The sequence below is a fragment of the Hypanus sabinus genome, chromosome 9 (assembly GCF_030144855.1).
Source record: "Hypanus sabinus isolate sHypSab1 chromosome 9, sHypSab1.hap1, whole genome shotgun sequence".
Classification (NCBI taxonomy): Eukaryota; Metazoa; Chordata; class Chondrichthyes; order Myliobatiformes; family Dasyatidae; genus Hypanus; species Hypanus sabinus.
Genome location: NC_082714.1, coordinates 162,848,632 through 162,970,527, shown reverse-complemented (window position 1 = coordinate 162,970,527; position 121,896 = coordinate 162,848,632). Strand labels below are relative to the sequence as shown.

The 121,896-nt window shown below is 49.4% G+C and overlaps 1 protein-coding gene across 9 annotated transcripts; it reads right to left on the bottom strand.

Moving 5' to 3' along the window:
* Positions 1-4,861: 4,861 nt before the first annotated feature.
* Positions 4,862-109,907, bottom strand: LOC132399994 (neurocalcin-delta-like). 9 transcript variants are annotated; one of them, XM_059981015.1, is made up of 6 exons: positions 109,652-109,905; positions 104,336-105,465; positions 23,502-23,629; positions 14,985-15,376; positions 12,397-12,502; positions 4,862-8,949 (listed from the first exon to the last, which is right to left on the bottom strand). In XM_059981015.1, exons 4-6 carry the CDS (start codon positions 15,360-15,362, stop codon positions 8,852-8,854), a joined length of 582 nt encoding a protein of 193 aa, XP_059836998.1. In that variant the 5' UTR covers positions 15,363-15,376; positions 23,502-23,629; positions 104,336-105,465; positions 109,652-109,905; the 3' UTR covers positions 4,862-8,851. The 9 variants fall into 9 exon arrangements, with proteins under 9 accessions (XP_059836998.1, XP_059836994.1, XP_059836997.1 ...); XM_059981011.1 differs by having other exon boundaries at positions 104,336-105,451; XM_059981014.1 differs by lacking the exon at positions 104,336-105,465 and adding an exon at positions 68,670-68,913.
* Between the last annotated feature and the right edge of the window lie 11,989 nt (positions 109,908-121,896).

Below are 121,896 nucleotides of genomic sequence, written 5' to 3'. Positions count from 1 at the left end.
CAAATTGTATCCAGTTATCTCATGCAATCAAATGCACCTATCCTTCCCATGTAGCTAGCCATTTCTGCTTTTCAAAAATATTTATGATCATTATCATCTCATATTTAGTGTTTATGAACCTGTTAATTTGTCTATTTTCTGCCTTTATTTTAACTTGACCATTTTGTGGAATTTTTTAAGAACTTGAATGTCATTTTCCCCTTTGTGAAAAAGAAGAAAAATGTGCTGTGCTTCTGCAGGTAGGTAGTTGTCTTGGGTTCATTTAAAATCTCACTCATTGCCACTGTTACATTTTGTAACTCCAGAAATTAATTGAGAGAAAAACATGGGAGTGCTGGGGATAACTTGTGTCTAGTTTAATTTTTACTTTCAGTGAGGCACACTCTTATGATGTGGTGGTATAATGGTGTATGCCATTCATGTGCTTTTACATTTATAGATTCTGTAATCAATTATTTAAACAAACAAGCAAACAAGAAATGCTTGATCAAACAATATATTTACTTTACTTTATTGTCACCAAACAATTGATACTAGAGTGTACAATCATCACAGTGATATTTGATTCTGTGCTTTGCGCTCTGTGGAGTACAAATTGATAGTAAATATAATAAAAATGTAAATTATAAATCATAATAAAAATAGAAAAAGGAAAGTAAGGTAGTGCAAAAAGAAACCTAGAGACAGGTCTGGATATTTGGAAGGTACGGTCCAGATCAGGGTTGGGATCCATTCAGCAGTCTTATCACAATTGGAAAGTAGCTGTTCCCAGATCTGGCTGTACGAGTCTTCAAGCTCCTGAACCCTCTCCCGGAGGGAAGAGGGACAAAAAGTGTGTTGGCTGGATGGGTTGTGTCCTTGATTATCTGGCAGCACTGCACCAACAGCATGCAGTGTAAAGTGAGTCTAAGGATGGAAGATTGGTTTGTGTGATGTGTTGGGCTGTGTTCACGATCTTCTGCAGCTTCTTCCGGTCTTGGACTGGACAACTTCCATACCAGGTTGTGATGCACCCTAGAAGAATGCGTTCTACAGTGCATCTATAAAAATTAGTGAGGGTTTTAGGGACAGGCCAAACTTCTTCAGCTTTCTCAGGAAGTAAAGGCGCTGGTGGGCCTTCTTGGCAGTGGAATCTGATTGGTTATGTTCAACGTTACTGAAGAATTACATACAGCTGTGGAGGCCTGATCATTAAGGGTGTTTAAGGAGGAGATTGATAGGTAGCTAATTAGTCAGGGTATCAAGGGATATGGGGAAAAAGCCAGAAATTGGAACTAGATGGGAGAATAGTTTAGTTCATGGTGGAGTGGCGGAGCAGACTTGATGGGCTGAATGGCCTACTTCTGTTCCTTTGTCTTGTGATCTTGTGAATTAAATACACAACAGCCGCCATGCATTCTGGCACCACTGTGGCATGGCCACAATGCTCAAATGAACAATACCACACAACAAAACAGAACACAACAGACGACAAAGCAACACAGCAAGACAAGCTCTGTTCCTCTCTTCCAACATATACAAACTGTCCTCCAACCCCAGGACAGGCCATCTCCAGCCTTCAGTGGACTTGTGATTCGGAGACACTAGGCTTCAACTTCCCCAGTGAATGAACTCCAGGGCTCCAGCCATTGGGCTTCAACTTACAGGCATCGAATCGACTCAGGGTTCAATCCTTGGTATCAACCCCAGACCTGCTGATGACAACAATGAAGATGCTGAACTCCGGACTCTTTGATGACTGGGACCTCGAACACCAGGCCCTGGGATGACAGGGACCCGAAACACTAGGTTTGAACTCCAGACTGTCCAATGACCAGGGCCCTGAACATTAAGCCTTGAACTCCAGACTCTCTGATAGCTAGGACCCTGAATTCTAGGTCTTGAATTCTTTACTCTCCAACAACCGAGATCCTGTACACTAGACCTCAAACTCCAGATCTTCCGATGACCAGGACCCTGAACATAGGCCTCAAACTCTGGACTCTCTGTCAACTGAGATCCTGAACGCTAAGCCTCAAACTCCAGACAGTCTGCTGACCAGAACACCAAACATTAGCCCTCAAACTCCAGCCTTTGATAATCGAAACCCTGAACAGTAGATCTTGAGCTCCAGACTCTCTGATGATGGGGACACCAAACTCTGGGCCTTGAACACTAGACTCTAATGACCATGACCTCAAATATCTTCTGTAAGCATAATCCCTAACACTGGGGCAGTTCATGTGCAAGAGGCAAGCTTTGACGAATAGTGATCTCAAAGGGTTAAAAGCTGATCTGAATGTGACGCATTCTCTTCTGTATGAGAGGAAGTGTCTGAGATCCTGTTTCCTGCTGTCTCATTTGATTCTATTTGTAACCCTGCAGATATAATCTTAGTGCAATATGAAAGTGGAAGGTGGCTAGATTCAACGTTGGGTGTAGTTTCACAAAGATGTTTGAATTCTGTGTCAGCCTTACTGGTGAGGTGTGATTGTAACATTTCAGTGGACGTCCGGCCCTTGCAAATGTTCCAAACTCATGCCTGCACAAGTCAGAAACGAAGGGAATGTGGGCTTGTCATTCACAGGTGTTAGAACGATGTTGTTCCTTTCTCACCGAGTTTAAAACCAGGCCCTATATGGGTGGGGTGGAAGGCTCCCTTGCCAGCAGTTGTCAGAAGAATTGCGGACTTCAGCACATTCCATGGGACTTATGCCAACCAGGTTATTTGAACATGTTGACACTGGAGTGTAGCCATGGGCACACTATGTTGACACCAAAAACATGACGATCGATACCTGTGGGCTGTCTCCTTGGACATGCACATGACAACTAATGTTGATAGTCATAGTGCACTACAGCATAGAAAAAGGCACTTCTTGTCTGTGCTAAACTGTTCTTCTGTCTAGTCCCATCAACTTGCAGCCAAACCACGCACCTCCCATCCATGTACTGTACCTATCCAAATGTCTCTTATATGTTGAAATCAAATCCACGTCCACCACTTCCACTGGCAGCTCGTTCCACACTCTCACCCCCCTGAGTGAAAATGTTCCCCTTAAACAGTTCCCCGCTACCCCTCATAATTTTGTATGCAGTACTGTGCAAAAATCTTGGGCACATATATATAGATAGGGTGCCTTTTGCACAGTACTGTAGTAATTTTAAACATTGCACTGTACTGCTGCCACAAAAAAAATCATGGCATGTGAGTGATGATAAACCTGATTCTGATATGGGTCCCTATGGTGGACTGGGAGTGGGAAGGGGGCAGAGAGGGGGGAATCATGGTTGGGAAAAGGGGACGGGAAGGAGAGGGAGCTGGAAACACCAGAGAGACATTCAGTAATGATCAATAAACCAATTGTTTGGAATCAAATGATCTTACCTGGTGTCAGGGCTGGGTGTGTCTATTACTATGTCAACCTCACCCGGCACTTCTTTCCTGCCACCTGTCCCACACCCCTCCTGTGGTACTCCACCCTTGCCATTCCCAACATCCTTTGCTCCTGCCAGGTTTACAAACTTGCTCTCCACTCCATGGTGACAAGCACAGTAATAAACTTGATAATATATTTGCTTTCAACTGTGCAATCAATTGCAGTTCAGAAGAAGCAATGGTTTTGTGAGCTGTCAGTGCTGGTCGCCGACACCATCTTGCTGTACTCTGTTGCTACTTCCTGGGAGATGATTAGCGCTGAGGAGGTTTGTAGAGTCACAGAATATGGAAACTGACTCTTCCATCCAGCTTGTCCATACAGACCAGTTTCTCTACTTGGCCTAGTCTCACCTGCCTGCATTCGCTCAATATCCCTCTAATTCTTTCTACACAGCCACCTTCCAACAAGTGGAAATCCTGTCCCCCCTCACCTCAAACCAATACCCTCCAACTCAAGTAATCAACTTGGTCGACATGGACGACCATGGCTGTTGCTGCACTATCCAACTCAATGTAACAAATTAAGACGGTAAGATATTGTGACCCAAGATGGCGCTGGTGACATATGGTGAAAGGCAGCTAGCAAACTACTGTCTATTTTACTAAATATACTTTTTTCTGGACTATGATCACTACAGTCCTCAGCCTGTAATTTGCCTTTGGGAGTTGTGCTTTTGAAACATCTGAACGACCTGAGTTTTTGCAACATCTTGGAGTATTTAGTGAACTAGACTCTCGGGATGCGGGTATGGCCACGGCAGCCATTGCTGGAGTGGACTTAAGTGGCATGGGCTGTGCCTGAGAGTGAAAAACAAACTGGTTTACTCGATTTAAGAACTAAGCCAGATTAAAAACTTTTAAGGCATCGAGCCCGAGGGTGAAGGACAAATCAGCGTTTTGCTCACTACTCTGTAAGACTTCACTCGCCTCAGTGCTGAACTGACTCTGCAACTGTGACCTGCAGCCATCGAACTTCATGTCACCTCATACTGAACTGGCTGTGTGCCTGTGATCTCTGTGGTTCATGTCTGTTTATTGATTACTTTTTATTGTTTCCACAACTTGTTCTTTTCCGTGCATTGGATGTCTGACAGTCCTTGGGCAGAATTTTTCATGGATTCTATTGTGTTTCTTTGTTCTTCTGCTTGCACGAAGAAGAATGTCAAGGTTGTTTATGGTTTACATGCTTTGATAGTAAATGCACTTTTAACTTTGACATAGGAGCAGAATGAGTAGAACGCCCTTTACTCCCGCCAGATTTACAAACCTGCGCTCCATTCCACATTGACAGATACAGTACTGAGCGAAAGCCTTCGGCACCCTAGCTATAGATCACTGAATGTGCCTAAGGCTCTTGCACAGTACTGTACATCCCAAAAACAGATCAAAGATGCTGTAGAGTTTTATGAAAAATAAATCCAGAGACACAAATGATTGGGTGAATTGTACTGCTTTAATTTTTAGTTAGATGAAGGCAAATGTAAACATTAATGTTCCCTTTTGGACTTGAGAGAACACTGAACCCCATCAGTTACTTGGTATAGCTTATAACCAGCCTGAGGATGGAGAAAGCAGCACAAAGCTCACGTAGGTACTGAAAAGAATTGTTTACAAGTTACTAAGTGCTGCTCAAGCTGATTAGTACTTTTCCCTTCATAAATAAACCTGAGATTTTATCCACAATAAATCAGAAAGACAAAGAATTCTTCAATAGAATCATCGCAGAAGCACCTTTTTCTCAAAGGAAAGAGTTGGGCAGAGTAAGTTCAGACACACTGGATCAGTTCTAGTTGGGACCCCCTTCCAAAGCAGCCTTAGACTTGCTATCAGTGTTGGACTGTCGAGATGAGTACATCATGGTACTCTGTGGCCATGTGCCTTAGGTTTTGGCTAGGCGGTGTCTGGCAGCGTAAACAATGACACAAGGGATGCCAGAGGTTCAGAGTAACACACACAATGAGGAAATCAAGAAGTCTATGGAGGAAAATAAATCTGATCTTGGCCCGAAACGTCTACTATTTATTTACTAGGTGCTAAAACACCAGACTTCTTGACAGAGAGCCAGGGATTATCCAATTTTATAACCATTTTGCTTCATTTCATATTTCGGACAACCAATAACAACCAGCTTTGACAAAGAGTAAAACAAGAAATACTGCAGATGCTTGAAATCCAGAGCAACACACACACACACACACAAACATGCTGGAGGAACTCAGCAGATCAGGCAGCATCTATGGAGAGGAAAAAACAGTCAATGTTTCAGGCCGAGACCCTTCATCCCTGAGTTGAAATGTTAACTCTGCCTACTTTCTTAGAAGTCTGCGAAGATTCTTCATGTCATCTAAAACTCTGACAAACTTCTATAGATGTGCAGTGGAGAGTATATTGACTGATTGTACCCTGGCCTGGTATGGAAACACCAATACCCTTGAACGAAAGAGACTGCAAAATGTAGTGGATATGGCCCAGTCCATCATGGGTAAAGCCCTCCCCATCATTGAGCACATCTACAAGGAGCGTTGTCTTAGGAAAGCAACATTCATTGTCAGGGACTCCCCACCACTCAGCCCATGCTCCCTTCTCACTGCTGCCATCAGGAAGAGGATACAGGAGCCTCAGGAGCCACACCACCAGGTTCAGGAACAGTTGTCACCCCTCAACCATCAGGTTCCTGAACCAGTGGGGATAACTTCACTCACACCATCACTGAACTGTTCCTCTAACCTATGGACTCACTTTCAGGGACTTTTCATCCCATGTTCTCAATATTTATTGATTATTTATTATTATTTATTTCTGTTTCTTTTTGTATTTGCACAGTTTGTTGTACTTTGCACACTGGTCGTCTGTCTATTCTGTCATTGATTCGATTGTGTTTCTTGTATTTACAGTGAATATCTGCAAGTCAGTGAATCTCAGGGTTGTATATAGTGACATACACGTAGTTTGGTAATAAATTTACTTTGAACTTTGAGTATGTTTGTTTTAGATTTCCAGCAATGGCACTTCATTAACCACATAACCATATAACAATTACAGCACGGAAACAGGCCATCTTAGCCCTTCTAGTCCGTGCTGAACGCTTACTCTCACCTAGTCCCACTGACCTGCACTCAGCCCATAACCCTCCATTCCTTTCCTGTCCATATACCTATCCAATTTTCTTTAAATTGACAGGGCAATGGGTCTGAGACAGCTATAGGTACGAAGTCATGGGATGACACTGTACTTAATGTGAATTGGGGAAGATTGGGGATTTTGGGGAAGATTTTACCTCTTCTGTTCTTATGAGTGAACAATCTGGAGGGTTTGAGGATGAAAACAGCCATCATTTCAGGCCTATTTGATGACTCTGGGCCTGTATTCGCTGGACTTTAGAAGAATGAGTAGGGTGGGGGGGGGGGAAATCTCATTGAAACCCATCGAATATTGAAAGGGCTATTTAACAAATCCTTAGATAGGCACAATGGAGGATTTGTGGGAGGGAAGAATTTATTTATTTGTTTGAAATACAGTGTGGAATAGGCCCTTCTGGCTGTTCGAGCAACTCCTGACAACCCTGATTTAACCCTAACCTAATCACGGCACAATTTACAATGACCAATTAGCCGACCTAGTAGTTCTTTGGACTGCGGGAGGACATGGGAGCATCCGGTGAAAACCCACATGTTCCAGGAGGGTCTCCTTACACAGAATGCTGGACTGAACTGTGAACTCCATTGCCCCGAGCTGCAATAGTGTTACATTCACTGCAACTTGAGTGCGGCACCCTGGAGTAGGGTAAAAGCTCAGCACAACCTTGTGGGCCGAAGGGCCTGGACTGTGCTGTAATGTTCAATTATCTATGTTCCTACACGTAGTAGGAGGACAAGGAAGGGATATAATGCAGGCTGCATTATGTTTCTCTTGGTTTTCCAAACATCTTCTGTAATCACATGGATTGATTGGGGAGGAGGAAGCGAGACAGGAGACCCTTCTATGTTGTTCTATAACCTGATGTGACCAGGACTAATCTGTGACTCTGTGCATGCGCGTGTGAGTAAATGTGATTGGCTATTGTATTAGCGAGCAAACACTAGGAAATCTGCAGATGCTGGAAATGCTGTGTTCCACCAGCATTTTGTATGTGTTGTTGGCTATTGTTTTGTTGTATGTTGGCTGTGTGTTGTTCTGCTGAATATGTTGGACACTTTATGTTGGCTCTGAAATGTGTGGCAACTCTCGTTGGCTGTCCCCAGCCCATCCTTAAATTGTTAATCCAAATGACACATTTCGCTGTACGTTTTGATGTATGTGTGATAAATAAATCTAATATAATCAAATCTGCCTTTTTCTACATCCTTTAATACATCCAGTTAATTTACCTAAAATTTAGAACTAACAATTTCATGTGGCACTTACTACTGTTTGTAGAAGAGTTGCAATTTTCCCCTCACACTTTGCATAGAAGAGTTTCTTCATTGTTATAAGGCCTGTCTTTACTTTTGCCCCCTAGTCCTGGGGAAATAATTCCTCACTATTGATATAATACCTTCAAGAGGACCACAGCTTTGTCACGGGGTTTGGAGGCTTGTGTCTCAATGACCTGGAGAGCTATGTTGACTGGAGTCAGGGCTTTATGCTTTGGTTCTTGGTAGGGTCACCCAGGCCAAACAGGTCAAAGGGTAGAGGCCAGACTAGGAGTGATCCACTGGTCCTCCAGGTTCAGGGGTTCAACTCGGGGCCAACAACCCTGACTGGTTAAAAAAAAGTTGTTATGGAAACAGCAATGAAGAATCCTTCTACATCTGTGTGTGACAGTACGGACGGACAGAGATAAAGGGCCTTCATTGCTGTCCTAAACGCCAGCGGCACGATGGGCAGTAATAAGAGTATAATCAATTTAACAGCTCTCCAAATACCTTGAAAACTTTTTTCATTGGATCACTGAGGTTGACAGTTAATGGGTTTGCTGAACTTGGAGAGGGCAAGTGGAAGAGGACGGTTGATACTCATATCCAGAAGCAACAGAAATGTGTAAAATCTTGTCTGGGCCAGGCACATGAATGTAAATATTAATCCATCAATTTTTGCTCTTCACTCTTCCTTATGTCAAGTATAAACTGAAACTCTGAGCTATTAAATTAAAATAAAAAAAACTATTATCTACTAAAAGCTATATCCACAACGGAATGGGGCACAAGTAAAGATGAGACAGTTTTGCTCAGCTGGATAACAGGGTCCCCTTATCTTGGCACATTGACTCGTGTATCATCGTATACTATAAGATGCAGATCTGTTGCATGCAGTTATCTTCATTGGAAGGTTGAAGGTTGCTCAATTTTGACCAGGCTTTGGTTTGACTGGTCTTTGTCTCAGACACCAGCCCACTGTGGGCCGGCTCAGAGAGAAATGGTGCAGAGGAGCAGCATTCTCCCCCTGGACAATCCTTCAGAACTGGCCTGCCGTGCTGGGGTCACACTGCAAGAGGCGGACGATAGATGGATCTTTCTTCGCACCATTAATGAACTCTTCTAGAGACAGCCTTCCTGGTAAAACCAACAGAGGACAAGTAAGAATCTTCAGGAACACAGAAAGAATAAAGGATCAACTTTATTCATCAGTCTACACCCAGTGGCCACTTTATTAGGTACACCTCTACTCCTGCTCATTAATGCAAATATCTAATCAGCCAATCATGTGGCAGCAACTCTATACATAAAAGCATGCAGACATGGTCAAGTGGTTCAGTTGTTGTTCAGACCAAACATCAGAATGGGAAGAAATGTTTTCTAAATGACTTTGACTGTGGAATGAATGTTGGTGCCAGATGGGGTGATCTGAGTGACTTTGACTGTGGAATGAATGTTGGTGCCAGATGGGGTGATCTGAGTGACTTTGACTGTGGAGTGATTGTTGGTGCCAGATGGGGTGATCTGAGTGACTTTGACTGTGGAATGAATGTTGGTGCCAGATGGGGTGATCTGAGTGACTTTGACTGTGGAATGAATGTTGGTGCCAGATGGGGTGATCTGAGTGACTTTGACTGAGGAATGAATGTTGGTGCCAGATGGGGTGATCTGAGTGACTTTGACTGTGGAATGATTGTTGGTGCCAGATGGGGTGATCTGAGTGACTTTGACTGTGGAATGAATGTTGGTGCCAGATGGGGTGATCTGAGTGACTTTGACTGTGGAATGATTGTTGGTGCCGGAGAGGTAGATGGGTGCCAGATTCTGCTCCTACATCTTATGGAGAGGTTTGAGAATCTCAGAAACTGCTGACTTCCTGGGATTTTCACTCACAACAGTCTCCAGAGTTTACAGAGAAAGTGTGAAAAACAAAGAAACATCTTGTTCCATGGGTGAAAATGCATTGTTGATGAGAGAGGGTCAGAGGAGAATGGCCAGACAGTTCAAGCTGACAGGAAGGTGACATTAACTCAAATAACCAACAGTGGTGTGCAGAAGAGCCTCTCTGGATGCACAACACATCAAACTTTCACAGCAACAGTAGACTACCAGGTTCCACTTCTGTACCTAATAAAGAGGCCACCGAACGTACATATTAGGAATTTGCCGTGGTGTGTTGGTGCAACGTGCAATGAAAATCAACAACACTCAACAATGATAAAGAATAAAAAATAAATTTAGAGATTAAAGTACAGACATGGAACAAAACATGCATAAATACCAGCGTGTATTTACAGAGTAAACAACATGATATAAGGTGGTTTGAAGTGTTTACAGTGCAGGCTCGGGGTAATAGATAGAGGGTGTAGGGGTGTAGAAAGATCACATAAGTACATCAGAGCATAAGAAATTGTGACTGGAATATGATTTTTATAAGGGTGTCAAGATCGACAGAGAAACAACAGGAAAGAGATGTTGAAGCCTGGACTGGGTCAGCTATGATCATACTAAATGGTGGAGGTGTCTATACTTATTTCCTGTTTTTCTGCTTACCTTGTGAACCTGCCTATCTTTTTAATCAGGACATGACTGACCATACATCTTAACTTTACCTTCCTGTCCAATCCCATTTCCCTCGATTCTGGTAGATTTCTACAACCTATCGATCTCACTGTGAAGAAACCCATAAGCTAAGCTTTTGTGGCTCCCAGGAGAGAGTCCTGATGTCTGCGAGTCTGGGAAGCTGGAGGCCCGCAGATGGCCCGTGCGGGGAGAGAGTCCCGATATCTGGGAGGCTGGAGGCCCGCAGATGGCCCGTGCGGGGAGAGAGTCCTGATGTCTGGGAAGCTGGAGGCCCGCAGATGGCCCGTGCGGGGAGAGAGTCCCAATGTCTGGGAGGCTGGAGGCCCGCAGATGGCCCGTGCGGGGAGAGAGTCCTGATGTCTGGGAAGCTGGAGGCCCGCAGATGGCCCGTGCGGGAAGAGAGTCCCGATGTCTGGGAGGCTGGAGGCCCGCAGATAGCCCGTGCGGGGAGAGAGTCCCGATGTCTGGGAGGCTGGAGGCCCGCAGATGGCCCGTGCGGGGAGAGAGTCCTGATGTCTGGGAGGCTGGAGGCCCACAGATGGCCCGTGCGGGGAGAGAGTCCCGATGTCTGGGAGGCTGGAGGCCCGCAGATGGCCCGTGCGGGGAGAGAGTCCTGATGTCTGGGAGGCTGGAGGCCCGCAGATGGCCCGTGCGGGGAGAGAGTCCCGATGTCTGGGAGGCTGGAGGCCCGCAGATAGCCCGTGCGGGGAGAGAGTCCTGATGTCTGGGAGGCTGGAGGCCCACAGATGGCCCGTGCGGGGAGAGAGTCCTGATGTCTGGGAGGCTGGAGGCCCACAGATGGCCCGTGCGGGGAGAGAGTCCTGATGTCTGGGAGGCTGGAGGCCCGCAAATAGCCCGTGCGGGGAGAGAGTCCTGATGTCTGGGAGGCTGGAGGCCTACAGATGGCCCGTGCGGGGAGAGAGTCCTGATGTCTGGGAGGCTGGAGGCCCACAGATGGCCCGTGCGGGGAGAGAGTCCTGATGTCTGGGAGGCTGGAGGCCCGCAAATAGCCCGTGCGGGGAGAGAGTCCTGATGTCTGGGAGGCTGGAGGCCCACAGATGGCCCGTGCGGGGAGAGAGTCCTGATGTCTGGGAGGCTGGAGGCCCACAGATGGCCCGTGCGGGGAGAGAGTCCTGATGTCTGGGAGGCTGGAGGCCCGCAAATAGCCCGTGCGGGGAGAGAGTCCTGATGTCTGGGAGGCTGGAGGCCCACAGATGGCCCGTGCGGGGAGTGAGGCCTGTCTGTGTTGTTCTGAACACAGTGGTGTGTAATGTTGGTGCCAGACTGTGTGGCGACACTTGCAGGCTCATTGACAGTGTGTTTGTTAATGCAAATTACACATTTTACTATATGTTCTGATGTGTATGCAATAAATAAATCTGAATCTAGAGTCTTGGAAAAGCCTGCCACTGGCATTTTTAAATTTCATCCCGTCACCTTAAACCTATGCTCCCTTTAGTCCTACGTCCTGGGTAAAAGACGGTCTATCCTGTTTACCGCATACCTGCAGTCTAGCTTTTTGTATTCATGCAAATCTTTGTAAAAATACATTCGGTTCATTGAGTTTAGTCCACCACTCAATAATTTCCTGGTTTATCTGACTTAAGACGTTTGGAGGAAAGGATAGGGAGTCGTCATAGGGGTGTGGACTGTACTGCCAGGGGTGGTGATAGGGGCAGATAAGTTAGGGATATTTAAGAGACTCTTGGATAGAAGGATGATAGAAAAATGGAGGGCTATGTGGGAAGCTTGATCTTAGAGTAGGTTAAAAGGTTGGCACAACATTGCACTGTGCTGTAATGGACTATGTTCTAACAGAAACTAGAGTAATAATTGTATACAGAAACAACTGAGGGACTGCACGGACAGTCCAGGTTACGGAGAGTAATTAGAAGACTCCCCCCACCCCCAACCCCCAAGAGCTAGCACGTGGGCGACAGGCCAAGTGTCCTTTTTCTGCACGAGTCTCCGCACAGGCCACCCCAGGTTGGCTGCACTTACCATCTGCATTGGTATCCATCTGTCGGAAGATCTTCTCTGTTCTTTTCTCTGGTGTAGCTTCATCATCTGACAACTTCATCACCGAAGACACCATCTTGTAGATTGCCTGTCAGTATGGAGGGTCTCTGGGTTACAGATATGGATCTGACTGGTGAGGCACAGCCTCCTACTCAAATTACCCACAGGGGTTTGGTTAGAAACAGGTTCCACTCCTGAAATTGGACTCTCCAGCCAGAGTTTTAGATCTTTCCCTCCTGATCCCTGATCATTACTTGTCTTCTGCAGTGTTTATTTAATTATTTTGTAGCTTATAGTAATTGTTATGCCTTGCACTGTACAAGGTATGGTAGTGTAGTGTTTAACGTAACACTATTACAGCACCAACGATCGGGGTTCATTTCCCGCTGCTGTCTGTGAGGAGTTAATACTTTCTCCCCATGTCCATGTGATTTCGTCCGGGTGTTCTCATTTCCTCCCACACTCCAAAAATGTATAGGTTAGTGGGTTCACTGTTCACATGGGTGTAATTGGGCAGCGAGGGCTTGTTAGGCTAGAAAGGCCTGTTACTGTGCTCTATTTCCAAATGAATAGATAAAGTAATTTCATGGCATATGTCAGTGATAATAGACACAACTCTGATTGGAGAGCCCAAACTTAAATACTCTTGATTGAAATCAGCGAAGACCCAGGGACTTATAGAACAGTTCCACAGAGCCAATACCTTCTCCTCAGGGATCTCCCGCTGCCCCAAACGAGGGATGGGCCAGGGCTAGGGTGATGTATGTGCAGCCACCCTCCACCAGGAACTTCCTGAAAGTATCATTTTACTGAAATAACCTTCAATGTGCCTGGAATTAAAAATAGTAGGGGGATGTCAGAGATAGTTCTTTAAACAGAGTGGTGGAATATGCCGCCGGGGCAGTGGTTGATGCAGGTACATTAGGGGCATTTAAGAAATTCTTAAGTAGACACAGATAGAAAAATGGAAGGATATGTAGGAGGGACCTACAACAGGACACAACCTTGGCGCGGTTTGGAGGCTTGTGTACCTCAATGACCCATGGAGCTATGTTGGCTGGAGTCAGGGCTTTATGCTTTGGCTCTTGGTAGGGTCACCCATGCCAAGCAGGTCAAAGGGTAGAGGCCAAACTAAGAGTGATTCACTGGTCCTCCCAGTTTGGGGGTTGAGCTCAGGGCCAACATACCTGACTGGTCAACCAAACTGTTACAGAAACAGCAATGGAGAACGCTATCCAAGGACAGAGAGAGAGGGAGAAACTTCAGTGCTGACCAGGTGCCAATGGTGTAATGGGCAGTAAATAAGTAAGTAAGGTAGGAGGGAAGAGTTAGACTGATCGTCACTCAACATCGTGGGCCGGAGTGTGTCTACTGTGCTGTAATGTTCCGTGTTCTGTATAATCAATTCTGAATTATTTCAACATAAGCAATAGGAGTAGAATTAGGCCATTTGACCCATTGTGTCTGATCTGCCATTTCCCTTGGTAAGAAGCAACTAGTCAGATCTTCCAAAGGATATTTTCCAAAGGCATAGATCAAAAGCTTAAAAAATAGAGGGCTATGGGTAACTCTAGGTAATTTCTAAAGCAAGTACATGTTCAGCACAGCATTGTGGGCCGAAGGGCCTGTATTGTGCTGTAGGTTTTCTATGTTTCTATGTAAAATTTTCTGACGTATGTCCGTGATAATAAACCTGATTCTGAATTTTAATTATTAAACTAATTTAAACTTTTTAAAAATCTTCATAGCATCTTTCAGCACATCATGGAAACCAGCCTCCCCTCCACGGACTCTGTCTACACTTCTCCCTACCTTGGTAAATTAGCCGGCGTAATCAAAGAACCCTTCCCACCCAGACAATCTCCCTTCTCCCCCTTCCCATTAGGCTGGAGATATAGAAGCCTGAAAACATGTAACATCAAGCTCAGAGACAGCTTCCACCCCACTGTTATAAGACAATCAAGTGGTCCTCTAGTACAGGGGCTCTCAACCTGAGGTACATGGAGCTCTCAGTTAATGGTGGGGGTCCATGGCATAAAAAAGTTAGGCAACCCCTCCTCTAGTATGATAAAACCTCACAATCTACCTCAGTATGGCCTTGCACCTCATTGTTTGCCTCCGCTCCACTTCCCCTGTAACTGCAACACTTTATTCTGCATTCTGTTATTGTTTTCCTTTGTTCTACCTCAGGCACAGTATGCGAGACAAAGTTCATGTGCCAATATTAAGCCAATTTACCATCCAGTCCTGGGGACTGGGTCATCCATTGGTCCCAATCCCTCTTCTTTTTCCCCTCAGAGCCCAATTGCATTTGATGTTGGATTTTCCTCCCTGTGGCTGTCCCTCCTGGCACAGCGTCTTTAACAGCAGAGGCAACGACCAGATACTCACCTCCCCTCTGGCTCACGCCACCTAGAACCAGCCCTTCACAGATACAGCCAACCCTCCTCAGACTGGATTGGGAGAAAATTGGGAATTCACGCAAACTATTCCAAAGGGACACAGGGCAGCAAAAAAAAGCAGAATGTGTAAGGCTCCAGACGACTAGTTAGGGGGAAGTCGAAGCCTACCTGAACAATTTCCAGCATTTCTGCCTTGCTGATGTAGCCATTCCCATCGACGTCGTACATGTTAAAGGCCCACTTCAGCTTCTGCTCCAAACCTCCTCGGGAAGTGACACTCAGCGCAATGATGAACTCACGGAAGTCTATCGTGCCGTCCCCATTGGCATCGAAGGTACGGAAGACATGCTCTGCAAACCGCGAGGCATCGCCATAAGGGAAGAAGTTGCCGTAAAGTTTCTTGAACTCGTCTATGGTCAGGTAGCCACTGGGGCAATCCTTCACAAACCCCTTGTACCATTCCTGGATCTCGTTCTCCGTGAACTCTGTGTTCTCCCGCAAGTCCTGCAGCACCTCTGGACGCAGTTTGCTGTTGTGTTTCCCCATCTTTGTCTTGTCTCCTGACAGAAAGGAAGAGAGAAAGAGTAGTAGTGAGAAGGAAAGAATAGGGGTGGCATTTGAGCAAAGTACCAGTGACCAGGGTTCAATTTCCACCGCTGTCCAAAAGGTGTTTATACATAAGACCATAGACCATAAGACAAAGGAGCAGAAGTTGGCCATTCGGCCCATCAAGTCTGCTCCACCATTTCATCATGAGCTGATCCAATCTCCCCTTTAGTCCCATTCCCCCGCCTTCTCACCATAACCTTTGATGCCCTGACTACTCAGATACCTGTCAATCTCTGCCTTCTCCCCATGGCTGCACAGGTTTCCGCTGGGTGAACATAAAACACTACAGCACGGTACAGGCCCTTCGGCCCACAATGTTGTGCCAGCCTTTCAACCCACTCCAAGATCAATCCAACCCTTCCTTCCTACATCACCATGTGCTTATCTAAACGTTTCTCAAGTGTTCCTAATATACCAGCACCCCTGGGAAGGCGTTTCACACACTCATCATTCTCTGTGTAAAAACCTACCTTTGTCATTCCCCCCAACAACACACAGCAGGCCAGGCAGCATCTACAGGGAGAAGCACTGTCGACATTTCGGGCCGAGACCCTTCGTCAGGACTAACAGAAAGGAGGGATAGTAAGAGATTTGAAATCTCTACCTTGGTGCCGGAAGTGCGGCAACACTTGTGGGCTGTCCCCAGCACAATCTTTGGACTGTGTTGGTTCGTACAGGAAGATACATTTCACAGTCCATGTTATAATAATAAAACTAATCTTCAAGATGACCCTTAAACCTTTGTGTAATCTACTTGCCGTACCAGAATCTGACCTCACAAAGTGCATTACCTCACACTGCAGCTACCTGTTCCCCCAGTTTCTGCATCCTGCACGGTGTGTAAACTAAGTTCTTTGTAATCCATGATTCCATTGATTTCATCTCACCTCCATGCTTACCAAACACATCACATATATTCTCATGCAGGCCAGTTTTAAATAGTTCCAAAACATGCCCAATTTGTTTTGGTTCCCTATGACTCTAAATTCCCAAACTGTTCGACCCAAACAGAGAAGTAATTTACTCGGTGCGTACCTCTGTCCAGACAAGAACTAAACTGACAAATGTAAATAGTTCTAACAATCTGCTCCCTCCTTTACCAGAGCTTACTCACCACTGAATTATTAGAGAAGAGAACCGGGAGACACCCATACCCAGAGGAGAATATCTGGGGGTTTTTGAGATATCAAATGAACATAACTGATTATGTAAGGGTTCCCAGCTGGTGAAGTTGAAGTCTGCACAGATCCATTGCTTGTAACTGTCTTGTTAGTACAGAGAGAGGTTGACAAGTTGGCACCAGTCCCTATTCACTACACTTCCAGTTTTTTATTTCCTCCTCCGCACCCCAAATTCAACCCCTCCTCTGCACACCAGGGACAAGCTATTGCAGCCAATGGACCCACTGGCCCAGCATGTCTTTGGGGTGGGGGTAGAAACCGGAGCATGCATGCAAAACCCATGTGCTCACAGGGAGGATGTACAAACTCCCAGCAGACAGTGGCAGAATTGAACCTGGACCAGAGATCAGACAAACCTGGATCGGTAATTGTACAAACACCGATCGGAGAACATTCAAACCCAGATCGGTAACTTTGCAAACCCCGATTGGAGAATGTACAAATGTACAAACCCTGATTGGAGAACATACAAATCTGGTTTGTACAAACCCGGATTGGTAACTGTACAAACCCTGAGTGGAGAATGTACAACCCCCGAACGGGGAACATACAAACTCCTTGGCAGAATTGAACCCTGAATGGTGATTGGCGACTAACTGCTAAGCTACCTCGTAGAGTTGTGTTCCGAGAAAACTGTCCACAATACAATTTCCTGTAACATGAAATCAACAAATTTTATTGCTTTTTTTTTGCATTTTTGTATTTATTTGGTTATTTATTTTTCTCTCACTTAAATTCCTTGAGTAAATTTTTGTTTTGGGACACAGACATCACAGCCCAGTACAGGTCCTTCGGCTCAAGATGTGCCAACTTTTTAAGCTACTCTAAGATCAGTCTAACTAGCCTCCATTTTGCCAGTCTAAGGGTTTCTGAAATGTCCCGAATCTCAAGTCGTCACTTTTATTGTCATTTCGACCATAACTGCTGGTACAGTACATAGTAAAAATGAGACAATGTTTTTCAGGACCATGGTGTTACATGACACAGTACAAAAACTAGACTGAACTATGTAAAAAAAACAACACAGAGGAAGCTACACTAGACTACACGTCTACACAGGACTGCGTAAAGTGCACAAAAACAGTGAAGGCAATACAATAAATAATAAACAGGACAATAGGGCAAGGTGTCAGTCCAGGCTCTGGGTATTGAGGAGTCTGATAGCTTGGGGGAAGAAACTGTTATATAGTCTGGTCGTGAGAGCCCAAATGCTTTGCAGCCTTTTCCCAGACGGCAGGAGGGAGAAGAGATTGTATGAGGGGTGCATGGGGCCCTTTATATGCTGTTTCCTCTGTGGATGCAGCGTGTAGTGTAAATGTCCGTGATGGCGGGAAGAGAGACCCCAATGATCTTCTCAGCTGACCTCACTATCGGCTGCAGGGTCTTGCGATCCGAGATGGTGCAATTTCCGAACCAGGCAGTGATGCAGCTGCTCAGGATGCTCTCAATACAACCCCTGTAGAATGTGATGAGGATGGGGGGGGGGTGGCAGATGGACTTTCCTCAGCCTTCGCAGAAAGTAGAGACGCTGCTGGGCTTTCTTTGCTATGGAGCTGGTGTTGAGGGACCAGGTGAGATTCTCCACCAGGTGAACACCAAGAAATTTGGTGCTCTTTACGATCTCTGCAGAGGAGCTATCGATGTTCAGCGGGGAGTGGTCGCTCTGTGCCCTCCTGAAGTCAATAACAATCTCTTTTTTTTCGTTCACATTCAGAGACAGGTTGTTGGCTCTGCACCAGTCCGTTAGCTGCTGCAACTCCTCTCTGTAAGCTGACTCGTCGTTCTTGCTGATGAGACCCACCACAGTCGTGTCATCGGCGAACTTGATGATATGGTTCGAGCTGTGTGTTGCAGCACAGTCATGGGTCAGCAGAGTGAACAGCGGTGGACTGAGCACGCAGCTCTGGGGGGCCCCCGTGCTCAGTGTGATGGTGTTGGAGATGCTGCTCCCAATTCGGACTGACTGAGTCTCCCAGTCAGGAAGTCTAGGATCCATTTGCAGAGGGAGGTGTTCAGGCCCAGTAGGCTCAGCTTTCCAATCAGTTTCTGAGGGATGATTGTGTTGAATGCTGAACTGAAGTCTATGAACAGCATCCGAACGTATGTGTCTTTTTTGTCCAGGTAGAGGGTGGTGGCAATGGTGTCATCTGTTGAGCGGTTGGGACGGTACGCAAACTGCAGGGGGTCCAATAAGGGGTCACCACCCTGGCAGGGCGTCTCACCGATGCAACACTCTGTGCAGAAAAAAATACCTCTGACATACCCCTAATATTTTCCTCCAATCACCTTTAAATTATAACATCTCATACTAGCCATTTGCACTCTGGGAAAAAGTCTCTGCTGTCCATCGCTCTGTGACTTACCTTCTTGTACGCCTCTATCAAGTCTCCAAATCGTCCTGCGCCTCTATGTTCCTGGTAGTGCTCTGTAAATTTTGTAATGGTGAGGCTCTGTTGCCCCTAAACGTGGAGCTCACTATATTAGGACTCGCTCAAGCCCAAGGGCACATTTGAAGTATCCCGAGACAGACCATACGGTCGCTCAGTACCACAGGACACGTTCCCCGCTGACACGTAGTCATTTACAACGCTGAGTATTATCTAATTAATGTGACCGGGGAGCAGATCGGCCTAGCACTCAGCACATCATCAGTAACGGTGTTCGGTCCTGTCCGCTGGCGCTCTCTGTGTGGAGTTTGCAGTGCTGCTCTTTGTAGGAATGAATATGTGTGAGTACATTGGACTTCAGAATTCATAATAGGGGCCCAGATTCATTAACTTATCACAAGTACGTCAAGATGTCCAGTGAAACACAACATTTACACCAACAGCTGACACAACCTTGGGGTGCTGGGGACAGCCCGTGTCATCACACGTTCCGGTACCAACAGAGCACATGCACGGTGCTTGGCAGAACAACACAGAACACAACAGCAGCAAAACAAGCCCCTTTCCTCCCTCCGACTCACCCATGCACAACACAGGCAGGCCTCCAGCCTTAGGACAGGCTTCTAAACCCAGTTCAGGTCATCTCCAGAGTCCCTTAAATCGTGACTCAGGGATGTGTCGTACTGTTAGAAACATTTTAATCACGTCTTTCAGCCCCAAGTGAACTAGTGTGGACCCGGTCTAATCCCAGTGTATGTGGACTCCACCCCGAGGCTGTAACCGAGAAGACATCAAATCCCTGAGGAAGGAAAGCCTGCAGCCCGGGCCTCTGGCTAATCACAAGTTTGGTCTTTGTCACTCTGAAGAGGTAGCCGAGGTTGTGGTGTAGCTGGTCGATCCAGTTGCTTGCTGATTTCGGTATCTCTGCAGTATGGTGGGGCCAGAGACGCTGGCCTTGCACAGTTCACAAAGGTAAATAAAAGTGATCGGGCAAACCAGCTGCTTGTAATGGAGAGCACGCGAGGTTCTGCAGATGCTGGAAACCTTGAGCAAAGCACTCACACAAAATGCTGGAGGAACTCGGCAGCTCAGACAGCATCTATGGAGAGGAATGAACAGTCGATGTTTTGGGCTGAGATACCTCATCAATGTAATGGAGGCGCAAATGACAGCAGACAGAGCAACAGGTGATCACCAAGAGGAACTCAGCAGATCAAGCAGCATCTGTGAAGGCAAGGAATCGTTGGGACAAAACCCTACATTGTCCTAGTTGTAACAAGGATGATGCGGCATTGGGCAGTAATTGTGCCTTACAACCCACCAACTAAGGGTAAAAGTTCATACAAATATCAGAGTAGATATTTCTAACTTTACTGTATGTGGAGTTATTGGGAGTCATCCCCATTTACCTCGGGGTCCATAAGACCATGAGACAAAGGAGCAGAAGTCGGCCATTCGGCCCATTGAGTCTGCTCTGCCATTTCATCATGAGCTGATCCAATCTCCCCTTTAGTCCCACTCCCCCGCCTTCTCACCATAACCTTTGATGCCCTGACTACTCAGATACCTATCAACATCTGCCTTAAATATACCCAATGACTTGGCCTCCACTGCCGCCCGTGGCAACAAATTCCACAGATTCACCACCCTCTGGCTAAAAAATTTCTTTTGCATCTCTGTTCTGAATGGGCGCCCTGCAATCCTCAAGTCATGTGCTCTCCTACTAGACTCCCCCACCATGGGAAACAACTTTGCCACATCCACTCTGTCCATGCCTTTCAATATTCGAGATGGTTCTACGAGGTCCCCCTCATTCTTCTAAACTCCAAGGAGTACAGTCCAAGAGCGGTCAAACATTCCTCGTATGTTAACCCTCTCATTCCTGAAATTCCAAGTGAGGTCTTACCAGTGCCTTACAGAACCTTAACATCACATCCCTGCTCCTATACTCTATTCCTCTAGAAATGAATGCCAACATTGCATTCACCTTCTTCACCACTGACTCAACCTGGAGTTTAACCTTAAGGGTATCCTGCACGAGGACTCGCAAGTCCCGATGCATCTCAGAACTTTGAATTCTCTCCCCATTTAAATAATAGTCTGCCCGTTTATTTCTTCCACCGAAGTGCATGACCATACACTTTCCAACATTGTATTTCATTTGCCACTTCTTTGCCCATTCCCCCAATCTATCCAAGTCTCTCTGCAGACTCTCTGTTTCCTCAGCACTACCAGCCCCTCCACCTACCTTTGTATCATCAGCAAACTTAGCCACAAAACCATCTATTCCATAATCCAAATTATTGATATACAATATAAAAAGAGGTGGCCCCAACATGGACCCCTGTGGAACACCACTGGTAACTGGCAGCCAACCAGAAAGGGATCCCTTTATTCCCACTCTCTGTTTCCTGCCAATCAGCCAATGCTCTATCCACGTATGTAACTTTCCAGTAATTCCATGGGCTCTTATCTTGTTTAGCAGCCTCATGTGTGGCACCTTGTCAAAGGCCTTCTGAAAATCCAAATACACAACATCCACTGCATCTCCCTTGTCTAGCCTACTTGTAATTTCCTCAAAAAATTGCAATAGGTTTGTCAGGCAGGATTTTCCTTTAAGGAAACCATGCTGAGTTCTGTCGATCTTGTCATATGCCTCCAGGTACTCTGTAACCTCATCCTTGACAATCGACTCCAACAACATTCCAACCACCGGTGTCAAGCTAAAAGGTTTATAATTTCCTTTTTGCTTCCTTGCCCCCTTCTTAAATAGCGGGGTGACATTTGCAATCTTTCCAGTCCTCCGGAACCATGCTGGGTCCTGGGGTGACACAGCAGTACTGTGTCCCAGATTCTTAAGTTGGTTTATGGACTCCGTGGCTGCCGATTGTACCATGTGTACAGGGAGTGTGAGAGGTTGTCCCCCAACCCGTTTGAGTACCTGAACATGGTCTTCATGTTCTGGCTGCACTTCATGGCCAAGCTCCTGATCTACAGACACCCAGTATGGAGGGGGAGGGTGGGGCTGTGTGAGCGATTCATCCCCTGATCTTGCGGAAACCTTCCCAGCATCTACACAGCAAGGCCTGTATTGTGCTGCGTTCAGTGGTGGGGTGAACACTCTTCAATGGCCTGGGTGGGAACTGGGCCGACCACACTCACGAAACAGGACAGTGTGGCCTGTTTGTCCGATGGACGACCTCCCTCTGCCGCCGGTGCAGCGGACTGTCTATGACGTTACACAGCTAAGCAGCCCTGACAGCATCTCCTGAACGTGTGTCCAAGGGAAGCAGATGCAGGGGAACGCCTCCACCCACACACGTCAGCCTGGCTTGGAAATACCGTCATTCCTTGGGTTCAATGGGTCTGAACCCTGAGCTCCTTCCCCAAGAGGAACCGACAGAGTCCCTTCACCTTTGTGTCACCCCTCCAACTGTTGTGTATTTCACAGATCAGTAATACTGTACATATATTGTTAAATGAAGCATTTTTTGTTTGTTTAAATATTTCATTACGATTTATACGTATATGCGAAAAGCACAGGTCATCATAATAGCACATCATACATGAACCTTAAGAGATGCCAACACATGCAGAAGAGGGGTGTCCGAATCCCATGCTCAAAATGCTGGACGAACAGCACCCATAGAAATGAACAGTCAACATTTCGGGGCAAGACCCTCCTTCCGGGGGGGGGGGGGGGGCATCATTCCCTGCAGTCTCAGCATCAACTCCAACGACCGCCGTGGAGGACACCCCAGAACGCAGCCACATGTCAGCTCACGGTCACATCTACGTTGCTTAAAGTAAAAGCAAAGTTAGACTTGCATTATGGACTCCAACTCCATTGGTTTTATGTTTCAGAAATAACACTAATCTTCTCAAGGGAGATGTGGGACAGCTGATAACCAACTGGGAGATGTTCAGAGCCAGAAAATGTATCAACAAACACTTAGAAAAAGGCAAAGAAATATTAAAGATCTAATACATTGCTTCCATTACAGAACATCACGGTCCTGGGTGTCAAGGCTGAATGTTTAAAACAGCTCTCTTATCACCCCCCCGCTTCAAATCACTCCCCTTCCCAATCACTCTCCCCGAACACTCAACCCACTCTTTCTCATCCCAATCACCCCCTTCCCAGTCTCTCTCTCCTCAATCACCCCAACCTCTCCTTCCCCAATCACTCTGTTCTCTCTCACCAATCACTCTTCCTTAATCACTAGTTACTAAGTTCCTTCTTACCTTCCCACCCCACCTCCCGAGCTTGTTCCCTGTCCAGTTACCCCCTCCCTCCTTGCCTAAGTCCCACACCTGAGGGCCTTTTATCTTTTCTCCAACTCCTCTGAAGTCTCCATTGAAAGCATTCCCACTTTTTCAGACAGCACGTTGTAGAACAGAACGGTGTCAATGTCAAACGGCATCACCTCTTTCACTCCACTTCCTGACTCTCCTCTTACTGCTGAGGTTTTTAGAGAGAGCAAGCAGGTTAAATATAGAAGCATTACCTCAGGTCGAGATGTTTCGTGTCCTACTTTTCTGCACCGAGACCAAGTTTCATTGAGAGTTTGGCCGTTGATTTTAGGCGTTGAGATGGATCATGGTGACGATTCCCAGTAAGATCCGTCCCGCCTTCCTGTACAGACATCACACAAGCAACATGGTCACTGGAAAAGACCGGCCCTGTTCGAGCAGTGTTAGCTAGAACATTGGGATTGCCTCCAGATCATCAATAAGCTCTTCACATCTACAGCAGGCTGGGGTTAACACAATTAACTCAATAAACTCTGTGCCAAGACTCTTTAACCACATCCGTTCCTATTTGTGGGTCTCAAATTGTTATCTGAACAGGAAGTAAGGCACAGCTGCAGGGAGGGATCTAACTGAGTCGACAAACCCACAAGGTGAACAGATACAGACTGTCACGCCACACCTTCACCCTGAGGTGAAGTGCACCCTGCAGCAGCACTCTCTCAGTCAGAGACCCGTGAGATCAAGTCCAGCTCTGGATGTTCGGGCTCAAATCCAGCCAGGGCTTGGGGTCACATGTTCACCCGAGGACCCCGTGTTTCCTGTGGAGTGGGCGGAAAGGATCTTACAGAACTTGTGGGGAAAGAGCACTGAATTTTCTCCAGCTCTTCAGCTATTTCTGGTCCTTATCTCCTTGCTGCTTGTGGGAACTTTTAGTCTACAAAATGGCTACATCTTTTCCTTCACATTGCTGGCTGTGAAATGTCTTAGCGAAGACATGCAGGAGTCCTAATTAACACAGACCCAGAATGCTGGAGAATGCTATTTATTCCCCTCCATTGATGCTGCCTGACCTGCACTTTCTGTGCCTCACCGGTTTTAATCCCTGCCTGTTCTGTCCTCTGAACGTAGAGATCCCACAACACTGATTTGCAACCTAGTTTTTTTTGGAGTCTGCAGTTCAATATTTCTGAAGCAATATAATAAAAGAAGACTAGTTGATCATTGCTAATTCCGCTTGCCTTCTTAAAACCCGTCCCCAAACAGGGTAACCCAAAGCAACACACACACACACACACACACACACACACACACACACACACACACACACACACACACACACACACACACACACACTCACACACACACATACACACACACACACACACACACACACACACACACACACACACACACACACACACACACACGTCTTGATGAAGGGTCTCAGCCTGAAACTTCAACTGCTTACTTTTTCCCACAGACGCTGCCCGTTCGTTGCTCGGATTTCCAGCATCTGCAGATTTCTCTTGTTTGTAACACACGCAAAATGCCGGAAGAACTCAGCAGGTCAGACAGCATCTACGGAGAATACTAAGCAATGTTTCAGGATGAGACCCTTCATCAGCACTGAAGGGTCTTGGCCCCAAATGTCAATTGATTATTTCCCTTCATAGATGCTGCCTGACCTGCTGAGTTTCTCCCGCATTTTGTGTGTGTTACTCCGGATTGCGAGCATCTGCACAGTCTCTTGGGTTTATGAGATGTAATTCAAAATTTGAATGGATTGGATCCTAACCCAAAGCTATTAAACTAAGTTGCTAAAAGTTCCTCCCTCATTATAGCAGGGACACAATGCACCAGGTTTTTTAGCCAGAGGGTGGTGAATCTGTGGAATTCATTAGCACAGATGGCTGTGGAGGCCAAGTCATCGGGTGTATTTAAAGTAGAGATTGATAGGTTCTTGATTAGTCAGGGTGTCAAAGGTTATGGGAAGAATGGAGTTGAGAGCGAAAATAAATCAGCTAATGTGGGATGGTGCAGCAGACTGGACGGGCTGAGTGGGCTAATTCTGCTCCTGTGCCTTATGGCCTTTCAATCAGTTCGCCAGTGAGAGCGAGGGTGACGTGGACTCAGGCCAATACATCACAGGGACTTCCCTCTCCACCATCGGCACTGTCCACAGATAGTGCTGCTTCAGGAAGGCAGCATCCACCACCCAGACCACGTCACCTTCTCGCAGGGCACGAGGTCCCACAGCACCAGCTCTGGGAACAGTTCCAGTCACTGTCCGAATCACTCGCTCAGCACAGCACCACAGTGCACTCCAACGGACTTTCTCAGCCAATTTGTGTTTAATTTGTTATTTTGTGAATGTGTCTACGACGTTGATGTGCCTGTGATACACAGGCTGACAGGATGGTAAAGAAACTGCATGTTATGCTGCCTTTATTTAGTCAAGACATTGAGCTTGAGAGTCAGGAAATTGTGTTGTAGCTTTATAAAACTCTGCTTAGGCCACGTCTGGAGTACTGCATACAGTCCTGGTCACCGTTTTGTGGGAAGGATGTCAGGGCTTCAGAGGGTGCTGCCTGGATTAGAGGGCATGTGCTATCATGAGGGAGTGGACAAACTTGGCTCGTTATCTCTGGAGTGGTGAATGCTGAGGGGAATCTGATACGTTTATAAGATTACGAGAGGTGTAGATAGACAGACAGCAGCCTGTTGAAATATCTAATACCAGACGACATGCTTTGAAGGTAAGAGGGGCTAATTTCGAAAGGAGATGAGTGGGGCATGGTTTTTTTGGATAATAAACATCTTCATGAATAAAATTTACTTTGCACTTTCATCTTTCAGCTTTCATCTCTGGAGGGCAAAACCCATATCCTTCCCTCCCTTGGAACCGGATCTCTGGAATCTGAAACGCTGGAAGAGGAAGTGGAGGCCGTCTGGGATGCGCTGCTCGGGCTGGGTGAGAGAATGGACGGATATGGACATTGTAGAGACAGAAGAGATTTAATTACCAGTTTCGTTAGTTCAACACAACATCTTGAGCAGAAGGTTCTGTCGCTGTGTAGTATTCTTCTACATTCTAAGTAAAAGCTAGGAAAAATAGAGGAAATCTGCAGACGCTGGAAATTCAAACAACACACACAAAATGCTGGTGGAACACAGCAGGCCAGGCAGCATCCATAGGGAGAAGCACTGTCGACGTTTCGGGCCGAGACCCTTCGTCAGGATCTTCTCTTTGGAGCAAAGGGGGATCAGAGGTCACTGGACAGAGGTGTACAAGATAAAAAGAGGTTTACAGTAGATCGGGTGCACAGTCAAAGACTTTTTTTTCCCAGGATGGAAATGGCTAACACAAGGGGAATCATTTTAAAGTGATTGGAAGGAAGTACAGGGGAGGTGTCTGAAGTGGTGGTAGAAGCAAATATATTAAGAACATTTAACACACCCTTGGATAGGCACATGGATGATAGAAAAATAGGGGGTATGAGAGAGGGAAGGTTTAGATTGATCTTAGAGAGGGTTAGATCATCTGTACAGTTTTGTGGGCCAAAGGGCCTGTACTGTGCTGTCGTGTTCTCTGTTAGCTGTCCATTGCGCCTAAACATACAGGTACTTGCACATATGAGAGTAAACGGTGACCCACTCCTGCCACAGTCTTGTACTTCTGAGGCTGGCTAAGTAAAAAGCGAATATACAGAAATAAAACCGGCCTCTTCGTATCACTACATTACCAGCTGAGGTTTGGGGCAGGTGGAAACTTGTTTAAAGTTCAGCTAATTATAGTGGTTTCGAGCTGCATGCATCTGCAGTCTCTGGTTGCCTATTTTAGATAACACCTGGCCAATAGCACACAGAGCATTGTTACCCTCCCTCTGTCCCTCTTACTGCTGCCTGCTCACAGCCACTACAACAACTCAGCCGACATCTGACCTCTCAACTCTGACTTCTCCTGAGTCACATTTGCCCTCTTTCTCTTTCACACACACACTCAAACAAACTAACAAAGTAACAAGCAGCCTTTTTCCTCTGAGGTTGGGTGAGACCTGAAATAGAGGTTGATAGTTAATGGTGAAAGGTGAAATATTTAAGAAGAACTTCTTCACAGGGTGGTGAGAGTGTGGAATGAGCTGCCAGTGGAAGTACTGGATGTGGGTTCAATTGCAAATTTTAAGAGAAGTTTGGATGTACATGGATGGGAGGGGTATGGGGTCTATTGTCCGGGTGTAGGTCGATGGGACCAGGGAGAAGTTTGGATAGGTACATGGATGGGAGGGGTATGGGGTCTTTGGTCTGGGTGAGGGTCGATGGGACCAGGGAGAAGTTTGGATAGGTACATGGATGGGAGGGGTATGGGGTCTTTGGTCTGGGTGTGGGTCGATGGGACCAGGGAGAAGTTTGGATAGGTACATGGATGGGAGGGGTATGGGGTCTTTGGTCTGGGTGTGGGTCGATGGGACCAGGGAGAAGTTTGGATAAGTACATGGATGGGAGGGGTATGGGGTCTATGGTCTGGATGTGGGTCGATGGGACCAGGGTGAAGTTTGGATGTAGATGGATGGGAGGGGTATGGGGTCTATGGTCTAGATATGGGTCGATGGGACCAGGGAGAAGTTTGGATAGGTACATGGATGGGGGTAGGGGTATATGGTCCGGGTGAGGGTCAATGGGACCAGGGAGAAGTTTGGATGTACATGGATGGGAGGGGTATGGGGTCTATGGACTGGATGTGGGTCGATGGGACCAGGGAGAAGTTTGGATGCACATGGATGGGAGGGGTATGGAGTCTATGGTCTGGATGTGGGTCGAAGGGACCAGGGAGAAGTTTGAATAGGTACATAGATGGGTGGGGTGTGGAGTCTATGGTCTAGATGTGGGTCGATGGGACCAGGGAGAAGTTTGGATGTACATGGATGGGAGGGGTATGGGGTCTATGGTCTGGATGTGGGTCGATGGGACCAGGGAGAAGTTTGGATAAGTACATGGATGGGAGGGGTAAGGGGTCTATGGTCTGGATGTGGGTCGATGGGACCAGGGAGAAGTTTGGATAAGTATATGGATGGGAGGGGTATGGGGTCTATGGTCTGGGTGTGGGTCGATGGGACCAGGGAGAAGTTTGGATAGGTACATGGATGGGAGGGGTATGGGGTCTTTGGTCTGGATGTGGGTTGATGGGACCAGGGAGAAGTTTGGATAGGTACATGGATTGGAGGGGTATGGGGTCTATGGTCCGGGTGTGGGTCAATGGGACGAGGGAGAAGTTTGGATGTAGATGGATGGGAGGGGTATGGGGTCTATGGTCTAGATATGGGTCGATGGGACCAGGGAGAAGTTTGGATAGGTACATGGATGGGGGTACGGGGTATATGGTCCGGGTGAGGGTCGATGGGACCAGGGAGAAGTTTGGATGTACATGGATGGGAGGGGTATGGGGTCTATGGTCCGGCTGTGAGTTGATGGGACCAGGGAGAAGTTTGGATAGGTACATGGATGGGAGCAGTGTGGGGTCTATGGTCTAGATGTGGGTCGATGGGACCAGGGAGAAGTTTGGATGCACATGGATGGGAGGGATATGGAGTCTATGGTCTGGATGTGGGTCGAAGGGACCAGGGAGAAGTTTGAATAGGTACATAGATGGGTGGGGTGTGGAGTCTATGGTCTGGATGTGGGTCGATGGGACCAGGGAGAAGTTTGGATAGATACATGGATGGGGGTACGGGGTATATGGTCCGGGTGTGGGTCGATGGGACCAGGGAGAAGTTTGGATGTACATGGATGGGAGGGGTATGGGGACTATGGTCTGGATGTGGGTCGATGGGACCAGGGAGAAGTTTGGATAAGTACATGGATGGGAGGGGTATGGGGTCTATGGTCTGGGTGTGGGTCGATGGGACCAGGGAGAAGTTTGGATAGGTACATGGATGGGAGGGGTATGGGGTCTATGGTCTGGGTGTGGGTCGATGGGACCAGGGAGAAGTTTGGATAGGTACATGGATGGGAGGGGTATGGGGTCTATGGTCTGGATGTGGGTCGATGGGACCAGGGAGAAGTTTGGATGTACATGGATGGGAGGGGTATTGGGTCTATGGTCTGGGAGTGGGTTGATGGGACCAGGGAGAAGTTTGGATAGGTACATGGATGGGAGGGGTATGGGGTCTATGGTCTGGGTGTGAGTTGATGGGACCAAGGAGAAGTTTGGATAGATACATGGATGGGAGGGGTATGGGGTCTATGGTCTAGATGTGGGTCGATGGGACCAGGGAGAAGTTTGGATGCACATGGATGGGAGGGGTATGGAGTCTATGGTCTGGATGTGGGTCGAAGGGACCAGGGAGAAGTTTGAATAGGTACATAGATGGGTGGGGTGTGGAGTCTATGGTCTAGATGAGGGTCGATAGGACCAGGGAGAAGTTTGGATAAGTACATGGATGGGAGGGGTATGGGGTCTATGGTCTGGGTGTGGGTCGATGGGACCAGGGAGAAGTTTGGATGTACATGGATGGGAGGGGTATGGGGTCTATGGTCCGGGTGAGGGTCGACGGGACCAGGGAGAAGTTTGGATGTACATGGATGGGAGCAGTGTGGGGTCTATGGTTTAGATGTGGGTTGATGGGACCAGGGAGAAGTTTGGATGCACATGGATGGGAGGGGTGTGGGGTCTATGGTCTGGATGTGGGTCGATGGGACCAGGGAGAAGTCTGGATAGGTACATGGATTGGAGTGGTATGGGGTCTATGGTCCTGTTGTGGGTCGATGAGACCAGGGAGAAGGTTGGATGTACATGGATGGGAGGGGTATGGGATCTATGGTCCTGGTGTGGGTCGATGGGACCAGGGAGAAGTTTGGATGTACATGGATGGGAGGGGTGTGGGTTCTATCTGGGGCGATAGGGGAGATATACGGAGAGTGAAGGGAGTTAGGGCAGTAACACGGGGAGTGAAGGGAGATAGGGGAGTTACACGGGGAGTGAAGGGAGATAGGGGAGTTACACGGGGAGTGAAGGGAGATAGGGGAGTTACACGGGGAGTGAAGGGAGATAGGGGAGTTACACGGGGAGTGAAGGGAGATAGGGGAGTTACACGAGGAGTGATGGGAGATAGGGGATTTACACGGGGAGGGAAGGGAGATAGGGGCGTTACACGGGGAGTGAAGGGAGATAGGGGAGTTACACGGGGAGTGAAGGGAGATAGGGGAGTTACACGGGGAGTGAAGGGAGATAGGGGAGTTACACGGGGAGTGAAGGGAGATAGGGGAGTTACACGGGGAGTGAAGGGAGATAGGGGAGTTACACGGGGAGTGAAGGGAGATAGGGGAGTTACACGAGGAGTGATGGGAGATAGGGGATTTACACGGGGAGGGAAGGGAGATAGGGGCGTTACACGGGGAGTGAAGGGAGATAGGGGAGTTACACGGGGAGTGAAGGGAGATAGGGGAGTTACACGGGGAGTGAAGGGAGATAGGGGAGTTACACGAGGAGTGATGGGAGATAGGGGATTTACACGGGGAGGGAAGGGAGATAGGGGCGTTACACGGGGAGTGAAGGGAGATAGGGGAGTTACACGGGGAGCGAAGGGAGATAGGGGCGTTACACGAGGAGTGATGGGAGATAGGGGAGATACACGGGGAGGTGAAGGAGATAGGGGAGTAACATGGGGAGTGAAGGGAGATAGGGGAGTTACATGGGGAGTGAAGGGATATAGGGGTGATACACGGGGAGTGAAGGAGATAGGGGATTTACATGAGGAGTGAAGGGAGATAGTGGAGTTACACGAAGAGTGATGGGAGATAGGGGAGTTACAGGGGGAGTGAAGGGAGAGACAGGAGTAACACGGGGAGTGAAGGGTGATAGGGGAGTTACACAGGGAGTGAAGGGAGATAGGGGAGTAACACGGAGATTGAAGGGAGATAGGAGAGTAACATGGGGAGTGGAGGGAGATAGGGGAGTTACACGGGGAGTGAAGGGAGATAGGGGAGTTACACGGGGAGTGAAGGGAGATAGGGGAGTTACCAGGGGAGTGACGGGAGATAGGGGAGTAACACGGAGATTGAAGGGAGATAGGAGAGTAACATGGGGAGTGGAGGGAGATAGGGCAGTAACACAGAGAGTGAAGGGAGATAGGGGAGTAACACAGGGAGCGAAGGGAGATAGGGGAGATACATGGGGAGTGAAGGGGGATAGGGGTTACACGGGGAGTGACGGGAGATAGAGGAGTAACACAGGGAGCGAAGGGAGATAGGGGAGATACACGGGGAGTGACGGGAGATAGAGGAGTAACACGGGGAGTGAAGGGGGATAGGAGAGTAACACGGGGAGTGAAGTGAGAGAGGGGAGTGAATGGAGATAGGAGAGTAACGGGGAGTGATGGGAGATAGGGGAGTTACACAGGGAGTGACGGGAGAGAGGAGAGTAACACAGGGATTGAAGTGAGAGAGGGGAGTAACACGGGGAGTGAAGGGGGATAGGAGAGTAACACGGGGAGTGAAGTGAGAGAGGGGAGTGAATGGAGATAGGAGAGTAACGGGGAGTGAAGGGAGATAGGGGAGTTACACAGGGATTGAAGTGAGAGAGGGGAGTAACACGGGGAGTGAAGGGAGATAGGAGAGTAACACAGGGATTGAAGTGAGAGAGGGGAGTAACACGGGGAGTGAAGGGAGATAGGAGAGTAACACAGGGATTGAAGTGAGATAGGGGAGTTACACGGGGAGTGAAGGGAGATAGTGGAGTAACACCGGGAGTGAAGGGAGTTAGGGCAGTAACACGGGGAGTGAAGGGAGATAGGGGAGTTACACGAGGAGTGATGGGAGATAGTGGAGTTACACGAGGAGTGAAGGGAGATAGGGGAGATACACGGGGAGTGAAGGGAGATAGGGGAGTTACATGAGGAGTGAAGGGAGATAGGGGGTTACACAGGGAGCGAAGGGAGACAGGGGAGTAGCACGGGGAGTGAAGGGAGAGAGGGGAGTTACAGGGAGAGTGAAGGGAGAAAGGGGAGTTACACGGGGAGTGAAGGGAGATAGGGGATTTACACGAGGAGTGATGGGAGATAGGGGAGTTACACGGGGAGTGACGGGAGCGTAACGCAGAGAGTGAAGGGAGATAGGGGAGTTACACGGGGAGTGAAGGGAGATAGGGGAGTTACACGAGGAGTGATGGGAGATAGGGGAGTTACACGGGGAGTGACGGGAGCGTAACGCAGAGAGTGAAGGGAGATAGGGGAGTAACACCGGGAGTGAAGGGAGATAGGGGAGTTACAGGGGAATGAAGTGGGATAGTGGAGTAACACGGAGACTGAAGGGATATAGGGGAGTTACAATGGGAGTGAAGGGAGAAAGGGGAGTTACACGGGGAGTGAAGGGAGATAGGGGATTTACACGAGGAGTGATGGGAGATAGGGGAGTTACACGGGGAGTGACGGGAGCGTAACGCAGAGAGTGAAGGGAGATAGGGGAGTAACACAGGGAGTGAAGGGAGATAGGGGAGTAACACAGGGAGTGAAGGGAGATTGGGGAGTTACACGGGGAGTGAAGGGAGATAGGGGAGTTACATGGGGTGTGATGGGATATCGGGGAGTTACACGGGGAGTGAAGGCAGATAGGAGAGTTACACAGGGAGCGATGGGAGATAGGGGAGTAACGGGTGAGAAGGGAGATAGAGGAGTTACATGAGGAGTGAAGGGAGATAGGGGTGTTATATGGGGATTGAATGGAGATAGCGGAGTTACAGGGGAATGAAGTGGGATAGTGGAGTAACACGGAGACTGAAGGGATATAGGGGAGTTACAATGCAGTGAAGGGAGAAAGGGGAGTTACACGGGGAGTGAAGGGTGATAGGGGAGTTACACGAGGAGTGATGGGAGATAGGGGAGTTACACGAGGAGTGATGGGAGATAGGGGTGTTATATGGGGATTGAATGGAGATAGCGGAGTTACAGGGGAATGAAGTGGGATAGTGGAGTAACACAGAGACTGAAGGGATATAGGGGAGTTACAATGGGAGTGAAGGGAGAAAGGGGAGTTACACGGGGAGTGAAGGGTGATAGGGGAGTTACACGAGGAGTGATGGGAGATAGGGGAGTTACACGAGGAGTGATGTGAGATAGGGGTGTTATATGGGGATTGAATGGAGATAGCGGAGTTACAGGGATGTGAAGGGATATAGGGGAGTTACACAGGGAGCGAAGGGAGATAGGGGAGTTACATGAGGAGTGAAGGGAGATAGGGGAGTAACACGGGGAGTGAAGGGAGATAGGGGAGTTACACGGGGAGTGAAGGGAGATAGGGGAGTTACACGGGGAGTGAAGGGAGATAGGGGAGTAACACGGGGAGTGAAGGGAGATAGGGGAGTTACACGAGGAGTGATGGGAGATAGGGGAGTTACACGAGGAGCGATGGGAGATAGGGGAGTTACATGGGGAGTGAAGGGATATAGGGGAGTTACACAGGGAGCGAAGGGAGATAGGGGAGTTACATGAGGAGTGAAGGGAGATAGGGGAGTTACACGGGGAGTGAAGGGAGATAGGGGAGTTACACGGAGAGTGAAGGGAGATAGGGGAGTAACACGGAGAGTGAAGGGAGATAGGGGAGTTACACGGGGAGTGAAGGGAGATAGGGAGTAACACGGAGATTGAAGGGAGATATAAGAGTGACATGGGGAGTGGAGGGAGATAGGGGAGTTACACGGGGTGTTAAGGGAGATAGGGGAGTTACACGGGGAGTGAAGGGAGATAGGGGAGTTACACGGTGAGTGAATGGAGATAGGATAGTAACATGGGGAGTGAAGGGAGATAGGGGAGTAACACGGAGAATGAAGGGAGATAGGGGAGTTACACGGTGAGTGAATGGAGATAGGAGAGTAACATGGGGAGCGAAGGGAGATAGGGGAGATACATGGGGAGTGAAGGGTGATAGGGGAGTTACACGAGGAGTGATGGGAGATAGGGGAGTTACATGGGGTGTGAAGGGATATAGGGGAGTTACACGGGGAGTGAAGGGAGATAGGGGAGTTACACGGGGAGTGAAGGGAGATAGGGGAGTTACACGCGAAGGGAGTTAGGGGAGTTACACAGGGATCGAAGGGAGTTAGGGGAGTTACACGGGGAGTGAAGGGAGTTAGGGGAGTTACACGGGGAGTGATGGGAGATAGTGGAGTTAAATGGTGTCTGAAGGGAGATAGGGGAGTAGCACGGGGAGAGAAGGGAGTTAGGGCAGTAACACGGGGAGCGAAGGGAGATAGGGGAATAACACGGAGACTGAAGGGAGTTAGGTGAGTTACAATGGGAGTGAAGGGAGAAAGGGGAGTTACACGGGGAGTGAAGGGAGATAGGGGAGTTACATGAGGAGTGAAGGGAGATAGGGGAGTTACACGGGGAGTGAAGGGAGTTAGGGGAGTTACACGGGGAGTGAAGGGAGATAGGGGAGTTACACGGGGAGTGAAGGGAGTTAGGGGAGTTACACGGGGAGTGAAGGGAGATAGGGGAGTTACACGAGGAGTGAAGGGAGATAGGGGAGTTACACGAGGAGTGATGGGAGATAGGGGAGTTACATGGGGAGTGAAGGGATATAGGGGAGTTACACAGGGAGTGAAGGGAGATAGGGGAGTTACATGGGGAGTGAAGGGTGATAGGGGAGTTACACGAGGAGTGATGGGAGATAGGGGAGTTACACGAGGAGTGATGGGAGATAGGGGTGTTATATGGGGATTGAATGGAGATAGCGGAGTTACAGGGGAATGAAGTGGGATAGTGGAGTAACACGGAGACTGAAGGGATATAGGGGAGATACACGGGGAGTGAAGGAGATAGGGGATTTACACGAGGAGTGAAGGGAGATAGGGGAGTTACACGAAGAGTGATGGGAGATAGGGGAGTTACATGGGGAGTGAAGGGATATAGGGGAGATACACGGGGAGTGAAGGGAGATAGGTGAGTTACATGGGGAGTGAAGGGATATAGGTGAGTTACACAGGGAGTGAAGGGAGATAGGGGAGTTACACGGGGAGTGAAGGGTGATAGGGGAGTTACACGAGGAGTGATGGGAGATAGGGGAGTTACACGAGGAGTGATGGGAGATAGGGGTGTTATATGGGGATTGAATGGAGATAGCGGAGTTACAGGGGAATGAAGTGGGATAGTGGAGTAACACGGAGACTGAAGGGATATAGGGGAGTTACAATGGGAGTGAAGGGAGAAAGGGGAGTTACACGGGGAGTGGAGGGAGATAGGGGAGTTACACGAGGAGTGATGGGAGATAGGGGAGTTACACGAGGAGCGATGGGAGATAGGGGAGTTACATGGGGAGTGAAGGGATATAGGGGAGTTACACAGGGAGCGAAGGGAGATAGGGGAGTTACATGAGGAGTGAAGGGAGATAGGGGAGTAACACGGGGAGTGAAGGGAGATAGGGGAGTTACACGGAGAGTGAAGGGAGATAGGGGAGTAACACGGAGAGTGAAGGGAGATAGGGGAGTAACACGGGGAGTGAAGGGAGATAGGGGAGTTACACGGGGAGTGAAGGGAGATAGGGGAGTTACATGGGGAGTGAAGGGAGATAGGGGAGTTAAACGAGAAGTAACACGGGGAGTGAAGGGAGATAGGGGAGTAACACGGGGAGTGAAGGGAGATAGGGGAGTTACACGGGGAGTGAAGGGAGATAGGGGAGTTACACGGGGAGTGAAGGGAGATAGGGGAGTAACAGAGAGTGAAGGGAGATAGGGGAGTTACATGAGGTGTGACGGGAGATAGGGGAGTTACATGAGGAGTGAAGGGAGATAGGGGAGTAACACGGGGAGTGAAGGGAGATAGGGGAGTTACACGAGGAGTGAAGGGAGATAGGGGAGTTACACGGGGAGTGAAGGGAGATAGGGGAGTTACACAGGGAGTGAAGGGAGATAGGGAGTAACACGGAGATTGAAGGGAGAAAGGAGAGTAACATGGGGAGTGGAGGGAGATAGGGGAGTTACACGGGGTGTGAAGGGAGATAGGGGAGTTACACGGGGAGTGAAGGGAGATAGGGGAGTTACACGGTGAGTGAATGGAGATAGGAGAGTAACATGGGGAGTGAAGGGAGATAGGGGAGATACATGGGGAGTGAAGGGAGATAGGGGAGTAACACGGAGAATGAAGGGAGATAGGGGAGTTACACGGTGAGTGAATGGAGATAGGAGAGTAACATGGGGAGTGAAGGGAGATAGGGGAGATACATGGGGAGTGAAGGGTGATAGGGGAGTTACACGAGGAGTGATGGGAGATAGGGGAGTTACATGGGGTGTGAAGGGATATAGGGGAGTTACACGGGGAGTGAAGGGAGATAGGGGAGTTAAATGGTGTGTGAAGGGAGATAGGGGAGTTACACGGGGTGTGAAGGGAGATAGGGGAGTTACACGCGAAGGGAGTTAGGGGAGTTACACAGGGAGCGAAGGGAGTTAGGGGAGTTACACGGGGAGTGAAGGGAGTTAGGGGAGTTACACGGGGAGTGATGGGAGATAGTGGAGTTAAATGGTGTCTGAAGGGAGATAGGGGAGTAGCACGGGGAGAGAAGGGAGTTAGGGCAGTAACACGGGGAGCGAAGGGAGATAGGGAAATAACACGGAGACTGAAGGGAGTTAGGGGAGTTACAATGGGAGTGAAGGGAGAAGGGGAGTTACACGGGGAGTGAAGGGAGATAGGGGAGTTACACGAGGAGTGATGGGAGATAGGGGAGTTACATGGGGAGTGAAGGGATATAGGGGAGTTACACAGGGAGTGAAGGGAGATAGGGGAGTTACATGGGGAGTGAAGGGATATAGGGGAGATACACGGGGAGTGAAGGAGATAGGGGATTTACACGAGGAGTGAAGGGAGATAGGGGAGTTACACGAAGAGTGATGGGAGATAGGGGAGTTACATGGGGAGTGAAGGGATATAGGGGAGATACACGGGGAGTGAAGGGAGATAGGTGAGTTACATGGGGAGTGAAGGGAGATAGGGGAGTAACACGGGGAGTGAAGGGAGATAGGGGAGTTACACGAGGAGTGACGGGAGATAGAGGAGTAACACGGGGAGTGAAGGGAGATAGGAGAGTAACACGGGGATTGAAGTGAGAGAGGGGAGTGAATGGAGATATGAGAGTAACGGGGAGTGAAGGGAGATAGTGGAGTTACACAGGGAGTGACGAGAGATAGGGGAGTTACACGGGGAGTGACAGGACATAGAGGAGTAACACGGGGAGTGAAGGGAGATAGGAGAGTAACACGGGGATTGAAGTGAGAGAGGGGAGTTGCACGGGGAACGAAGGGAGATAGGGGAGTAGCACGGGGAGTGAAGGGAGATTGTGGAGTAACACCGGGAGTGAAGTGAGTTAGGGCAGTAACACGGGGAGTGAAGGGAGATAGGAGAGTAACACGGGGATTGAAGTGAGAGAGGGGAGTGAATGGAGATATGAGAGTAACGGGGAGTGATGGGAGATAGGGGAGTTACACGGGGAGTGAAGGGAAATAGGGGAGTTACACGAGGAGTGATGGGAGATAGGGGAGTTACATGGGGTGTGTAGGGAGATAGGGGAGTTACAGGGGGTGTGTTGGGAGATAGGGGAGTTATACGGGGAGTGAAGGGAGATAGGGGAGTTACACGGGGAGCAAAGGGAGATAGGGGAGTTACAGGGGAATGAAGTGAGATAGTGGAGTAACACGGAGACTGAAGGGATATAGGGGAGTTACAATGGGAGTGAAGGGAGAAAGGGGAGTTACACGGGGAGTGAAGGGTGATAGGGGAGTTACACGAGGAGTGATGGGAGATAGGGGAGTTACACGGGGAGTGAAGGGTGATAGGGGAGTTACACAGGGAGTGAAGGGAGATAGGGGAGTTACATGGGGAGTGAAGGGATATAGGTGAGTTACACAGGGAGTGAAAGGAGATAGGGGAGTTACACGAGGAGTGATGGGAGATAGGGGAGTTACACGAGGAGTGATGGGAGATAGGGGTGTGATATGGGGATTGAATGGAGATAGTGGAGTTACAGGGGAATGAAGTGGGATAGTGGAGTAACACGGAGACTGAAGGGATATAGGGGAGTTACACAGGGAGCGAAGGGAGATAGGGGAGTTACACGGGGAGTGAAGGGAGATAGGGGAGTTACACGAGGAGTGAAGGGAGATAGGGGAGTTCCACGGTGAGTGAAGGGAGAAAGGGGAGTTACACGGGGAGTGGAGGGAGATAGGGGAGTTACACGAGGAGTGATGGGAGATAGGGGAGTTACACGAGGAGTGAAGTAGATAGTGGAGTAACACCGGGAGTGAAGGGAGATAGGGGAGTTACAGGGGAATGAAGTGGGATAGTGGAGTAACACGGAGACTGAAGGGATATAGGGGAGTTACAATGGGAGTGAAGGGAGAAAGGGGAGTTACACGGGGAGTGAAGGGAGATAGGGGATTTACACGAGGAGTGATGGGAGATAGGGGAGTTACACGGGGAGTGACGGGAGCGTAACGCAGAGAGTGAAGGGAGATAGGGGAGTAACACAGGGAGTGAAGGGAGATAGGGGAGTAACACAGGGAGTGAAGGGAGATTGGGGAGTTACACGGGGAGTGAAGGGAGATAGGGGAGTTACATGGGGTGTGATGGGATATCGGGGAGTTACACGGGGAGTGAAGGCAGATAGGAGAGTTACACAGGGAGCGATGGGAGATAGGGGAGTAACGGGTGAGAAGGGAGATAGAGGAGTTACATGAGGAGTGATGGGAGATAGGGGTGTTATATGGGGATTGAATGGAGATAGCGGAGTTACAGGGGAATGAAGTGGGATAGTGGAGTAACACGGAGACTGAAGGGATATAGGGGAGTTACAATGCGAGTGAAGGGAGAAAGGGGAGTTACACGGGGAGTGAAGGGTGATAGGGGAGTTACACGAGGAGTGATGGGAGATAGGGGAGTTACACGAGGAGTGATGGGAGATAGGGGTGTTATATGGGGATTGAATGGAGATAGCGGAGTTACAGAGAGTGAAGGGAGATAGGGGAGTTACATGAGGTGTGACGGGAGATAGGGGATTTACATGAGGAGTGAAGGGAGATAGGGGAGTAACACGGGGAGTGAAGGGAGATAGGGGATTTACACGAGGAGTGAAGGGAGATAGGGGAGTTACACGAAGAGTGATGGGAGATAGGGGAGTTACATGGGGAGTGAAGGGATATAGGGGAGATACACGGGGAGTGAAGGGAGATAGGTGAGTTACATGGGGAGTGAAGGGATATAGGTGAGTTACACAGGGAGTGAAGGGAGATAGGGGAGTTACACGGGGAGTGAAGGGTCATAGGGGAGTTACACGAGGAGTGATGGGAGATATGGGAGTTACACGAGGAGTGATGGGAGATAGGGGTGTTATATGGGGATTGAATGGAGATAGCGGAGTTACAGGGGAATGAAGTGGGATAGTGGAGTAACACGGAGACTGAAGGGATATAGGGGAGTTACAATGGGAGTGAAGGGAGAAAGGGGAGTTACACGGGGAGTGGAGGGAGATAGGGGAGTTACACGAGGAGTGATGGGAGATAGGGGAGTTACACGAGGAGTGATGGGAGATAGGGGAGTTACATGGGGAGTGAAGGGATATAGGGGAGTTACACAGGGAGCGAAGGGAGATAGGGGAGTTACATGAGGAGTGAAGGGAGATAGGGGAGTAACACGGGGAGTGAAGGGAGATAGGGGAGTTACACGGAGAGTGAAGGGAGATAGGGGATTAACACGGAGAGTGAAGGGAGATAGGGGAGTAACACGGGGAGTGAAGGGAGATAGGGGAGTTACACGGGGAGTGAAGGGAGATAGGGGAGTTACACGGGGAGTGAAGGGAGATAGGGGAGTTAAACGAGGAGTAACACGGGGAGTGAAGTGAGATAGGGGAGTAACACGGGGAGTGAAGGGAGATAGGGGAGTTACACGGGGAGTGAAGGGAGATAGGGGAGTTACACGGGGAGTGAAGGGAGATAGGGGAGTAACAGAGAGTGAAGGGAGATAGGGGAGTTACATGAGGTGTGACGGGAGATAGGGGAGTTACATGAGGAGTGAAGGGAGATAGGGGAGTAACACGGGGAGTGAAGGGAGATAGGGGAGTTACACGAGGAGTGAAGGGAGATAGGGGAGTTACACGGGGAGTGAAGGGAGATAGGGGAGTTACACAGGGAGTGAAGGGAGATAGGGAGTAACACGGAGATTGAAGGGAGAAAGGAGAGTAACATGGGGAGTGGAGGGAGATAGGGGAGTTACACGGGGTGTGAAGGGAGATAGGGGAGTTACACGGGGAGTGAAGGGAGATAGGGGAGTTACACGGTGAGTGAATGGAGATAGGAGAGTAACATGGGGAGTGAAGGGAGATAGGGGAGATACATGGGGAGTGAAGGGAGATAGGGGAGTAACACGGAGAATGAAGGGAGATAGGGGAGTTACACGGTGAGTGAATGGAGATAGGAGAGTAACATGGGGAGTGAAGGGAGATAGGGGAGATACATGGGGAGTGAAGGGTGATAGGGGAGTTACACGAGGAGTGATGGGAGATAGGGGAGTTACATGGGGTGTGAAGGGATATAGGGGAGTTACACGGGGAGTGAAGGGAGATAGGGGAGTTAAATGGTGTGTGAAGGGAGATAGGGGAGTTACACGGGGTGTGAAGGGAGATAGGGGAGTTACACGCGAAGGGAGTTAGGGGAGTTACACAGGGAGCGAAGGGAGTTAGGGGAGTTACACGGGGAGTGAAGGGAGTTAGGGGAGTTACACGGGGAGTGATGGGAGATAGTGGAGTTAAATGGTGTCTGAAGGGAGATAGGGGAGTAGCACGGGGAGAGAAGGGAGTTAGGGCAGTAACACGGGGAGCGAAGGGAGATAGGGGAATAACACGGAGACTGAAGGGAGTTAGGGGAGTTACAATGGGAGTGAAGGGAGAAGGGGAGTTACACGGGGAGTGAAGGGAGATAGGGGAGTTACACGAGGAGTGATGGGAGATAGGGGAGTTACATGGGGAGTGAAGGGATATAGGGGAGTTACACAGGGAGTGAAGGGAGATAGGGGAGTTACATGGGGAGTGAAGGGATATAGGGGAGATACACGGGGAGTGAAGGAGATAGGGGATTTACACGAGGAGTGAAGGGAGATAGGGGAGTTACACGAAGAGTGATGGGAGATAGGGGAGTTACATGGGGAGTGAAGGGATATAGGGGAGATACACGGGGAGTGAAGGGAGATAGGTGAGTTACATGGGGAGTGAAGGGATATAGGTGAGTTACACAGGGAGTGAAGGGAGATAGGGGAGTTACACGGGGAGTGAAGGGTGATAGGGGAGTTACACGAGGAGTGATGGGAGATAGGGGAGTTACACGAGGAGTGATGGGAGATAGGGGAGTTACATGGGGAGTGAAGGGATATAGGGGAGATACACGCGGAGTGAAGGAGATAGGGGATTTACACGAGGAGTGAAGGGAGATAGGGGAGTAACACGGGGAGTGAAGGGAGATAGGGGAGTTACACGAGGAGTGACGGGAGATAGAGGAGTAACACGGGGAGTGAAGGGAGATAGGAGAGTAACACGGGGATTGAAGTGAGAGAGGGGAGTGAATGGAGATATGAGAGTAACGGGGAGTGAAGGGAGATAGTGGAGTTACACAGGGAGTGACGAGAGATAGGGGAGTTACACGGGGAGTGACAGGACATAGAGGAGTAACACGGGGAGTGAAGGGAGATAGGAGAGTAACACGGGGATTGAAGTGAGAGAGGGGAGTTGCACGGGGAACGAAGGGAGATAGGGGAGTAGCACGGGGAGTGAAGGGAGATAGGGGAGTTACACGGGGAGTGAAGGGAGATTGTTGAGTAACACCTGGAGTGAAGTGAGTTAGGGCAGTAACACGGGGAGTGAAGGGAGATAGGGGAGTTACACGGGGAGTGAAGGGAAATAGGGGAGTTACACGAGGAGTGATGGGAGATAGGGGAGTTACATGGGGTGTGTAGGGAGATAGGGGAGTTACACGGGGAGTGAAGGGAGATAGGGGAGTTACAGGGGGTGTGTTGGGAGATAGGGGAGTTATACGGGGAGTGAAGGGAGATAGGGGAGTTACACGGGGAGCAAAGGGAGATAGGGGAGTTACACGGGGAGTGAAGGGAGATAGGGGAGTTACACGCGAAGGGAGTTAGGGGAGTTACACAGGGATCGAAGGGAGTTAGGGGAGTTACACGGGGAGTGAAGGGAGTTAGGGGAGCTACACGGGGAGTGATGGGAGATAGTGGAGTTAAATGGTGTCTGAAGGGAGATAGGGGAGTAGCACGGGGAGAGAAGGGAGTTAGGGCAGTAACACGGGGAGCGAAGGGAGATAGGGGAATAACACGGAGACTGAAGGGAGTTAGGTGAGTTACAATGGGAGTGAAGGGAGAAAGGGGAGTTACACGGGGAGTGAAGGGAGATAGGGGAGTTACACGAGGAGTGAAGGGAGATAGGGGAGATACACGGGGAGTGAAGGGAGTTAGGGGAGTTACACGGGGAGTGAAGGGAGATAGGGGAGTTACACGGGGAGTGAAGGGAGTTAGGGGTGTTATATGGGGATTGAATGGAGATAGCGGAGTTACAGGGGAATGAAGTGGGATAGTGGAGTAACACGGAGACTGAAGGGATATAGGGGAGATACACGGGGAGTGAAGGAGATAGGGGATTTACACGAGGAGTGAAGGGAGATAGGGGAGTTACACGAAGAGTGATGGGAGATAGGGGAGTTACATGGGGAGTGAAGGGATATAGGGGAGATACACGGGGAGTGAAGGGAGATAGGTGAGTTACATGGGGAGTGAAGGGATATAGGTGAGTTACACAGGGAGTGAAGGGAGATAGGGGAGTTACACGGGGAGTGAAGGGTGATAGGGGAGTTACACGAGGAGTGATGGGAGATAGGGGAGTTACACGAGGAGTGATGGGAGATAGGGGTGTTATATGGGGATTGAATGGAGATAGCGGAGTTACAGGGGAATGAAGTGGGATAGTGGAGTAACACGGAGACTGAAGGGATATAGGGGAGTTACAATGGGAGTGAAGGGAGAAAGGGGAGTTACACGGGGAGTGGAGGGAGATAGGGGAGTTACACGAGGAGTGATGGGAGATAGGGGAGTTACATGGGGAGTGAAGGGATATAGGGGAGTTACACAGGGAGCGAAGGGAGATAGGGGAGTTACACGAGGAGTGATGGGAGATAGGGGTGTTATATGGGGATTGAATGGAGATAGCGGAGTTACAGGGGAATGAAGTGGGATAGTGGAGTAACACGGAGACTGAAGGGATATAGGGGAGTTACAATGGGAGTGAAGGGAGAAAGGGGAGTTACACGGGGAGTGGAGGGAGATAGGGGAGTTACACGAGGAGTGATGGGAGATAGGGGAGTTACACGAGGAGTGATGGGAGATAGGGGAGTTACATGGGGAGTGAAGGGATATAGGGGAGTTACACAGGGAGCGAAGGGAGATAGGGGAGTTACATGAGGAGTGAAGGGAGATAGGGGAGTAACACGGGGAGTGAAGGGAGATAGGGGAGTTACACGGAGAGTGAAGGGAGATAGGGGATTAACACGGAGAGTGAAGGGAGATAGGGGAGTAACACGGGGAGTGAAGGGAGATAGGGGAGTTACACGGGGAGTGAAGGGAGATAGGGGAGTTACACGGGGAGTGAAGGGAGATAGGGGAGTTAAACGAGGAGTAACACGGGGAGTGAAGTGAGATAGGGGAGTAACACGGGGAGTGAAGGGAGATAGGGGAGTTACACGGGGAGTGAAGGGAGATAGGGGAGTTACACGGGGAGTGAAGGGAGATAGGGGAGTAACAGAGAGTGAAGGGAGATAGGGGAGTTACATGAGGTGTGACGGGAGATAGGGGAGTTACATGAGGAGTGAAGGGAGATAGGGGAGTAACACGGGGAGTGAAGGGAGATAGGGGAGTTACACGAGGAGTGAAGGGAGATAGGGGAGTTACACGGGGAGTGAAGGGAGATAGGGGAGTTACACAGGGAGTGAAGGGAGATAGGGAGTAACACGGAGATTGAAGGGAGAAAGGAGAGTAACATGGGGAGTGGAGGGAGATAGGGGAGTGACATGGGGTGTGAAGGGAGATAGGGGAGTTACACGGGGAGTGAAGGGAGATAGGGGAGTTACACGGTGAGTGAATGGAGATAGGAGAGTAACATGGGGAGTGAAGGGAGATAGGGGAGATACATGGGGAGTGAAGGGAGATAGGGGAGTAACACGGAGAATGAAGGGAGATAGGGGAGTTACACGGTGAGTGAATGGAGATAGGAGAGTAACATGGGGAGTGAAGGGAGATAGGGGAGATACATGGGGAGTGAAGGGTGATAGGGGAGTTACACGAGGAGTGATGGGAGATAGGGGAGTTACATGGGGTGTGAAGGGATATAGGGGAGTTACACGGGGAGTGAAGGGAGATAGGGGAGTTAAATGGTGTGTGAAGGGAGATAGGGGAGTTACACGGGGTGTGAAGGGAGATAGGGGAGTTACACGCGAAGGGAGTTAGGGGAGTTACACAGGGAGCGAAGGGAGTTAGGGGAGTTACACGGGGAGTGAAGGGAGTTAGGGGAGTTACACGGGGAGTGATGGGAGATAGTGGAGTTAAATGGTGTCTGAAGGGAGATAGGGGAGTAGCACGGGGAGAGAAGGGAGTTAGGGCAGTAACACGGGGAGCGAAGGGAGATAGGGGAATAACACGGAGACTGAAGGGAGTTAGGGGAGTTACAATGGGAGTGAAGGGAGAAGGGGAGTTACACGGGGAGTGAAGGGAGATAGGGGAGTTACACGAGGAGTGATGGGAGATAGGGGAGTTACATGGGGAGTGAAGGGATATAGGGGAGTTACACAGGGAGTGAAGGGAGATAGGGGAGTTACATGGGGAGTGAAGGGATATAGGGGAGATACACGGGGAGTGAAGGAGATAGGGGATTTACACGAGGAGTGAAGGGAGATAGGGGAGTTACACGAAGAGTGATGGGAGATAGGGGAGTTACATGGGGAGTGAAGGGATATAGGGGAGATACACGGGGAGTGAAGGGAGATAGGTGAGTTACATGGGGAGTGAAGGGATATAGGTGAGTTACACAGGGAGTGAAGGGAGATAGGGGAGTTACACGGGGAGTGAAGGGTGATAGGGGAGTTACACGAGGAGTGATGGGAGATAGGGGAGTTACACGAGGAGTGATGGGAGATAGGGGAGTTACATGGGGAGTGAAGGGATATAGGGGAGATACACGCGGAGTGAAGGAGATAGGGGATTTACACGAGGAGTGAAGGGAGATAGGGGAGTAACACGGGGAGTGAAGGGAGATAGGGGAGTTACACGAGGAGTGACGGGAGATAGAGGAGTAACACGGGGAGTGAAGGGAGATAGGAGAGTAACACGGGGATTGAAGTGAGAGAGGGGAGTGAATGGAGATATGAGAGTAACGGGGAGTGAAGGGAGATAGTGGAGTTACACAGGGAGTGACGAGAGATAGGGGAGTTACACGGGGAGTGACAGGACATAGAGGAGTAACACGGGGAGTGAAGGGAGATAGGAGAGTAACACGGGGATTGAAGTGAGAGAGGGGAGTTGCACGGGGAACGAAGGGAGATAGGGGAGTAGCACGGGGAGTGAAGGGAGATAGGGGAGTTACACGGGGAGTGAAGGGAGATTGTGGAGTAACACCTGGAGTGAAGTGAGTTAGGGCAGTAACACGGGGAGTGAAGGGAGATAGGGGAGTTACACGGGGAGTGAAGGGAAATAGGGGAGTTACACGAGGAGTGATGGGAGATAGGGGAGTTACATGGGGTGTGTAGGGAGATAGGGGAGTTACACGGGGAGTGAAGGGAGATAGGGGAGTTACAGGGGGTGTGTTGGGAGATAGGGGAGTTATACGGGGAGTGAAGGGAGATAGGGGAGTTACACGGGGAGCAAAGGGAGATAGGGGAGTTACACGGGGAGTGAAGGGAGATAGGGGAGTTACACGCGAAGGGAGTTAGGGGAGTTACACAGGGATCGAAGGGAGTTAGGGGAGTTACACGGGGAGTGAAGGGAGTTAGGGGAGCTACACGGGGAGTGATGGGAGATAGTGGAGTTAAATGGTGTCTGAAGGGAGATAGGGGAGTAGCACGGGGAGAGAAGGGAGTTAGGGCAGTAACACGGGGAGCGAAGGGAGATAGGGGAATAACACGGAGACTGAAGGGAGTTAGGTGAGTTACAATGGGAGTGAAGGGAGAAAGGGGAGTTACACGGGGAGTGAAGGGAGATAGGGGAGTTACACGAGGAGTGAAGGGAGATAGGGGAGTTACACGGGGAGTGAAGGGAGTTAGGGGAGTTACACGGGGAGTGAAGGGAGATAGGGGAGTTACACGGGGAGTGAAGGGAGTTAGGGGAGTTACACGGGGAGTGAAGGGAGATAGGGGAGTTACACGAGGAGTGAAGGGAGATAGGGGAGTTACACGAGGAGTGATGGGAGATAGGGGAGTTACATGGGGAGTGAAGGGATATAGGGGAGTTACACAGGGAGTGAAGGGAGATAGGGGAGTTACACGAGGAGTGATGGGAGATAGGGGAGTTACATGGGGAGTGAAGGGATATAGGGGAGTTACACAGGGAGTGAAGGGAGATAGGGGAGTTACATGGGGAGTGAAGGGTGATAGGGGAGTTACACGAGGAGTGATGGGAGATAGGGGAGTTACACGAGGAGTGATGGGAGATAGGGGTGTTATATGGGGATTGAATGGAGATAGCGGAGTTACAGGGGAATGAAGTGGGATAGTGGAGTAACACGGAGACTGAAGGGATATAGGGGAGATACACGGGGAGTGAAGGAGATAGGGGATTTACACGAGGAGTGAAGGGAGATAGGGGAGTTACACGAAGAGTGATGGGAGATAGGGGAGTTACATGGGGAGTGAAGGGATATAGGGGAGATACACGGGGAGTGAAGGGAGATAGGTGAGTTACATGGGGAGTGAAGGGATATAGGTGAGTTACACAGGGAGTGAAGGGAGATAGGGGAGTTACACGGGGAGTGAAGGGTGATAGGGGAGTTACACGAGGAGTGATGGGAGATAGGGGAGTTACACGAGGAGTGATGGGAGATAGGGGTGTTATATGGGGATTGAATGGAGATAGCGGAGTTACAGGGGAATGAAGTGGGATAGTGGAGTAACACGGAGACTGAAGGGATATAGGGGAGTTACAATGGGAGTGAAGGGAGAAAGGGGAGTTACACGGGGAGTGGAGGGAGATAGGGGAGTTACACGAGGAGTGATGGGAGATAGGGGAGTTACATGGGGAGTGAAGGGATATAGGGGAGTTACACAGGGAGCGAAGGGAGATAGGGGAGTTACACGAGGAGTGATGGGAGATAGGGGTGTTATATGGGGATTGAATGGAGATAGCGGAGTTACAGGGGAATGAAGTGGGATAGTGGAGTAACACGGAGACTGAAGGGATATAGGGGAGTTACAATGGGAGTGAAGGGAGAAAGGGGAGTTACACGGGGAGTGGAGGGAGATAGGGGAGTTACACGAGGAGTGATGGGAGATAGGGGAGTTACACGAGGAGTGATGGGAGATAGGGGAGTTACATGGGGAGTGAAGGGATATAGGGGAGTTACACAGGGAGCGAAGGGAGATAGGGGAGTTACATGAGGAGTGAAGGGAGATAGGGGAGTAACACGGGGAGTGAAGGGAGATAGGGGAGTTACACGGAGAGTGAAGGGAGATAGGGGATTAACACGGAGAGTGAAGGGAGATAGGGGAGTAACACGGGGAGTGAAGGGAGATAGGGGAGTTACACGGGGAGTGAAGGGAGATAGGGGAGTTACACGGGGAGTGAAGGGAGATAGGGGAGTTAAACGAGGAGTAACACGGGGAGTGAAGTGAGATAGGGGAGTAACACGGGGAGTGAAGGGAGATAGGGGAGTTACACGGGGAGTGAAGGGAGATAGGGGAGTTACACGGGGAGTGAAGGGAGATAGGGGAGTAACAGAGAGTGAAGGGAGATAGGGGAGTTACATGAGGTGTGACGGGAGATAGGGGAGTTACATGAGGAGTGAAGGGAGATAGGGGAGTAACACGGGGAGTGAAGGGAGATAGGGGAGTTACACGAGGAGTGAAGGGAGATAGGGGAGTTACACGGGGAGTGAAGGGAGATAGGGGAGTTACACAGGGAGTGAAGGGAGATAGGGAGTAACACGGAGATTGAAGGGAGAAAGGAGAGTAACATGGGGAGTGGAGGGAGATAGGGGAGTTACACGGGGTGTGAAGGGAGATAGGGGAGTTACACGGGGAGTGAAGGGAGATAGGGGAGTTACACGGTGAGTGAATGGAGATAGGAGAGTAACATGGGGAGTGAAGGGAGATAGGGGAGATACATGGGGAGTGAAGGGAGATAGGGGAGTAACACGGAGAATGAAGGGAGATAGGGGAGTTACACGGTGAGTGAATGGAGATAGGAGAGTAACATGGGGAGTGAAGGGAGATAGGGGAGATACATGGGGAGTGAAGGGTGATAGGGGAGTTACACGAGGAGTGATGGGAGATAGGGGAGTTACATGGGGTGTGAAGGGATATAGGGGAGTTACACGGGGAGTGAAGGGAGATAGGGGAGTTAAATGGTGTGTGAAGGGAGATAGGGGAGTTACACGGGGTGTGAAGGGAGATAGGGGAGTTACACGCGAAGGGAGTTAGGGGAGTTACACAGGGAGCGAAGGGAGTTAGGGGAGTTACACGGGGAGTGAAGGGAGTTAGGGGAGTTACACGGGGAGTGATGGGAGATAGTGGAGTTAAATGGTGTCTGAAGGGAGATAGGGGAGTAGCACGGGGAGAGAAGGGAGTTAGGGCAGTAACACGGGGAGCGAAGGGAGATAGGGGAATAACACGGAGACTGAAGGGAGTTAGGGGAGTTACAATGGGAGTGAAGGGAGAAGGGGAGTTACACGGGGAGTGAAGGGAGATAGGGGAGTTACACGAGGAGTGATGGGAGATAGGGGAGTTACATGGGGAGTGAAGGGATATAGGGGAGTTACACAGGGAGTGAAGGGAGATAGGGGAGTTACATGGGGAGTGAAGGGATATAGGGGAGATACACGGGGAGTGAAGGAGATAGGGGATTTACACGAGGAGTGAAGGGAGATAGGGGAGTTACACGAAGAGTGATGGGAGATAGGGGAGTTACATGGGGAGTGAAGGGATATAGGGGAGATACACGGGGAGTGAAGGGAGATAGGTGAGTTACATGGGGAGTGAAGGGATATAGGTGAGTTACACAGGGAGTGAAGGGAGATAGGGGAGTTACACGGGGAGTGAAGGGTGATAGGGGAGTTACACGAGGAGTGATGGGAGATAGGGGAGTTACACGAGGAGTGATGGGAGATAGGGGAGTTACATGGGGAGTGAAGGGATATAGGGGAGATACACGCGGAGTGAAGGAGATAGGGGATTTACACGAGGAGTGAAGGGAGATAGGGGAGTAACACGGGGAGTGAAGGGAGATAGGGGAGTTACACGAGGAGTGACGGGAGATAGAGGAGTAACACGGGGAGTGAAGGGAGATAGGAGAGTAACACGGGGATTGAAGTGAGAGAGGGGAGTGAATGGAGATATGAGAGTAACGGGGAGTGAAGGGAGATAGTGGAGTTACACAGGGAGTGACGAGAGATAGGGGAGTTACACGGGGAGTGACAGGACATAGAGGAGTAACACGGGGAGTGAAGGGAGATAGGAGAGTAACACGGGGATTGAAGTGAGAGAGGGGAGTTGCACGGGGAACGAAGGGAGATAGGGGAGTAGCACGGGGAGTGAAGGGAGATAGGGGAGTTACACGGGGAGTGAAGGGAGATTGTGGAGTAACACCTGGAGTGAAGTGAGTTAGGGCAGTAACACGGGGAGTGAAGGGAGATAGGGGAGTTACACGGGGAGTGAAGGGAAATAGGGGAGTTACACGAGGAGTGATGGGAGATAGGGGAGTTACATGGGGTGTGTAGGGAGATAGGGGAGTTACACGGGGAGTGAAGGGAGATAGGGGAGTTACAGGGGGTGTGTTGGGAGATAGGGGAGTTATACGGGGAGTGAAGGGAGATAGGGGAGTTACACGGGGAGCAAAGGGAGATAGGGGAGTTACACGGGGAGTGAAGGGAGATAGGGGAGTTACACGCGAAGGGAGTTAGGGGAGTTACACAGGGATCGAAGGGAGTTAGGGGAGTTACACGGGGAGTGAAGGGAGTTAGGGGAGTTACACGGGGAGTGATGGGAGATAGTGGAGTTAAATGGTGTCTGAAGGGAGATAGGGGAGTAGCACGGGGAGAGAAGGGAGTTAGGGCAGTAACACGGGGAGCGAAGGGAGATAGGGGAATAACACGGAGACTGAAGGGAGTTAGGTGAGTTACAATGGGAGTGAAGGGAGAAAGGGGAGTTACACGGGGAGTGAAGGGAGATAGGGGAGTTACACGAGGAGTGAAGGGAGATAGGGGAGTTACACGGGGAGTGAAGGGAGTTAGGGGAGTTACACGGGGAGTGAAGGGAGATAGGGGAGTTACACGGGGAGTGAAGGGAGTTAGGGGAGTTACACGGGGAGTGAAGGGAGATAGGGGAGTTACACGAGGAGTGAAGGGAGATAGGGGAGTTACACGAGGAGTGATGGGAGATAGGGGAGTTACATGGGGAGTGAAGGGATATAGGGGAGTTACACAGGGAGTGAAGGGAGATAGGGGAGTTACACGAGGAGTGATGGGAGATAGGGGAGTTACATGGGGAGTGAAGGGATATAGGTGAGTTACACAGGGAGTGAAGGGAGATAGGGGAGTTACATGGGGAGTGAAGGGTGATAGGGGAGTTACACGAGGAGTGATGGGAGATAGGGGAGTTACACGAGGAGTGATGGGAGATAGGGGTGTTATATGGGGATTGAATGGAGATAGCGGAGTTACAGGGGAATGAAGTGGGATAGTGGAGTAACACGGAGACTGAAGGGATATAGGGGAGATACACGGGGAGTGAAGGAGATAGGGGATTTACACGAGGAGTGAAGGGAGATAGGGGAGTTACACGAAGAGTGATGGGAGATAGGGGAGTTACATGGGGAGTGAAGGGATATAGGGGAGATACACGGGGAGTGAAGGGAGATAGGTGAGTTACATGGGGAGTGAAGGGATATAGGTGAGTTACACAGGGAGTGAAGGGAGATAGGGGAGTTACACGGGGAGTGAAGGGTGATAGGGGAGTTACACGAGGAGTGATGGGAGATAGGGGAGTTACACGGGGAGTGAAGGGTGATAGGGGAGTTACACGAGGAGTGATGGGAGATAGGGGAGTTACACGAGGAGTGATGGGAGATAGGGGAGTTATATGGGGATTGAATGGAGATAGCGGAGTTACAGGGGAATGAAGTGGGATAGTGGAGTAACACGGAGACTGAAGGGATATAGGGGAGTTACAATGGGAGTGAAGGGAGAAAGGGGAGTTACACGGGGAGTGGAGGGAGATAGGGGAGTTACACGAGGAGTGATGGGAGATAGGGGAGTTACACGAGGAGTGATGGGAGATAGGGGTGTTATATGGGGATTGAATGGAGATAGCGGAGTTACAGGGGAATGAAGTGGGATAGTGGAGTAACACGGAGACTGAAGGGATATAGGGGAGATACACGGGGAGTGAAGGAGATAGGGGATTTACACGAGGAGTGAAGGGAGATAGGGGAGTTACACGAAGAGTGATGGGAGATAGGGGAGTTACATGGGGAGTGAAGGGATATAGGGGAGATACACGGGGAGTGAAGGGAGATAGGTGAGTTACATGGGGAGTGAAGGGATATAGGTGAGTTACACAGGGAGTGAAGGGAGATAGGGGAGTTACACGGGGAGTGAAGGGTGATAGGGGAGTTACACGAGGAGTGATGGGAGATAGGGGAGTTACACGAGGAGTGATGGGAGATAGGGGAGTTATATGGGGATTGAATGGAGATAGCGGAGTTACAGGGGAATGAAGTGGGATAGTGGAGTAACACGGAGACTGAAGGGATATAGGGGAGTTACAATGGGAGTGAAGGGAGAAAGGGGAGTTACACGGGGAGTGGAGGGAGATAGGGGAGTTACACGAGGAGTGGAGGGAGATAGGGGAGTTACACGAGGAGTGATGGGAGATAGGGGAGTTACACGAGGAGTGATGGGAGATAGGGGAGTTACATGAGGAGTGAAGGGAGATAGGGGAGTAACACGGGGAGTGAAGGGAGATAGGGGAGTTACACGGAGAGTGAAGGGAGATAGGGGAGTAACACGGAGAGTGAAGGGAGATAGGGGAGTAACACGGGGAGTGAAGGGAGATAGGGGAGTTACACGGGGAGTGAAGGGAGATAGGGGAGTTACATGGGGAGTGAAGGGAGATAGGGGAGTTAAACGAGAAGTAACACGGGGAGTGAAGGGAGATAGGGGAGTAACACGGGGAGTGAAGGGAGATAGGGGAGTTACACGGGGAGTGAAGGGAGATAGGGGAGTTACACGGGGAGTGAAGGGAGATAGGGGAGTAACAGAGAGTGAAGGGAGATAGGGGAGTTACATGAGGTGTGACGGGAGATAGGGGAGTTACATGAGGAGTGAAGGGAGATAGGGGAGTAACACGGGGAGTGAAGGGAGATAGGGGAGTTACACGAGGAGTGAAGGGAGATAGGGGAGTTACACGGGGAGTGAAGGGAGATAGGGGAGTTACACAGGGAGTGAAGGGAGATAGGGAGTAACACGGAGATTGAAGGGAGAAAGGAGAGTAACATGGGGAGTGGAGGGAGATAGGGGAGTTACACGGGGTGTGAAGGGAGATAGGGGAGTTACACGGTGAGTGAAGGGAGATAGGGGATTTACACGGTGAGTGAATGGAGATAGGAGAGTAACATGGGGAGTGAAGGGAGATAGGGGAGATACATGGGGAGTGAAGGGAGATAGGGGAGTAACACGGAGAATGAAGGGAGATAGGGGAGTTACACGGTGAGTGAATGGAGATAGGAGAGTAACATGGGGAGTGAAGGGAGATAGGGGAGATACATGGGGAGTGAAGGGTGATAGGGGAGTTACACGAGGAGTGATGGGAGATAGGGGAGTTACATGGGGTGTGAAGGGATATAGGGGAGTTACACGGGGAGTGAAGGGAGATAGGGGAGTTAAATGGTGTGTGAAGGGAGATAGGGGAGTTACACGGGGTGTGAAGGGAGATAGGGGAGTTACACGCGAAGGGAGTTAGGGGAGTTACACAGGGAGCGAAGGGAGTTAGGGGAGTTACACGGGGAGTGAAGGGAGTTAGGGGAGTTACACGGGGAGTGATGGGAGATAGTGGAGTTAAATGGTGTCTGAAGGGAGATAGGGGAGTAGCACGGGGAGAGAAGGGAGTTAGGGCAGTAACACGGGGAGCGAAGGGAGATAGGGGAATAACACGGAGACTGAAGGGAGTTAGGGGAGTTACAATGGGAGTGAAGGGAGAAGGGGAGTTACACGGGGTGTGAAGGGAGATAGGGGAGTTACACGAGGAGTGATGGGAGATAGGGGAGTTACATGGGGAGTGAAGGGATATAGGGGAGTTACACAGGGAGTGAAGGGAGATAGGGGAGTTACACGAGGAGTGATGGGAGATAGGGGAGTTACATGGGGAGTGAAGGGATATGGGGAGATACACGGGGAGTGAAGGAGATAGGGAATTTACACGAGGAGTGAAGGGAGATAGGGGAGTTACACGAAGAGTGATGGGAGATAGGGGAGTTACATGGGGAGTGAAGGGATATAGGGGAGATACACGGGGAGTGAAGGGAGATAGGTGAGTTACATGGGGAGTGAAGGGATATAGGTGAGTTACACAGGGAGTGAAGGGAGATAGGGGAGTTACACGGGGAGTGAAGGGTGATAGGGGAGTTACACGAGGAGTGATGGGAGATAGGGGAGTTACACGAGGAGTGATGGGAGATAGGGGAGTTACATGGGGAGTGAAGGGATATAGGGGAGATACACGCGGAGTGAAGGAGATAGGGGATTTACACGAGGAGTGAAGGGAGATAGGGGAGTAACACGGGGAGTGAAGGGAGATAGGGGAGTTACACGAGGAGTGACGGGAGATAGAGGAGTAACACGGGGAGTGAAGGGAGATAGGAGAGTAACACGGGGATTGAAGTGAGAGAGGGGAGTGAATGGAGATATGAGAGTAACGGGGAGTGAAGGGAGATAGTGGAGTTACACAGGGAGTGACGAGAGATAGGGGAGTTACACGGGGAGTGACAGGACATAGAGGAGTAACACGGGGAGTGAAGGGAGATAGGAGAGTAACACGGGGATTGAAGTGAGAGAGGGGAGTTGCACGGGGAACGAAGGGAGATAGGGGAGTAGCACGGGGAGTGAAGGGAGATTGTGGAGTAACACCGGGAGTGAAGTGAGTTAGGGCAGTAACACGGGGAGTGAAGGGAGATAGGGGAGTTACACGAGGAGTGATGGGAGATAGGGGAGTTACATGGGGTGTGTAGGGAGATAGGGGAGTTACACGGGGAGTGAAGGGAGATAGGGGAGTTACAGGGGGTGTGTTGGGAGATAGGGGAGTTATACGGGGAGTGAAGGGAGATAGGGGAGTTACAGGGGAATGAAGTGAGATAGTGGAGTAACACGGAGACTGAAGGGAGATAGGGGAGTTACAATGGGAGTGAAGGGAGAAAGGGGAGTTACACGGGGAGTGAAGGGTGATAGGGGAGTTACACGAGGAGTGATGGGAGATAGGGGAGTTACACGGGGAGTGAAGGGTGATAGGGGAGTTACACAGGGAGTGAAGGGAGATAGGGGAGTTACATGGGGAGTGAAGGGATATAGGTGAGTTACACAGGGAGTGAAAGGAGATAGGGGAGTTACACGAGGAGTGATGGGAGATAGGGGAGTTACACGAGGAGTGATGGGAGATAGGTGTGTGATATGGGGATTGAATGGAGATAATGGAGTTACAGGGGAATGAAGTGGGATAGTGGAGTAACACGGAGACTGAAGGGATATAGGGGAGTTACACAGGGAGCGAAGGGAGATAGGGGAGTTACACGGGGAGTGAAGGGAGATAGGGGAGTTACACGAGGAGTGAAGGGAGATAGGGGAGTTACACGGGGAGTGAAGGGAGATAGGGGAGTTACAGGGGGTGTGTTGGGAGATAGGGGAGTTATACGGGGAGTGAAGGGAGATAGGGGAGTTACACGGGGAGCAAAGGGAGATAGGGGAGTTACAGGGGAATGAAGTGAGATAGTGGAGTAACACGGAGACTGAAGGGATATAGGGGAGTTACAATGGGAGTGAAGGGAGAAAGGGGAGTTACACGGGGAGTGAAGGGTGATAGGGGAGTTACACGAGGAGTGATGGGAGATAGGGGAGTTACACGGGGAGTAAAGGGTGATAGGGGAGTTACACAGGGAGTGAAGGGAGATAGGGGAGTTACATGGGGAGTGAAGGGATATAGGTGAGTTACACAGGGAGTGAAAGGAGATAGGGGAGTTACACGAGGAGTGATGGGAGATAGGGGAGTTACACGAGGAGTGATGGGAGATAGGGGTGTGATATGGGGATTGAATGGAGATAGTGGAGTTACAGGGGAATGAAGTGGGATAGTGGAGTAACACGGAGACTGAAGGGATATAGGGGAGTTACACAGGGAGCGAAGGGAGATAGGGGAGTTACACGGTGAGTGAAGGGAGAAAGGGGAGTTACACGGGGAGTGGAGGGAGATAGGGGAGTTACACGAGGAGTGATGGGAGATAGGGGAGTTACACGAGGAGTGAAGTAGATAGTGGAGTAACACCGGGAGTGAAGGGAGATAGGGGAGTTACAGGGGAATGAAGTGGGATAGTGGAGTAACACGGAGACTGAAGGGATATAGGGGAGTTACAATGGGAGTGAAGGGAGAAAGGGGAGTTACACGGGGAGTGAAGGGAGATAGGGGATTTATACGAGGAGTGATGGGAGATAGGGGAGTTACACGGGGAGTGACGGGAGCGTAACGCAGAGAGTGAAGGGAGATAGGGGAGTAACACAGGGAGTGATGGGAGATAGGGGAGTAACACAGGGAGTGAAGGGAGATTGGGGAGTTCCACGGGGAGTGAAGGGAGATAGGGGAGTTACATGGGGTGTGATGGGATATCGGGGAGTTACACGGGGAGTGAAGGCAGATAGGAGAGTTACACAGGGAGCGATGGGAGATAGGGGAGTAACGGGTGAGAAGGGAGATAGAGGAGTTACATGAGGAGTGATGGGAGATAGGGGTGTTATATGGGGATTGAATGGAGATAGCGGAGTTACAGGGGAATGAAGTGGGATAGTGGAATAACACGGAGACTGAAGGGATATAGGGGAGTTACAATGCGAGTGAAGGGAGAAAGGGGAGTTACACGGGGAGTGAAGGGTGATAGGGGAGTTACACGAGGAGTGATGGGAGATAGGGGAGTTACACGAGGAGTGATGGGAGATAGGGGTGTTATATGGGGATTGAATGGAGATAGCGGAGTTACAGAGAGTGAAGGGAGATAGGGGAGTTACATGAGGTGTGACGGGAGATAGGGGATTTACATGAGGAGTGAAGGGAGATAGGGGAGTAACACGGGGAGTGAAGGGAGATAGGGGATTTACACGAGGAGTGAAGGGAGATAGGGGAGTTACACGAAGAGTGATGGGAGATAGGGGAGTTACATGGGGAGTGAAGGGATATAGGGGAGATACACGGGGAGTGAAGGGAGATACGTGAGTTACATGGGGAGTGAAGGGATATAGGTGAGTTACACAGGGAGTGAAGGGAGATAGGGGAGTTACATGGGGAGTGAAGGGTCATAGGGGAGTTACACGAGGAGTGATGGGAGATAGGGGAGTTACACGAGGAGTGATGGGAGATAGGGGTGTTATATGGGGATTGAATGGAGATAGCGGAGTTACAGGGGAATGAAGTGGGATAGTGGAGTAACACGGAGACTGAAGGGATATAGGGGAGTTACAATGGGAGTGAAGGGAGAAAGGGGAGTTACACGGGGAGTGGAGGGAGATAGGGGAGTTACACGAGGAGTGATGGGAGATAGGGGAGTTACACGAGGAGTGATGGGAGATAGGGGAGTTACATGGGGAGTGAAGGGATATAGGGGAGTTACACAGGGAGCGAAGGGAGATAGGGGAGTTACATGAGGAGTGAAGGGAGATAGGGGAGTAACACGGGGAGTGAAGGGAGATAGGGGAGTTACACGGAGAGTGAAGGGAGATAGGGGATTAACACGGAGAGTGAAGGGAGATAGGGGAGTAACACGGGGAGTGAAGGGAGATAGGGGAGTTACACGGGGAGTGAAGGGAGATAGGGGAGTTACACGGGGAGTGAAGGGAGATAGGGGAGTTAAACGAGGAGTAACAGGGGGAGTGAAGTGAGATAGGGGAGTAACACGGGGAGTGAAGGGAGATAGGGGAGTTACACGGGGAGTGAAGGGAGATAGGGGAGTTACACGGGGAGTGAAGGGAGATAGGGGAGTAACAGAGAGTGAAGGGAGATAGGGGAGTTACATGAGGTGTGACGGGAGATAGGGGAGTTACATGAGGAGTGAAGGGAGATAGGGGAGTAACACGGGGAGTGAAGGGAGATAGGGGAGTACCACGGGGAGTGAAGGGAGATAGGGGAGTTACACGAGGAGTGAAGGGAGATAGGGGAGTTACACGGGGAGTGAAGGGAGATAGGGGAGTTACACAGGGAGTGAAGGGAGATAGGGAGTAACACGGAGATTGAAGGGAGAAAGGAGAGTAACATGGGGAGTGGAGGGAGATAGGGGAGTTACACGGGGTGTGAAGGGAGATAGGGGAGTTACACGGGGAGTGAAGGGAGATAGGGGAGTTACACGGTGAGTGAATGGAGATAGGAGAGTAACATGGGGAGTGAAGGGAGATAGGGGAGATACATGGGGAGTGAAGGGAGATAGGGGAGTAACACGGAGAATGAAGGGAGATAGGGGAGTTACACGGTGAGTGAATGGAGATAGGAGAGTAACATGGGGAGTGAAGGGAGATAGGGGAGATACATGGGGAGTGAAGGGTGATAGGGGAGTTACACGAGGAGTGATGGGAGATAGGGGAGTTACATGGGGTGTGAAGGGATATAGGGGAGTTACACGGGGAGTGAAGGGAGATAGGGGAGTTAAATGGTGTGTGAAGGGAGATAGGGGAGTTACACGGGGTGTGAAGGGAGATAGGGGAGTTACACGCGAAGGGAGTTAGGGGAGTTACACAGGGAGCGAAGGGAGTTAGGGGAGTTACACGGGGAGTGAAGGGAGTTAGGGGAGTTACACGGGGAGTGATGGGAGATAGTGGAGTTAAATGGTGTCTGAAGGGAGATAGGGGAGTAGCACGGGGAGAGAAGGGAGTTAGGGCAGTAACACGGGGAGCGAAGGGAGATAGGGGAATAACACGGAGACTGAAGGGAGTTAGGGGAGTTACAATGGGAGTGAAGGGAGAAGGGGAGTTACACGGGGAGTGAAGGGAGATAGGGGAGTTACACGAGGAGTGATGGGAGATAGGGGAGTTACATGGGGAGTGAAGGGATATAGGGGAGTTACACAGGGAGTGAAGGGAGATAGGGGAGTTACATGGGGAGTGATGGGAGATAGGGGAGTTACATGGGGAGTGAAGGGATATAGGGGAGATACACGGGGAGTGAAGGGAGATAGGGGAGTTAAATGGTGTGTGAAGGGAGATAGGGGAGTTACACGGGGTGTGAAGGGAGATAGGGGAGTTACACGCGAAGGGAGTTAGGGGAGTTACACAGGGAGCGAAGGGAGTTAGGGGAGTTACACGGGGAGTGAAGGGAGTTAGGGGAGTTACACGGGGAGTGATGGGAGATAGTGGAGTTAAATGGTGTCTGAAGGGAGATAGGGGAGTAGCACGGGGAGAGAAGGGAGTTAGGGCAGTAACACGGGGAGCGAAGGGAGATAGGGGAATAACACGGAGACTGAAGGGAGTTAGGGGAGTTACAATGGGAGTGAAGGGAGAAGGGGAGTTACACGGGGAGTGAAGGGAGATAGGGGAGTTACATGGGGAGTGAAGGGATATAGGGGAGTTACACAGGGAGTGAAGGGAGATAGGGGAGTTACATGGGGAGTGAAGGGATATAGGGGAGATACACGGGGAGTGAAGGAGATAGGGGATTTACACGAGGAGTGAAGGGAGATAGGGGAGTTACACGAAGAGTGATGGGAGATAGGGGAGTTACATGGGGAGTGAAGGGATATAGGGGAGATACACGGGGAGTGAAGGGAGATAGTTGAGTTACATGGGGAGTGAAGGGATATAGGTGAGTTACACAGGGAGTGAAGGGAGATAGGGGAGTTACACAGGGAGTGAAGGGAGATAGGGGAGTTATACGAGGAGTGAAGGGAGATAGGGGAGTTACACGAGGAGTGATGGGAGATAGGGGAGTTACACGAGGAGTGATGGGAGATAGGGGAGTTACACGGGGAGTGAAGGGAGATAGGGGAGTTACACGAGGAGTGATGGGAGATAGGGGAGTTACACGAGGAGTGATGGGAGATAGGGGAGTTACATGGGGAGTGAAGGGATATAGGGGAGTTACACAGGGAGCGAAGGGAGATAGGGGAGTTACATGAGGAGTGAAGGGAGATAGGGGAGTAACACGGGGAGTGAAGGGAGATAGGGGAGTTACACGGAGAGTGAAGGGAGATAGGGGAGTAACACGGAGAGTGAAGGGAGATAGGGGAGTAACACGGGGAGTGAAGGGAGATAGGGGAGTTACACGGGGAGTGAAGGGAGATAGGGGAGTTACACGGGGAGTGAAGGGAGATAGGGGAGTAACAGAGAGTGAAGGGAGATAGGGGAGTTACATGAGGAGTGAAGGGAGATAGGGGAGTAACACGGGGAGTGAAGGGAGATAGGGGAGTTACACGAGGAGTGAAGGGAGATAGGGGAGTTACACGGGGAGTGAAGGGAGATAGGGGAGTTACACAGGGAGTGAAGGGAGATAGGGAGTAACACGGAGATTGAAGGGAGATAGGAGAGTAACATGGGGAGTGGAGGGAGATAGGGGAGTTACACGGGGTGTGAAGGGAGATAGGGGAGTTACACGGGGAGTGAAGGGAGATAGGGGAGTTACACGGTGAGTGAATGGAGATAGGAGAGTAACATGGGGAGTGAAGGGAGATAGGGGAGATACATGGGGAGTGAAGGGAGATAGGGGAGTAACACGGAGAATGAAGGGAGATAGGGGAGTTACACGGTGAGTGAATGGAGATAGGAGAGTAACATGGGGAGTGAAGGGAGATAGGGGAGATACATGGGGAGTGAAGGGTGATAGGGGAGTTACACGAGGAGTGATGGGAGATAGGGGAGTTACATGGGGTGTGAAGGGATATAGGGGAGTTACACGGGGAGTGAAGGGAGATAGGGGAGTTAAATGGTGTGTGAAGGGAGATAGGGGAGTTACACGAGGAGTGATGGGAGATAGGGGAGTAACACGTGGAGTGAAGGGAGATAGGGGAGTTACACAGGGAGTGAAGGGAGATAGGGGAGTTACACAGGGAGTGAAGGGAGATAGGGGAGTTATACGAGGAGTGAAGGGAGATAGGGGAGTTACACGAGGAGTGATGGGAGATAGGGGAGTAACACGTGGAGTGAAGGGAGATAGGGGAGTTACACGAGGAGTGAAGGGATAGGGGAGTTACACGAGGAGTGATGGGAGATAGGGGAGTTACACGGGTAGTGATGGGAGATAGGGGAGTTACACAGGGAGTGATGGGAGATAGGGGAGTTACACAGGGAGTGAAGGGAGATAGGGGAGTTACACGGGGAGTGAAGGGAGATAGGGGAGTTACACGGGGAGTGAAGGGAGATAGTGGAGTAACACGGGGAGTGAAGGGAGATAGGGGAGTTACACGGGGAGTGAAGGGAGATAGGGGAGTTACACGGGGAGTGAAGGGAGATAGTGGAGTAACACGGGGAGTGAAGGGAGATAGGGGAGTTACACGGGGAGTGAAGGGAGATAGGGGAGTTACAGGGGAATGAAGTGGGATAGTGGAGTAACACGGAGACTGAAGGGATATAGGGGAGTTACAATGGGAGTGAAGGGAGAAAGGGGAGTTACACGGGGAGTGGAGGGAGATAGGGGAGTTACATGAGGAGTGAAGGGAGATAGGGGAGTAACACGGAGAGTGAAGGGAGATAGGGGAGTACCACGGGGAGTGAAGGGAGATAGGGGAGTTACACGGGGAGTGAAGGGAGATAGGGGAGTTACACGGGGAGTGAAGGGAGATAGGGGAGTTAAACGAGGAGTAACACGGTGAGTGAAGGGAGATAGGGGAGTAACACGGGGAGTGAAGGGAGATAGGGGAGTTACACGGGGAGTGAAGGGAGATAAGGGAGTTAAATGGGGAGTGGAGGGAGATAGGGGAGTTACACGGGGTGTGAAGGGAGATAGGGGAGTTACACGGGGAGTGAAGGGAGATAGGGGAGTAACAGAGAGTGGAGGGAGATAGGGGAGTTACATGAGGTGTGACGGGAGATATGGGAGTTACATGAGGAGTGAAGGGAGATAGAGGAGTTACACGGGGAGTGAAGGGAGATAGGGGAGTTACACGGTGAGTGAATGGAGATAGGTGAGTAACATGGGGAGTGAAGGGAGATAGGGGAGTAACACGGAGAATGAAGGGAGATAGGGAGTAACATGGGGAGTGAAGTGAGAGAGGGGAGTAAAACGGGGAGTGAAGGGAGATAGGGGAGTTACACGAGGAGTGATGGGAGATAGGGGAGTTACATGGGGTGTGAAGGGATATAGGGGAGTTACACGGGGAGTGAAGGGAGATAGGGGAGTTACACGGGGAGTGAAGGGAGATAGGGGAGTTAAATGGTGTGTGAAGGGAGATAGGGGAGTTACACGGGGTGTGAAGGGAGATAGGGGAGTTACACGCGAAGGGAGTTAGGGGAGTAGCACGGGGAGAGAAGGGAGTTAGGGCAGTAACACGGGGAGCGAAGGGAGATAGGGGAATAACACGGAGACTGAAGTGAGTTAGGGGAGTTACAATGGGTGTGAAGGGAGATAGGGGAGTTACACGAGGAGTGATGGGAGATAGGGGAGTTACATGGGGAGTGAAGGGATATACGGGAGTTACACAGGGAGTGAAGGGAGATAGGGGAGTTACATGGGGAGTGAAGGGATATAGGGGAGATACACGGGGAGTGAAGGAGATAGGGGATTTATACGAGGAGTGATGGGAGTTAGGGGAGTTACATGGGGAGTGAAGGGAGATAGGGGAGTTACACGAAGAGTGATGGGAGATAGGGGAGTTACATGGGGAGTGAAGGGATATAGGGGAGATACACGGGGAGTGAAGGGAGATAGGTGAGTTACATGGGGAGTGAAGGTATATAGGTGAGTTACACAGGGAGTGAAGGGAGATAGGGGAGTTACACGAAGAGTGATGTGAGATAGGGGAGTAACACGAGGAGTGAAGGGAGATAGGGGAGTTACACAGGGAGTGAAGGGAGATAGGGGAGTTACACGAGGAGTGATGGGAGATAGGGGAGTTATATGGGGAGTGAAGGGATATAGGGGAGATACACGGGGAGTGAAGGAGATCGGGGATTTACACGAGGAGTGAAGGGAGATAGGGGAGTTACACGGGGAGTGACGGGAGCGTAACGCAGAGAGTGAAGGGAGATAGGGGAGTAACACAGGGAGTGAAGGGAGATAGGGGAGTAACACAGGGAGTGAAGGGAGATTGGGGAGTTACACGGGGAGTGAAGGGAGATAGGGGAGTTACATGGGGTGTGATGGGATATCGGGGAATTACACGGGGAGTGAAGGCAGATAGGAGAGTTACACAGGGAGCGATGGGAGATAGGGGAGTAACGGGTGAGAAGGGAGATAGAGGAGTTACATGAGGAGTGAAGGGAGATAGGGGTGTTATATGGGGATTGAATGGAGATAGCGGAGTTACAGGGGAATGAAGTGGGATAGTGGAGTAACACGGAGACTGAAGGGATATAGGGGAGTTACAATGCGAGTGAAGGGAGAAAGGGGAGTTACACGGGGAGTGAAGGGTGATAGGGGAGTTACACGAGGAGTGATGGGAGATAGGGGAGTTACACGAGGAGTGATGGGAGATAGGGGTGTTATATGGGGATTGAATGGAGATAGCGGAGTTACAGGGGAATGAAGTGGGATAGTGGAGTAACACGGAGACTGAAGGGATATAGGGGAGTTACAATGGGAGTGAAGGGAGAAAGGGGAGTTACACGGGGAGTGAAGGGTGATAGGGGAGTTACACGAGGAGTGATGGGAGATAGGGGAGTTACACGAGGAGTGATGGGAGATAGGGGTGTTATATGGGGATTGAATGGAGATAGCGGAGTTACAGGGGAATGAAGTGGGATAGTGGAGTAACACGGAGACTGAAGGGATATAGGGGAGTTACAATGGGAGTGAAGGGAGAAAGGGGAGTTACACGGGGAGTGGAGGGAGATAGGGGAGTTACACGAGGAGTGATGGGAGATAGGGGAGTTACACGAGGAGTGATGGGAGATAGGGGAGTTACATGGGGAGTGAAGGGATATAGGGGAGTTACACAGGGAGCGAAGGGAGATAGGGGAGTTACATGAGGAGTGAAGGGAGATAGGGGAGTAACACGGAGAGTGAAGGGAGATAGGGGAGTACCACGGGGAGTGAAGGGAGATAGGGGAGTTACACGGGGAGTGAAGGGAGATAGGGGAGTTACACGGGGAGTGAAGGGAGATAGGGGAGTTAAACGAGGAGTAACACGGTGAGTGAAGGGAGATAGGGGAGTAACACGGGGAGTGAAGGGAGATAGGGGAGTTACACGGGGAGTGAAGGGAGATAAGGGAGTTAAATGGGGAGTGGAGGGAGATAGGGGAGTTACACGGGGTGTGAAGGGAGATAGGGGAGTTACACGGGGAGTGAAGGGAGATAGGGGAGTAACAGAGAGTGGAGGGAGATAGGGGAGTTACATGAGGTGTGACGGGAGATATGGGAGTTACATGAGGAGTGAAGGGAGATAGAGGAGTTACACGGGGAGTGAAGGGAGATAGGGGAGTTACACGGTGAGTGAATGGAGATAGGTGAGTAACATGGGGAGTGAAGGGAGATAGGGGAGTAACACGGAGAATGAAGGGAGATAGGGAGTAACATGGGGAGTGAAGTGAGAGAGGGGAGTAAAACGGGGAGTGAAGGGAGATAGGGGAGTTACACGAGGAGTGATGGGAGATAGGGGAGTTACATGGGGTGTGAAGGGATATAGGGGAGTTACACGGGGAGTGAAGGGAGATAGGGGAGTTACACGGGGAGTGAAGGGAGATAGGGGAGTTAAATGGTGTGTGAAGGGAGATAGGGGAGTTACACGGGGTGTGAAGGGAGATAGGGGAGTTACACGCGAAGGGAGTTAGGGGAGTAGCACGGGGAGAGAAGGGAGTTAGGGCAGTAACACGGGGAGCGAAGGGAGATAGGGGAATAACACGGAGACTGAAGTGAGTTAGGGGAGTTACAATGGGTGTGAAGGGAGATAGGGGAGTTACACGAGGAGTGATGGGAGATAGGGGAGTTACATGGGGAGTGAAGGGATATACGGGAGTTACACAGGGAGTGAAGGGAGATAGGGGAGTTACATGGGGAGTGAAGGGATATAGGGGAGATACACGGGGAGTGAAGGAGATAGGGGATTTATACGAGGAGTGATGGGAGATAGGGGAGTTACATGGGGAGTGAAGGGAGATAGGGGAGTTACACGAAGAGTGATGGGAGATAGGGGAGTTACATGGGGAGTGAAGGGATATAGGGGAGATACACGGGGAGTGAAGGGAGATAGGTGAGTTACATGGGGAGTGAAGGTATATAGGTGAGTTACACAGGGAGTGAAGGGAGATAGGGGAGTTACACGAAGAGTGATGTGAGATAGGGGAGTAACACGAGGAGTGAAGGGAGATAGGGGAGTTACACAGGGAGTGAAGGGAGATAGGGGAGTTACACGAGGAGTGATGGGAGATAGGGGAGTTATATGGGGAGTGAAGGGATATAGGGGAGATACACGGGGAGTGAAGGAGATAGGGGATTTACACGAGGAGTGAAGGGAGATAGGGGAGTTACACGGGGAGTGACGGGAGCGTAACGCAGAGAGTGAAGGGAGATAGGGGAGTAACACAGGGAGTGAAGGGAGATAGGGGAGTAACACAGGGAGTGAAGGGAGATTGGGGAGTTACACGGGGAGTGAAGGGAGATAGGGGAGTTACATGGGGTGTGATGGGATATCGGGGAATTACACGGGGAGTGAAGGCAGATAGGAGAGTTACACAGGGAGCGATGGGAGATAGGGGAGTAACGGGTGAGAAGGGAGATAGAGGAGTTACATGAGGAGTGAAGGGAGATAGGGGTGTTATATGGGGATTGAATGGAGATAGCGGAGTTACAGGGGAATGAAGTGGGATAGTGGAGTAACACGGAGACTGAAGGGATATAGGGGAGTTACAATGCGAGTGAAGGGAGAAAGGGGAGTTACACGGGGAGTGAAGGGTGATAGGGGAGTTACACGAGGAGTGATGGGAGATAGGGGAGTTACACGAGGAGTGATGGGAGATAGGGGTGTTATATGGGGATTGAATGGAGATAGCGGAGTTACAGGGGAATGAAGTGGGATAGTGGAGTAACACGGAGACTGAAGGGATATAGGGGAGTTACAATGGGAGTGAAGGGAGAAAGGGGAGTTACACGGGGAGTGAAGGGTGATAGGGGAGTTACACGAGGAGTGATGGGAGATAGGGGAGTTACACGAGGAGTGATGGGAGATAGGGGTGTTATATGGGGATTGAATGGAGATAGCGGAGTTACAGGGGAATGAAGTGGGATAGTGGAGTAACACGGAGACTGAAGGGATATAGGGGAGTTACAATGGGAGTGAAGGGAGAAAGGGGAGTTACACGGGGAGTGGAGGGAGATAGGGGAGTTACACGAGGAGTGATGGGAGATAGGGGAGTTACACGAGGAGTGAAGGGAGATAGGGGAGTTACACGGTGAGTGAATGGAGATAGGTGAGTAACATGGGGAGTGAAGGGAGATAGTGGAGTTACACGGGGAGTGAAGTGAGATAGGGGAGTTACACGGGGAGTGAAGGGAGATAGTGGAGTAACATGGGGAGTGGAGGGAGATAGGGGAGTTACACGAGGGGTGACTGGAGATAGAGGAGTTACACGGGGAGTGACAGGAGATAGCGGAGTAACACGGGGAGTGAAGGGATATAGGGGAGTTACACGGGGAGTGAAGGGAGATAGGGGTGTAACATGGGGAGTGAAGGGATATAGGGGAGTTACAATGGGAGTGAAGGGATATAGGGGAGTTACAATGGGAGTGAAGGAGATAGGGGAGTTACACGGGGAGTGAAGGGAGATAGGGGAGTTACACGGGGAGTGACGGGAGATAGGGGAGTAACAGAGAGTGAAGGGAGATAGGGGAGTTACATGAGGAGTGACGGGAGTTAAGGGAGTTACACGGGGAGTGACAGGAGTTAGGGGAGTTACACGGGGAGTGACCGGAGATAGGGGAGTTACACGGGGAGTGGCCGGAGATAGGGGAGATACACGGGGAGTGACGGGAGATAGGGGAGTAACACGGAGAGTGAATGGAGATGTGGTGTGGTGAATACTGGAGACTGTGTTGCCTCAGACTGGTGTCTCAGACAGCTGTTAAGTGTATAATCAAATTTTTGTGATGGAAGATGAGACAGAAACAACAGTTATTGTGTCTTCATTTGTTAATATAATCAGTGTTTAATTTGCATGTTGGAGTGATGTGACGTGTACAGCCAGTGCTCTGGAGTCTGGCAGCTTCACATTTGGGGATATCAGATCAGAGGAGGAGTGAAGGAGGAAGGGTGAAGGCTGCAGGGAGGATGTGGTGATTGGCACGACCAGCGGGCAAGAGGGCTGTTTTTGCACCAGTTCCACTCTCTGTCGTTGTTGTACTGCTCAGAAAAAGGCCCTCAGCAAATCGACCATCTGACCTGTAGTATTACTGATTCTTTATTTGCATGATTTGTTTTCTTTTGTACATTCGTTGTTTGTCTGTCTTTGTATAGTTTTCATGAATTGCACTGCATTTCTATATTTTCCTGTAACCTGTGACGGACTGGAAGCCTCTACAACAGGTAGTCAGAACTCTGCAACGCATCACCGGCAGCAGCCTACCCCCCAGTGCCGGAAAAGGGCCAGTAACATCATGAAGGATCCCACCCACCCGGCTCACGGACTGTTTGCCCCACTCCCATCAGGGAGGAGGCTATGTAGCATCCAGACTCAAAAACAGTTACTTTCCCCAAGCAGTGAGGCTGTTCGACATCCCCACCCACTACCTCACCATCCACACCCGCCACCAGTACTACGTTATCATTTCCTGTCAGAATCACCTTGTGTACAGACACTCCTGCGCCCAACGTCACTTTGTGGACAATCCATTTATAGAAGCTATCTTATGGATTTATATTTATTTTGATTTATTATCATTGTGTTCTTTATCTTATTGTGGTTTTCTGCTGCATTGGATCTGGAGTAATAATTATTTTACACTTGTGCACTGGAAATGACATTAAAGAACCTCGAATTTTGAAGAAGTTAACCCCAGGAAAGTATATGGTGTCATACTCCCCAGCATTGGGGATCATTACTCCCCAACGCCATTCGGCTCTACAATTCAACCACCAGGGGCAAGACATGTTAAGTGCCGGGGTTAGGACTGAACTTAAGTTACCACTCAATGCACTTTAGTAAACTATTTAAGAACTTTTTAAAAGCTATTTATTAATGCTTTTTGGGAGGGTGATTTTAGGTGCATATCATATTTATACTGAGTTAAATACTGTATGTAATTAGTTTTGCTACAATAAGTGTATCGGATACTGGAAAAATGTTGAATTTCCCCTTGGGGATGAATAAAGTATCTATCTATCTATCTACAGCACGGATAAAGGCCTTCAGCCTAACTGGCCCATGAAACTAAGATGCCTTCGGGTCCTAAGGATCTGATTTATAGGGAAAGTTGAATAGTCTAGGAGCTTATTCCCTGGAGTATCGAAGAATGAGGGGAGATTTAATAGAGGTAGACCCAATTATGAGGGGTATAGATAGGGTAAATGCAAGCAGACTTTTTCCACTGTGGTTGGGTGAGACTAGAGGTAGAGGTGACAGGTTAAGGGTGAACGGTGAAACATTCTTCAGTCAGTGTGGTGAGTGGAAGTGGTGGACGTGGAGTTTCAGTGCAACGCTCTGGAGAAGTCTGATTGGATAGTTAGAGAGGTACTTCATTGGAAGTACAGAGTCAGAGATGCATTACAGGTACACGGACGTACAGATGGTGGAAGAGCAGTAGGGAAGAATAAAAAGTAAGTTACCTCGAACAGTCTAACAGGAGGGTGTCATCACTTCCCCAGCTCATCATAGAGCCTCATGGCGAGGGTACGAATGACCTCATATCGCGCTCTTTGGAGCTGCGCAGTTGTCTTAGTCTGTCACTGAAAGTGCTCCTCTCTTCAGCCAAGGTGGCCTGCAGAGGGTGAGAAACATTGTGCAGAATTGCCAGGATTTTCCGGAGGATCCTTTGTTCTACCACAGCCTCCAGTGTGTCCAGTCTGACTCCTGTAACACAGCAGCCTTTCTAATCACTTCATTGAGCCTGTTGGCATCACCCGTGTTGATGCCATTGCCCCAGCACTCCACACCACTCTATAGAAGATTGTACTGGTGACACCAGACTGGTAGAACCTGTGAGGGAGAGGCCTGCGTACTCCAAAGGACCTCAGGAAGCAGAGGCGACTCTGGGAGGGGTATGGAGGACTATGGTCCAGGTGCCCGTCCATGGGACTAATGGTTCAGCACTGACTAGATGGGATGAAGGGCCTGTTTCTGTGTTGTATTGCTCTCTGATTCTAAGCCAGCTCCAGTTAAACCCTCACCTCTGTGGATAGTGTGGAGGGCTGTCGGAGGTTACAGCGGGACAGCGATAGGATGCAAAACTGGGCTGAGAAGTGGCAGATGCAGTTCAACCCAGATAAGTGTGAGGTGGTTCATTTTGGTGGTCAAATGTGATGACAGAATATAGTATTAATGGTAAGACTCTTGGCAGTGTGGAGGATCAGCGGGATCTTGGGGTCCGAGTCCACAGGACACTCAAAGCAGCTCGCAGGTTGACCCTGTGGTTAAGAAGGTGTATAGTTTTTTGGCCTTCATCAAGCGTGGGATCGAGTTTAAGTGCCGAGAGGTAATGTTACAGCTGTATAGGATCCTGGTCAGACCCCACTTGGAGTACTGTGCTCAGTTCCGGTCGCCTCACTACAGGAAGGATGTGGAAGCCATAGAAAGGGTGCAGAGGAGATTTACAAGGATGTTGCCTGGATTGGGGAGCATGCCTTATGAGAGCAGGTTGAGTGAACTTGGCCTTTTCTCCCTGGAGCGACGGAGGATGAGAGGTGATCTGATAGAGGTGTATAAGATGATGAGAGGCATTGATTGTGTGGATAGTCAGAGGCTTTTTCCCAGGGCTGAAAAGGTTGCCACAAGACGGCACAGGTTTAAGGTGTTGGGGAGTAGGTACAGAGGAGATGTTGGGGTAAGATTTTGACACAGAGAGTGGTGAATGCGTGGAATGGGCTGCCGGTGACGGTGGTGGAGGCGGATACGATAGAGTCTTTGAAGAGACTCCTGGATGGGTACATGGAGCTTCGAAAAGTAAAGGGCTATGGGTAAGCGTAGGTAATTTCTAAAGTAAGTGCTTGTTCGGCACAGCATCATGGGCTGAAGGGCCTGCATTGTGCTGCAGGTTTACTATGTTATTATGTTTCTCAGCCCCTATTCTCACCTCATTTGATCTGTTGTTTCTTTCTTTCTCTCCCCCTCCATCCATCTATCATTCAGCCAGCACAGTCTCCCAACTCCCCTCCCGCTCACCTCCCTATCTGGTACTAGCTACCCGTCATCTCACACCCCTCCTCACTCCATCAGTCTCCTCAGAATACTTTCTCACCCTTCCCTTCCCCTCAGCGTGTTCTGTCTGCATTTCTCGCTGCCTCAGTAAAGACCCCACCCACCTTGGACATTCCCTCTTCTCCCCTCTCCCACTGAGCAGAAAATACCAAAACTTTAAATCATGTATCAACAAAGCTCACGGCCAGCTCCTATCTGTTGCTATACGGACCTCCGCTATGTCAGTGATGAACTCTTCTCTTCAAAATGTCGCCGCGGTCCTTGTTGTCCGTCTGCACTGCACTTGCTCTACGACGGGGACACTTCACTCTGCACTCTGTTATTGCTTTTCCTGTGGTACTGCCTCAGCATACTGATACAATGAAATGGATCTGTATGGGTGGCTTAAAACAATACCATTTTTCACTGTATACACACAAAATGCTGAAGGATTTTGTGGGAGAGGGCTAAGGTGTCACCTGACTGAGGCGTCTTTGAGCTCGTTGGCGAAAGAGCTTCAATCCCTCTCTTTAATGTTTCCTTCACCCTTTTCAAGGTGACTGGGGCCCGGTTGGAGTCCATGACCCACAGCTGCACTCAAACTCAGCTTCTTTATGGCGGTGAGTTTCTGCTCCCGGAGTTCGCCAACCGGCCACTTTCGACAGCTCCAGGAGTGGTCTGGGAGACACGTGCCTTCGGGATGCAGCCTTGCAACGACCCGATTGGTGTCACTGATCAGCGGTCTCTGCACTCTCGCTCTGTCTCGAAGGCGACTGCAGACTGTAATATCGAAACAGCGAGCTCTCGGTCTCTTCTCTCGCTGTGGAAGGAGCAACACCCCCTCCCCCTCGTTAGTGAGAGAGGACCCGTGGCACATTGAAATACTGGGTTCTATCTGCAGTTTTTGATGGACCGAGATGATGGTCTCTTTGGGATTCTTTGGAATTGCTTGCTTGGTGGGTGATAGGAGGGGCCTATGCTTCCTGCTGCAACAAGTGGGGTGAGATGGCCTGTTTCTGTACTGTAATTGTTATATGGTTATATATGGGAGGCGGAGGATGGAGGGTTGATGTGTGAGGGGCTCTGGGGTTCTAACGTTTTCTGACATTCATCCTTCGGGGGTTTTTCTTCTGTTTCGAGGATGCCTGTGAGGAGTGAGGATTTCAGGTAGTGAACCGTGTACATTCTCTGATGGAACCACTGAACTCAGCAAGTCAGGCAGCATCAGTCGAGGGGAAGAAACAGTTGCTGTGAGACCCTTCATCAGGATTGTCTGATGATCTGACGGAACGTCTGGGCCCCAAAATGTCGGCTGTTTATTCCTGACCCGCTGAGTTCCTCCAGCATTTTGTGTGTGTTTCTCCAGATTTCAAGCATTTCCACAATCTGTCCTAATTAAGGTTTTCACTGCACCTTGAAATGTGACAATAATAAACCTGTTCATTTATTTATTTTATAGATTCAGCGCAATAACAGGCCCTCCTGGCCCAACGAACCCACACAGTACGGTTACACCCATGAGACCAAATAATCTGCTAACCCGCGTGCGGGAGGAGACTGGAGCAGCATGCGGTTATGGGGAGAACATCCCAACACCTGACAGTCAGCGGTGGGAATCGCACCTGGATCGTGGGCACTGCTACACTACCACGCTGCCTCGACCTATTCCAAGTTCTCGGCTGATAATGCATTACTGAGCCGAGAGTGTGCTGCATTATCATCAAGGCTGCTGCACAGCTGATCAGGAAGGACAGGGACGTTATCGGTGGGGCATCTCGGTTCTGTACGAAAAGTCAGGTTTCCAACTGCTGTGCTAACAACAAGCTATCAATAACTTAATCTGAATAACACTGTGGCCAGAGGGAGCTGGTCTAACAAATACTCGTAAAATAATCCAAATTAATATAGAATCATCTTGTATTCACATTACACCTGTCTAGAAATATTTTGCAGCCATTAACATACTGGATCTGTAGTCAAAGACAGCTTCGACCCTGATGTTAGAAGACTTCTTAAGTCCCAGCATGATAAAATGGACTTCACAATACTGTCTACCTGGTTACGACCTTGCACGTTACTGCCCACCTGCACTGCACTTTCTCTGTCGCTGTAACACTTGATTCTTCATTCTGTCATTGTTTTGCCCTTGTACTAACCTCAATGCACTGTTGTGATGAAATGACCTGTATGAGCCGTCTACAGGACTAATTGTTCCTGGTACATGATATATGTGACTACAATAAGCCAATTTACTACTTTACCGATCTAACCTGTGTACAGTAAATTCCTAACATCAAAGTTTGTTATTTGCACTTTCTGGTCATGCCGTCAGGCAGGAGGTACAGGAGCTTTAGGTCCCACACCAGCAGGTTCACAAACAGTCGTTACTCTACAATCATCCGGCTCCTGAACCAGCGTGGATAACTTCACTCACCTCAGCACTGAACTGATTCCACGACCTACAGACTCAGTTGTCAATGATTCTACAATGTATGTTTTCAGAGTTATTTATTTTTTATTTGCGCAATTTGTTTTCTTTTGCACAATGGTTGTTTGTCAGTTCTTGGTTCTATAGTTTTCATAGCTCTATGGGGCTTGTCAGCCGTGGCTGGCAGCTCATCTAGGAGAAGGAAAACTCTGATGTCAAACCTCCGCTGTCATACCCACTCATGGGGAAGGCTTCAGAAGTAAATCTGCAGCTGGCGTCCCTAAAGCAGACCTACGCTGACCGGCAACTCCTGCGACGTGGCTGACGCTAAACCGTATCGGTCTGCCATTCCTCTGGGTTCATCAGCTGTGTGGGCAACAGCTTGCTCTCCGTATCGTATCGGTCTGCCATTCCTTTGGGTTCATCAGCTGCGTGCATGGGGAGACTGCTGCGTGGGCAACAGCTTGCTCTCCGTATCGTATCGGTCTGCCATTCCTCTGGGTTCATCAGCTGCGTGGGCAACAGCTTGCTCTCCGTATCGTACTTCCCCGGCTTGCAAAGACAGCTGGGATCCACCATCCATGGCTGACCCTGACCATTGCCAGTTTAGTTGTTACCGTGCTGCAGGAAAGGGAAGAGGCAGTTTCAACACAGGCAGCAGAGGCGATCAGCAAGGAGACTGGAACAATTCCTGTTCTTCAAGGGAAGTGATAGCTGTGGCCAGAACTCTTGTGACTCCTATGGGGAAATTGGAGATGACACTGGTGTTCGTTGGTGTGTAAACACCCTCACTGGGCACCCTGCTCCTGGCTGCTGCCTTGCCCCTCCGCAGCTCTCTCAGGGTAAGTAGCAAGGGGTAATCAGCAGACCAGGCCCATGGGAGTATGACATGTCCTCTTCTCAGCAACTGCCATCAGGGAGGAGGTAGAGAGTCTGAAAGCACACACTAAATTGTACAGGAACAGCTTCTTTCCTCTGCCATCTGGCTTCTGAATGAACCCAAGGTAGTACTGTGCAAACACGAGGAAATCTGCAGATGCTGGAAATTCAAACAACTCACACAAAATGCTGGTGGAACACAGCAGGCCAGGCAGCATCTATAGGGAGAAGCGCTGTCGATGTTTCGGGCCGAGACCCAAGAGGGTTCCACCAGCATTTTGTGGGTGTAGTACTGTGCAAGTGTTTTTGGCACATATTATAGCTAGGGTGCCTAAGACACTTGCACAGTGCTGTCATAACTTTATGTATTGCACTGTAATGCTGTCGCTGCCGCAAAAAAAATTATGGTATATGTGAGTGATGATAAACCCGATTCTGAAATGGGTCTCCATTGTGGACTGAGAGTGGGAAGGGGGCAGGGAGAGGGGAGTCACGGTTGGGAAACACTGGCACCCGACTCTCCTACACTGCCACCTGTCCCACACCCTTCTTGAGGGGCTCCACTCTCGCCACCCCCAACATCCTTTGCTCCTGCCAGATTTACAAACTTGCTCTAGGTTCCAGTACAATACTAGCTATACATATGTGTCTAAGATGTTTGCACAGCACCGTAAGTACACTTTTTGTTATTCTGCTCTCTTCTTGCACTAAATACTTAATTGTGTGTGCATATATAATCTGATCATAATTTATAGTTTTAAAAATTATACCTTGCACTGTACTGCAGCCGCAAAACAACAAATTTCACAGCAGAGGCCGGTGATCTTAAACCTGATTCAGCTTTTGATCCTGTCACATGAGAGAGAGTCAATGCTACACCACAGCACAATGAGATAGCTCAACTCAGAGAGGTGCACTGTAACAACACACACTCTGATAAGCTGTAACCCACAGATACACGTCCTGATAACCTCAAGAGACTCTGCAGATGCTGGAAATCTCCAGCAACACACATGAAATGCTGGAGGAACTCAGCAGGTTAGGCAGCATCTATGGCAGGGGTTCCCAACCTGGGGTCTACGGACCCCTTGCTCAATGGTATTGGTCCGTGGCATAAAAAAGGTTGAGAACCCTTGATTTATGGAGAGGAAGAAGCAGTTGACATTTTGGCCCAAAGTATCGATTGTTTATTCACTTCCATAGATGCTGCCTGACCACTTATGTTCCTCCAGCATTTTGCGTGTTGCTCTGATGAGCCGAGAACAAAGCAGCCTCCGCTGCTGGTCCAGGGGACAGCTGCGGTGGTTCAGGGGTAACCTTTCAGAGTTAAACCGGGCCTCGTCTCCTCCTTGAGGTCTGCTCGCTGCTCCGTGACGTTTACTCAGCTCTGCGCTGAACTGAGGTTGTGGCTTGTTTCGGCAGCAGTGGGGAGGAGGTGGGAGAAGGGAATTACGGCTGGGAAAGTGGGAAGGGAGAGGGGAGGGAGTCTGAAGCACCAGTCATGCCTGCCTTCATGACTGTGGTCTCACAATCTTTATATGGCTCTGTGCCAAACTGAAGCTGTGGTTTGCTTAGCTACAGTGATAGCTGGTTTCATGTCTTTCATAAAACTTTAGTTCTGAAGCTCTTTGCTTACTTGTATTGTTTGCACAATTTGTTTCTTTTTCTTGACACATTGGCTGTTTGATGGTCTTTTCAAATGTTTTGTTTTGTTTTGCGGCTGCCTGTAAGGAGACAAATCTCAAGGCTGTGTAATGTATGCATACTTCGATAATAAATGTGCTCTCAACCTGTAGCATAGACGCAGACTCGGATACCAAGGAACAGCCCCCAGCATTCAATACCAGACTTTGTCTATTTGTACAACGGGTCACAGATTTGTTTTTTACACCGAGACTGCTGTGGAGGCAGCTCATCCTGTGCTGTTCGATGTTCTGGTCCCCGACCACACACCTGAGCCTCCGGTATTGATCCAGGGGACAGCTGCACTGCTTCAGGGGTAACCTTTCAGAGTTAATCGGGCCTCATCTCCTATCCGAGGTGGGTCTAGTGGATCTGAAAGAGGCCGAATTATCCCTGATGCACCCGACGATATTTATCCTAACGCAGATTGTCCGATCCACTACCATTGTGGGAGCCGGTGGAGAACAAAGCTAGCTGCAATTCCAAATGATCAACCAGGGACAAACTTCACTGGTTATAAGGGCTCAGGGACACAGGTCATGAGAGGTGCTCTATAACTGGAAGTCTATTTTCATTTAAGAAAAAGGGAACAGATAGAACAGAGAAGTGTAGACCAACCACCTTAATGTCCCTCTGTAACACTCCCTCTAATAATTTTTACAATTGCATTGATCAGAGCAGGACAGTTTTACAAGGCTAGAGAAGCGTGCGGCACGTTAAACTGTGTCCTTTCTGCTATGAATACTTAGACTGAAAATTGAAAAATCACATACTTTTGATTTTCTTTATTAATTAAAGCGTATAATGAAATGCAGTCCAAAGGAGAAAATCTTTCATGTTCCGAAAACTTTTAAACTTAGTGTTCAGTTGGCAGATGTTTACTAACGATGAACTTCCATCCTGTGTTCATCGCTACACCTTGCAACCCAGTACATCCCTACACCTCGTAACCCTGTTCATCCCTACACTTCGTAACCCTGTTCATCCCTGCACCTTGTAACCTTGTTCATCCCTACGCCTCGTAACCCTGTTCATCCCTACACCTCGTAATCCTGTTCATCCCTACACTTCGTAACCCTGTTCATCCCTACACTTCGTAACCCTGTTCATCCCTACTCCTTGCAACCCTGTTCATCCCAACACCTCGTAACCCTGTTCATCCCAACACCTCGTAACCCTGTTCATCCCAACACCTTGTAACCCTGTTCATCCCTACACTTCGTAACACTGTTCATCCCTACACCTCGTAACCGTGTTCATCCCTACACCTTGTAACCCTGTTCATCCCTACGCCTTGTCACCCTGTTCATCCCTACACCTTGTAACCCTGTTCATCCCTACACCTTGCAACCGTGTTCATCCCTACACCTTGTAACCCTGTTCATCCCTACACCTCGTAACCGTGTTCATCCCTACACCTTGCAACCGTGTTCATCCCTACACCTTGTAACCCTGTTCATCCCTACACCTCGTAAACCTGTTCATCCCTACACCTTGTAACCCTGTTCATCCCTACACCTTGTAACCTTGTTCATCCCTACACCTTGCAACCCTGTTCATCCCTACACCTTGTAACCCTGTTCATCCATACTCCTTGTAACCCTGTTCATCCCTACTCCTTGTAACCCTGTTCATCCATACTCCTTGCAACCCTGTTCATCCCTACACCTTGTAACACTGTTCATCCCTACACCTCGTAAACCTGTTCATCCATACTCCTTGTAACCCTGTTCATCCATACTCCTTGTAACCCTGTTCATCCATACTCCTTGCAACCCTGTTCATCCCTACACCTCGTAAACCTGTTCATCCATACTCCTTGTAACCCTGTTCATCCATACTCCTTGTAACCCTGTTCATCCATACTCCTTGTAACCCTGTTCATCCCTACACCATGTCACCCTGTTCATCCCTACACCTTGTAAACCTGTTCATCCCTACACCTTGTAACCTTGTTCATCCCTACTCCTTGCAACCCTGTTCATCCCTACGCCTTGTAACCCTGTTCATCCCTACTCCTTGCAACCCTGTTCATCCATACTCCTTGTAACCCTGTTCATCCATACTCCTTGTAACCCTGTTCATCCCTACACCTTGTAACCCTGTTCATCCCTACACCTCGTAAACCTGTTCATCCCTACTCCTTGTAACCCTGTTCATCCCTACACCTTGTAACCCTGTTCATCCCTACACCTCGTAAACCTGTTCATCCCAACACCTCGTAAACCTGTTCATCCCTACACTTCGTAACCCTGTTCATCCATACTCCTTGTAACCCTGTTCATCCCTACACCTTGCAACCCTGTTCATCCATACTCCTTGTAACCCTGTTCATCCCTACGCCTTGTAACCCTGTTCATCCCTACGCCTTGTAACCCTGTTCATCCATACTCCTTGTAACCCTGTTCATCCCTACACCTTGTAACCCTGTTCATCCCTACACCTCGTAAACCTGTTCATCCCTACACCTTGTAACCCTGTTCATCCCTACACCTTGTAACCTTGTTCATCCCTACACCTTGCAACCCTGTTCATCCCTACACCTTGTAACCCTGTTCATCCATACTCCTTGTAACCCTGTTCATCCATACTCCTTGTAACCCTGTTCATCCATACGCCTTGTAACCCTGTTCATCCATACTCCTTGTAACCCTGTTCATCCATACTCCTTGTAACCCTGTTCATCCCTACGCCTTGTAACCCTGTTCATCCCTACACCTCGTAAACCTGTTCATCCATACTCCTTGTAACCCTGTTCATCCATACTCCTTGTAACCCTGTTCATCCATACTCCTTGTAACCCTGTTCATCCCTACACCATGTAACCCTGTTCATCCATACTCCTTGCAACCCTGTTCATCCCTACACCTTGTAACCCTGTTCATCCATACTCCTTGCAACCCTGTTCATCCCTACACCTCGTAAACCTGTTCATCCATACTCCTTGTAACCCTGTTCATCCATACTCCTTGTAACCCTGTTCATCCATACTCCTTGTAACCCTGTTCATCCCTACACCATGTAACCCTGTTCATCCATACTCCTTGCAACCCTGTTCATCCCTACACCTTGTAACCCTGTTCATCCATACTCCTTGTAACCCTGTTCATCCCTACACTTCGTAACCCTGTTCATCCATACTCCTTGTAACCCTGTTCATCCCTACACCTTGTCACCCTGTTCATCCCTACACCTTGTAACCCTGTTCATCCCTACACCTTGTAACCCTGTTCATCCATACTCCTTGTAACCCTGTTCATCCATACTCCTTGTAACCCTGTTCATCCCTACACCTTGTAACCCTGTTCATCCCTACACCTTGTAACCCTGTTCATCCCTACACCTTGTAACCCTGTTCATCCATACTCCTTGCAACCCTGTTCATCCATACTCCTTGTAACCCTGTTCATCCCTACACCTTGTCACCCTGTTCATCCCTACACCTTGTAAACCTGTTCATCCCTACACCTTGTAACCTTGTTCATCCCTACTCCTTGCAACCCTGTTCATCCCTACGCCTTGTAACCCTGTTCATCCCTACACCTTGTAACCCTGTTCATCCCTACTCCTTGCAACCCTGTTCATCCATACTCCTTGTAACCCTGTTCATCCATACTCCTTGTAACCCTGTTCATCCCTACACCTTGTAACCCTGTTCATCCCTACACCTCGTAAACCTGTTCATCCCTACTCCTTGCAACCCTGTTCATCCCTACTCCTTGTAACCCTGTTCATCCCTACACCTTGTAACCCTGTTCATCCCTACACCTTGTAACCCTGTTCATCCCTACACCTCGTAAACCTGTTCATCCATACTCCTTGTAACCCTGTTCATCCCTACACCTTGTAACCCTGTTCATCCCTACACCTTGTAACCCTGTTCATCCCTACACCTTGTAACCCTGTTCATCCCTACACCTCGTAAACCTGTTCATCCATACTCCTTGCAACCCTGTTCATCCCTACTCCTTGTAACCCTGTTCATCCCTACACCTTGTAACCCTGTTCATCCCTACACCTCGTAAACCTGTTCATCCATACTCCTTGTAACCCTGTTCATCCCTACTCCTTGTAACCCTGTTCATCCCTACACCTTGTAACCCTGTTCATCCCTACGCCTTGCAACCCTGTTCATCCCTACGCCTTGCAACCCTGTTCATCCCTACGCCTTGTAACCCTGTTCATCCCTACGCCTTGCAACCCTGTTCATCCCTACACCTTGTAACCCTGTTCATCCCTACGCCTTGTAACCCTGTTCATCCCTACGCCTTGTAACCCTGTTCATCCCTACTCCTTGTAACCCTGTTCATCCCTACACCTTGTAACCCTGTTCATCCCTACACCTTGCAACCCTGTTCATCCATACTCCTTGTAACCCTGTTCATCCCTACACCTTGTAACCCTGTTCATCCCTACACCTTGTAACCCTGTTCATCCCTACTCCTTGTAACCCTGTTCATCCCCACACCTTATTACCCTGTTCATCCCTACACCTTGTAACCCTGTTCATCCATACTCCTTGCAACCCTGTTCATCCATACTCCTTGCAACCCTGTTCATCCCTACACCTCGTAAACCTGTTCATCCATACACTTCGTAACCCTGTTCATCCCTGCACCTTGTAACCTTGTTCATCCATACACCTCGTAAACCTGTTCATCCCTACACTTCGTAACCCTGTTCATCCCTGCACCTTGTAACCCTGTTCATCCATACTCCTTGCAACCCTGTTCATCCCTACACCTTGTAACCCTGTTCATCCCTGCACCTTGTAACCCTGTTCATCCATACTCCTTGCAACCCTGTTCATCCATACTCCTTGCAACCCTGTTCATCCCTACACCTTGTCACCCTGTTCATCCCTACACTTCGTAACCCTGTTCATCCCTGCACCTTGTAACCTTGTTCATCCATACACCTCGTAAACCTGTTCATCCCTACACTTCGTAACCCTGTTCATCCCTGCACCTTGTAACCTTGTTCATCCCTGCACCTTGTAACCTTGTTCATCTCTACGCCTCGTAACCCTGTTCATCCCTACACTTCGTAACCCTGTTCATCCCTACACCTTGCAACCCTGTTCATCCCTACGCCTTGTCACCCTGTTCATCCCTACGCCTTGCAACCCTGTTCATCCCTACTCCTTGTAACCCTGTTCATCCCTACGCCTTGTCACCCTGTTCATCCCTACGCCTTGCAACCCTGTTCATCCCTACACCTTGCAACCCTGTTCATCCCTACGCCTTGTCACCCTGTTCATCCCTACTCCTTGTAACCCTGTTCATCCCTACACCTTGTAACCCTGTTCATCCCTACGCCTTGCAACCCTGTTCATCCCTACACCTTGTAACCCTGTTCATCCCTACACCTTGTAACCCTGTTCATCCCTACACCTTGCAACCCTGTTCATCCATACTCCTTGTAACCCTGTTCATCCCTACACCTTGTAACCCTGTTCATCCCTACGCCTTGTAACCCTGTTCATCCCTACGCCTTGTCACCCTGTTCATCCCTACTCCTTGTAACCCTGTTCATCCCTACGCCTTGTCACCCTGTTCATCCCTACACCTTGTAACCCTGTTCATCCCTACACCTTGCAACCCTGTTCATCCCTACGCCTTGCAACCCTGTTCATCCCTACGCCTTGTCACCCTGTTCATCCCTACACCTTGTAACCCTGTTCATCCCTACACCTTGTAACCCTGTTCATCCCGACTCCTTGCAACCCTGTTCATCCCTACACCTTGTAACCGTGTTCATCCCGACTCCTTGCAACCCTGTTCATCCCTACGCCTGGTAACCCTGTTCATCCCTACACTTCGTAACCCTGTTCATCCCTACACCTCGTAACCCTGTTCATCCCTACACTTCGTAACCCTGTTCATCCCTGCACCTTGTAACCTTGTTCATCCCTACGCCTTGCAACCCTGTTCATCCATACTCCTTGTCACCCTGTTCATCCCTACGCCTTGTCACCCTGTTCATCCCTACGCCTTGTAACCCTGTTCATCCCTACGCCTTGTAACCCTGTGCATCCCTACGCCTTGTAACCCTGTTCATCCCTACGCCTTGTAACCCTGTGCATCCCTACGCCTTGTAACCCTGTTCATCCCTACACCTTGTCACCCTGTTCATCCCTACACCTTGTCACCCTGTTCATCCCTACGCCTTGTAACCCTGTGCATCCCTACGCCTTGTAACCCTGTTCATCCCTACACCTTGTCACCCTGTTCATCCCTACACCTTGTAACCCTGTTCATCCCTACACCTTGTCACACTGTTCATCCCTACACCTTGTAACCCTGTTCATCCCTACACCTTGTCACCCTGTTCATCCCTACGCCTTGTAACCCTGTTCATCCCTACGCCTTGTCACCCTGTTCATCCCTACGCCTTGTCACCCTGTTCATCCCTACGCCTTGTAACCCTGTTCATCCCTACGCCTTGTCACCCTGTTCATCCCTACACCTTGTAACCCTGTTCATCCCTACACCTTGCAACCCTGTTCATCCCTACGCCTTGCAACCCTGTTCATCCCTACGCCTTGTCACCCTGTTCATCCCTACGCCTTGCAACCCTGTTCATCCCTACGCCTTGTCACCCTGTTCATCCCTACGCCTTGCAACCCTGTTCATCCCTACACCTTGCAACCCTGTTCATCCCTACACCTTGTAACCCTGTTCATCCCTACGCCTTGTCACCCTGTTCATCCCTACATCTTGCAACCCTGTTCATCCCTACACCTTGTCATCCTGTTCATCCCTACACCTTGCAACCCTGTTCTTCCCTACACCTTGTCACCCTGTTCATCCCTACTCCTCGTAACCCTGTTCATCCCTACTCCTTGTAACACTGTTCATCCCTACACCTTGTCACCCTGTTCATCCCTACGCCTTGTAACACTGTTCATCCCTACACCTTGCAACCCTGTTCATCCCTACGCCTTGTAACACTGTTCATCCCTACACCTTGCAACCTTGTTCATCCCTACACCTTGCAACCCTGTTCATCCCTACGCCTTGTAACACTGTTCATCCCTACACCTTGCAACCCTGTTCATCCCTACACCTTGTCACCCTGTTCATCCCTACGCCTTGCAACCCTGTTCATCCCTACACCTTGCAACCCTGTTCATCCCTACACCTTGCAACCCTGTTCATCCCTACACCTTGTAACACTGTTCATCCCTACGCCTTGTAACTGTGTTCTAACTTAAAACACTGAAAATGCAAATACATTGAAGCACTAAAACGTTTCAAAGTAAAGTTAGTGATGCGTTTATTATTTAGAAAATCTATGGATTATATTAATTAACATGTTATTACAGGGTTGCCCTGGAAACTCCATGCACAGATCCACGGTCTCTCGAGACCGACGGATGCCTCCACCATTACATGGTATGTCACTACTACATTGACACAATGCTGGCAGCATTTTAGTACGTCGTGGCCCCACACCCACGCAGCTTAGAGGAAACCCAGTGGTCCCCAGTATCTGTATCACTGAGGATGTGGTAGAAGGGAAAATAATGTGAGCTGAGTCATGGTGGATTTAGGGAAGAGAAACAGTAGAGGCCCTTTGGCCTTGGAGCCCTGCCAACCTTCTAACCAACTCTAAAATCAGTCTAACCCTTCCCTCCCACATAGCCCTCCATGTGTCTCTTAAATCTTCCTAATGTATTTGCCTCGACCACCCCTGGCAGTGCATTCCATGCATCTATGACTCTCTGTGTTCAAAAATTATCTCTGACAATCCCTCTGTATGTTCCTGCAATTCACTTCAAATTATGTCTCCTCATATTAGCCATTCCCAGCCTGGGAAAAGTCTCTGGCTGTCCACTTGACCTCTGCCTCTTGTCATCTTGTACACCTCCATCAAGTCGCTTCTTGTCTTCCTTCATTCCGAAGAGAAAATCCCCAGCTTGATCAGGCTTTTGTTTTGAAATATAGACCTGCTGACTTTTACTCTGATCGCACTGTCTTTAATTCTGATGGCTCTGCTGCCTTTCAATGTGAAATCCAGTTGGATCACGCGTGGGCATCCATTTTGCGTGGCATAGATTTTGAGTCAGAATGTAGCACATTTACACAATCCTGGCATTAAGGATGTAAATGTAGCGGTACCTTTGCGTAAGGGAGGAGTGAAAGGCAGAAGTAAAAATTCTATTCAATGATTGTGGCAACAAAGCTGGGTTAAGGAAAAGAAAGAACAGCATTTATATAAAATACAGAGGTTGGTGAGATGGGTATAAAAGGAGGGAAGAGGTTATGATTTATGGATTGGGCATACTAGGCTGAATAATTGCTGGTTCGGAATGAAATGTGTATGATGTGGACATTGTGTGGGGAGTGCATTTGAGACGAAACGATGCAGCACGAGGTGTGAAGTGAACATCTAATTGCTAAATTGTGATCTTTGGGACAGACACAGCTTAACATGGAAAGTAAGGATATCACTGCTAGGGTAATGTACATACATGCACACTTAACTTTCTGAAAAGCATTAGACTTCTAGATATTGTATGAGTTTTCTTGTGTGTATGGGGGGTGTGGAATTTAGCGGTTGTACTTTCTGGGGGGTGGAATTTAGTGGGTGTACTTTCCGGGGGGTGGAGTTTAGTGGGTATACATTCTGGGGGTGGTATTTAGAGGGTGTACATTCTGGGGGTGGAATTTAGTGGGTATACATTCTGGGGGGTGGAATTTAGTGGGTGTACTTTCCGGGGGGTGGAGTTTAGTGGGTATACATTCTGGGGGTGGTATTTAGAGGGTGTACATTCTGGGGGTGGAATTTAGTGGGTATACATTCTGGGGGGTGGAATTTAGTGGGTGTACATTCTGGGGGTGGTATTTAGTGGGTGTACATTCTGGGGGTGGAATTTAGTGGGTGTACTTTCTGGGGGGTGGAATTTAGTGGGTGTACTTTCTGGGGGTGGAGTTTAGTGGCTGTACTTTCTGGGGGGTGGAGTTTAGTGGCTGTACTTTCTGGGGGGTGGAGTTTAGCGGGTGTACTTTCTGGGGGGTGAAGTTTAGTGGGTATACATTCTGGGGGTGGTATTTAGTTGGTGTCCATTCTGGGGGATGGAATTTAGTGGTTAGACATTCTGGGGGTGGAATTTAGTGGTGTACTTTCTGGGGGGTGGAATTTAGTGGGTGTACATTCTGGGGGGTGGAATTTAGTGGGTGTACTTTCTGGGGGTGGAATTTAGTGGGTGTACTTTCTGGGGGTGGAATTTAGTGGGTGTACTTTCTGGGGGTGGAATTTAGTGGATGTGCTTTCTGGGGGTGGAATTTAGTGGGTATACATTCTGGGGGTGGAATTTAGTGGGTGTACTTTCTGTCTCTACTGCACACTCCAACTCAGTAGATGATGGAAAAGCAGCCTATGTTGGTCTGACAAATGCCATTAAACTTCACAGGAAGGATTTACACAATCCTGTCTCAATTTTCCCTTGTCTGCACCATTGTAAACCATTGCTTGTAAGTGTTGGCTTAGTTCAAAAAGGAGAATGCTATCTGAGCAGTATTTTGTGTCAATATCATGTGATTATCAACACCTTTCAATGGGTACATTTAATGTCAGCAAAATGTATACAATATACATCCTGAAATTCTTTTTCTTCGCAAACATTCACAGAAATAGAGGAATGGCACAAAGAATGAAATGTTAGAACCCCAAAACCCCCAAAACGCATAGGCATCAGCAAAGCAAAGATCCCCCCCACCCAGCAAAAAGCATTGGCTCCCCCCACTGAGCTCTCAAGTGTGCATCAAAGCATCAATAAAGACACAGACTTCCTCCTCGTTCACCCGGTAATCTGACACATCACAGGCTCTCTCTCTTCCCCTAATTAGGGAAAAACATTCAAAAATTTCTGCAGATGCGCCATAGAGAGCATTGTAACTGGCTGCATCACCGTCTGGTATTGGTGGAGGGGGGAGGTGGCTAATGTACAGGATGGAAACAAGCCGCAGAGAGTTGTAAATTTGGCCAGTTCCAGCACGGGCACTAGCCTCTGCAATATCTGGTGCCTCAAAAAAAGGTGGCGTCCATCATTAAGGACCCCATCACACAGATTGTGCCCTGTTCTCAGAGAGGAGGTACAGGAGCCGAAGGCACACACACAGTGATTCAGGAACAGCTTCTTCCCTCTGCCATCTAAATTACAAATGGACACTGAACCTATGTCCATTACCTCACCACTTTTTTGTTTCGATGTTTGCACTACTTATTTTATTGAACTATTTTATATGTATATACACACACACATATATACACACATTTACTGTAATTCACAGTTTTTCTCTACTATTATGTACTGCATTGTACTGCTGCCGCAAAGTTAACAAATTTCACGACATATGTTGGTGATATTAAACCTGATTGATTCTAACTGTGTCTTCCTACCTCACACACGAGAGCAGTACCGTACCGTACCGTACAGTAACAAAGTGATAACACAGCTGGCCAAACAGTGTACAAACAGTCGACGGATGCGAATAACAAATATTATGAACAACAGAAAATCTGCAGATGTTGGAAATCCAAAACCCACACACACACAATACTGGAGGAACTCAGCAGGCCAGGCCAGGATGGAAAAAAGTAAACAGTTGACGTTTTGGTCCGAGCCCCTTTGGCAGGACTGGAGGGAACAAAGAAGCTGAGTAGAAGATTAAAAACTGGGGGGGGGAGAGAGGGAGGGGTGAGGAGAGATAGTAACTTGGAGGGGAGGGACGAGTTAAAGAGCTGGGAATTTGATTGGTGAAAGAGACAGAAGGCCATGGAAGAAAGAACAACGGGGGGGGGGGGGAAGCACCAGAGGGCAATGGGTGGGCAAGGAAATAAGGTGAGAGAGGGAAAAGGGGATGGGGAATAGTGAAGGCGGGGGTATGGGAGGCACTACGGAAGTTTGAGAAATCGATGTTCACACCATCAGGTTGGAGGCTACCCAGACGGAATACAAGGTGTTGTTCCTCCAACCTGAGCGTGGCCGCATTGCAACAGTAGAGGAGGCCGTGGGTGGACATATCAGAATGGGAATGGGAAGTGGAATCGGTGGCCACTGGGATATCCCGCTTGTTCTGGTGGATGGAGCGTAGGTGCTCGGCGAAATGGTCTCCCGGTTTACGTCAGGGCTCACTGATATACAGCAGGCCGCACTAGGAGCATCAGACACGGTAAGTGACCCCAAGGTGAAGTTCCGCCTCACCTGGAAGGACTGTCTGGGGCTGTAGTGAAGGAGGAGGTGTAGGGGCAGGTGCAGCATTTGTTCCACTTTCAAGGATGTACCAGGAGGAAGATCAGTGGGGAGGGACGAATGGACAAGGGAATTACAAAGGGAGCGATCCCTGTGGAAAGCAGAAAGTTGGCGGGGGGGGGGGGGGGTGGGGGAGGGTGGAATGTGCTTGGCAGTGGGATCCCGTTGAAGAAATGCAGAGTTTCTGGAGAATTATGGACTGGACCAATACAAAATGACGCTTTGTAATGAGAGATACAGAGATGGCAGAGGAACTGAAAGTGTATTTTGTATCAGTCTTCACAGTGGAAGACATCTGCAGTACAACAGACATTCAAGAGTGTCAGGGAAGTGAGGTTTGTGCAGTGAAAATTACAACTGAGAAGGTGCTCAGGAAGCTTAATGGTCTGAGGGTGGATAAATCTCCTGGACCTGATGGAATGCACCCTCGGGTTCTGAAGGAAGTGGCTGGAGAGATTGTGGAGGCATTAACGATGATCTTTCAAGAATTGATAGATTCTGGCATTGTACTGGATGACTGGAAAATTGCAAATGTTACTCCGCTATTTAAGAAGGGTGGGAGGCAGCAGAAAGGAAACTATAGACCTGTTAGCCTGACGTCAGTGGTTGAGAAGTTGTTGGAATCGATTGTTAGGGATGAGATTACAGAGTACCTGGAGGCACATGACAAGATTGGCCAAAGCCAGCATGGTTTCCTGAAAGGCTGCCTGACAAACATACTGCAATTCTCTGAGGAAATTACAAGCAGGGTAGACAAAGGAGATGCAGTAGATGGGCTGTACTTGGATTTTCAGAAGGACTTTGACAAGGTGCTGCACATGAGGCTGCTTAGTAAGATAAGAGTCCATGGAATTACAGGGGAGTTACTAGCATAGGTGGAGCATCGGCTGGTCAGCAGAAAACAGAGAGTGGGAATAAAGGGATCCTATTCTGGCTGGCTGCCATCACCAGCGGAGTTCCCCAGGGGTCGGTGTTGGAACTGCCACTTTTTACGATGTATGCCAATGATCTGGAACACGGTATTAATGGATCTGTGGCTAAACTTGTCGATGATACAAAGATAGGTGGAGGAGCAGGTAGTGTTGAGGAAACAGAGAGCCTGCAGAGAGACTTTGATAGTTTAGGGGAATGGACAAAAAACTGGCAAATGAAATACAAAGTTGGAAGTGTATGGTCACGCGCTTTCAAAGGACTTGGGAGGCCTTGTGCAGGATACCCTAAAGGTTAACCTCCAGGTTGAGTCGGTGGTGAAGAAGTCGAATGTAATGTTGGCATTCATTTCTAGAGGGATAGCATATAAGAGCAGAGATGTGATGTTGAGACTCTATAAGGCACTTGTGAGACCACACTTGGAGAATTGTGTGCAGTTTTGGGCTCCTTATTTTAGAAAGGATATACTGACATTAGAGAGGGTTCAGAGAAGATTCACAAGAATGATTCCAGGAATGAAAGGGTTACTGTACGAGGAATGTCTGGCAGCTCTTGGGCTGTATTCCCTTGAGTTCAGGAGAATGAGGGGGGAATCTCATAGAAACATTCCGAATGTTAAAAGGCCTGAACAGATTAAATATGGCAAAGTTATTTCCCATGGTAGGGGAGTCTGTGACAAGAGGGCATGACTTCAGGATTGAAGGACGTCCATTTAGAACAGAGATGCAGAGAAATTACTTTAGTCAGAGGGTGGCAAATCTGTGGAATTTGTTGCCACGAGTGGCTGTGGAGGTCAAGTCATTGGGTGCATTTAAGGCAGAGATAGATATGTTCTTAAAAACACAAAATGCTGGCAGAACTCAGCAGGCCAGACAGCATCAATGGGAGGAGGTAGTGATGATATTTTGGGCCGAAACCTTTCATAGTTATGTTCTTGATTAGCCAGGGCATCAAAGGGTATGGGGTGTGGGGATGACTGGAAGAATTGGATCAGCCCATTTTTGAATGGTGGAACAGACTCGATGGGCTGAATAGCTCACTTCTGCTCCTAAATCTTATGGATGCGGAGGGTGGAGGGGTGGTAGGTGAGGACAAGAGGAACCCCATCCCTGGTAGGGTGGCAGGAGAATGGGGTAAGAGTGTGTGTGCATGAAATGGAAGAGACTCAGTTGAGAACAGCATTGACCCAAATATTGTGGATGCAAGGTACTCAGAGTACACAACTACAGAAAGACAAAACACAGACAGAGCAGCTGACAACAGGTTTCATCGCAGTTCAGTGCAATAGTGCAGATTATCAGTAGGTACCGCGGTACGAGCCGGAGGCTGCATGAACACACACGACATTTGCAGAGAGGGAGCCTTCCTTTAAAACAGACAAAGTCTGGCTGCAGGCTAATTTGCATCTTGAAAAAGAGGCTGCAGCTGCAATTGCCCAGGCAGAGGTATTGGGGGCAGCAGCAGAGCGAGACAGTGAGTAGACAAAGCCATTCAGCAACAATACACGAATGTGTGAGGGCCTGTAACACAACAAAGGGTCAGTGGTCAGGATACTCCATTCAATCTACCTCGCACACAAGCCTTTGAAAAGAGACAGCAATCAGCACACCGTAGCCAAAGGTCCCCCTCCAGTAGTAAGTTGCTTTCAGCGAATCTCAGAAATACTTAATCCGTCACATATGTTGCACAACTCTTACTACTTGTCCAGCTCCTAACAAGGAATTCCCCACAGGTTAAAGCAGAGGAGACAATGCCAAGGTTTGACATGCCTCAGTACACAGCTTACCAGAAGCTATCCTGGGTCTTCAGTCGTCATGAATATGAGGAAGTACTGGCTACGTAAAGAGCTCACGAGCTCTGACCTACCTCAGTCTGATGACTGCCCAGGAAGTTATAGAGCATGGAAGTTATCTTTTAATCATACAAAGAAAGAACTGGATCTTACTGCTGCTGAGGCGTTGGACTTGCTGTCAAAGTGGTTTGGTAAGGAATCCTCAGACTATGTTAGGCACTTTCAAGCAGTTCATACAAGCAACCCAGCTTCAGCTTTGAGAATGTCCAGGGACAGGCATGACGAATGTTACAGCGTGCCGCAGCTAAGAGAAGGCACGCGCTTCAAGAAGCTGAACAGCTTTCCAAAGATTTCAAATAAGGATAAGTTAAGAGAACTTGGGGAACTGCTATCAGCTGCGAAGGTTGGTTACCTATCTGGCTAAGCTTAACACCTGCAGCATTAGTCCCAGGTTGAAAAGCAACCACATTCTTGGCAAGAGAAATGGATTTCTCAAGGTTCAAAGTATAAAGAGAATTGTAGATTTTGTCTGCTGTTAAACTAAAATAAGAAATGACCCCAGCTTGGCTCTTTTCAGCCACAGCTCACCCAAAGCAGACAAACATTAGGACTTCAGTGTCAGTCCATAAGACCACTATCTCTCAACCTGCAGCTCAGAACAAATCCATACTTAAAGGTGGCCTATGGATCGTCCCAACCATAATAAACTTCACCTGTTGTGAAAGTGCCACGGCTTTCGGTTAAAAACCATTGAGGAATGAAAGGCTTATCTGAAAGACAAGGGAGTTGTTCCTGATGCTGTTCTTCATCACCGCATCTGGCACGTAACTGCAAGGCCACATTAAAGCGTGATGAATGAAACAATGGCAGTCATGTTACAGCCCTACATCCTGGTCCTCCTCCACGGGCATCCAGGTTGTCAGAGCACAGCAGGGAGGAAGAGGAAGAAACTTTCCCGTCTGCGAACTCTTTATGCACAGAGGTTTGTAACAACAGTCGAGCCACTAAATCCTTTTTCCAGTTAAAGTCTACCCTAAAGGGCACTGAGAGAATGCTTTCGGATGTACCCTACGCTCGATGACCAGAGCAACAGATCCTTAGCCCGGTTAGAGTTCTTTGATCTGCTTGGCAGCTCTGCTGATTCATCATTGTACATCCTGGAGACCTGGCTGTTGTAATGGCCAGATCAGGTTATCAGATTGAAGCATGGAATGGTGACTTTACTCTTACACTTCCAACACTTGTAATGTATTGTAATGGATTGTAATGACAATCCAAACAATCGTGAAGAACTACCAACTCCTGAGGCTGCTCTATCACACCTCTGGACGATAGAGCCCAAATCCTACTTCTGCTTGGGACAGATATCCTCACAACAAGCAAGGCCAGCGAGCATAATTATGGTCCTGGGAATGGACAGAAGTCCTCCTCATTGACGGTTCTGTTTAGGGTACATCCACAGACCTAACAGTCAACAGCTTTAAAGCAAACTTTCTGGAAAATGGGAGCCGTTCACTGTTCAGCCCTTGCACCAACCACATTAACCTTACAGAAAAGATAAACTCCAGTTTATAACCTCAACACGGCCTCTTGCAAAGCATCACGATCAGCGACCATTCCGGACCAACCAGCCTCCTGGGGCAGATGCAGCAGACATTGGACTTGGGCAGTGAAAACAACCAGCTAAGCATTTTCTCTAGCCAACACCCAATTACTGGACAAATCTACAGGTTGGATTCAGGGGATGGTGGAAAATCTCCAGAGACTACCGGAGCTGGTCCCAGATATGAAAAGACATCTGGGCCGCCATTAGGAAACAAAAGGTGTGTCCATGAACAACTGTGTGATCAGATAGCGGTGAATGGAGGGTGTCAACACAGTGTATTGTGTAGAGCAAGTGGTTCCCAACGACCCAGAACCAGACTAAATACAGAGAAAGATGTATCAAGTAAAAAAAAGGAAGCGTAAAAGCTGGTGTGAAGAAGTGAAAAGTGAAGCCCAGTTAGATGTAAATAATTCTGTAAGAGTTGTCATTATTGACGATCACCAAGCCGTAGCTGTGAAGGAGCAACAGTCTGTGTCAACTCTGAATGGATGGCTGTACAGAGGTTATCTGAAAAAAGTAGCAATGATTGCGAGGAGAAAGAGCAAACTTGGCAGGCACCTGGAAAACTGAGAATGAGAAGAACTGGACATCTTCATCCACGATTCCTTCATGTTTTGTCAAGTTTGAGCAGCTCAGGGAGGAACCCCATTATCTTGCCTGGCAAGCTTCACATCTCCATGAGGCTCATACACCACCATCATGAACAGGTGCAGCATCAAGGTCACCAAAAGTTTCCCAAAGTAGAGCTCAAGGTGACAAAGCAAGTTCAGATCTGTGTCTGAGATTGTTCTGAAGAAGCAGAACTGAACTTTGTAACCTCTTCAATTAACCTTTTGTGACATCTTTAGAGATTAGGCTTTTATTGTGAAATTTAGCCCTGCTAACTTTAATTTCCCAATCCAGTTGGATCACGAGGGCACCAATCTTGAGTGGTGCAGTTTTTTGAGTCAGACTGAAGGACATTTACACAATCCCATATTTCCTTCCTTTGCACCAACATAAGCCATTGTCCGTTAATGTTGGTTCAATTCATAAAGGAGAATGCTATCTGAGCAATATTTTGTGTTAATATTATGTGAAAGTTTATTTTGATCATTGGTATAATGATCGATCAGCCTTGTTAATTTAATTAATGCTCACATGATATTAATCATCATAAAGTCTTTAAAACCGCGCTTACTCACGTTGTGTACAATTTGGATATTTTATATGCAAGTCTAGCTTCAGGTATTCCTAATTTCTTATGAGTTTGTGACCGAATCGCCACACCAGGATCACTGTCAGGTCGGTGTTCTTCCACTCACGCTCAGTTTAACTCCAACTCAATTGTTCGTGTGTGTACTGCGTAATCAAACCCAAGTTTTGACACTACATCCTGACTCCCATTTTCAGATGAGTGGGGTTCGGATTCCCGCTGAATTCTGTACTTTCCACATCACAAACAAGGAGAACAGTACAACTACTACTATCACGTTGACTCAGGCCTGGGGGGCCAGCGTCGGGCAGGATGACGGACTCTCCACTCCTCCCTCTCCCTCATCAGTGTGTCCAGTTCATCTACATTAGCTACTGTCTTCTAGGAGCGTGTTGACCAGAGTCTTGGGAGGGCGCCCAGGGTTCATCCTCCCATGCTTGGGCTCCCATGTGATGACTGGGCTGGCAGGTAGCTCAGGGTGGCGCAGACAGTGCCCCGCTAGTTGCAGCCTTCTCGCCTCGATTTTAGTGGGGATCATCGGTAGGTTGTCATAGAGCTCGACGTTCGTCATGTGCCATTGCCAACTCACGTCAGAGCCATCCGGAACATTCGTGTATAGCAACCATCTAGTGACCTTCACTTGGTCTTGGTGAGTGTCCTCGTCTCAGATCCGTACCTGAGAATGGACTCTTCGACCGCTATGAAGATCCTCTTAGGGACAGTACAACCTTACCTCCGAAGATGTGCTCTTTCTTCCGGGCAACACCCTGGTACATCTCCCCTGCATCCTTTCTAAAGCTTCCACACCCTTCCGATAATGAGGTGTCCAGAACCAAAAATAAAACACACAAGGTTTGACAAATCTGCTGCTGTAGATGAGGTTGTACCAGGGGATGCGGTATAGTTGGATGTTACAAAAGTTTTCAATGAGGTACTACGCAGGAGAGTTTTAGACAAAATTGACAGGGCTCGGTACCAGGGTCATACAATGACATGGTCTGGGGTCAGCTAAGAAGCACAGAACAGAATGTAAGAACTAATAAATATCGTAATGCTTGAAGGCTGTGAGGAGTTGTGTGTCTCGGGGATCAGTACTGGGACACACCAGTCCTGTGAGTTTGTGAGAAGTTGTGTGATTTGGGGATCAGTACTGGGACACACCTGTCCCGTGAGATTGTGGGGAGTTGGTTGCCTCGGGGATCAGTACTGGGACACACCTGACCTGTGAGTTTGTGAGGAGTTGTGTGTCTCGGGCATCAGTACTGGGACCACAACTGTTCCGTGTGTTTGTGAGGAGTTGTGTGTCTCGGGGATCAGCACTGGGACACACCTGTCGGGTGAGATTGTGAGGAGTTGATTGTCTCGGGGATCAGTACTGGGACACACCTGTCCCGTGAGTCAGTGAGGAGTGTGTCTCGGGGATCAGTACTGGGACACACCTGTCCCTTGAGTTTGTCAGGAGTTGGTTGTCTCGGGAATTAGTACTGGGACCACACCTGTCCCTTGAGTTTGTGAGGAGTTGTGTGTCTCGGGGGTCAGTACTGGGACCACACCTGTTCCGTGAGTTTGTGAGGAGTTGTGTGTCTCGGGGATCAGTACTGGGACACACCTGTCCCGTGATTTTGTGAGGAGTTGGTTGTGTCAGGGATCAGTACAGGGACACACCTGTCCTGTGAGTTTGTGGGGTGTTGTGTGTCTCGGGCATCAGTACTGGGACCACACTTGTCCCGTGAGTTTGTGGGGAGTTGTGTGTCTCGGGGATCAGTAATGGGACACACTTGTCCCGTTAGTTTGTGAGGAGTTGTGTGTCTTGGGGATCAGTACCGGGACTCACCTATCCCGTACGTTTGTGGGGAGTTGGTTGTCTCGGGCATCAGTACTGGGACCACACCTGTCCCATGAGATTGTGGCGAGTTGTGTATCTTGGGGATCAGTACTGGGACACACCTGTCCCGTGAGTTTATGAGGAGTTGTGTGTCTTGGGGATCAGTACTGGGACACACCTGTCCCGTGAGTTTGTGGGGAGTTGTGTGTCTCGGGGATCAGTACTGGGACACACCTGTCCCTTGAGTTTGTCAGGAGTTGGTTGTCTCGGGAATTAGTACTGGGACCACACCTGTCGCTTGAGTTTGTGAGGAGTTGTGTGTCTCGGGGGTCAGTACTGGGACCACACCTGTTCCGTGAGTTTGTGAGGAGTTGTGTGTCTCGGGGATCAGTACTGGGACACACATGTCCCGTGAGTTTGTGAGGAGTTGGTTGTGTCAGGGATCAGTACAGGGACACACCTGTCCTGTGAGTTTGTGGGGTGTTGTGTGTCTCGGGCATCAGCACTGGGACCACACTTGCCCCGTGAGTTTGTGGGGAGTTGTGTGTCTTGGGGATCAGTACTGGGACACATCTGTCCCGCGAGTTTGTGAGGAGTTGTGTGCCTTGGGGATCAGTATTGGGACACACCTGTCCCGTGATTTTGTGAGGAGTTATGTGTCTTGGGGATCAGTACTGGGACACACCTGTCCCATGAGTTTGTGGAGAGTTGTGTGTCTCGGCGATCAGTACTGGGACAAACCTGTCCCATGAGTTTCTGAGGAGTTGTGTGTCTCGGGGATCAGTACTGGGACACACCTGTCCCATGAGTCTGTGAGGAGTTGTGTGTCTCGAGGATCAGTACTGGGACACACCTGTCCCGTTAGTTTGTGAGGAGTTGTGTGTCTTGGGGATCAGTACTGGGACTCACCTATCCCGTAAGTTTGTGGGGAGTTGATTGTCTCGGGCATCAGTACTGGGACCACACTTGTCCCGTGAGTCTGTGAGGAGTTGTGTGTCTCGGGGATCAGTACTGGGACACACCTGTCGGGTGAGTTTGTGAGGAGTTTTGTGTCTCAGGGATCAGTACTGGGACTCACCTGTCCCGTGAATTTGTGGGGAGTTGTGTGACTCAGGGATCAGTAATGGGACACACCTGTCCCGTGAGATTGTGGGGAGTTGTGTGTCTCAGGGATCAGTAATGGGACACACCTGTCCCGTGAGTCTGTGAGGAGTTGTGTGTCTCGGGGATCAGTACTGGGACACACCTGACCTGTGAGTTTGTGAGGAGTTGTGTGTCTCGGGGATCAGTACTGGGACACACCTGACCTGTGAGTTTGTGAGGAGTTGGTTGTCTCGGGGATCAGTACTGGGACCACACCTGTCCCGTGAGTTTGTGGGGAGTTGTGTGTCCTGGGGATCAGTACTGGGACACACCTGTTCCGTTAGTTTGTGAGGAGTTGTGTGTCTCGGGGATCAGTACTGGGACAAACCTGTCCCATGAGTTTGTGAGGAGTTGTGTGTCTTGGGGATCAGTACTGGGACACACCTGTCCCGTGAGTCTGTGAGGAGTTGGTTGTGTCAGGGATCAGTGCAGGGACACACCTGTCCTGTGAGTTTGTGGGGTGTTGTGTGTCTCGGGCATCAGTACTGGGACCACACTTGTCCCGTGAGTTTGTGGGGAGTTGTGTGTCTTGGGGATCAGTACTGGGACACACCTGTCCTGTGAGTTTGTGGGGAGTTGTGTGTCTCGGGCATCAGTACTGGGACCACACTTGTCCCGTGAGTTTGTGGGGAGTTGTGTGTCTCGGGCATCAGTACTGGGACACACCTGTCCCGTTAGTTTGTGAGGAGTTGTGTGTCTCGGGGATCAGTACTGGGACAAACCTGTCCCATGAGTTTGTGAGGAGTTGTGTGTCTCGGGGATCAGTACTGGGACACACCTGTCCCGTGAGTCTGTGAAGAGTTATGTGTCTCAGGGATCAGTACTGGGACACACCTGTCCCGTGAGTCTGTGAGGAGTTGTGTGTCTCGAGGATCAGTACTGGGACACACCTGTCCCGTTAGTTTGTGAGGAGTTGTGTGTCTTGGGGATCAGTACTGGGACTCACCTATCCCGTAAGTTTGTGGGGAGTTGATTGTCTCGGGCATCAGTACTGGGACCACACTTGTCCCGTGAGTCTGTGAGGAGTTGTGTGTCTCGGGGATCAGTACTGGGACACACCTGTCGGGTGAGTTTGTGAGGAGTTTTGTGTCTCAGGGATCAGTACTGGGACTCACCTGTCCCGTGAATTTGTGGGGAGTTGTGTGACTCAGGGATCAGTAATGGGACACACCTGTCCCGTGAGATTGTGGGGAGTTGTGTGTCTCAGGGATCAGTAATGGGACACACCTGTCCCGTGAGTCTGTGAGGAGTTGTGTGTCTCGGGGATCAGTACTGGGACACACCTGACCTGTGAGTTTGTGAGGAGTTGTGTGTCTCGGGGATCAGTACTGGGACACACCTGACCTGTGAGTTTGTGAGGAGTTGGTTGTCTCGGGGATCAGTACTGGGACCACACCTGTCCCGTGAGTTTGTGGGGAGTTGTGTGTCCTGGGGATCAGTACTGGGACACACCTGTTCCGTTAGTTTGTGAGGAGTTGTGTGTCTCGGGGATCAGTACTGGGACAAACCTGTCCCATGAGTTTGTGAGGAGTTGTGTGTCTTGGGGATCAGTACTGGGACACACCTGTCCCGTGAGTCTGTGAGGAGTTGGTTGTGTCAGGGATCAGTGCAGGGACACACCTGTCCTGTGAGTTTGTGGGGTGTTGTGTGTCTCGGGCATCAGTACTGGGACCACACTTGTCCCGTGAGTTTGTGGGGAGTTGTGTGTCTTGGGGATCAGTACTGGGACACACCTGTCCTGTGAGTTTGTGGGGAGTTGTGTGTCTCGGGCATCAGTACTGGGACCACACTTGTCCCGTGAGTTTGTGGGGAGTTGTGTGTCTCGGGCATCAGTACTGGGACACACCTGTCCCGTTAGTTTGTGAGGAGTTGTGTGTCTCGGGGATCAGTACTGGGACAAACCTGTCCCATGAGTTTGTGAGGAGTTGTGTGTCTCGGGGATCAGTACTGGGACACACCTGTCCCGTGAGTCTGTGAAGAGTTATGTGTCTCAGGGATCAGTACTGGGACACACCTGTCCCGTGAGTCTGTGAGGAGTTGTGTGTCTCGAGGATCAGTACTGGGACACACCTGTCCCGTTAGTTTGTGAGGAGTTGTGTGTCTTGGGGATCAGTACTGGGACTCACCTATCCCGTAAGTTTGTGGGGAGTTGGTTAATTCGGGCATCAGTACTGGGACCACACATGTCCCGTGAGTCTGTGAGGAGTTTTGTGTCTCAGGGATCAGTACAGGGACACACCTGTCCCGTGAGATTGTGAGGAGTTGGTTGTCTCGGGGATCAGTACTGGGACACACCTGTCCCGTTAGTTTTTTGAGGAGTTGTGTGTCTTGGGGATCAGTACTGGGACTCACCTATCCCGTAAGTTTGTGGGGAGTTGGTTGTTTCGGGCATCAGTACTGGGACCACACTTGTCCCGTGAGTCTGTGAGGAGTTTTGTGTCTCAGGGATCAGTACTGGGACACACCTGTCCCATGAGTCTGTGGGGAGTTGTGTGTCTCAGGGATCAGTACTGGGACACACCTGTCCCATGAGTCTGTGAGGAGTTTTGTGTCTCAGGGATCAGTACTGGGACAAACCTGTCCCGTGAGATTGTGAGGAGTTGTGTGTCTCGGGCATCAGTACTGGGACACACCTGTCCCGTGAGATTGTGAGGAGTTGGTTGTCTCGGGGATCAGTACTGGGACACACCTGTCCCGTGAGTCTGTGAGGAGTTGTGTGTCTCGGGGATCAGTACTGGGACACACCTGACCTGTGAGTTTGTGAGGAGTTGTGTGTCTCGGGGATCAGTACTGGGACACACCTGACCTGTGAGTTTGTGGGGAGTTTGTTGTCTCGGGGATCAGTACTGGGACACACCTGTCCCGTGAGTTTGTGGGGAGTTGTGTGTCCTGGGGATCAGTACTGGGACACACCTGTTCTGTGAGTTTGTGGCGAGTTGTGTGTCTCGGGCATCAGTACTGGGACCAGACCTGTCCCGTGAGTTTGTGAGGAGTTGTGTGTCTCGGGGATCCGTACAGGGACACACCTGTCCCGTGAGTTTGTGGGGAGTTGTGTGTCTCAGGGATCAGTACTGGGACACACATGTCCCGTGAGTTTGTGGGGAGTTGTGTGTCTCAGGGATCAGTACTGGGACCACACCTGTTCCGTGAATTTGTGGGGAGTTGTGTGTCTCGGGGTCAGTACTGAGACACATCTGTCCCATGAGTCTGTGGGGAGTTGTGTGTCTTAGGGGTCAGTACTGGGACAGACCTGTCCCGTGAGTTTGTGGGGAGTTGATTGTCTCGAGGATCAGTACTGGGACACACCTGTCCCGTGAGATTGTGAGGAGTTGATTGTCTCGAGGATCAGTACTGGGACACACATGTCCTGTGAGTTTTTTGAGGAGTTGTGTGTCTTGGGGATCAGTACTGGGACTCACCTATCCCGTAAGTTTGTGGGGAGTTGTGCGTCTCGGGCATCAGTACTGGGACAAACCTGTCCCATGAGTTTGTGAGGAGTTGTGTGTCTCGGGGATCAGTACTGGGACACACCTGTCCCATGAGATTGTGAGGAGTTGATTGTCTCGAGGATCAGTACTGGGACACACATGTCCTGTGAGTTTGTGAGGAGTTGGTTGTCTCGGGGATCAGTACTGGGACACACCTGTCCCGTGAGATTGTGAGGAGTTGATTGTCTCGAGGATCAGTACTGGGACACACCTGTCCCGTGAGATTGTGAGGAGTTGATTGTCTCGAGGATCAGTACTGGGACACACATGTCCTGTGAGTTTGTGAGGAGTTGTGCGTCTCGGGGATCAGTACTGGGACCACACCTGTTCCGTGAATTTGTGGGGAGTTGTGTGTCTCGGGGTCAGTACTGAGACACATCTGTCCCATGAGTCTGTGGGGAGTTGTGTGTCTTAGGGGTCAGTACTGAGACAGACCTGTCCCGTGAGTCTGTGGGGAGTTGTGTGTCTCAGGGATCAGTACTGGGACACACCTGTCCCGTGAGATTGTGGGGAGTTGATTGTCTCGGGGATCAGTACTGGGACCACAACTGTTCCGTGTGTTTGTGAGGAGGTGTGTGTATCGGGGATCAGTACTGGGACACACCTGTCCCGTGAGATTGTGGGGAGTTGGTTGTCTCGGGGATCAGTACTGGGACCACACCTGTCCCGTGAGTTTGTGGGGAGTTGGTTGTCTCAGGTATCAGTACTGGGACCAGACGTGTTCTGTGAGTTTGTGGCGAGTTGTGTGTCTCGGGGATCAGTACTGGGACAAACCTGTCCCGTGAGTTTGTGGGGAGTTGTGTGTCTTGGGGATCAGTACTGGGACAACACCTGTCCCGTGATTTTGTGAGGAGTTGTGTGTCTTGGGGATCAGTACTGGGACACACCTGTCCCGTGAGTCTGTGAGGAGTTGGTTGTATCAGGGATCAGTGCAGGGACACACCTGTCCTGTGAGTTTGTGGGGTGTTGTGTGTCTCGGGGATCAGTACTGGGACACACCTGTCCTGTGAGTTTGTGAGGAGTTGTGTGTCTCGGGCATCAGTACTGGGACAAACCTGTCCCATGAGTTTGTGAGGAGTTGTGTGTCTCGGGGATCAGTACTGGGACACACCTGTCCCATGAGTCTGTGAGGAGTTGTGTGTCTCGAGGATCAGTACTGGGACACACCTGTCCCGTTAGTTTGTGAGGAGTTGTGTGTCTTGGGGATCAGTACTGGGACTCACCTATCCCGTAAGTTTGTGGGGAGTTGGTTGTCTCGGGCATCAGTACTGGGACCACACTTGTCCCGTGAGTCTGTGAGGAGTTGTGTGTCTCGGGGATCAGTACTGGGACACACCTGTCGGGTGAGTTTGTGAGGAGTTGTGTGACTCAGGGATCAGTAATGGGACACACCTGTCCCGTGAGATTGTGGGGAGTTGTGTGTCTCAGGGATCAGTAATGGGACACACCTGTCCCGTGAATCTGTGGGGAGTTGTGTGTCTCAGGGATCAGTACTGGGACAACACCTGTCCCGTGAGTCTGTGGGGAGTTGTGTGTCTCAGGGATCAGTACTGGGACAACACCTGTCCCGTGAGTCTGTGGGGAGTTGTGTGTCTCAGGGATCAGTACTGGGACAACACCTGTCCCGTGAGTCTGTGGGGAGTTGTGTGACTCAGGGATCAGTAATGGGACACACCTGTCCCGTGAGATTGTGGGGAGTTGTGTGTCTCAGGGATCAGTAATGGGACACACCTGTCCCGTGAGTCTGTGGGGAGTTGTGTGTCTCAGGGATCAGTAATGGGACACACCTGTCCCGTGAGTTTGTGGGGAGTTGTGTGTCTTGGGGATCAGTACTGGGACACACCTGTCCCGTGAGTCTGTGAGGAGTTGTGTGTCTCGGGGATCAGTACTGGGACACACCTGACCTGTGAGTTTGTGAGGAGTTGGTTGTCTCGGGGATCAGTACTGGGACACACCTGTCCCATGAGTTTGTGAGGAGTTGTGTGTCTCGGGGATCAGTACTGGGACACACCTGTCCCATGAGTCTGTGAGGAGTTGTGTGTCTCGAGGATCAGTACTGGGACACACCTGTCCCGTTAGTTTGTGAGGAGTTGTGTGTCTTGGGGATCAGTACTGGGACTCACCTATCCCGTAAGTTTGTGGGGAGTTGGTTGTCTCGGGCATCAGTACTGGGACCACACTTGTCCCGTGAGTCTGTGAGGAGTTGTGTGTCTCGGGGATCAGTACTGGGACACACCTGTCGGGTGAGTTTGTGAGGAGTTGTGTGACTCAGGGATCAGTAATGGGACACACCTGTCCCGTGAGATTGTGGGGAGTTGTGTGTCTCAGGGATCAGTAATGGGACACACCTGTCCCGTGAGTCTGTGGGGAGTTGTGTGTCTCAGGGATCAGTACTGGGACAACACCTGTCCCGTGAGTCTGTGGGGAGTTGTGTGTCTCAGGGATCAGTACTGGGACAACACCTGTCCCGTGAGTCTGTGGGGAGTTGTGTGTCTCAGGGATCAGTACTGGGACAACACCTGTCCCGTGAGTCTGTGGGGAGTTGTGTGACTCAGGGATCAGTAATGGGACACACCTGTCCCGTGAGATTGTGGGGAGTTGTGTGTCTCAGGGATCAGTAATGGGACACACCTGTCCCGTGAGTCTGTGGGGAGTTGTGTGTCTCAGGGATCAGTAATGGGACACACCTGTCCCGTGAGTTTGTGGGGAGTTGTGTGTCTTGGGGATCAGTACTGGGACACACCTGTCCCGTGAGTCTGTGAGGAGTTGTGTGTCTCGGGGATCAGTACTGGGACACACCTGACCTGTGAGTTTGTGAGGAGTTGGTTGTCTCGGGGATCAGTACTGGGACCACACCTGTCCCGTGAGTCTGTGAGGAGTTGTGTGTCTCGGGGATCACACCTGGTTCATTGTGGTTCGGATGAGGGGTCATTTGTGATATATACAGATTTGTTACCAATATGAAGCTCGTTACCAGTGCGGATTGAGAGGGGACAAAGATGAAATGTGACTCTGTCAGTGGCTCTTCTTCAAAGTTCAAAGTAAATTTTTATCAAAGTGCACATCAGTCACCATATACTCCCCTGAAATTCTTTTCTTGCGGGTATAGACTGTAAATACTGAGAAAGACAATAGAATCCGTGAAAAACTGCACGGAAGACGGAGAAACAGGCAGTGTGCAGGAGGCAACCAACTGTGCAAATACAAAATGAAAAAAAACCCCCAAAATAATAATAAATAAATAGGCAATAAATATCAGTGTATTTGAATGAATACATCATTATTTGTTGTGGATTTTATTAAAAGAGTTGGAGATGTGTTTGATGCTGTGAAATCATTCAGCATCTTCCCCAGCCAGGAGACTGGCAATGTGCCGGGAGTCAGGTCAGAGGTATTGAACTCTGGCGACCCAGAAAGTTACAGAAGGTTCAGGTACGATCTCACTGGTCACGTGGTAACTCTAGATGAAACTTGAATCAATGAAGACTGCTTGATAGTTGTGGCAGGAATTGAATCCCATCACCTCTTTTCAAGTTAAATCAAGCAACCCTGACACCAACAGGGCTTGACTTCCGGATGACTCCAATACCTTGTACGCTTGCTTTGACTGTCAAACAAAGGGGAACCATCACGAGCTCCCACAGTCCCCGATGACCCTGTGATTTCAGTCTCTGTGGCTGATGTGCGAGCAGCCTTCAGGAGGGGGAACCCATGAAAAGCATTCGGCTCAGATGGGGTACTTGGCCAAGTACTAAAAACATGAGCCGACCAGCTGGCTGGAGTGTTCACTGAGATCTTTAACCTCTCGCTTCGGCAGTCTTACAAACTCACTTGCTTATACCAGTGCCGAAGAAGAAGACGGTAACCTGTCTCAGCTGGTAGCACGTACATCCACAGTGATGAAATGCTCTGAGAGGCTGGTGCTGAAGCGTATCGGCTCCTGTCTGAATGACGACTTGGATCCACTCCAATTTGCATACTAAAGCCACAAGATGCCATCTCGTCAGCAAGACCGAGGAGCTGATTATTGATTTCAGGGGAGGAAATCAGAGGTCCAGGAGCCAATCCTCGTCAGAGGATCAGAAGTCGAGATAGCCAGCAACTTAAACATTCCTTGGTGCTATTACTGCAGAGGATCTGGCCTGGGTCTGGCAGGCAAGTACAATTATGAAGAAAGCACAGTAGCACCTCTATCTCCTTAAGAATTTGCGAAGATACAGCATGACATTTAAAACTTTGACAAACTTCTATAGATGTGTAGTACATTGACTGGCTGCATCATGGCCTGGATGGAAACACCAAAGCCCTTGAACATAAACCCTACAAAAAGAAGTGGATATGGCCCTGTCCATCAAGGGTAAAGCCCTCCCCACCATTGAGCACATCTACATGAAACATTGTCACACCAAGGGATAATTTACTTTGTGGAATCTTACAAGAAAGCATTCAAAAATGCCTCTGAACTAAGCACAACTTGAATTTTAAATAGCAGTTGAAACAGCTGTATCAATGGAAACAGCAGGCAGACACAATTGAGTTGTAGTCCAGAATGAAAGCGAGTGTGAACAAAATTGCAACGACTGACTGACTGAACAAACGGTGTTACCGTTGTGGCAGGCACTCACATACACCAGACCAATGCAGGTTTAAAGGTGAAACTTGCAGAAAATGCACCAAAGTAGGATGCATACCAAGAGCATGTCAGGCAGAGAAAAATAATTGGACTGCACAGGGAAGAGAAAAAGATAAAAAGTCAAGCTGCAGTTTCAAAGAGAGCACTAATCTGCATGCTGTTGATGAAAAATCTGATAATGATGAGAGGGACACAGGACTGAGTAGCCTTGAGATTTATAATGTGAAAACCAACAACAGACCAGCAATATGACCAGACATGAATGGCAAATTAATTGAAATGGAATTGGACGCAGGCTTGGCCGTTTCAGTCATTTAACATGAAGAGTTTGAATGGCATTTCAAAAATACTGAACTGAAACCTGCAGATGTCCAACTAAGAACTTACATGGAAGAAAAGTTAACTCCTGCGGGAATTACATTCACAACTGTGAAATACAGCAACCAAAACCACACTGGGTTTGTCTTTGGTAAAAACAGGAACACCAGCATCGTGAGGCAACTACAACTTGATTGGAGACCCATCCATCATTTGCATGCCACATCCTCTGCAATAGTCAACTGAAAGCAAATTAAGAAAGGTACTAGATGATGCCACAGCTGTCTCCATGCCGTACACCATGAACCTTTGCCCAACAGAGGACAAACCGGTGTTGGTGTCAATCTCTGTGCCTCTGGTTAGAAAGATATTGGACCAAGGAAGGACCATATTCCTCAGAGGAAGCGTGAAAGTGACGACAGCAGTGGTCTGACTACAACAGTTTTTGCAAACAACATTTCTGAGACGTGAAAGCAGAGATTCGTCAGATGATGATGTGGACGAGGAAACCAAAAGGAGAGATCACATCGTAAAGGGAAAAATAGAAGGATTAATAAGAGAACACTCTAGTGAACTAAATGCACCTTCCCAAGATCAAGATGCACAACTAGAAAGATGAAAAAGGAAGATGAGAAAAAGACAAGAAGTTGAAAAGGAGAGAAGAGATAGAAGGAATGAATGTGAGTGAGACTGTGATAGGGATTGTGGGAGAAACAAGGATAAGGAAAGGGACTACGACCAAGAAAGGGATCAAGAGTGAAAGAAGCTGGGATTGGGAGAGAAGCAAGGATCAAAATAGATCCAGAGAGAAAAGCCAAGTCAAGATATCAGAACGACTTCCTGCAGTCTCTGAGTCAACTCCCACAACCAGCATGGAAGAGGCCTTAGAAGCTGAGGTTGTTTCACAGCCATGTCTCACCTGCCAAGCAGACTGAACTCCCTTTCAGGAAAGACGTTATCCCACAAGAGTAAGAAATCCTCCACAGCGATTAAATCTTCAGGCCTGAATGAGATCATTTAAAATTTACTATGCTGTGGATGTGTATAGAGTAGTTGGATTATATAGTATACTGTGTATATAGTTGAGATGCATTCTCTATTTAGTTGGAGTTTGTAGCCAAGCAAGGAGGAGTTTTGTGTATTTAACATATCAGCAATATTTGAGTAGTATTGTAAATATATTGTTTGATTTAATTTGTTGAAATAATTCATTACAAGTTATATGTAAAAGTGCGTAAATGACAGCAAGCCATCACGCCAGCATGTGATACGTGTGCGCCTCACTATAAGTAAACGCAAAGTTAGACTCACATTCTGGACTCTCCACCTTTTACTTATAATTAGTTTAATGTTTTGGGTTACAAAATGCAACAATAACAGTTCCTGCAGCTGGTAGTGCGGGTCCTGAGGCTGTTGTACCTCCCTCCAGACGGCAGCAGTGAGAAGACAGCAGGAGATTTTGCAGGTTTGTTAAGTCACCAAAGGCTCCAGCAAACTGCTACAGATGCAGCGTAGAGAGCACATGATGCACAGGATCACAAGAGGCTGTCCCCGCCATTGAGGACATCTTCAACAGGCAGGGCCTCAAGAAAGCAGCATCTACACTAAGGACACTCACCATCTGTGACATGCCCTCTTCTTAATACTACCATCAGGGAGGAGGTACAGGAGTTTGAAGACCCAGCAACAGCTTCTTCCCTTGCACATCAGGTTTCTGAAAGGTCCATGAACCCATGGGCTCCACCTCATCATTCCTTCCTTGCACTATTTAGTATTTTGAATTGGGTGGCAAGGTGGAGGTATGTCAGTATGAAAGGCACTCCTTCCCTCCGCTAGCCTGTAGCACATCCTTGGGCAAGGTGTAGCACCTGCTCAGCCTCCGAACATGGTCGTGTGAAGCCACGGGAGCAGGTGGTGGATGGTCGTACGAGCAGCCGGTGCAGATCACAAGTCCTGGTGCTGTAACCACTGATGCCAGGCAGACAATCTCTGAAGAGTATTGATAATGGCGGGCGCCACCCGTCCTGTAAAGACACTGTCCAGAAGAATCTGTCAAGAACAATTATAGTCATGGAAAGACCATAATTGCCCACGTCACATGACATGGCACGTAACAAAAGAACAATTATTTTGTAATTTATTGTAATTTTTTAACTTTGCACTGTACAGCTACTGCAAAAGAACAAATTTGATGTTATATAATTAATCTAATTCTGAACAGGTGAGGACGTGGCAGATATGTCAAAAGGAAGAATGACTTTGGTGGAAAAACAGAAAAGGGAAGTATTTTCTAAGTAGTAACACACCCATAATGATGGAGAAACAGTCCACATTTTGAGTGGCTTGATGAAGGTTTTCAGCCCGAAACAGTGGCGGTTTATTCCCTTTTATAGACGCTGCCTGAACTGCTGAGATGCTCCAGCATTCTGTGTGTGTTTATTACTAAAGTACATATACGTATATTGCACCATGTACAACCCTGAGATTCATCTCCTTGCAGGTATACTCAGTAAGTCTACTCGCCATAAGAGACTCACTGAAAGATCGTACCAATAGGGCAAACAACCAGACCGCAAAAGACAACAAACTGCAAATCCAAAAAGAAAGAAATTTATTAATAATAATAAGTAAATAAGATATGAAGAACATGAGATGAAAAGTCCTTGAAGGTGAGCTCATAGTTTGTGGGAACAGTTCAGTTACGATGAGTGAAGCATGTGCAGAATCTCTTGTGTCTATATTTTCTAAATGGTGAACGTCTGAAGGTGTTGGTGTTCAGAGGGACCTGGGTGCTCGTGTATGAGTCACACAGGGAGAGCAATCAGGCAGAGAAACTAGTTACTGCAAGAGGATTTGAGGAGCTTTACATGGGGTCCTGCTGAGACACCGAGCATCTTGTGCAGAGGTCTGGTCTCTGCATCTAAGGACGGATAGATTGACAGTACAGGTTGTAAAGCAAGAATGATCCCTGTTATAGGACATGTCAAATTGGGAAGGAATATTCGGATTACCCCTGCATTCCCTCCCTAGAGTATAAAGGATGGTAGATTGTATTTGGAAAACTACCTTTTCCAAAAGCTCCGTTCTGCAAAGCGTTACAGGGCTATTAAAACAAAAACTTCACACCATCTTAAAAGTTTCTTCCCCGCAGTTAGACTGATCAACCATTCTAGTTAGCCCCCCCCTACCATTACCCCCATCACTACACTGTAAACACTTGATACTCTTTATAACGCATTGTAAATACATGCAGCTGTTAATGTCAGGAAGGCGATGGTATCTCAAATAACCAGTGGTGTGCAGACGAACATCTCTGAATGTACAACACATTGGGCCTTGAAGTGGGTGGGCCACAGCAGCAGAAAACCATGAACACACAGTCAGTGGCCATTTTATTTGGTGCAGGAGGCATCTAATAGAGTTACCACTTAGTGTATTTCATTAAGAGTTTGATGTGATTTGGTATGTCACCACAAGCTAACAAGTTTCTACAGATGTACTGTGGAGAGCATTCTGACAGGCTGCCCCTACACAGGGTTGGTCAAAGCAGCAGAGGACTGTAAACTCAGCTAGGTTCCATCATAGGCACTCGCCTCCCAACATCCAGGGCATTTTCAAAAGGCGATGCTTCAAGAAGACATCATCCATTATGAAGGACTCTCACCATGCAGTAAAGCCATTGCTCCCATCAGAGAGGAGGTACAGGAGCTTGAAAACCCACACTCAACGTTTCAGGAACAGCTTCTTCTTCTCCACCATCAGATCCCTGAATGGACAATGAACCCAAGAACATGAGCTCACCATCTCTGCTTTACTTATTTTGTTATTATATTATTTCTTGGGTAGGAGGATGGAGAAACATCTCTACCAAAGGAGGGGTAAGGTGCTCCTTCCCTCCGCTAGCCTGCAGGTTACCCTTGGACAAGGTGTATCTCCTGCTTAGTCCCCGATCGGGTCGCGTGAAGCCATGGGAGCAGGTGGTGGATGGTTGTATGAGCAGCCGGTGCAGATCACGTCCTGGTTATGTGACCACTGACACCAGGCAGACAATCTCTGAAGAATATTGATAATGGCTGGGGTCACCCGTCTTGTAAAGACACTGCCCAGAAGGAGGCAATGGCAAACCACTTCTGTAGAAAAATTTGTCAAGAACTATCATGGTTGAAACCGTGATTGCCCATGCCATACGACACGGCCTGTAATGATGAAAATGATTGCATATTCTTAATGTAAACTTTTGTAATATTTTATGTATTGCTCTGTACAGCAGATGTGAAACATTACATTTCATAACATATGTCAGTGATATGAAACCTTGTGCTCTCTCCTCAAGCAGATGAGTACGTGTAGTTCAGGGAGTTTCTCTTCTCCTTACGCACACAAGGAAGACAGCTGTGCTTGGTCTGGTGGATACAGTTCAGTAGATCATGCAAACCAGCCTCCCCCCCATGGACTCCGTCTCTATTTCTCACTGTCTCCGCACAGCACCGAAGTAATCAAAGACCCACCCACCCTGGACACTCTCCCTCCCACCTCCCCAAATCAGACAGAAGGTGTACAACCACAAGGGATTCTGCCAGTTGCTGGAAATCCAGAGCAACAGACAGAAAGCACTGGAGGAACTCGGCAGGTCAGGCACAGATGATTAAAAAACCTGACGAGGCTCAAATGCTCCTACTCACTGTTGTAGGACCATCGAACAGTCTCCCAGTACAAGGTGGACTCTTGACCTCATACTCCACCTCGTTATGACCTTGTACCTCATTGTCTACCTCCACTGCACTTTCTCTGTATCACTTTATTGCTTTCCCTTGTACTCCCTCAACATGACGAACTGATCTGTATCGACAGCGTTTGTCACTTTACTGCAGTTTATGTGACAATAATCAACCAATTTTCATCATTATTTCCTAACTAGCAGTTACCATTTTTGCTTTTATGAACTGCGGGGTACTGACAATGTTTCCTGTTCTCGCACACAATACAATCCTTACCCCTGGAGTGGCTGATTCTGTCCAGGCTAATGTCACATCAGTCTGGAATATGTCTAGAGGTACAGCCTCTGAGTTAGCTCGAGCTGAAACTTTATAAGGCATTGGTCAGAGCGCATTTGCAATACCGTGTCTAAGGAAGGACATGCTGCCCTTGGGGAGGATCTAGATGAGGTTCACAAGAACACAATCCCAGGAATGGAAAGCTTATCGTACGAAGAGCATTTGATGTCTCCGGACCTGTATGCAAAAGGCGAGGAGGGATCTCCTTGAATCAAACCGGATGCTGAAAGAATGGATACGGAGTGGATGTTTCCAACAGTGGGGGAGTCTAGGATCCGAAGGCACAGCCTCCCAATTAAGGGATGTCCCTTTCGAACAGAGATGAGAAGGAATTTCTTTAGCTAGAGGTGGTGAATCTGTGGAATTCGTTGCATCAATCCTGTGGAAGGATCTTGGCCCCAAACGCTGACTGTTTATTCCCCTCCACAGATGCTGCCTGACCTGCTGAGTTCCTCCAGCATTTTGTGTGCTTTGATCTGGATTTCCAGCATCTGCAGAATCTCTTGTGTTCACCACTGTCCGTATGAGTCTGGTGCCAATCTCAATTACTACCAATCACTATACTTATGAAGATTGTATCAAGAGGCCACAAGCACTAATACTCACCGTAAACACTAACAATGACAGGATAGTGGCAGGTTTATAAACTGCTCACTTCTTCGCACACTCAGACTGGTCCTCACACTGTTTTTTATCTCACAGACCTGCACCGATGATGTCACCTTGACTTTTAAAACTTATTGATTCACCCACCCGGTCTTACTAGTTGACCGTAAATGCCCTTCATTTTCTGACACTTCCACAGATTTTTTTTTTTACAAACACACCAATTTTGCACATTTGGTTGAGGCTCAGATACTTAACCACCACCCCTCCCCCCTCCCACTTCCTCTTCCAGTGGCTGGTTCTGATTTTGTGACACAGTCACTATCATTCACACTCTCACTTGTGCACCGACACACTGAGTGGTACACTCGCCAATTCAGGCAGCATCTGTGAGGGAAGAGAGAGGCAGAAGGAATGTTTCAGACCAGAGACCTTTATTCTTCAGGCTGGATTTGCACACTCACATGTTCACAATTTTGCACAATGATTTTCTCACACTACAGTGACTGGTTTCCCTCACACTCTTTCCCTGCAATGATTTTCACACAAGCACACACAAATGCCTCTTGACTCACCCTGCAGCCGATTCGCGACCACGCCGCCGGCCAGCCTCACAACGGCGCTTTTCTGACACACTCCCTTGCACACTCGAACACCGATCCGGGTCCCGTTCGCGTTCGTCCCGGAGTGCGGCGACGGAGAGGCGCTGGGACCCGGAGCCACTCGGATGGCCAGAGCCGAACCACCGCGTCCCGGAGCCGGGCGCAGCTGAAGCGACGGCCGGTCTCCCGCAGCCGGCCCGAGAGCGGAGGAAGAGGAAGTGAGAGGCGGCTGCAGTACTGCGCTAGGCCGGCGGGGGTACGGCGCTTCACACTCACCGAGACGCCAGACACCGATCCCAGCACACTCACTGCGGTACTCACACTCACCGAGACGCCAGACACCGATCCCAGCACACTCACTGCGGTACTCACACTCACCGAGACGCCAGACACCGATACCAGCACACTCACTGCGGTACTCACACTCACCGAGACGCCAGACACCGATCCCAGCACACTCACTGCGGTACTCACACTCACCGAGACGCCAGACACCGATCCCAGCACACTCACTGCGGTACTCACACTCACCGAGACGCCAGACACCGATCCCAGCACACTCACTGCGGTACTCACACTCACCGAGACGCCAGACACCGATCCCAGCACACTCACACTCACCGAGACGCCAGACACCGATCCCAGCACACTCACTGCGGTACTCACACTCACCGAGACGCCAGACACCGATCCCAGCACACTCACTGCGGTACTCACACTCACCGAGACGCCAGACACCGATCCCAGCACACTCACTGCGGTACTCACACTCACCGAGACGCCAGACACCGATCCCAGCACACTCACTGCGGTACTCACACTCACCGAGACGCCAGACACCGATCCCAGCACACTCACTGCGGTACTCACACTCACCGAGACGCCAGACACCGATCCCAGCACACTCACTGCGGTACTCACACTCACCGAGACGCCAGACACCGATCCCAGCACACTCACTGCGGTACTCACACTCACCGAGACGCCAGACACCGATCCCAGCACACTCACTGCGGTACTCACACTCACCGAGACGCCAGACACCGATCCCAGCACACTCACTGCGGTACTCACACTCACCGAGACGCCAGACACCGATCCCAGCACACTCACTGCGGTACTCACACTCACCGAGACTCCAGACACCGATCCCAGCACACTCACACTCACCGAGACGCCAGACACCGATCCCAGCACACTCACTGCGGTACTCACACTCACCGAGACTCCAGACACCGATCCCAGCACACTCACACTCACCGAGACGCCAGACACCGATCCCAGCACACTCACTGCGGTACTCACACTCACCGAGACGCCAGACACCGATCCCAGCACACTCACTGCGGTACTCACACTCACCGAGACGCCAAACACAGATCCCAGCACACTCACTGCGGTACTCACACTCACCGAGACGCCAGACACCGATCCCAGCACACTCACTGCGGTACTCACACTCACCGAGACGCCAGACACCGATCCCAGCACACTCACTGCGGTACTCACACTCACCGAGACGCCAGACACCGATCCCAGCACACTCACTGCGGTACTCACACTCACCGAGACGCCAGACACCGATCCCAGCACACTCACTGCGGTACTCACACTTACCGAGACGCCAGACACCGATCCCAGCACACTCACTGCGGTACTCACACTTACCGAGACGCCAGACACCGATCCCAGCACACTCACTGCGGTACTCACACTCACCGAGACGCCAGACACCGATCCCAGCACACTCACTGCGGTACTCACACTCACCGAGACGCCAGACACCGATCCCAGCACACTCACTGCGGTACTCACACTCACCGAGACGCCAGACACCGATCCCAGCACACTCACTGCGGTACTCACACTCACCGAGACGCCAGACACCGATCCCAGCACACTCACTGCGGTACTCACACTCACCGAGACGCCAGACACCGATCCCAGCACACTCACTGCGGTACTCACACTCACCGAGACGCCAGACACCGATCCCAGCACACTCACTGCGGTACTCACACTCACCGAGACGCCAGACACCGATCCCAGCACACTCACTGCGGTACTCACACTCACCGAGACGCCAGACACCGATCCCAGCACACTCACTGCGGTACTCACACTCACCGAGACGCCAGACACCGATCCCAGCACACTCACACTTACCGAGACGCCAGACACCGATCCCAGCACACTCACTGCGGTACTCACACTCACCGAGACGCCAGACACCGATCCCAGCACACTCACTGCGGTACTCACACTCACCGAGACGCCAGACACCGATCCCAGCACACTCACACTCACCGAGACGCCAGACACCGATCCCAGCACACTCACTGCGGTACTCACACTCACCGAGACGCCAGACACCGATCCCAGCACACTCACTGCGGTACTCACACTCACCGAGACGCCAGACACCGATCCCAGCACACTCACTGCGGTACTCACACTCACCGAGACGCCAGACACTGATCCCAGCACACTCACACTCACCGAGACGCCAGACACCGATCCCAGCACACTCACTGCGGTACTCACACTCACCGAGACGCCAGACACCGATCCCAGCACACTCACTGCAGTACTCACACTCACCGAGACGCCAGACACCGATCCCAGCACACTCACTGCGGTACTCACACTCACCGAGACGCCAGACACCGATCCCAGCACACTCACACTCACCGAGACGCCAGACACCGATCCCAGCACACTCACTGCGGTACTCACACTCACCGAGACGCCAGACACTGAACACACCGATCCCAGCACACTCACTGCGGTACTCACACTCACCGAGACGCCAGACACTGAACACACCGATCCCAGCACACTCACTGCGGTACTCACACTCACCGAGACGCCAGACACCGATCCCAGCACACTCACTGCGGTACTCACACTCACCGAGACGCCAGACACCGATCCCAGCACACTCACTGTGGTACTCACACTCACCGAGACGCCAGACACCGATCCCAGCACACTCACTGCGGTACTCACACTCACCGAGACGCCAAACACAGATCCCAGCACACTCACTGCGCTACTCACACTCACCGAGACACCAGACACCGATCCCAGCACACTCACTGCGGTACTCACACTCACCGAGATGCCAGACACCGATCCCAGCACACTCACACTTACCGAGACGCCAGACACCGATCCCAGCACACTCACTGCGGTACTCACACTCACCGAGACGCCAGACACCGATCCCAGCACACTCACTGCGCTACTCACACTCACCGAGACGCCAGACACCGATCCCAGCACACTCACTGCGGTACTCACACTCACCGAGACGCCAGACACTGATCCCAGCACACTCACACTCACCGAGACGCCAGACACCGATCCCAGCACACTCACTGCGGTACTCACACTCACCGAGACGCCAGACACCGATCCCAGCACACTCACTGCGGTACTCACACTCACCGAGACGCCAGACACCGATCCCAGCACACTCACACTCACCGAGACGCCAGACACCGATCCCAGCACACTCACTGCGCTACTCACACTCACCGAGACGCCAGACACCGATCCCAGCACACTCACACTCACCGAGACGCCAGACACCGATCCCAGCACACTCACACTCACCGAGACGCCAGACACCGATCCCAGCACACTCACTGCGGTACTCACACTCACCGAGACGCCAGACACCGATCCCAGCACACTCACTGCGGTACTCACACTCACCGAGACGCCAGACACCGATCCCAGCACACTCACTGCTGTACTCACACTCACCGAGACGCCAGACACCGATCCCAGCACACTCACTGCGCTACTCACACTCACCGAGACGCCAGACACTGAACACACTGATACCAGCACACTCACTAACACTGACTCTCACACACACAATGGGCAAACTCACTAACGGTGTGACACACACACTCACACACAGACAATGAGCAAACTCACCAACACTGGCGCACACACACACTCAAACACACACAATGAGCAAACTCACCAACACTCTCTCTCTCTCTCACACACACACACACACACACACACACACACACACACACACACTCACACACACACACACACACACACACACACACACACAGGGCAAACTCACTCACACTATGACACATAGTATGGGCGGTAAGTTGCTGGAGAAGTTCCTGAGAGGCAGGATTTATGAACATTTGGAGAGGTATAATATGATTAGGAATAGTCAGTATGGCTTTGTCAAGGGCAGGTCGTGCCTTATGAGCGTGATTGAATTTTTTGAGGGTGTGACTAAACACATTGATGAAGGAAGAGCAGTAGATGTAGTGTATATGGATTTCAGCAAGACATTTGATAAGGTACCCCATGCAAGGCTTATTGAGAAAGTAAGGAGGCATGGGATCCAAGGGGACATCGCTTTGTGGATCCAGAACTGGCTTGCCCACAGAAGGCAAAGAGTGATTGTAGACGGGTCATATTCTGCATGGAGGTCGGTGACCAGTGGAGTGCCTCAGGGATCTGTTCTGGGATCCCTACTCTTGGTGATTTTTATTTATAAATGACCTGGATGAAGAAGTGGAGGGATGGGTTAGTAAGTTTGCTGATGACACAAAGGTTGGAGGTGTTGTGGATAGTGTGGAGGGCTGTCAGAGGTTACCGCGGGATATTGATAGGATGCAAAACTGGGCTGAGAAGTGGCAGATGGAGTTCAACCCAGATAAGTGTGAGGTGGTTCATTTTGGTAGGTCAAATATGATGGCAGAATATAGTATTAATGGCTAGACTCTTGGCAGTGTGGAGGATCAGAGGGATCTTGGGTCCGAGTCCATAGGACACTCAAAACTGCTGCGCTGGTTGACTCTGGTTAAGAAGGTATATGGTGCATTGACCTTCATCAATCATGGGATTCTTGGTCAGACCCCACTTGGAGTACTGTGCTCAGTTCTGGTCACCTCATTACAGGAAGGATGTGGATGCCATAGAAAGGGTGCAGAGGAGATTTACAAGGATGTTGCCTGGATTGGGGAGCATGCCCAATGAGAATAGGTTGAGTGAACTCGGCCTTTTTCCTTGGAGCAACAGAGGATAAGAGGTGACCTGATGGAGGGGTATAAGATGATGAGGGGCATTGATCGTGTGGATAGTCAGAAGCTTTTCCCCAGGGCTGGAATGGCTAGCATGAGAGGGCACAGTTTTAAGGTGCTTGGAAGTAGGTACAGAGGAGATGTCAGGGGTAAGTTTTTTTTACACAGAGAGTGGTGAGTGTGTGGGATGGGCTGCGGGTGACGGTTGTGGAGGCGGAAATGATAGGGAGACTCCTGGCCAGGTACATGGAAAAACAGAGGGCTATGGGTAACCCTAGGTTATTTCTCAGGTAAGGACATGTTCAGCACAGCTTTGTGGGCCGAAGGGCCTGTAATGTGCTGTAGGTTTTCTATGTTTCTACACACACACAGACAATGGACAACCTCATTAACACTGTCTCACACACACACACACACACACACACACACACACACACACACACACAGACAATGGGCAAACTCACTAATACTGACTCGCACACAGACAATGGGCAAACTCACTAACACTGTGACACAACACACACGCATACACACGAACAATGGGCAAACTCACTAATACTGACACACACGCTCACAGACAATGGGCACTCTCACTATGGGTGGCATTGCTAGTCAGGGAAAGTGTTACAGCAGTGCTCAGGCAGGACAGATTGGAGGGTTTGTCTACCGAGGCCATATGGGTGGAGCTGAGAAACAGGAAAGGTATGACCACATTAATGGGGTTGTATTATAGACCACCCAATAGTCAGCGAGAATTGGAGGAGCAAATCTGCAGAGAGATAGCAGACAACTGCAGGAAGCATAAAATTGTGATAGTAGGGGATTTTAATTTTCCACATATTGATTGAGACTCCCATCCTGTTAAAGGTCTAGATGGATAAGAGTTTGTAAAATGTGTCCAGGAAACTTTTCATAATCACTATATAAAGGTACCGACGAGAGAGGGTGCAATATTTGATCTCCTATTAGGAAACGAGTTAGGACAGGTGACGGTTAGGAGAACACTTTGGTTCCAGTGATCATAACACCATGGATAAAGATAGATCTGGTCCGTGGGTTGAAGTTCTAAACTGGAAAAAGGCCAAATTTGAAGAAATGAGAACGGATCTAAAAAGTGTGGATTGGGACAGGTTGTTCTCTGGCAAGGATGTGATTGGTAAGTGGGAGGCCTTCAAAGGAGAGTGCAGAGTTTGTATGTTCCTGTCAGGATTAAAGGCAAAGTGAATAAGAGTAAGGAACCTTGGTTCTCGAGGGAACAAGAAGGAGAGAGAGATGTATAACATGTAAAGGCAACAGGTGCTTGAGGCGTATAAAAAGTGCAAAAATTTTTTTTAAGAAAGAAATCAGGAGGGCTAAGAGAAGACATGAGGCTGCTTTGGCAGTCAGGGTGAAGGATAATCCTAAGAGCTTCTACAGGTATATTAAGAGCAAAAGGATAGTAAAGGGTAAAATTGGTCCTCTTGAAGATCAGAGTGGTCGGCTATGTATGGAACCAAAAGAAATGGGGAAGATCTTAAATAGTTTTTTTGTGTATGTATTTACTAAGGAAACTGACATGGAGTCAATGGAAATAAGGCCAACGGGTGAGGTCATAAACCTATACAGATTAAAGAGGAGGAGGTGCTTGCAGTCTTGAGACAAATCAGAGTGGATAAAACCCCAGGACCTGACAGGGTATTCCCTCAGACCTTGAAGGAGACTGGTGTTGAAATTGCAGGGGCCCTGGCAGAAATATTTAAAATGTCAGTATCCATGGGTGAGGTGCTGGAGGATTGGAGGATAGCTCATGTTGTTCCGTTGTTTAAAAAAGGCTCTAAAAGTGATCCAGGAAATTATAGGCTGGTAAATTTGACGTCAGTAGTAGGTAAATTATTGGAAGGAGTACTAAGAGATAGGATCTACAAGTATTTGGATAGACAGGGACTTATTAAGGAGTGTCAATACGGCTTTGTGCAGGTAGGTCATGTTTAGCAAATCTATTAGAGTTTTTCGAGGAAGTTACCAGGAAAGTGGGTGAAGGGAAGGCAGTGGATGTTGTCTACATGGACTTCATTAAGGCCTTTGACAAGGTCCCGCATGGGAGGTTAGTTAGGAAGATTCAGTCACTAGGTATACATGGTGAGATAGTAAATTGGATTAGACATTGGCTCAATGGAAGAAGTCAGAGAGTGGTAGTGGAGGATTGCATCTCTGAGAGGAGGCCTTTGACTAGTGGTGTGTCACAGAGATCAGTGCTGGGTCTGTTGTTATTTGTCATCTATATCAATGATCTGGATGATAATGTGGTAAACTGGATCAGCAAATTTGCTGATGATACAAAGAATGGAGGTGTAGTGGACAGTGAGGATGGTTTTCAAAGCTTGCAGAGGGATCTGGACCAGCTGGAAAAATGGGCTGACAAACGGCAGATGGAGTTTAATGCGGACAAGTGTGATGTATTGCACTTCGGAAGGTCAAACCAAGGTAAGACATACAAGGTAAATGGTAGGACATTGAGGAGTGCAGTAGAACAGAGGGATCTGGGAATACAGATACAAAATTCCCTAAAAGTGGCATCACAATTAGATAGGGTTGTAAAGAGAGCTGTTGGTACATTGGCTTTTATAAATCAAAGTATTGAGTATAAGAGCTGAAATGTTATGGTGAGGTTATATAAGGCATTGGTGAGGCTGAATTTGGAGTATTGTGTGCAGTTTTGGTCACCTAATTACAGGAAGAATATTAATAAGGTTGAAAGAGTGCAGAGAAAGTTTACAAGGATGTTGCTGGGACTTGAGAAACTGAGTTACAGAGAAAGGTTGAATAGGTTAGGACTATATTCCCTGGAGCGTAGAAGAATGAGGGATGATTTGATAGAGGTATATAAAATTATGATGGGTATAGACAGAGTGAATGCAAACAGGATTTTTCCACTGAGGCTAGGAGAGAAAAAAACCAGAGGACATGGGTTAAGGGTGAAGGGGGAAAAGTTTAAAGGTAATGTGGGGGGAGGGGCTGCTTCACACAGAGAGTGGTGGGAGTGTGGAACGAGCTGCCAGATGAAGTGGTAAATGCAGGCTCACTTTTAACATTTAAGAAAAACTTGGATGGGTACATAGATGAGAGGTGTATGGAGGGATATGGTCCAGGTGCAGGTCAGTGGGACTAGGCAGAAAAATGGTTTGGCACAGCCAAGAAGGGCTGAAGGGCTTTCTATGCAGTCTTTGTTTCTGTGTTGTAACGTTCTATGGTTCTATCATCAGTCCTACACTCCCTGTTCCACAACACTCGTCAACATTATACTATGCCCTCTGTTTCAGAACACTTGGGAACATCGGTCCTACACCCCCTGTTCCACAAAACTGTTCAAAGTCAGTCCTACACCCTCTGTTCAACAACACTCGTAATTCTTGGTCCTACACCTACTTTTCAACAACACTAGTCAACGGCCGTCCAACATTTTCTGTTCCACAACACTCACCAATGTCGATCCTAGACCCTCTGTTCCATAACACTCATGTTATGAGGGTGTATGTTCGACACCCTCTGTTTCACAACAGCCATCAAAGTCAGTCCTTCTCCCTCTGTTCCACAACACTCGTCAACATTGGTCCTAGACCTCTGTTCCACAGCACTCGTAACATATGTACTACAGCCTCTGTTCCACAACACTTGTCAACGTCGGTCCTACATCCTCTGTTCCACAGCACCTATTGAAGTCGATCTGACAGCCTATGTTCCACAACACTCGCCAAAGTCAGTCCTTCTCCCTCTGTTCCACAAAACTCGTCAACCTAAGTCCTACATCCCTGTTCCGCAACACTCATCAACATTGGTCCTACACCCTCTTCCCCAACACTCATCAACATCGGCCCTAAACCCTCTGTTCCACAATACATGTGAACATCGGTCGTACAGCTTCTGTTCTACAAGACTCGTCAATCTGAATCCTACATCTTCAGTTCCACAACAGTCACCAAAGTCAATCCTGCACCTTCAGTTCCACAAAACTAATCAACTTTGGTCCTACACCCTTTGTTCCACAATGCTCGTCAACGTCAGTCCTTTACCCTCTTTTCCCCAACACTCATCAATATCAGTCCTACACCCCTCTGTTTCACAACACTCATCAGCATCATACTACTCCGTCTGTTCCATAACACTTGGTCATCTGTCCTACAACCCCTGTTCCACAAAACTCTTCAAAGTTGGAGCTACACCCTCTGTTCCTCGACACTCACCAACATAGGTCCTACACCCTCTGTTCCACGACAGTCACCAAAGTCGATCCTACACTGTCTGTACCACAACATTCACCTCATCAACATCATACTATGCACCGTGTTCAGGAACATTTGGGAACGTCTGTCCTACACCCGCTGTTCCATAAGACCGGTCAACATCAGTCCTAGATCTTCTGTTCCACAAAACTCGTCAACCTCGGTCCTACACCATCTGTACCACAACATTCACCAAAGTCGATCCTACACCGTCTGTACCACAACATTCGCCAAAGTCGGTCCTACACCGTCTGTACCACAACACTCGTCAACCTCGGTCCTACACCGTCTGTACCACAACACTCGTCAACCTTGGTCCTACACTGTCTGTACCACAACATTCGCCAAAGTCAATCCTACACGCTCTGTTCCACAACACTCATCAACGTCGGTCCTATACCCTCTGTTCCACAACACTCGTCAACATTGGTGCTACACCCTCTGTTCCACAGCACTTGTCAACATAGGTCCTACACCCTTTGTTCCACGACGCTCGCCAACATAGATCCTACACCCTCTTTTCCAGAGCACTCGGCAATGGGGATACTGTTCCACAACAATAGTTAATGTCAGTCTTGCACCCTCTGTTCCACAAAACACGTCAACATCAGTCCTACACCCTTTGTTCCATAACATTCATCAACATCTATCCTGCACCCGCTGTTCAAAAAACACTTGTCAAAGTCGGTCCTAGACCCACTGTTCAAAAAACACTTGTGAATGTTGGTCCTACATCCTCTGTCCACAACCCTCATCAACATCATACTATGCACCGTGTTCAGGAACATTTGGGAACGTCTGTCCTACACCCGCTGTTCCATAAGACCGGTCAACATCAGTCCTAGATCTTCTGTTCTACAAAACTCGTCAACCTCTGTCCTACACCATCTGTACCACAACATTCGCCAAAGTCGATCCTACACCGTCTGTACCACAACACTCGTCATCCTCGGTCCTACACCGTCTGTACCACAACACTCGACAACCTTGGTTCTACACCGTCTGTACCACAACATTCGCCAAAGTCAATCCTATACCCTCTGTTCCACAACACTTGTCAACATAGGTCCTACATCCTCTGTTCCAGAGCAGTCACCAACATAGGTCCTATGTTATGATCCCAGCCCCCTCCTTTGTGAGAATCGCAAGAGCACCCGTTGAGGGGGGGTCAGTAGACCCAGGAAGTGGGAGAGAGAGAGACGTGCTGAATAGACACAGGAAGTGGGAGAGAGAGAAACATGCCAAATAGCTCGTTCCACCGGGTTGCAAAATAAGGCGACAGTGACTATTGTCTCATGGAGACCACGTGTAAAGCCCTCAGGCAAAGTGGGCTGGTTGAGAGAGAGATTGCATCATCCCAATCTGATTGACACCTTCGACCCCATGAGGAAGTATAAAGGAGGGTCTAAGGGGGACAGCCCCTTCAGACGCACCAAGAAGACACGAGAGTGATCCCGCTGTAGCGGGAAGCCATTTTGAAGGAAGCCACGTGCGTTAGATTCCGGGATTGGAATTTGTGACTGGAATCACGGAAAACCGCTTTTAACTAACATCGGGGAGGGGGAACCAACGCTCCCCCGATTCAACGGAAGCTTCATAAAAACCCGGCAAGTCTTTCCTCTTCTCCCCAATCTCTCTCTCTCTGTCGCACCACGTGAAACCCAGCGATTCCCAAAAGGCTGAAGCCTGCAGACTTCTGAGTGACTTTTATATTTCCAACGGACAATGTATTATCCCCTAGACAACAGTAGAGCTCACTGCTTAATGATGATTATTACTATACCCGCGCTTTAGATCGAGTATTGATGATGTGCATTATCTGAATGTTTGTATTAACCTTACTTTTGTGCCCCTTTACAAATAAAAACATTTGAAAATAGTGACATCAGACTTCAATGGACCTCTCTATCTTTACTGGTAAGTTATCCAGTTACGGGATACGTAACAACTTGGGGGCTCGTCCAGGATTTGACACCAAATTGGGAGGCCAGTGAATTGGGCTTGTAAGTCCAAAACTTGTATCTGGTTACGCGGGTAGCCAGACGAGAAACCAGCAAAGATGGACATGGGTGAATTTATGAAAAACCCGACTGAGGCTAGAGGCGGCCACCAAATCAGACTTGTTAAATTTGGCGAAGGGGTTGAACCTCGCAGAAGTGAGGTTATCCATGAAAAAGCGGGAGGTGCGAAGGGCCATAACTCAATATTACATTGGGAAGAATGTGTTTGAAGCTGAGGTATTGGAAGATATCCCTGAAAAGGTACCATCAAGTGGGACGGTTCAGTTAGAGGTGGAGAAATTAAGGTTGGAACATGAAATTAAGTTAAAAGAGCTGGAAGCGGCTGAGAGAGAGAAAGAAAGGGAGCAGGTGTTCCAGCTAAAGGGGTTAGAGGCAAAAAAGGAGCAGGACCAAGCTGAGAGGCAAAGACAGCATGAAATTCAGCCAAAGGAGCTAGAAGCAGTCGAGAAAGAGAAACAGAGGAAACATGACTGGGAGATGGAGAAGATGAGGAACGAGCGAAGAGATCAAGGGTTAGACCAAGCGGAGCGGTTTAATGTTAGTAGGGAGTTGAGGTTGGTGCCCCCGTTCGAGGAGACAGATGTTGATAGTTATTTCTTGCATTTTGAAAAGGTGGCAGTAAATCAGAAGTGGCCAAAAGAGCAATGGGTGGCGTTGTTACAAAGTGTGTTAAAGGGGAAGGCCCAACGAGCATATGCAGCGTTGTCCCTGGAGGAGGGAGAAGCGGAGAATTATGCTGAAGTAAAGGAGGCCATTCTCCGGGCGTACGAATTGGTACCTGAGGCCTATAGACAAAAGTTTAGAAATTTAAGGAAAGGGTGGAATCAAACGTATACCGAGCTAGCCCATGAGAAGGGGGTGCTCTTAGACCA

Coding starts and splice junctions, on each gene's coding strand:
- LOC132399994 (XM_059981018.1), bottom strand. CDS start 15,362: ATGGGGAAACACAACAGCAAACTGCGTCCAGAGGTGCTGCAGGACTTG. Junction 12,503..14,984: donor AAATGCTGGAAATTGTTCAG/GTAGGCTTCGAC, acceptor CCATACTGACAG/GCAATCTACAAGATGGTGTC. Junction 8,950..12,396: donor GATGGATACCAATGCAGATG/GTAAGTGCAGCC, acceptor TGGTTTTACCAG/GAAGGCTGTCTCTAGAAGAG.